Below are 144,179 nucleotides of genomic sequence, written 5' to 3'. Positions count from 1 at the left end.
CTGTTAAAACACGTTATGTTTTGTTACTGGCATAATTGTTTTAAAATGTGTGATATATGTTTTTAGGTATTTGAAATTAATTATTGAGTATTGTCTCAGAGTGTTTTTAAGTGTTTTCAATAGCTTCTATATGTTTTATTTTGGGGGAAAATATTCTTTTGTAGAGAGTAATGGGTATTGTCAAAGCTAAAATCTGTGAGATCTCCCTTTAGAAGAACTTGTACCAATAACTAATGTTGATTAAAGTTATTGTAATTATTTTGGAGGAAAAGAAATACCACATTCCTGAAGGCATTGCAGAGGTAAGTGCCAACATCAAGAACATGAAAGCTCAAGACTCAAGGGGTGTTGGAAGCTGCCCATTGTCTCACTAGCAGAGAGGTGTGGACAAGGAACCCGGAAGGCTGGTCAACCTTAAGCACCCACTGTTTAGTTGAGACAATGGTAGCTAAAGCAACTTCCACCTTTTAGTTTTTTGTAAATCCTTGCTGATTGGCTATTACTGGAATTGCCTGCCTAAAGGCTATGGGTGTATCCCATAGTCTTAATAAAAGGGATAGCAAGGCCAGAGCTGGGTGGAGTCCTTCCCCTTGAGTTGGGCTCCCGCCTGGCCCCCAATATTTCCAAATTAATATTTTCTAGTCTCTTTCATTTGTGTGTGGCCTCCTCCAGAGCCTGAACCCTGAACCACGCGGGCCATTGGGGGGACACTCGCAACTGGCAGCCCAACATAGGGTACTCGTAAAGGGGGTCAAATATATGGTGACAGAAAATGATTTGACTTGGTTGGTGGGCACACAATGCAATATGAAGATCATATATCACAGAAATGTACACTTGAAACCTATATAATCTTATTAACCAATGTCACCTCAATAAATTTAATAAAAAGGAAAAAAGGAACATGAAGAGTGAGGGGGTGATGATTCCCACCACATCCCTATTTAATTCTCCTATGTGGCCTGTGATGAAGTCAGGTGGGCCTTGACAAATAACAGTGGATTATTGTGGGCTTATCCAGGTGGTGGCTCTAACTGCAGCCTCTGTACCAAGTTTGTTTTCATTGCTTGAGGCAACTAACCCATCCCCTGGTACCTCATATGTAGCTACTGATAATGGCAAATGCCATTTACTCCATCCCTGTCAATAAGACCCACCAGAAGCAGTTTGCTTTCAGCTGGCAAGCCCAGGATACACCTTCACTGTTCTAGCTCTGGCTTAAAGCCCTATATCATCTTTTTTTTAAAATATATTTTATTGATTTTTTACAGAGAGGAAGGGAGAGGGATAGAGAGTTAGAAACATCGATGAGAGAGAAACATCGATCAGCTGCCTCCCGCACACCTCGCACCGGAGATGCGCCCGCAACCAAGGTACATGCCCTTGACCAGAATCGAACCCAGGACCCTTCAGTCCGCAGGCTGATGCTCTATCCACTGAGCCAAACCGGTTTCGGCCCTATATCATCATTTAATTTGGAGTGACCTTGATTACTTTTTCCTTCCACAAGATATCACACTGCTCCATCACATTGATGACATTATGCTATTCGGAGCTAGGGAGCAAGAACTAGCAACTACTCTAGACTTATTGGTGAGATATTTGTGTGTCACTGAATGGAAAATAAATCTGACAAAAATTCAGGGGGCTTCTACTTTCTAGAAGTTCAGTTATATGGGAAATATATATATTCCTAAAAAATGTATACACACACTTTGAATAGTTATAAAGGCAGTGTTTATTAAACTACATTTCCTTTTCAAAATTGAGCTATCAGCTGTTAAAGTATGTATACATTTTGGGGGGATACCCTGTATATATCCCTTCTATATTGAGAATAAATTGTTGCATCTGGCCTTTCCTACAACAACAACCACAACAACAACAAAAATGATGTACAATGTATAGTGGGCCTATGGCCCATTTATCAAGTGACCAGAAAAGTTGCTGGCTTTGAGTGAAGCCCAGAAAAAGAGAAGACTGTTCCACTACCTGGGCCAGTAGAGTAGATCCAAGAGTACTTGAAGTGCCAGTTGCAGATAGAGATGCTGATTTTAAAGGAAATAAATACTTGAAATGACTCATCACTGAATATATTTTCTGTAGGCTTTGGTAGATAACTTTATCAGATTAAAGAAGATCCCTAGATTGAATGGACATTCAATGTCATCAAATGTTTTTCTGCATCCATTTAGATAAACACGTCTCTTCCTTTAATCTGTTAATGCAGTGAATTAAATTACATTCATAAATCTAAGTCATTCATCTGCTAAAGTGCATTTCTGAGATAAACCAGGCTTGATCATAATGTTTTTATGTAATTCATTTTGCAAATGTTTTACTATAATTTTTGGATCTATGCTTCTTAGTTTGGCTATAAATTTTATTTCTTATTCTAGGTATGTATTTAGCCTCATAAAATGCATTACTAAATGTATTATTTTTTTCTATCCTGAAGTTTTTTGTGAAAAAAATATGTTCTGCTACAACACATACTTCTGCATTGTGGATTAATTTCATCTTATGTGGGAGATTTCATGGTTTTTATAAGATTTTCCCCACCACCTTAAAATTTTACACTCCATATAAAAGGGTCTTAAAGCAGATGAACCCAGACAGCTGAAAGCAGTACAACTGGAGAAAATAGGACGTTCCTGACACCCCTTCAACTCTTACACTCTCTCTCTCTTAGCTTAGTGTGGCCACCTGCTCTTACACAGGACACTTCTGTGTGGTCTTCATAACTCAGTGGCATCAATCCTTCATCACAGTCTCTTTTTCCAAGGTACTTTCACCTTTATTAATAGGTGACGTTATCTCTATCTCTTTCTTTCTCTTGGGTGTGTATTTATGTATCTAATGATTTACCACATCTTTTTAATTATGCCATTATTTTTTAATAGGAAGTGGTTTGTATTAGTGTTTTGGTACCAAACATGCTATGGTTTGAGTGGTCTGTTCAAATACTATTCTTCCCATAATGCCAGTTATTTTGTTGTTGTTGTTAATCCTCACCCAAGGATATTTTCCATTGATTATTAGAAAGAGTAAAAGGAGAGGGAGAGACACACAGAGAGAAACATCGATGTGAGAGAGACTCATTGACTGGTTGCTTTCTGCACCGATGAGGGCTGGGCACCAAGCCTGTAACCAAGGTTTGTGCCCTTGACCAGAATTGAACCTGGGATCCTTCAGTCCTCCAGCCGATGCTTTAACCACTGAGCCAAACCAACTAGGGCTACCCCAAGTAATTTTTGTTGGCGTTTTTACTCAACACAAAAATTTTCAGAGATAAATATACAGTGGTCCAGCAGAAACACCTGTATTCATTCATTGATTAATTTGTGCCACTTCTCTGTACATAAGGTCTTCAATTGCTGACCCCTCTGCCTGGTAAATATCAACATTACTTTATCACACTTTTCAGTCATGTCTGTGTCCAAATATCACCTACCACATAGGTCTTCTATATATCCAACTGGTATCCATGTGCAAAAGTATGAATTTGGACCCCACCACACATCATATACAAAAATTAACTTAACATGGATCAAAAACCTAAATGTGAAAGCTAAAACTATTAGAATTTGACAATAAAACCTAGATATAAATGTTCATGATCTCAGATTTGGTAATAGATTCTTAGAAATGACACCAAAAACACAAGAAATATCAGGAAATACATAATTTTCATTTTATCAAAATTGAAAAACCTTTGTGCACCAAAGGACATTTTCAAAAGAGTGAAATACAACATACTAAATGGGACAAAATATTTGCAAATTATATATATAATAAGAACATAGTATCTAGAATATGTAAAGAGCTCTTACAATTCAACCATAGACAAAAGCCCAATTTACAAAGTTTCAAAGTACTTGAATAGTCATTTCTTTAAAGATATACAAATGGGGAAAAGCACTTGAAAAAGATGCTCAACATCACTAGTTATTAGGGAAATTCAAATGAAAACCACACTAAGATACCACTTTACACACAATAGGAAGGAGATAATTTTTAAAAATGGGAAGTAAGTGTTGGTGAGGATGTGGAGAAATTGGAACTCTTGTGCATTGCTGGTAGGAGTGTAAAATGGTTCAAACATTATAGAAAAGTTTTACAGTTCCTTAAAAAGTTAAATATAGAATTATCATGTGATCTAACAAATCTATTCCTAGGTATAGACCCAAGAAAATGGAAAACATATTGTATTAGTCAGGGTTCTCAGAGAAACAGAACCGGAGAGAGAGAGAGAGAGAGAGAGAGAGAGAGAGAGAGAGAGAGAGAGAGAGAGAGAGAGAGAGAGAGAGAGAGAGAGAGAGAGAGAAGAAGAAGAAGAAGGAGGAGGAGGAGGAGGAGGAGGAGGAGGAGGAGGAGGAGGAGGAGGAGGAGGAGGAGGAAGAAGAGAAGAGGAGGAGGAGGAGGAGGAGGAGCAGAAAGGAGAAAGAGAGAGATTTTAATGAATTGGCTCATACAATTATGGAGACTGGCAAGTCCAAAATCTGCAAGGTGGGCCAGCAGGCTGGATATCCAGGGAGAATAGCTGTTGCAGTTTAAGTGTGAAGGTCGTTTGCTGACAGAATTCTCTCTTTCTCAGATAAGATGAGTCTTTTGTTCTGTTCAGTTGAGTGAATAAGGCTCACCCACATTATGGAGGAGAATTTGTTTTATTCAATTTGAATATTAATCTTATTCAAAAACACCTTCACAGTAACATCCAGAATAATGTTAAACAAATATCTGGCACCATGGTATAGACAAGTTGACATTATCCATATGTATCTTCTTAAATCATGCTTAATCTCCAAATAAAGACAATAACAAGGTCATACGTCACCTAACATGATACAACTATCCTGCAATGTCCTTCTGTGACATTGACCCTTCTTTTTTATTTCAACTTAAATACAATGATGTAAAGTAAAAATACTTAAATACTCTAAAGTCAATCCATCTTCTATTGCATGATCGGGGTATAAAAGATAAAAGAAAATAACAATATAAACAAGCATGCTCATAACAAAGAAATATAATCATGATCATTTCAGTCCTCATTTCTGTAACTGGTCACATGGGCATAGCATAGCTGATATTTATAAACACCTCCTCCCACCACCCATTCTGTATTCCCTCTGTCTTCAGCAAGCACCTCACCTGATTATGGTTCTTAATCTGGTGGTGGGACCCAAACCTTCATTCTTAAAGGGTCTGGGTTATGTGTAGTTCTTTCTGGATTATGTTGATGTAGTTTCTCTTTGAATAATAGGGCATTCACAGTGTTGGGAACCACCACCTCCATATAGTTCCAAAATATTTTATTCATCCCAAAAGGAAACACTTTACCCATAAAGCAGTTATTTCCCATTACATTTCTTCCCAGCCCCCAGTAACTACAAATCTATTGTCTGTCTCTATGGATTTACCTGTTTTGGAAATTTCATATAAATAGAATTATACATATGTCACCTTTTATGTCTAGTTTTTTACTCGGAATAATGTTTTTGAAGTTTATCCACATTTTAACATGTGTTAGTAGTTCATCCCTTTTACAACTAAATAATATTCCACTGCATGTATATACCAAAATTTTTAATTTACTTATTCATTAATGGATATATGTTTTTTTCTAACTTTTGTCTATTGTGAATAGTGCTACTATGAACATTTGTGTATAAGTATTTTGTTTGAGTGCCTGTTTTCTATATTCTTGAGTATATATCTGGTAGTGGAAGTACTGGATCATATGATAATTCTATACTTATTATAGTTTTCAGTGTACAAGACTCTAACCTCCTTGGCTAAATTTATTTCTAGGTATTTTATTCTTTTGGCTACCATTGTAAAAGGTGTTTTTTTTATTGATTAATTTTAGAGAGAGAGAAAGAGATAGGGAGAGAGAGAGTTGTTGTTCCACTTATTTATGCATGCATTGGTTGATTCTTGTATGTGCCCTGACTGGGGGGATTGAACCCACAATCTTGGCATATCTAGATAATGCTCTACCAACTGAGCTACCTGGCCAGGGCTACTCAGAATTATTTTTTAATTATTTTTTTAGATTGTTCATTGTTAGTGTATAGAAACACAACTTTTTTGTGTGTGTATTGATTTTTATCTTGAATATTTGATAAATTCACCTGTTAGCTCTACTAGGTTTTTTTGTACATTCTTTAAGATTTATTATATAAGATCATGTCTTCTGTGAATAGAGATGGTTTTACTTTTCTCTTTCCAATTTGCATGTCTAGTTCTTTTTGTTGCCTCATTGCTCTGTCTAGAACTTCCAGTACAATTTCCAATAGCAGATGTAAAAGCAAGGGTACATATATTACTTCTGATTTTATCAGTAAATTTTTCATTTTTCACCATTGAGTATGATGTTAGGTGAATATTTTAGTTTCTTTGAGTAAATACCCAGAAGTGGGATTGCTGGGTCATAAGGTAGTTCTATTTATAATTTTTTGAGGAATCTCCATACTGTTTTCCATAGTGGCTGCACCAGTTTGCAGTCCCACCAACAGTACACAGGGGTTTTCCTTTCTCCACATCCTCACCAGCATTGTTTGTTGATTTATTGATTGCCATTCTGAAAGGTGTCAGGTGATATTTCATTGTGGTTTTAATTTGCATTCCTCTAATGATTAGTGATATTGAGCATCTTTTCATATATCTATTGGCCACTTGCGTGTCCTCTTTAGAGAAACAACTAGTCAAGTTCTCTGCCCATTTCAATTGGATTGTTTATTTGTGTGAAGTTTTAAGAGTTTCTTATATATTTGAATATTTATCCCTTATCTGATGCATCCTTGATGAATATCTTCTCCCATTGAATAGGTTGTCTTTTCATTTTGTTGATAGTTTTCTTTACTGTGCAAAACCTTCTTAGTTTGTTTATTTTTTGTTTTCCTTGCCCAAGGAGACAAGTCCAAAAAAAATACTACTACAAACAATGTCAGAGAGTTTACTGTCTATGTTTTCCCCCAGAGCTTTATGGTTTCAGGTTTTACATAAAGCTGGATTGTGAAACGTAATGTATCACATTAGTTGATTTTCAGATATTGAACTAGACATGCAAATTGGAAAGAAAAAAGTAAAACTATCTCTATTCATAGAAGACATGATCCTATATAATAACTCTTAAAGAATGTACAAATTTAATCCATTTTGTGTTTATTCTTGTGTACAGTGTAAGAAACTAGTCTAACTTGAATTTTGTTTGTATCTGTTCAGTTTTCCCAACATTATTTACTAAATCATTGTCCTTACTCCATTGTATAGAGTTGCCTCCTTTGTCATCAATTAATTGACCATATAGGACTTATTTCTGTGTTTATTCTGTTCCCTTAATCTATTTTTATACCAGTGCCATGCTGTTTTGATTATTATAGCCTTATAGTGTAGTTTGTTACAGGTAGCCTGATACCTCCAAGTTTGTTCTTCTTTCTCAAGATTGCTGTGGCATTTGGGGGTCTTTTGTGGTTCCATATAAATTTTAGAATTATTTGTTCTAGCTCTGCTATTGGTATTTTGATAGGGATTGCATTGGATCTATAGATTGCTTTGGGACATTTGAATGATGTTAGTTTTTTCTATCCATAAGCACAGTATATGCTTCCATTTATTCTATCTTCTTCAATTGCTTTATTTAAAGTCCTAATCATTTTCCAGGTACAGGTCTTTTACCTCCTCAGTTAAATTTATTTCTAGGTAATTTTGTGATGTAATTATAAATGGGATTGTTTTTTTTAATTTCTCTTTCTGACAGTTCATTTAGTATATAAAAATGCTAACAATTTCTAGCCCTGGCCAGTGTGATGGTTGAACATTATTCTGTACACCAAAAAGTGGCCAGTTCAATTCCTGGTCAGAGCACATGCCGGTAGGGGGCCTCCCTCTCTTCCTCTCCCTTCCTCTCTCTCTAAAATCAATAAAACATATTTAAAATACTTCCAATTTCTGAACATTAATTTTGTATCCTGCTATGTTACTAAATTCATATACCAGTTTTAATAATATTTTGGTGGACTCTTAGGGTTATCTCTATATATTATCATGACATCTGCAAATAATGGCAGTTTTTCTTTTTCTATTTGGATTTTTTTTATTTCTTCTTCTTATCTGATTGCTGTGTCTAGGAATTCCAATATTATGTTGAATAGAAGTGGTAAAAGTGGACATCCCTGTCTTGTTACTGATCTTAAGAAAAAGCTTTTAGCTTTTCACTATTGACTATGATGTTGCTCTGAGTTTTTCATACATGGCTTTTATTATGTTCAGATATATGCTTTTTGTTCCCACTTTACTGAGAGTTTTTATCATAAATAGATACTGGATTTTTGTCATATGCTTTTTCTGCATCCATTTGAAATGCTCATGTGCCTTCCCAGGTGCTCTCTACATCCATTGATATGATTTTATCTGATTTTTATCCTTTAGTTTATTTACATGATGTATCACATTAATTGATTTACAGATATTGAACCAAACTTGTATCCCAGGAATAAATTGCACTTTATCATGATGAATCATCGTCTTGAGGATTTTTGTATCTATGTTCACCTGGAATATTGGCCTATAATTTTCTTTTAGTATTGTCTTTGTCTGGTTGTGCAATGAGGGTAAAGCTGACTTTATAAAATAAACTTGGGAGGCTTCCTTTATCTTCAATTTTTTGAAGTGCTTTGAGAAGGATAAAGTGTTAATTCTTCTTTGAATGTTTAGTAATATTCACCATGAAGCCAACCAGGGCTTTGTTTGTTGGGAGTTTTTTTTGTGTGTGTTTTTTTTTTTATTGCTGATTTGATTTCATTAGTTACAGTCTGTTCAGATTTTCTGTTTCTTCTTTATTTAGTCTTGGAAGATTTTATGTTTCTAGGAATTTATCCATTTTTTCCAGGTTGTCCAATTTGTTGGCAGTATTTTATTGTAATGCTTTGTATTTCTGTGGTGTCAGTTGTCACTTCTCTTTTATTTCTAATTTTATTTATCTGGGTTCTCTATCTTTCATTCTTGATGAATCTAGTTAAAAGTTTGTCCATTTTGTTTATCTTTTCAAAGAACCACTTCTTGGTTTCATTGATGTTGTGTGTTGCTTTTTTTAGATTCTATTTTTAAAATTTCTGCTCTGGTCTTTATTATTTCCTTTTGTCTTCTCACTTTGGCCTTTGTTTACTCCTCTTTTTTCAGTTCCTTTTGGCATATGGCTAGATTGAGATTTTTCTTGTTTCATGAGGTAGTCCTGTATTGCTTTGAACTTCCCTTTAAGATTTTGGATTATTATGTTCTTATTTATTTCAATGTATCTCTTGATTTCTGTTTTTCTTTTTAATTTCATTGTTAACCTATTTATTGTTTAGTAACATGTTATTTGGCTTTCTTGTGTTTGCGTGTTTTTCAGTTATTTTCTTGTGGTTGATTTCTCATTTCATACCATTATGATCAAAGAAGATGCTTCATATGATTTAAATAATCTTAAATTTATTGAGACCTGTTTTGTGGCCTAACATATGGTTTAGCTTGAAAAATATTTCATGTGCACTTGGAAATAATGTACATCCAGCTGATTTGGAATAAAATGTTCTTTTATTTTTTTAAATATATTTTATTGAGGGTGACTAGGCCAGCAGGGGAGGGCAGTTAGGGGTGACCAGGCCTGCAGGGGAGGGCAGTTAGGGGCAATCGGGCCAGCAGGGGAGCAGTTAGACATCAATCAGGCTGGCAGGGGAGAGGTTAGGGGGTGATCAGGCAGGCAGGCAGGCGAGCAGTTGGGAGCCAGCAGTCTTAGATTGTGAGAGGGATGTCCCAGATTGGAGAGGGTGCAGGCTGGGCTGAGAGACATTCCCCCCCCCCAGTGCACGAATTTTGTGCACTGGGCCTCTAGTTATTAATATTTTGATATCTTGATTTGTGAAATGATTATCAAATCATTTTGCCATTTCTCTAATGTGTATTTTGTCTTTTTATTATTGATTCATAGAAGTTCTGTCTACCTTCTAGGAACTAGTTCTTTGTTGTTTATATGAGTTATGCATATCTTCTCCCACTCTGTGGCTTGCCTTTTCACTCTCTTTTTGTTGTTATCTCCTCTTATTTTATTTTCTGGAGAAAATGCTATCCAATAAAGAGGGAATATGCAAATTGACTGTCACTCCTCCACAAAGATGGCGGCACCCAGTCCTCTCAGCCCCACCAGAGTCCCCCAGTCCCGGGGGGGGCAGTCACTGAGAGCTGGCGAGCAGGCCAGCAGGCAGAGTGGTTAGGGGCAATTGGGCAAGCAGGCAGGCAGGTGAGCAGTTAGGAGCCAGGGGTCCCGAATTGTGAGAGGGATGTCCAACTGCCGGTTTAGGCCTGATCCTACAGGGACATCCCCCAGCAATTAGACATCCCCTAAGGGGTCCCAGATTATAGAAGGTGCAGGCCAGGCTGAGAGACACCCCCCATGCATGAATTTTGTGCACCGGGCCATTAGTAATGTAATAAATCCCCCCCCCCAAAAAAAAACTATCATCTTGCTTCAATAATCATCAACACTTTATTCTTGCTATCTTTTTTTCCTTTCATAATTGAGATTTATTGCTTGTTTTGAGGCTAAGTACACAGAGATTTCAATTCCTAACATACATACCAAAAATGTAAAATCATGTAGTTGTGATTCTTTTCTAAACAGTTATTCCAGTGACTTCCCAGCTTAAAATTTGGAGACTAATTTTCCTTCATAGAGTAGCAAGTACTGATATCTTCAAATGTTGATATGCTGTTACATCAGCCCCACTAATTCACAATTTAATGTCATATATACTACCTAATCAAATTTTCAATCTTTCACAGCACATAAAGTTACTAGGAAAACTGGTCTACCACACCAAAGATGTCACAGATGCACAAAATTTTGACAGGGAGAGTCAAGATCAAGGAGTGGTTTTCTTTAGGAAACACTTCTACCAATAACATGGCAATAGAAGTAATTTAAAATGTTCAAGACATATTAAATGTACAACTGACTCCAAATTGCCATTTAGTATGCTTTTTATTAAAGGATATAAAAACTACCCCCATCTGTGGAATGAATATCAAGCTGATACCCAGGACAATCAACACCTCCCATATTCAATATCCCACTATATTCTGGTTGTGCCAAAAAATAAACAACCAGCACATGATTTCACCTCTTTAGAAAAAGCATTTACACTTTAGAAAATGGGATGAGGTGGAATTCCCTCATTCTTAAAAATGTTTCTAGAGCTACTAACATTTTTGCATGTACAAAATAGTTGATAAAAATATTCCTCTGGATTGTACAAAAAGGGAGACAGGGACCACTGATAAGACATGGTATATGACATTAATCAGACTTGGCTTCTCTTTCTCCTGCTTCACCCGAAGCTGGACTCACCTTGTTTTTAATTTCTCCATTTTCTGCAGGTAGATCTTCTTTAGATTCCTGGTTGGCCACTTTGGCCTGTTTGTCCTTTGTTCCCCTTTTCCCTTCTGTTTGCACTTCTTTGTCTGCAGATTTATCCTTTTCTTGGGCCTTCTTTTGGCTTCATTCCCATTTTTGCAGGAACAGGTTTAGCTGACAAACTCGCCAGTCTCCTCCTGGGCTCCTCCTTTACGACCCCCTCTCCGAAGCAGACCTTCTTGGCCATCTGGTGCCTGCGGGCCATGGGACACCAAGAGCCTTCGTGAACCTGGCCTGCCTAACGTGCTTCTTCCGCCCTCTTATCTTGTGATAGAGCTCTTAATTTTAAAGTTGTCAAATTACAGTTCTTTCTTTTATTGTTAGTGTTTTTGTGTTCATCTTTTCAAATTTTTTTATTGATTTCAGAGAGGAAGGGAGAGAAAGATAGAACTGCCTCTGCATGGCCCCTACTAGGGATCGACCCTGCAAACCTCCCCCTCCCCTGGCATGTGCCCCAACCAGAATGAACTGTGACCTCCTGGTTCATAGGTGGACGCTCCACCACTGAGCCATGCTGGCCGGGCATCATCTTAACACATCTTTCCCTAAGGTCATGAAATACTCTCATTTATAATCGTTTACCCATTTTATTGGTCTGAATTTCCCATTTAGGCCAATAATGCATCTGGAATTGGTTTTGGCATATGGAATCAGTAGAGTTCAGGTTCCATTCATTTTTGTATGACAACCAATTTTCCCACATCATTTATTGAAAAAATTGTCTCTTACCCACAGCCCTGCCTTGCCAGTTTCCTTCCCCCTCCCCCCTTAGTTTTGCAGAGATTTCTGCATGCCCTCCAGACCCCAATTTAGGTGTAGTAGTTGGGGTTGCTGACCTAAGTTAATACTAAGGATGAAAATCCCACTCATACAACCCACCTGTGGCTTGTTTCCATTCCTGTACAACCCTGAGTCTGGCTCTGGAGGTTGTCTGCTGCTGTGAACGTTTTCACGTCACAGCAGCAGAGTTAAATAGTTAAACTGACACTATAAGGTCTGCAAAGCCTAATATGTTACTCCCTGGCCTGTATTTGTCTTTTACTACTGATATAGCAAATTGCCACCAACTTAGTTTAGAACAACACAAATGTATTCTCTAACAAAGTTCTGATATCAGTTTCACTGGGGACAGTGCCCCCTTAGGAGACTCTAGAAGACAAGACATTTCCCTGTCTCTTCCAGGTTTTAGAGCGACATTCCTTGACTTGTGGCTCCTTTCTGCATCTTCAAAGCCAGAATTTAGCATATTCACACCACCTTCTCTCTTATAAGGACCCCTATGATTACCTGGGCCCACCAGGACATCCAGGGTCGTCTATCCATCCCAAAAGCCTTTTTTTTTTAAATTCTCACCAGATTGGAGATGTAATCAAATTTACTTTAAGGTTTTCCTTTTGAAAATACTCCCTCTCCACTTATATAATGTCAGAAACAGACAAACTGTACCCTGTGTGATTTAGGAAGAGTGACATTTTAAAAAAATACTCATACAAGGATATGTTTATTGATTTTTTTAGAGAGAGAGAGACTGGGAGACACACACACACACACACACACACACACACACACACACACACACACATCGATATGAGTGAGGAACTTCAGTTGGTTGTCTACACACCCCAGGCATCCTGACTGGGGATTAAACCTGCAACCTGGGTATGTGCCCTGAACTGGAATTGAACCTGCAACCTTTTTGGACAATGTTCCAACCAACTGAGCCACTCAGCCAGGGCAAGAAGAGAGACATACTTTAATACAAGTTCCAAAGATTTTTTTTTCTGATTAGAAGGAAGCAAGCTTTATTTTTTTAAATTTCTTTATTGATTAAGGTATTACATATGTGTCCTTATTCCCCCATTACCCCCCACCACCCATTCATGACCCCACCCCCCTGTTGTCTGTGTCCATTGATTAGGCTTATATGCATGCATATAAGTCCTTTGGTTGATCTCTCCCCCTTACCCCCACCCTCCCCTACCTTCCCTGAGGTTTGACGTTCTGATTGATGTTTCTCTGTCTCTGGATCTATTTTTGTTCATCAGTTTATGTTGTTCATTATATTCCACAAATGAGTGAGATCACGTGATATTTATCTTTCCCTGCCTGGCTTATTTCACTTAGCATAATGCTCTCCATCTCCATCCATGTTGTTGCAAATGGTAAGAACTCCTTTTTTACTGCAGCGTAGTATTCCATTGTGTAGATATACCACAGTTTTTTAATCCACTCATCTGCTGATGGGCACTTGGGCTGTTTCCAAATCTTAGCTATGGTGAATTGTGCTGCTACGAACCTAGGGGTGCATATATCCTTTCTGATTGGTGTTTCTGTTTTCTTGGGATATATTCCTAGAAGTGGGATCACTGGGTCAAATGGGAGTTCCATTTTTAGTTTTTTGAGGAAACTCCATACTGTTCTCCACAGTGGCTGCACCAGTCTGCATTTCCACCAGCAGTGCACGAGGGTTCCTTTTTCTCCACATCCTCGCCAGCACTTGTCATTTGTTGATTTGTTGATAATAGCCATTCTGACAGGTGTGAGATGGTACCGCATTATTGTTTTGATTTGCATCTCTCGGATGATTAGTGACTTTGAGAAGGTTTTCATATGTCTCTTGGCCTTCCTTCTGTCTTCTTTCGAAAAATGTCTACTTAGATCAGTTGCCCATTTTTTGATTGGGTTGCTTATCTTCTTTTTGTTAAGCTGCATGAGTTCCCTATAAAGGTTGGAGATTAAACCCTTATCATTGATATCATTGGCAAATATGTTCTCCCATGCAGTGGGCTTTCTTGTTATTTTACTGATGGTCTCCTTTGCTGTGCAAAAGCTTTTTATTTTCATGTAGGCCCATTTGTTTATTTTCTCTTTAGTTTCCATTGCCCTAGGGGCAATATCAATGAAGAAATTGCTTTGGCATATGTCAGAGATTTTTCTGCCTGTGGATTCCTCTAGTATTTTTATGGTTTCTCATCGTATGTTTAAGTCCTTGATCCATTTTGAGTTTATTTTTGTGTATGGTGTAAGTTGGTGGTCTAGTTTCATTTTTTTGCATGTATCTGTCCAATTTTCCCAACACCATTTGTTGAAGAGACTGTCTTGACTCCATTTTATTTTCATGCCTCCTTTGTCAAATATTAATTGAGCATAGTGATTTGGGTCGATTTCTGGGTTCGCTATTCTATACCATTGGTCTATATGTCTGTTCTTGAGCCAGTACCAGGCAGTTTTGAGAACAGTGGCTTTGTAATACAGCTTGAAATCTGGTATTGAGATCCCTCCTACTTTGTTCCTCTTTCTCAGGATTGCTGTGGCTATTCGGGGTCTTTTTTTTTTTAATATATTTTATTGATTTTTTTACAGGGAGGAAGGGAGAGGGACAGAGAGCTAAACATCGATCAGCTGCCTCCCGCACACCCCCAACTGGGGATGTGCCCGCAACCAAGGCACGTGCCCTTGACCGGAACCGAACCCCGGACCCTTCAGTCCGCAGGCCTACACTCCATCCACTGAGCCAAACCGGTTTCGGCCGGGATCTTTTTTTATTCCAGATGAATTTTTGGAGAGTTCTTTCTAGGTCTGTGAAATATGCCGTTGGAATTTTAATGGGGAGTGCATTGAATCTATAGATTGCTTTGGGTACTATGGACATTTTAATGATGTTGATTCTCAAAATCCATGAACATGGTATGTTCTTCCATCTGTTTACGTCTTCCTCTATCTCTTTTTTCAGTGTCCTGTACTTTTCCACATATAGGTCTTTTACCTCCTTGGTTAAGTTTATTCCTAGGTATCTTAATTTTTTTGGTGCAATGGTAAATGGGATTGCTTTTTTAGTACTCTTTCTGTAAGTTCACTATTGGTGTATAGAAATGCCATAGATTTCTTGGCATTAATTTTGTATCCTGCTACATTGCCAAATTCATTTATTAAGTCTATTAGTTTTTTGATGGAGTCTTTCGGGTTTTTTATGTACAATATCATGTCATCTGCAAATAAGGACAGCTTTACTTCTTCTTTTCCAATTTGGATGACTTTTATTTCTTCTTCTTGTCTAATTGCAATGGCTAATACTTCCAGTACTATGTCGAACAGGAGTGGTGAGAGTGGGCATCCCTGCCTTGTTCCTGTTCTTAGGGGAAATGGTTTTAGGTTTTGCCCATTGAGTATGATGTTAGCTGTTGTTTTATCATACATAGCTTTTATTATGTTGAGGTATGATCCTTCTATTCCCACCTTGTTGAGAGTTTTTATCAAGAAAGGGTGTTGGATTTTGTCAAATGCTTTTTCTGTATCAATTGATATGACTATGTGATTTTTATCTCTCAATTTGTTTATGTGATGTATCATGTTTATTGATTTGTGGATATTGTACCATCCTTGCGTTCCTGGGATAAATCTTACTTGGTCATGGTGTATGATCTTTCTGATGTAGTGCTGGATCCGATTTGCTAGAATTTTGTTGAGAATTTTGGCATCTATGTTCATGAGGGATATTGGCCTGTAATTCTCTTTCATTGTGTTGTCTTTATCTGGTTTTGGTATTAGGGTGATGCTGGCTTCATAGAAGGAGCTTGGAAGTGTTCCTTCCTCTTGAATTTTTTTTTGAATAGTCTGAGGAGGATAGGTTTTAGTGTTTCCTTGAATGTTTGGTAAAACTCCCCTGTGAAGCTGTCTGGTCCCAGGCTTTTGTTTACTGGAAGCTTTTTCATGATTGCTTCCATTTCTTCCATAGTTATTGGCCTATTGAGATGTTTAGATTCTTCCTGATTGAGCTTTGGAAGGTTATATTTTTCTAGGAATATGTCCATTTCCTCCAGGTTGTCCAGTTTGTTGGAATAGAGTTGTTCATAGTATTTTTAAACAATCCTTTGTATTTCGGTGGGGTCTGTTGTTATTTCACCTCTTTAATTTATGATTTTGTTTATTTGGGTTCTCTCTCTTTGCTTTTTGGTGAGCCTGGCTAGAGGTTCATCAATCTTGTTTATCCTTTCAAAGAACCAGCTCTTGGTTTTGTTGATCTTTTGGTTTTTTTGTTTTTTGTTTTTTGGGTTTTTTTGGTCTCAATGTCGTTTATTTCTGCTCTGATCTTTATTATTTCCTTCCTTCTGCTTACACTGGGATTTTCTTGTTGCTCTCTTTCTAACTTTGAGTTGTAGTGTTAGGTAATTTATTACCATTGTTTCTTGTTTTTTTTTGAAGTAGGCTTGTAGAGCTATGAACTTCCCTCTCAAGACTGCTTTCTCTGTGTCCATAGATTTTGGATTGTTGTGTTTTCATTGTTATTTGTTGCCATGATGTTTTTTATTTCTTCCTTGATCTCTCTGGTAACCCAGTCATTGTTTAATAGCATGCTGTTTAGTCTCCATGTGTTTGATTTTTTTTTATTGTTTTTATTGTAGTTGATTTCCAGTTTTATGCCACTGTGATCTGAGAAGATGCTTGATATGATTTCTATCTTCTTGAATTTGAAGAGACTTTGCCTATGACCCAACATATGATCTATCTTTGAAAATGACCCATGTGCACTTGAGAAGAATGTATATTCTGTGGCTTTGGGGTGAAATGTTCTGAAGATGTCAATTAATTCAATCTGGTCTAGTGAGTCATTTAGGATTGATGTTTCTTTGCTGATTTTTTGCTTAGAGGATTTGTCCAATGGTGATAGTGGAGTATTACAGTCTCCTACTATGATTGTATTGCTGTCAATCTCTCCTTTGATATCTTCCAGGAGTTTTTTTTTATGTATTTGGGTGCTCCTGTATTGGCTGCGTATATGTTTACCAAAGTTATTTCTTCTTGTTGTATTGCTCCCTTTAGTATTATGAAGTGGCCTTCCTTATCTCTTGTTATGTCCTTCACTTTGAGATCTAATTTGTCAGATATAAGTATTGCTACCCCAGCTTTTTTTTCATTTCCATTCGCCTGAAAAACCTTTTTCCATCCCTTCACCCTCCGTCTGTGTGCGTCTTTTTTTCTGAGGTGGGTTTCTTGTTGACAGCAGATATATGGGTCTTGTTTTCTTATCCAATACGTTACCCTATGTCTTTTGATTGGGGCATTTAATCAATTTACATTTAAAGTTATTATTGATAGGTACTTATTTGTCGCCATTTTTATTCTTTACTCCTGTGTTCCTTCTTCACTTCCTATTTCTTTTCTTTTTTTACAGCAGACCCTTAGCATTTCTTGCATTGCTGGTTTGGTGGTAATAAATTCCCTTAGTCCTTTTTTGTCTGTGAAGCTCCTGATTTCACCTTCATTTTTGATTGATAGCCTTGCTGGGTACAGTATTCTTGGATTCAGACCCTTCCTTTGCATGACTTTGTATATTTCATTCCATCCCTTCTGGCCTGATGAGTTTCTGTTGAGAAATCAGTTGCTAGTCTGATGGGGGTTCCTTTGGCCACTTTCTGTCTCTCTCTGGCCGCTTTTAAGATTCTTACTTTTTCGTTGGTGTTTGCCAATTTAATTATAATGTGCCTTGGCATCGGTCTTTTGGGGTTCATTTTGCTTGGGACTCTGTGAGCTTCTTGGATGTGTGTGGGTTTTTTCTTCCCTATATCAGGGAAGTTTTCTATCATTATTTCTTCAAACAGGTTTTCTATTCCTTGCTCAGTTTCCTCTCCTTCTGGAACCCCTATTATGCAGATGTTGTTTTGTTTCGTGTTGTCCCAAAGTTCCCTTAGGCTCGCCTTCTGCTTTTTAATTTTTTTTTCTACAAGCTGCTCTACTTGCGTATTTTTTCCTACCTTGTCTTCTAGCTCATTGATGCAGTCCTCTACTTCTTCTAGTCTACTCTTGATGCTTTCTATTGAGTTCTTTACAGCAGTGATGTCATTTTTCATTTCTTCTTGGTTCTTCTTCATTTCCTCTTGGTTCTTGCTCATATTGTCAAATTTGTCTTCGATTCTTTTCAGCCACCTTATGACCATTTCTCTGAATTCTTTCTCTGACAGGTTGGTTGCCTCCATTTCATTTACTTCCTTTTCTGGTGATGCCTGCTTTTCTTTCATATGCGGGCTGTTTCTTTGTCTCCCATGGTCTCTCTTCTTCGGGTGTCTGGTTATGTAGTTCTCTCTCTCCTGTGTTGATTTAAAGGCACAAAATACAACACAACCACGTACAACACACAAGGCACTGAACAGAAATGTATTCATGATATTAATAATCCCAAATAAAGGTGACCACCAGAGAAAGGCAAATTAGGGGACAGGAGAGAAGGAAGAAGAGAAAAAAAAAGAAAGGAGTGCCAAAATGAAATTGGGAAAAGAAAAAAAAAGTAAGAGAGAAAAGAAAGAGAATAAGAAAGAAAAGGGGAACAAACTATATATATGGGGAGAAAACTCCAATAAAACAGCCACTAATCCCAGCAAATGCCAGCAACAAGTACCTGGAGGTGAATACAAACTACAAACAACAACTAATATCAAGAGAGGCAAGGGAAAACAGAAGAAAAAAACAAACAAAAATAAAGCAAACAAAAAAAAACAAAAAAAAAAAGAATAAGCAAAACAATCTCACAAAGAAGCATAAAAAATCGATATAATCAACATTCAAGCAAACAACAACAAAAGGACAGAGAGAAAAACAATTTTTTGGATAGTGAAGACAGAGAAGATAGAGGTGTGTATGAATCCGGAGCAGGGGATTGGAAATTAGATATATAAGTAGGGTGAAATTTTAACAGGGGGAATCTAAAGCAGGGGAAAGGTAAGAGAAACAGGACAACAAAAGGGGAAAAGTTAGGAAGAGAGTGATGGCATAAAGGTTGAGTTGAGATAGAGTACAATGATGCTAAAGTAAAAATTAAAATAGAATGTAGAACACTAATCTCAAAGTCAAATAATGAGAAAATAAAATGACACTTTAAAAAAAAAGGTAAAATAGTAGTAGTAATAATACTGATTGAAAATAAAAATGTAATAATTAAAAAGGTAAAATCAAGTGAGGGAAAAAGAAAAAAGATAGTTTCTTAAGTAAAAGATGAAAAAATAAATAAATAAATAAATAAATAAATAAATAAGTAAATAAATATAAAATGTGCAGTAGTGAAGGTCATTCACTTCCTCTATTGTTCTGTTTGGCACGCCTTTTTCCCAGTCAGGACAGTATTGCAGTTCCCTGTGTTCCACTGCTCCTCAGTGTTGTAAGCCAGTCCTGATTTTTAAGCAGGCAGTGTGTCTCACTCTCTTGTATTCCTTTATTTGTGATTACACAAGAGTCAATTTGTGATTCAACCCCTGGGTGGCAGTGTTTCTGGATTGACTTCTGGGTCTATAAGTCCGCTCTAGCCTGTGCTTAGATCCTGCTTTCCCTGTGGCACTCAATACCTGTTTGTGGGAGTGGGCTGCCCCAGAGCTGGTTCTCCGATGGTCACTCCCCGCTCCGATCCCCAGGTTTCAGAAAAACAACTTTCCCCTGCAGTCTCCTAGGGTGTCCCCAACTGGGTGATCCCATACACTGGGCTCAGCAATCAGAAGCAAGGATTTAAAGAGGAGAAAGCGCAAGTGTGTGAACTCCGGGGCTGTGCGCAATTCTGCGCAGTCCTACCTTCCCCCTCCCCGCACCCCCCCCCCCACCAGGGTCCAAGCAGCCGGCACACTTTTAAAATTTTTAGGCTGTCCTTCTGCATCAGATCAAAATGGGTGGCTTTTTAGATATCCCCTCTGTTAGCAGCTCTGAGGACCCCCTTCCACATTCATGGATCACGCCAGCCCCAACAGCCATGGATTTTTCAAGGTGCAGACTTCCCCCGGTCCTCCTGCTCCCGCAGTGTGTGCATTTCTCTGTCCTGCCGGGACCAGAGACCTCACCTTATCCCAGGCAAAATCTGACCTTTCCGTGGTGGAGTATAGAGCTCCTCTGAATCCGCGTGTTTGCGCCAATTGGGGACCGGTGCTCTGGGGTTCGCAGCTGTTCGGTGGGTGCCACAGTTGTAGATTTTCAGGCTTCCGATAACTTCCACTTTCCCCTTCAAGATGGCACGGTCTCCGCATCAGAGCCGGTGGCTCCAGGAGGGAACCCAACAGCAGTGGGGGCTGCCTGGTCAGGGGAGCCCCATCCAGCAGTCCCCCACCTTCTCCTGGAGTATAGCTGTTCCTTAACTCACCAACAGACACTCCCCGTGTGACCCTCAGCTGTTCTTTCTATCTGCTCCGGGACAAGGCTCGGGACACATCTGTCTATTCTGCTGCCGTTTTTTCCCCCCAACAATTTCTATGTGTCACTTACTTAACCAAATGTGAATGTCAGGATTTTGCAATAGTTGCTTTCAATTATACTTCATATTTAAATAGCAACAATGCTTTGCATTTGGTGGTCAGTTGAGAGGAATAGGCCCTACCTATTCAGGTTGTTCTGGTGGTGCCAGAGTTTCCAGGGTCAAGCTGTTGGCTCAAGCTAGACTGGAGTGGACTGAGTGCACACTCAGTGTCTGCTCTGACCTCTGTCACCTCATAACCCATGTTATCAGTTACTATGGTAACATAGCAGCTTGGGCAAAAGCTCACTGGCAAAGTCCTGATGTGGTGTTGTAGGCTAGTTTGTGTGTTGAAGTGCTGACCTGTAAAACCTCAGAATGTGACCCTATTTGGAGATAGGGTCTTTACAGAGATAATCAGGGTAATATTATGTCTTTAGGGTAGACTGGAATCCAGTATCTGTATAAGGAGACTTGGACACAGACATGTACAGAGAGGGAGACCATATGGAGACACAGGGAGAAGACAATCATCTACAAGTTAAGGAGAGAGGCCTGGACTAAATTCTTTTTTTCTTCTTCTTTCTTTTTTTATTATTATTGTCTAAAGTTTTACATATGTCTTCTTTTTCCCCAATTGACCTTCCCCCCGCTCAGCCATTCCCACTCTGGGCAAGCCCCCACTGCCCCAGTGCCTGTGTCCATTGGCTATGCTAATATGCATGCATACAAGTCCTTTGGTTGCTCTCTAAACCCCCCTCTCCTACCATTTGTTTCTGTGTCTATTCTTGTTCATCAAATTATGTTGATCACTATATCCCACATATGAGTGAGATCATGTGATATTTATCTTTCTCTGACTGGCTTATTTCACTTAACATAATGCTCTACAGTTCCATCCATGCTGTTGCAAATGGTAAAAGTTCCTTCTTTTTATAACAGCATAGTATTCCATTATGTAGATATACCACAGTTTTTTAATCCACTCATCTGCTGATGGGCATTTAGGCTGTTTCCAAATCTTAGCTATTGTAAATTGTGTTGCTATGAACATAGGGGTGCATATATCCTTTCTGATTGGTGTTTCTGGTTTCTTGGGATATAGTCCTAGAAGTGGGATTACTGGGTCAAATGGGAGTTCCATTTTTAACTTTTTTTTAATTTAATAAATCTTTATTGTTCAGATTATTACAATTGTTTCTCCTTTTCCCCCCCATAGCTCCCCTCCACCCGGTTCCAACCCCACCCTTTGCCCTTACCTCCCCCCACACTGTCCTCATCCATAGGTGTACGATTTTTGTCCAGTCTCTTCCTGCACCCCCCATCCCCCTTTCCCCCTGAGAATTATCAGTCTACTCCCTTTCTATGCCCCTGATTCTATTATATTAACCAGTTTATTCTGTTCCTCAGATTTTTAATTCACTTGATTTTTAGGTTCACTTGTTGATAGATATGTATTTGTTGTTCATAATTTTTCTCTTTACTTTTTTCTTCTTCCTCTTCTTAAAGAATACCTTTCAGCATTTCATATAATATTGGTTTGGTGGTGATGAACTCCTTTAGCTTTTTCTTATCTGTGAAGCTCTTTATCTGACCTTCCATTCTGAATAATAGCTTTGCTGGGTAGAGTAGTCTTGGTTGTAGGTTCTTGCTATTCATCACTTTGAATATTTCTTGCCACTCCCGTCCGGCCTGCATAGTTTCTGTTGAGAAATCAGCTGACAGTCGTATGGGTGCTCCCTTGTAGGTAATTAACTGTTTTTCTCTTGCTGCTTTTAATATTCTCTCTTTGTCTTTTGCTCTTGGCATTTTAATTATGATGTGTCTTGGTGTGGTTCTCTTTGGATTCCTTTTGTTTGGGGTTCTGTGCGCTTCCTGGACTTGTAAGTCTATTTCTTTCACCAGGTGGGGGAAGTTTTCGGTCATTATTTCTTCCAATAGGTTTTCAGTATCTTGCTCTCTCTCTTGTTCTGGCACCCCCTAATTCTGATGTTGGTACGCTTGAAGTTGTCCCAGAGGCTTCTTACACTATCTTCAACTTTTTGGATTCTTTTTTCTTTTTTTTTGCTTTTCCGGTTGAGTGGTTTTTGCTTCTTTGTATTTCAAATCTTTGACTTGATTCTGGCGTTCCTCTAGTCTGCTGTTGGGTCTCTGTATAATATTTTTTATTTCAGTCAGTGTATGTTTAATTTCTAGTTGGTCCTTTTTCATATCTTCGAGGGTCTCATTATATTTATCGGCCTTTTCTAGGATATTCTTGAAAAGCCTTATAACCGTGGTTTTGAATTCTATATCCAGTCGTTCGTTTTTCTCCATTTCTTTCATTTGTGATCTGTTTCTTCATCTCCCCATTTTTCACTGCTTCCCTGAGTTAGTAGGGTGGCTTTGTGTGCTAGGTTTCCTATATGGCCCAGTGGGTTGGCCTCCCCAGTTAACCTGAGGTGGACACTCTTGGTGCACCCCTTTGTGGACTGTGTGTACAGCCTTGTTGTACTTAAGTCTTGATTGTTGTTGGTATCACTGGGAGGAATTGACCTGCAGGCCAGTTGGCTATAAGGATCAGCTGTGTCTACACTGGGAGATTTTCGGTGCTGGAGACAGCCTTATAGGATTAGCCTTGCCAGATTGCAAAAGCCTCTGTGCTCAGCTTAGAAGGGGTGGAGTCTCAGGGCGGAGCAGACAGTCTTGGCTTCCCGTCAGCCCTGCCGTTGCGTGCGAGTCTCCAGACCTCTGCCTTCCGCGGTTCCCAAGTTTCCGCCTGACAGTCCAGATTTCCCCGTAAGAGCGTGGGTCCCCAGGGGCTCGCCCGGAACTGCGGTTCAGTGCAGTCAGGAGCTTTCTTCCCCCTTCCGCCAAAGAAATCCAGCGAGGCACTCTGCTGCCCTTCCTCTCTGCACGCGTGTGTCTCCATACCTCAGCTCTTTGCCACTCCTTCTCCGTGAGCTTTCCTCTTTCCTTCTAGTTGTAGAATTTCCACTCAGCCAGCTTTCCTGTGGTTCTAGATGGTGTCCCTTCTGTCTTTTAGTTGTAGTTTTGAAATTGTTGTGCGGGGCAGCAGTTTAAGTGCTTACCTATGCCGCCATCTTGGTTTTTCCCATTTTTAACTTTTTGAGGAAACTCCATACTGTTCTCCACAGTGGCTGCACCAGTCTGCATTCCCACCAGCAGTGCATGAGGGTTCCTTCTTCTCCACATCCTCCCAAGCACTTCTTGTTTGTTGATTTGTTGATAGCCATTCTGACAGGTGTGAGATGGTATCTCATTGTTGTTTTGATTTGCATCTCTCAGATGATTAGTGGCTTTGAGCTTGATTTCACATGTCTCTGGGCTTTCTGTATTGAACTAAATTCTTTTTTCACAGGAGTTCTAACTCTGCCAACATGTTGATTCCCGACTTCTAGGCTCCAGAACTGTGAAACAATAAATGTCTGTGTTTAAGCCTCCAAGTCTGTGGCACTTGATTATGGCAGCAGAGCTGACTCATACATGTACTGAGAGACACCTGCTTCCAAAGGAATTCAGAGTTGGTATCCTTAGGAGCTCAAAAACTACATGTTCAAAATAAGCAAGTTGCGAGCTTCTAGTAGCTCCTTGGTGATACACACTGGCCCATGGAGGAGAGAAGCTCTTCCTTAGGGTCAGAGGCAAATAGGAAGCATGGAGGGAGGTGATGTTGGGGCTTCATGACAATCTGCTCCCTTCAGTGCATCCTGTTGCTGTGGAGACCAGCCTGGTGCCCTTGGTATCAGCAGAGGGTCTGTTCCTGGAGTGTGTGTGTGTGTGTGTGTGTGTGTGTGTGTGTGTGTAGCGGGTGGTTAGGCAAAAGTGCCAGTGAGACTCAGGTGTGGCAGGGCAGCAACAGGGTGGCAGGCTTCTTAAGGCACACTGTGCCAGAAACCATACCACATGCACCATTTCTCTCACAAAACTGTCCCAGACTCTAAACAAGAGGAGGTGGAATGTATATAACAACCCAATCCAGGGCCCAGGAATTTGGAAGCTCACCATTAAAAAAACCCAAGAACATGTGGTTTTCAGTTAATTGGTGCCAGGGCTAACCAGCAGCCCCTGAACAACAGATCAACAGATTACTCTGATACAGTTTCACTGTGAAAGAGAAGGCTAAGGGAGGGCCTGGCTGAAGAACCCAGGCAGCCTCAATTGCCTGCCTCGTTAGCCTTTTATTGGAATTTTTATCTTTAGATCCAATCAGCAGGGTGAGTAATCTTGGGAGGACACATGTGTTTACATTGTCCTCTAGGCAAGGGCATCCAGGGGTTAAGCATAAGGATTTCAGTAAACACCTGGGGATCTGCACATGCACAGATTTGTTTGGAAAGGTCAAGGAATAATTAGGGGCATGCCTTTGACACTCCCCTAAGTCTCCCCTAAGTCGGAATTCTGATAAACAGAGCAGGCGGCCTTCCACACACTTCCCTTTTCTTAGAATATCCTCCTTACAACTTTCCAACCACGTCTTTTGTGCTCCCCAACAAATTGTGTAATAAAAATCATGTGGCTGTTAAGTTGGGGGCTAGTCTAAAAATGTATATTTAACATCCTGCTCTGGGATTAGAAATGTGGAGAGCATACAGCAGGCACCAGCTCTGGGCTTTTAATTTAATTGAATCTTGGCCATTGAAATAGCTAGAGCTGAAATCATGGACTCAGCAGTAAAGGTTATTGAGGGATTTTTCACCTCAGGTTGTCTGAGCAGTCCCATGCCCCTGGTGCTGTGTGACCTTGGAGGAGTGGTCACAACTCTCTGCCTCAGTTGCCTCATCTGCGTGAGGTGAACAATGATCATTTGCTACTGCGTGGGGCTGAATTAATTGTGATAAATTTCCTCCCTTCCTCAATCCTGTATTTTGGCCACTGTGCCACCCACTCTCCATTGTCCCTCCACCTCCTTGGCCACCCCTTCCAGCTGCCTCTCTTTTTTCAAACTCCTGCTTGAGACATTGGGATGCCTGGGGCTCCATCCTCACCCTCTGTCCACACCCTCTGTACAGGTGAGCTTATTAATCTCAAGACTTTAAATCCCACACACTCACTGCTGCTATTTCCGCTTTCTCTCCCACCCTGGCCTCTTCCCTCAGTTCCAGGCTCATAACTCCAACCATAGGCTTAACATAGCCCTTCAAATCTCAAATAAGGTTCTAGGCTTTCTTGTGTCCAAAATAAAACTTGGTTTCTGCTCTCCATGGTTCTGCCCTGTCCAGGTCCTGGTCCCCACATTCTCAGGGATGCTGCCCCTTCTCCCAGATGCTGAACTATGGTGCCTTCTTCTCCCTCACCTCATAGCTACTTCTTCCCATGCTGGGAGCCCACCTACTTCTCTTCCTTTTATCTCCAGCACACTAGTCAGACCCTCTCAACCTCTTCTTGCACCATTGTGAAGGATTCTGCCCCTGCTTGCTCCATCTTCACTCAGGAGCCACAGGGATGCTCTGATCCTGTGAGTTGGGAATGTGCTTTGTGGCCCTGTCTGAAAAGTCCTGATCAGGGAAGAGCTATAAAGGACTGTGCGAGCCCAGCTGCCGACCCATACACCTCAAACACCAGGCTTGTACAGTTAACTGCCCCATCTTTCCCAACTTTTAAAATATGTAAAGCCACACTTGATCTGGGCCTCCAGGGAGAGGTGCCAGGACATCTCTGGAAACAGATACTATATGTGTTGGGGGAAGAGAGAAACGTGACATGGCTTTTGCTTGCTCCCACTGCCGCTTTGACCAAATCCCTGTGGCCGCCCTAATCCACACTGTCTAATGGAGCCTGAGCCAGCTCAGGCCCCGCAGGACCAGCCTGCTAATCTCTGGGGCTGAGAGCTCACCACCTGTCTCCAGGATGCTTTGTCCTCTTGGCCTCAGAGAGCCAAATCTGGGACCTCAGACAGGGATGATGGTACAAGTATCTTTTGACCAAGCCCCCTCACCTTTGGCCCTCAATGATGAGATGGGGAAACTCAAGTTCACATGGTGTGAGTCACTGCTCCCAGAGCCAGGAAGACTTTATAAGTGACAGAACAACTCCCTACAGCTCCCTTATCAGCTGCAAAAGGTGGAGTGTGAGCGGCAGAGCAAGCTGGCCTGTCCCCTTCTTCCATCAGAGGCTTGCAGGCTGGTGGCTTCACACTGATCTGGGTGCAAATCCTGCTGCTGACTCACCCCAACCGTGTGACTTTGCACAGGTCAGTTAATTTTTTCAGGTCTCTATTTTCTCATCTGCAAAATGGGGCTAATGGTAAAAGTCTCTTCTTTGCAAGATTGTTGAGGGTATGTTAAGCAGAGTCCCTGCTAATATTAAAAGTTGGCTTGGACCCAGCTGGTGTGGCTCAGTGGTTGAGCATCAACCCATGAACCAGATTCCAGGTCAGAGCACATGTCTGGGTTGTGGGCTCCACCCCTGGTAGGGGGTGTGCAGGTAGCAGCCACTCAATGATTCTCTCTCATCATTGATGTTTCTATCTCTCTCTCTCTCTCTCCCTTCCTCTCTGTGAAATCAATAAAAACATAATTTAAAAATATTAAAGGTTGGCTTGCTCATGGTTCCTTCCTGCCCAGCCCTGTTCTCCCTCTCTCTGTGCAGGCCCACTCAGCTCACAGCCTGTGCTCCTTTCTTCTATCCTGGACTTACTGCAAGGTTTTGCAAGGAGAAAGTTGGTGAGTACCTTAGGCAGCTGGAGTCAAAAGACTGGTGGCCAGGAAAGAAAAGGAGAAAGAGATAGAAAAAGGATAAGAGACAGAGAGAGAGAAAGAAAAAGAGAAAGAAAAATTGACACAGAGACAGAAAGGGAAAAGAGAAGGGGAGAGACAGCAAGGTGAAGACAGAAATAGAGACGCAAAGAGACCAAGAGACAGAGGACAGAGTGTGTGTGTCAGAGACAGCCCAAGAGAAAGACAGAGAGAGTCAGGTAGACAACACACATCCAAAGACAGGAAAGAAACAGGCCCAAGGAGTAGGAGAGGGAGGGAAAGATGTGGAGAGATCCAGTTCTTCCCCTGCTCAGGACCGGTCTCCGCCCTCAGAGCAGCCTCTCATCCCTTCCCCACAATCCTTAAATCCTCTCTCTCTCTCTCTCTCTCTCTCTCTCTCTCTCTCTCTCTCTCTCTCTCTCTCCCCCCCCCCCCCCACATCTGTCACAACTGCATCCTGAACCGGCAGATGTTGGCACAGGTGAGTATGAGTGGCTCAGGACTATCGGGTAAGGGAAGGGTTTGCACGCGGCAGATAATGGTCCAGCAGGCGGCCCGTGTGATAAGGTTCAGAGGGTGTTGAGAGCAGCGGGGGCGGGGGACAGTGCCGAGTTGATATCCCACCTCTTCTCTGATAGGCTCGGCCAACATTTATTGCGCGCCTCCCTCTCCCTAACTCCCGGGGCACCCGTTTCCCCAGTTCTCCCCGGCCAGGCAGGCACTCGGAGCATTCTTCAATTCTGTTCTCCCCGTCTGTCCGGGCTCCTCCCGCAGCCGGGGAGCCAATGGCCGGGACCCGGAGCATCTTGGAACCACCGCTGCTGGCCCTGCTGCCGCCGATCCTGGTGCTGATGCTGGCGCAGGCGGGCTCGGCTGCTGCGGCAGGCTCGGTGCGCCTGGCGGGCGGCCTCACGCTGGGCGGCCTGTTCCCTGTGCACGCGCGGGGTGCGGCGGGCAGGGCGTGTGGACCGCTGAAGAAGGAGCAGGGTATTCATCGGCTGGAGGCCATGCTGTACGCGCTGGACCGCATCAATGCAGACCCCGAGCTGCTGCCAGGCGTGCGTCTGGGGGCGCGGCTGCTGGACACTTGCTCCCGGGACACGTACGCTCTGGAGCAGGCACTGAGCTTCCTGCAGGCGCTGATCCGCCGCCGCGGCGATGGCGAGGAGGCAGCCGTGCGCTGCCCTGGCGGCGTACCCCCGCTGCGCGCCGCGCCCCCCGAGCGCGTGGTGGCTGTTGTGGGAGCCTCGGCCAGCTCAGTCTCCATCATGGTCGCCAACGTGCTGCGTCTGTTTGCGGTGAGGGCCGCTGGCCGCGTTCGGTGTCCTCTCCCTTGGGGTGGCTAAGGTGTAGTCTCCTTGCAGAAGTCACTCCAACTCACAAAGACAAACAACTGCTTCAAAGGAAGCCTATGGGTCCAGCCAGACACCGCCTGGGCCAGGTCCTCACCACTTCAGCCTCCCTTGTCTGCTCTGGCGCCCTCCAGCGGCTGCCGCCCGCACAAAGCCTGCTGTAGGAATAAGGAAACCAACCAACGCCCTTAGATGACCTTAGATGACCGCAGGGCGCCCTGGACTTTAGAACCCACTTTGCCGCTTGTGTCCTAGTTTGGGGCACATGCTGCACAACCGTGCAAGGAGGTCCTGACCCTGGACCCCGGTGGAGAGCTCTGGGTGACAAGGAGCAAGTTTTCCCCGGAATTAGGGCCCTCCTAACGGTGGGGCAAACCGCACAAGTTTCTGGCTGCTCTGGGGGTGGGTAGGTCTGTAAGGACCTTACCTCAATCCTCTTTTCTGATCATCATTTAAATTCAATTTCAAAATGCCTGTCTCTAAAGGTCTTTTAAGGGGCCTCTGAAAGTGGCGCCAGAGGAGTCTCCTTTCATCTGCAGTGCCCTGGCCTGTAGGAGAGGCTTGGGCAGGCCCTGCCCTGCCCTCATCTCTTGCTAACTGCCTTCTGTGGGAGGCAGCACCTTTCTTACAATCTGAGGGGCAGTGACTGGGGGAGCCATAGGAATCAGGGATTAGGGGGCCTTTGCATTAGAGTTGGTGATTTTCCGTACATTCACTTGGGGTGGGGCTTCTGGGACAGTTTTACTGGGGTTCCATGAGGGGGTTATCTCTGACCTTTTATCTTTCTGAGAAGAGAGGAAGGCTTTACTCCCATCTGGCTAGGCAGGGGACCTCTGTTTCTTGAGTTTCTCTGATTCTCCATGGCACTAGGAGGTTTTCTCGGGGCCCCTTCCATCATCTGCACCCACTTAATCCCTCCCACCCCAGTTTCTGCTGGATGGCAATGTTGGTGCAGAGCATACAGATGCACCTTCTACTTGGCACCACGAGAGGTTGTGTGGCTGCCGAGTGTGTGTGTGTGTGTGTGTGTGTGTGTGTGTGTGTGTGTGTGTCTCAGTTCATGTCTGTTCACATTTGTGGGCTCTGTCTCCTTCCCTGCCTGCAGCTCTGGTTTCTGTCTTTCTCCTTCTAGGTCAGGTGCAGCATCTCAAACTCAAGGGCCTTCAGGGCCCGAGTGAGAAATGTAGCTGAATGAGCAGGACCCTGTGAGCCCAGGGCCCAATGCTGCCAGCTCAGCCCAGGACTGAGGTGGCACTAAAACCCCAGATTTTAGACACTAGCCCTGAATCAAATGTCCCTCACCAGCTCTCTTGTCTGCTCTGACCTCTCCTGGGGCTGCCCCCACCCACACAGACCACCCCTTTGTGTGAAGTAGGAAAACTTGTCTGCTCTGGGACTGATAAGGATGCCCTTCTCCAGGGCAGACACAGCCTGTGCCTAGAGGCAAGTTTGGCTGCAGACTGGGCTTGAGTGCCCACTGCTCCTTTGCTCAGACACACCCTGCACAACTGGATGTGGTGGCCCTGCCCACTCCCCTAGACCCTCACACCTCCCCTATTTCATCTGACCTATTCACAAGATGCAGGTCTTTCCCCACACCTTCTGCCACTCCCAGTGGTTCTTAGCTCCCTACCCCAAACCTTCTGTGCCCCTGCCTGCATCCTGAGTCCCCATTGCCCTCCCTTCCTGGGGTCACTGAACCTCTCTCCACAGCCTGGGTGTGCTTTCCCCCTCCAGATTCCCCAGATCAGCTACGCCTCCACGGCCCCTGAGCTCAGCGACTCCACACGCTATGACTTCTTCTCCCGTGTGGTGCCCCCTGATTCCTACCAGGCCCAGGCCATGGTGGACATCGTGCGGGCATTTGGATGGAACTATGTATCCACTCTGGCCTCTGAGGGCAACTATGGCGAGAGCGGGGTTGAGGCCTTTGTGCAGATCTCCCGAGAGGCAGGTGAGTTGGGACAGGAGGGTCAGAAGCAACAAGGAACCTACAGAGGGGAGAACCAGGGGCTGTGAAATAGGGGCACTGGAGCCATGGTGGGGAGCCTGGATGTGTCTTCTATCAGTGCCCCTTTCCTTTGGAGGACTCAGTCCTGCCTCATGGCCTGGCAGGTGGGGCCCAGGCTAGGCTTCACCCCTGCAGACCCCTGGCCCAGACTCCTGAGTGATCACACTACACAGTCATGCACTCTGGCAGTCCCAGTGGGTGGTGGGATGGATGAAAGCTGACTTTGGCATCCTGGATACTCAGGGGGAGTCTGTATTGCCCAGTCCATCAAGATTCCTAGAGAACCAAAGCCAGGAGAATTCAACAAGGTTATCAGACGACTCATGGAGACGCCCAACGCTCGGGGCATCATCATCTTTGCCAACGAGGATGACATCAGGTGAGATGGGTGGAACCTCAGTCACTGTTCTTTGGATGCTCTCCTTGAAGGCCCTGCCTTGTCTTCTCACTCATCCCCACATGCACATCCTCCCTTCCTCCCTTTCCTTCTTTCTTGCGCCCCTCTCCCTTCCCACCCACACACACACATACTTTTCCTGCGGCATTCTCTGCCTGGTCTGCTCTAAGTAGAGATGCTCTAAGACCACCCAAGAAAACACACAAGAATACATGCCTATTTTTATAATTCATAGTGGGGAGACCTGTGGGCAGATCTAAGTGCAGAAAATGAGCAAAAGGGAAGGAGACCTGGGGCAGAGCCAGCAGGAGGCTCTGTAAGAGAAGGGAGGCCCTGCTTCCAGGCAGTGTGAAGTGGGTCATAGTGCATGGAGCAAGAGGGCAAGCCCAAACCAGGGCCTGGCTGGACCCCTGACCACCTCAGAAGTCCAGGGCAAGTGTTCTAAACACCCTATACTCCATTTTTCCTGATCAATGAGGGTCTGATGAGTGATGTGGAATGAGATAGATGGAGAGAGAAGAATGAGAATTGACTAGAGGTAAGTTGAAGGAAGATCTCAGGATTTTATTCACCCACAACCCTGTTTGTACCAGGAGGGTCCTTGAGGCAGCACGCCAGGCCAACCTGACTGGCCACTTCCTGTGGGTTGGCTCAGACAGCTGGGGAGCCAAGATCTCACCCGTCCTGAACCTGGAGGACGTGGCAGTGGGGGCTATCACCATCCTGCCCAAAAGAGCTTCCATTGATGGTGAGTGTAGGGATGACCTCCTCCACTTGGTCCCCTACCCCCACCCCTCCTTTCCCACCATCCCTCTTGGGGCACTTATTTACCCCATTGGTAAAATTATACTGTGATCCAGGTCCCTTCTAAGATTCCCAAGTTCTATGATTCTGAGATTCTGTCAGTACATCCCTCCGAGCAGTGTTTGAATGAGCTGGCAAATGAGGAAAAGCACACCCACCATACAGGGTAAAAAAATTGTTTTTTAGTTTGTGTTTTTTGTTTTGTTTTATTTTTTAATTCAACACCTGTATTCCTCATTCTGTCGAAGGCATTATGATTTTAGGGTGAGGGTGGGAGGGAGAGAAACCAAGGAGATGGGACTTACTGTCTTGTTGCTCAAAGTAATGAGGCCGCCCTTCCCTTTTCCCTTCCCACTATCCCATCTGTGAATATCTGGAAGAATCTATCAGTGATGTCCACTTTACAACAGTATTGCTCATTTTCCCAAAGGCTGAATGAACTGCAGATAACTTGATGAGGGACTTCAGGGCTATTTGTAAAGTGTGGACCCTCATAACACTGAGCCCTGCCACCCACACTAATTCCTTTTGGGGGTATACACCCACCCTCACATCCTTCCCTCAGGCCCCTTTTAGAATGCATTCACTTGCAAGTGGCAAACTAGACTGAGAATAGTCTCAGCAATGAGAGCATTTCATCACAAGACTTCAGGTTTGGGGCAGTGAGTCAATGATGTTCTCAAAGCCCTGAGCTCTGTCCTCCCTTCTGTTTCACCACCCTCTGTGGTTGCTGAGTCTTCATGCTGTGGCATCATATTTACAAAGTGGCTGCTGAAGCTCCACCCACTACATGTTCACAGCAGCATCCTAACCAGGAAAGAATGTGCAGCATAGAAGTATTTCATGTAGTGAGGCTCAGGTTTACATCAGGATGCAAATTTTACCCTGGAGTCCCCAGATGTCTTTGAATTCACGGGCCAGAAGTTGGTTCAATGGCCATTCCTAGCTGCAAAGTGAGCAATTGGTGAAGGGACACAGGAGGACTGTGGCTGGCTATGGTTACCACCCTCCTCCCCCTCCCTCTCAGGATTTGACCAGTACTTCATGACACGCTCCCTGGAGAACAACCGCCGGAACATCTGGTTTGCAGAGTTCTGGGAAGAGAATTTTAACTGCAAACTGACCAGCTCAGGTACCCAGTCAGACAAATCCACCCGCAAATGCACAGGTGAGAGCTGCAAAGGGTGGCGAGAAAGGTGATGGAAAAGGTGGGAGGCCAGTTTAGGTATCTGGGGGCCAGGTACATTTCCTCTCGGCATCCCTAGGACAGGTGAGGAACGCATCGGCCGGGACTCTACCTACGAACAGGAGGGGAAGGTGCAGTTTGTGATCGACGCAGTGTACGCCATTGCCCATGCCCTACACAGCATGCACCAGGCGCTCTGTCCTGGGCATACAGGCCTGTGCCCAGCAATGGAGCCCACCGATGGGCGGACACTGCTGCAGTATATCCGGGCAGTCCGCTTCAATGGTGAGTGGATGCCAGAACTCCTATGTGAGAGGGGAAGTCCCCTGAGATGGATTTCTCTCTGGGACCCAGCTGAGTGGGGAGCAAAGGGATGGGAGAGGCAGCATGGTACTGAGAGCACCTGCACCTGGGAGCTGGGGACTTGAGCCAAGTTCTGAGGACCACTTTTTGACACTCCTCCTTTCTCAGGCTTCAGCACCCCCTCTCCCCACTTGAAAAATGCAGGTGTTGGGGAATTTCTCTGTGACTCCTTCTGCCTGAAACCCTCAGCAGGTCACACACAACTCTCCCCTCCACTGCACAGAGCTTGAAGGCATCTGGTCTCTCAGGGCACAGTGCATACAGTGAAGAGGCACTGCCTATGACACGGACATGCTGCTCACTGTGAGTCTCGGGCTTCCAAACGCTGCCCCAATTAGCTCCTGCTCTGCCTGAGCACCGGGCACCAGTCTGATGTGTCCCCTTGTACCAGCAGAGGGCCTGGCACATGGTCAGGGCTCTGAAAAGGCCCAATGGACTTGGCTGTGCTTATGGTTTGTGGGGAGAGATACAATTCTTGTACAATAACTGTCCTTCAGAAAATTAAAACTATTCGTCCACAAATATTGAGCGCCTTCTCTTTGCCATGCTCTCTGCTAAATAGCACAGCTGAATTTCACTCCAGACCAACTTTACAAGCTGACAGAACAAGCTTCTAAAAGAAATAAAGCTCACCAAATTAGTACAAATTTCATGTCAACACTCAGACCTTTATTCAAGTCTGAACTCATCCTTTCACCTGAACAGTTAAGATTTCTATTTTCTTTTATAATTGTGGTAACATACATATAGCTTAATATAGTATATTTACCATCTTAACTACTTTTAAGTGTACAGTGTAGTCATGTACATTGTTATGCAACCAATCTCCAAAATTCTTTTCATTTTGCAAAACTGAAACTGTCATCCCATTAAGCAACTTCCCCCCCTCCTATGGTAACCACCATTCTACTTTCTTCTCTATTAATTTGTTCTAAATACCTCCGATGGGTGGAATCATGCAGGATTTGTCTTTTTGTGACTGGCTTATTTCACTTAGCACAATGTCCTCAAGGTTCATTCATGTTGTACATGTGTCTGAATGTCCTTCCTTTTTTAAGGCTGACTAATATTCCATTGTATGGATAAACACTTTTTGTTTATCCATTCAACCCCCAATGACACGTGGTCGCTTCCACCTTTGGGCTGTTGTGAATAATGCTGCTGTGAACATGTGTGTTCAAGTATCTCTTCGAGTTCCTGTGTTTAGCTCCTTTGTGTTTATACCTAGAAGTGGAATTGCTGGGTCATGTGGTAATTCTACCATACTGTTTGAGATCCACCATACTGTTTTCCACCTGACTGCACAAGGTTCCTACCAGCAACACATAAGGTTCCAGCTTCTCTGTGTCCTGGCTGCTCCTTGGAATTTTCTGATGTTTGGGCAGGAGGTGGTATCTCACTGTGGTTTTGATTGGCATTCCCCTGCTGTTGAGCTTCTTTGCGTGTGCTTGTTGAGCTCTTCCTTTATCCTGGCCGGGCCTTGGGCCTCTCAAGGAGGCTGGCTGGGATGGGCTGGAGAACCACTGAGGATGCCAGGCTCTCCCTCCAGGCAGCGCAGGAACCCCAGTGATGTTCAATGAGAATGGGGATGCGCCCGGGAGATACGACATCTTCCAGTACCAGGCGTCCAACGGCAGTGCGGGCAGTGGCGGCTACCAGAGCGTGGGCCAGTGGGCGGAGACGCTCAGGCTGGACGTGAGTGGCATGCGAGCTCGGGGTGTGGGAGGCGGGCCCGCCAGTCCTGGCAGCGGAGGGCAACGGCCCTGTGTCCCACGTGGCAGGTGGGCGCCCTGCAGTGGTCAGGAGACCCCTGGGAAGTGCCGGCATCCCAGTGCAGCCTCCCCTGTCGGCCTGGGGAGCGGAAGAAGATGGTGAAGGGCGTGCCCTGCTGTTGGCACTGCGAGGCCTGTGACGGGTACCATTTCCAGGCGGATGAGTTCACCTGCGAGGCCTGCCCAGGGCACATGCGGCCCCTGCGCAACCACACCGGCTGCCGCCCCACGCCGGTGGTGCGCCTCACCTGGGCCTCGCCCTGGGCCGCCCCGCCGCTCCTCCTGGCGGTGCTGGGCATCACGGCCACCACCGCGGTGGTGGCCACCTTCGTGAGGCACAACAACACGCCCATCGTCCGCGCCTCCGGCCGCGAGCTCAGCTACGTGCTGCTCACCGGCATCTTCCTCGTCTATGCCATCACCTTCCTCATGGTGGCAGAGCCGGGGGCGGCCGTCTGCGCAGCTCGGAGGCTCTTCCTCGGCCTGGGCACCACCCTCAGCTACTCGGCCCTGTTCACCAAGACCAACCGCATCTACCGTATCTTCGAACAGGGGAAGCGCTCCGTCACGCCCCCGCCCTTCATCAGCCCCACCTCGCAGCTGGTCATCACCTTCGGCCTCACCTCCGTGCAGGTGGGTCCCCGGGTTCCAGAGGGGGCGGCGCTGACCTCTACTCAGAGACTCACTCTTCTGTTTTGGAAAAACATGTAGCCTTGGGAGAGAGGGCCCTGCCGTTCTCCTATGAGGAGAACTCGGTTAAGAGCAGCCATTCCTCTACTTCGCCCTGGAAGAAAATGGGTTCCCATATAAACATAAAGCAAAGAAAAATCTGATACATTTTCCTCAAGCAACGAATCTGTTTCCATCAAGGGAGTTACTGCTGCCCAGACCCTGGTGAGAGGCTCGGGCCCCAGTAATGTAACTAGCTATGGAGTGGAGCACCTGTTCCATAAATGGCCAGATTTCATGATGTCTGGGCAGCAAAAGCAGAGTTCCTTTGGGTCTTTCCACAGCTTTGGAAATGATCCTGTGGTTGGGAAAGCGCTGGGTGGTTTCTGTGCAAAGAGTACTAAGAGGAAGGGTACTAAGAGGAAGGTGTGTATGACCTTGTGTGACACTGTCGAGCCAGCCCAGTTCTCAGGGCCAAGTGGACAGCATGCTCTTCATTCCAAGCGAGCCCTTCTCCTTACCCAGCCATGCATGTGCCATGTTCATTCCTACCCATAGGCCTCGGTCCATGCAGTTCACAGCTGGAAGATGCTTCCTGCACATGCAGGGCATGAGCCTCCTCTACCAGGGAGGGCCAAAATCTCAGTGCCCAGCTCATCCTGAAAAGGCATCTCACTGCCTCTCTGCCTGGAAACCCCATGACACACCTCACCCCAGACAGAGATGCTTAGAATACATTCAGTGCCCCCAGCTCACCCAGGGGCTCCCTACATTATGCCCTCATTTCCAGAAACCCTGGACCCTTTCAAAGAGGCACACTTTCAACTTTACTAGGTTGTATACCAAAATGATGGATGTCCAATGGTATCTCACTGTTGTTTCAATTTGCTTCACTTCGTTGCTAGTACAATGGCCTTTGCAGTGTCCTCTTCCACAGCATGCCTATTCCTTTGCTTTGATCGTTTTCTGTTACTTTGTAGGAGTTAGTTACACGTGCTGGATCCTAATTCTTTATCAACTATAGGGGATGCAAAGTCGGTGAGCTACATTTTGCTTGCTACTCCTGCATATCACAGGCCTTGAGTGTTAGGTACTCATGTGAAACGTTTGTCCCCCACCTGGAGTTTTGCTCTAAGAAAAGCCTCCGTGCCGCCTTTTGAACAGTGGGTGCCATGACTTTTTATTAGTCGCTTGTTCATGAAGCTGCTGCCTTTGGGAGAATCACAAAAAGATGTTCCTTCTGGTTGTACAAATTATTATAAAATATCCCCTCCTCCAGGATCACACAGTCCTGCTCCAGGTGCACAGACCTACCTCACGTCCCCATAACCTCCCCCTAAATCAGATGCACTTGTGCAGGGAATGAATGTATGGGCAGCCCTTTCAGGGTCCTGACTCTGTGCAGGTGTTTTATTTCCTGCACCCCAGCTGCCCTTAACTCAAAGTCATGTCTCCTGTCATTGAGGAAATTGAGGCTCCATCTCCTCATGGTTAGGACCTGTGTCTTACTTTGATAACCTCCCAGCTGCCAAGCATCAACTCCTGACATCCTTACAATTCTCCATTAAGGGCTTCTTCAATTTAGGCTGCATTGTGATTCACACGTTATTTCACTACATCCTATTCAACAGTTCTCTGGATCTGGAGAAGGAAGGGGGTCCTCAGGAACTAGGTTTGCCATGCTGCTCTACAGGAACAAGCTAGTGTTTCACATTTACAGAGTGAAGGGGATACTGCCTACTGGATGGTTGTGAGGAGAGAACATCTCTGCTGGGCCTGACCCTTAACCATACACCATTCCCCCTCCAAGCTGGCATCGTGTTCTTAAAACAGATTATAATGATTCCCATTCTATAGATAGATAAGACACTTAGGATCAAAATTCCACAGATCCTGTCTGCAGTTACTGCATCTTGCAGGGCTCAGAAAATGACATTGGTAATGGTTGGAATACAGGAAGAGAATGTCCGGGGGCCCCTTACCCAACCAGCCCTGACATTGTTAGCACATACCTCCACTGCAAGCCCCTTCTCTCTACTGGGCCATGTCACAGGCCTGAGAATTCTCCTCCTGGAAGGCCTTCTTCTCTTCATAGTGGTTCTCTCAGACCCAAGCATCCCTTCCCAGTAGGTAGGACCCTCCAGAGGACCCTAACCTGCCAGAGACCTCAGTCAGTGGCCAGTCTTAGTGTGTTCGGATATGATGTTGTCTCCTATAGGTGGTGGGAGTGATGGCATGGCTAGGGGCCCAGCCCCCACACAGCGTGATCGACTATGAGGAGCAGCGGACGGTGGACCCAGAGCAAGCCAGAGGGGTGCTCAAGTGCGACATGTCAGATCTGTCTCTCATCGGCTGCCTGGGCTACAGCCTCCTACTCATGGTCACATGCACAGTGTATGCCATCAAGGCCCGTGGTGTGCCTGAGACCTTCAATGAGGCCAAGCCCATTGGCTTCACCATGTACACCACCTGCATCATCTGGCTGGCTTTTGTGCCTATCTTCTTTGGCACTGCCCAGTCAGCTGAAAAGGTAATTTGGGGTCTCCTATTGGTTTCACTACCTCATGTGTTTCCTGCCTTCTGCCACCAAAGGAAGGGCTCAGTTGTCCCAAGGCTCTACAGCAGCGGTTCTCAACCTGTGGATTGCGACCCACAGGTTGAGAACCGCTAGCAGGGTCGCCTAAGACCATCGGAAAACACAGATATTTACATTACGATTCATTAACAGTAGCAAAATTACAGTTATGAAGTAGCAACGAAAATAATTTTATGGTTGGGGGTCACCACAACATGAGGAACTGTGTTAAAGGGTCGCGGTATTAGAAAGGTTGAGAACCACTGTTCTAGACCTTTTTAGGCATATGGACCATTTCCCCAGGTGTCACTCTCTGTGAATAAAACTGTCTTCCCTCAGACACTGGTCCACTTAGTGCCATGTCACTCACCCTCCATCCTGCCTACACTGGAGCCACACTGTGACTATCCCTTCTTCATGCCACGGGGCCTTTGCTTATGCAGTTGTCCTTTTCTAAGTGCTCATTCCACAGCTTTGTGGAGGTGGGGGTAAGAGAAAACAGGGCTGCGTCCCACCTGGTCCCTTTTTCCATGGCTCAGATCTACATTCAAACCACCACACTGACTGTGTCCCTGAGCCTGAGTGCATCGGTGTCCCTCGGCATGCTCTATGTACCCAAAACCTACGTCATCTTGTTCCACCCGGAGCAGAACGTACAGAAGCGGAAGCGGAGCCTCAAAGCAACCTCCACAGTGACAGCCCCACCCAAGGGTGAGGACTCAGAGGCCCCCAAGTAGTGAGAGGCCTTCTTTTCTTTCCCTTGCTTCACAGTGGGAACTGTGAGGAGTCCAGGCATGCAGTGAATCAGAGAAGAGGTCCACGGAGGCCATGCCTAGCAGGACCTATCTTGAGGCTGGCCTCCAGAAAGACCTGCCCACATGCCCATTTTATCCCTTTTTTTCTGTACATGTTGGCATATTTCCTCACTGCAGACTAGACTTTCTACCCATGGTGGGAAATGGCCACGGTAAGGCTTCTATTTCTAGAGAGGGACTCAACTTACACTCTCTGGTTTGAAGTTGAGAGATCACAATGACTTCCTGGGCTTGGCCATTGTGAGTGATATTTCCACTCCTTCTTCAACCACTAGAACATAGGGACTGGGCCCTGTGTGAGAATGTGCAGGCCCCAGAGTGAAATACTGGGCTGGAGTTGGGGAGGAACAGTTTCCACAAAAGCAGATCTGTGGATCTCTATACTAGACTGAGAAACCTGGGTGTGGCACAGAGGGATGGAGCCTTAGGTGAGATCCCTGTGAGAGAGGATAGGCCTGCAGGGACAGGGGGATGAGCAGAGGGACCAGGTGCACTCCACAAAGTTACTTGTGTGAAGGCATTTTCCTTGGAATCTTGTCCCCTGGGATCTGAGGGGTGTCACGCTCAGAGTACAGTTTTTTTCCTTTCCCATCTGTACTCCCTTAAATGACCTCTAATAGATGCACTTGTGAGGTGTGAGTAGCGTGAGAATAAAGTAACAAGGGTGGCATTTGCCCTCCTCTGATGCCTGTGAGGGATTGTTTACAGGAGTTCCAGGGTGTGACCAGTGACAAAAAGAGTTGTGTACATGGTGAAGATTAATTCCAAGTGGATAATGTAGGATGAATATAAAATGCTTCTTTTCCAACACTCATGGGAAGTCCCCTTTGAAAGGCAAGCATAGGCATGGGGAGGAAGATGCTTGCACTACAGATACATGGGTGTTTATTTCTCAGTAATTTTTTCTAGGAAAAACTTGGTTTAAGTGATGGAATTTTGTTTCCTTGGGATAGAATTTAAATTTAAAACTGACTCTTTTTGTTAGTGTGAATTCTCTAGTATCTAATGTCTGGAAATTATTTGAAGACCAACCACACTTCATACAACAGAGACTATTTCCTATACAGACTCTCTGGTGCATATACGTTTTGACTAGGTGTTTCTGCATTCCTTAAATTAATAGGGTGTCTCCTCCGAGTAACATACAGAACATACAGAGTCTCCTTCCTCACACATGTTGCATTCCCAGGGTTTGTTTCTCTGCATTGTTAATTATGAAGTTTTATATATTACTGAATGCTTTCCCAAATTCATTATTTCATAGGACTTCTTCCCTGTGTGGGTTTTCTTTTGTATGATGAATTGTGTTTTCTTGCTAAAGGTTTTTCCATAGTAGTGCTTTTATAGGTTTTTTTCTCCTACATGACCTTGTAGAGAGTCAATGAGCTCTGATCTCCAAATGAAGGTCTTCCTGCATGTACCGTTTTTCTGGGTGTTTCTCCCAGTCTGAATTCTCTAGTGTGCTATAAGTCTTGGCTTCTAGTTGAACATTTTTCCACATTTGTTACATTTTTGTGGTTGTCCCCATTCTGAACTCTATGACTCAAAAGTTCAGATGATTTCTTAGTAAAAGCTTTTCTACATTTGAAGGAATTCTCCCTATATGACCTATGATGTGAGATTTCTGACGTAGAGTCCTGGCTTCCTGCTGAAAACTTCCACACACTCCCTACATTCATTACTACCTGTCTCTGACATGAATTCCCTGATGCACCGTGAGTTCTGTCTTCTTTATGCAGCCTTCTCACATTAATCCTCTGTCCATGATTCCACAGCATTAGCCGTTCTGTGTGCAGTGGCCATCCTCTATTACTAAAGGCATTATCATATTTAGTACACGTATGTGGTCCCTTTCTGAATTCTCCAATGTATTCAACAGCTTGACTTCTGGAAAAGGGCTTTCCCACATTGCATGTCTACATAAGTTCTCTCCCTTTGATCATTTCTTTATTGCTCAGTGGAGTTCACAATTCCCTGAAGGTTTTCCCCTATTTACATTGTCTGGTGTCCAATCAATCAATTTGAACTCCTAAGTAAAGTTTTTTCAAATTTGTAGAATTTATAAGCATTCTACCTGCATAGTTTCTTTTATGTTGAAGAAAAGCTAAGCTCTACTTGTAGGCTCTCTCACATTCATTGCCTTCTAATGATTTCTCCCCAGTATGAATTATATGTTCCAGTGGAAATAGGATCTGGATTGAAGACTTTTCCACACTATAATCACAGTATTTCTCTCCAATTATGAGTTCTTTAAGAGAGAATAAGATTCCATTTTGACATCAGCTTTTATCACCCATTTGTAAGGCAATGTTTTTGTGACTTCTATCGGAGGGACTTTTTAATACTAATTATATTCTTATGCCTTTTCATTAGTGTGAATCTTTGACACGTTTATTACATTTATTACATTCTGTGTTCTTTAGAAATTTCCCCCAAATTTGTTACACTCATTGCCTCTCACTTTATTCAATGATTCTTCTTAAATAAATGTAAATTTCCCCAAAAGATTGACTTGGGATTTCTGTTGCTTTTTTAAAATAGTTTTCAATTTGCAAAACTCCTTCTAAAATGGAATAAATGCACAATTGTAAGCAAATCTTTCCACCATCATTTTATAGAATGAAATCTCATCAGGAATATTCTGTTATAGTGACACCTTTGTTTCCAAATATGAAAAATTTCCAAGTGTAACTATTTCCCATCTCTTGGGCTTTGAGAGGGAAACTCTGCTTCAGTATAGACAGACAGACCAGAATACTGACAGCGATGACAAATAGGTTGGGCGTTTCAGAGATGACCTTTCAACCTGTGGCATAAAGGGAAGGAACCAAAATGGGATAAAGCTCTGAAAGGGAAGAGAGTGAGTGGGACGACTGGATGGAAAAGGAAGACAAGGGTATAGAGAGACAGATTTGTCAAGGGACTGGACCTGGACATTTTAAGCTTCATTGCTTCATTTATGGACCACTATGGCAGAATACTAACTGGTTATTCTGTTTCCTGTATCTTTCCCCTCTCATCCTACACACCAATATCAAAATCATCATTGCAGGGCGCCAGCTCCCCACAGTTAGAGGAACATTGCTATGGGCCCTGCCCTGTCCCAGCACCTGCATCTGGCTGTGATTTATTCTCATATTTACCTGCAAATTCAGAAACAAATAGCAGGAAGGGTACATCCGTCTAGAGCAGTGGTTCTCAACCTTTCTAATGCTGCGACCCTTTAATACAGTTCCTCATGTTGTGGTGATCCCCAACCATAAAATTATTTTCATTGCTACTTCATAACTGTAATTTTGCTACTGTTATGAATCATAATATAAATATCTGTGTTTTCTGATGGTCTTAGGCGACCCTGCTAGTGGTTCTCAATTACAGTTATGAAGTAGCAATGAAAATAATTTTATGGTTGGGGGTCACCACAACATGAGGAACTGTATTAAAGGGTCACGGCATTAGAAAGGTTGAGAACCACTGGTCTAGAGTATTATGGCCCCACGTGCTGTTCCCTGGTATAATCTGGCAAATTAAGTATCATTAGGTTATTTTACCAGAGCTATTGAATATCGAACTGACTCACAATATCAATTTCTGAATTCTTTTTCCCATTCTGATTTGCAGACAGGAAAATTTTCCAGGATCCAGAGATTTTGTCTTGCCCCTGCCACTGTATACTTGTGTCATTCAGTTTCACATTATGAAATTGTGCAATGCTGAGGTTAAGACTTCTTAAGATCAATTCCAGCTCTGCCACTTGCTATATGGGTGACCTTGGGCAAGATAATTAGCCTCTCTTACAGTTACTGACAGCCAGAGTCTCCTTAATGATCCCCACAGAGATACCTAAATCATTGATGCCACTTACCTACAACTGATCCTCCCAGTCCTACCAATCACTGCCATGCAGACCCCATTCATTCAGGTAAACTCCCAGCTTATCAATCCCAAGACACCATCTCAGACCTATGGGCTCCTTATTTACTGACTCTCCTCCCCCTGGACTCCTCATTCATTGTTCCAACAAGTATCATTGGAAGTTTCCTCTGTGCTGAGTACCTGGGATACATCAATCTACACAACAGACAAGAATTGTTTCCTTCACGGGACTTACATCCTAGTGGTGGGTACAAACAATCTATACTAATAAAAACCTAGGTGGTCCTCATGCCCTCGCGTGCAACATCGTCACAAGATGGCCACCACAAAGATGGCCACCACAAAGATGGCCACCACAAGATGGCCATGCGCACAGCGGAGGCAGGGCCTGGCGGCTGCTCCATGCAGTGAGGCCTGGGGATCCAGTGGCTCCGCGCAGTGCAGAGGAGGCTGGTCCTGGCATCTCCACCACCTCGTGCAGAGGAGGTGGGTCCCATGGAGGAGGCAGGTCACAGCAGGGAAGGGCAGTTGTGGGCGATCAGGCTGGCAGGAGAGGGCAGTTGGGGGTGATCAGGCCAGCAGGGAAGGGCAGTTGGGGGCGATCGGGCTGGCAGGGAGGGCAGTTGGGGGCGACCAGGCCTACAGGGGAGGGGAGTTGGGTGCAACCAGGCCTTCAGGGGAGGGAAGTTGGGGCGACCAGACCTTCAGGGGAGGACAGCTAGGGGCGACCAGGCCTGCAGGGGAGGGCAGTTGGGGGCGACCAGGCCTGCAGGAGAGGGCAGTTGGGTGTGACCAGGCTGGCAGGGGAGGGCAGTTAAGGGCAACCAGGCTGCCAGGGGAGGGCAGTTGGGGGAGATCAGGCTGGCAGGGGAGGGCAGTTGGGAGTGATCAGACTGATAGGGGAGAAGTTAGGCATCAATCAGGCTGGCAGGGGAGCGGTTAGGGGGAGATCAGGCTGGCAGGCAGAAGCAGTTAGGGGCAATCAGGCAGGCAGGCATGTGAGCGGTTAGGAGCCAGCAGTCCTGGATTGTGAGAGGAATATCCAACTGTCTGTGGGATTGGGCCTAAACCAGCAGTCAGACATCCCCCAAGGGGTTCCAGATTGGAGAGGGTGCAGGCCTGGCTGAGGGATACCTCCCCCCATGCACAAGTTTCATGCACCAGGCCTCTAGTCCTATATATAAAAGCCTAATATGCTAAGTGTCTTGTCATCCAGTTGGCCATTCAACCAATCAAAGTGTAATATGCTAATGATATGTTAAGGCTGCTCAACTGCTCGCTATGACGTGCACTGACCACCATGGGGCAGACACTCAATGCAGGAGCTGTCCCCTGGTGGTTAGTGCGCTTTCACAGGGGGAGCGTTGCTCAGCCAGAAGCCAGGCTAACAGCTGGCGAGTGCAGTGGTGGTGGTGGGAGCCTCTCCCTCCTCCTCAGCAGCGCTAAGGATGTCCAACTTCCAGCTTAGTGCAGAGGACATAGAACCATCCTAAGCCATCAGTCAGACATCCCCCGAGGACTCCCAGATTGCGAGAGGGCGCAAGCCAGGCTGAGGGACCTCCCCTTCCCACCCCCTCAGTGCACAAATTTTGTGCACCGGGCCTCTAGTAAATAATATAAAACACAAAAATACATTACATAATATGTTAGAAGAGGACAAGTGCTGTGGAAAAAGAAAATATTAGAGTTGAATAAGGAGAAAGGGGAAAGTCAGAGGGTATGGGCTGCAATATTAAATAGAGGGGTTCAGTGTAGGTGTATCACTGACAAGGTGGCATTTGGAGGAGATGGGGAGTGAGCCATGGGGTTATCTGAGGGAAGAGGGCCCAGCAGATGGAGCAGCCAGTGCAGAGGCCCTAGAACAGGGGTATTCCTGGTATATTTGAGGACCCACTAATGAGGCTTGTGTGGTTGGAGTAGGGTGAGGGAAAGAAACAATGTGAAAAAGGGAGACAAGGTGTATCAGTCAAGGTTCTCCACAGAAACAGCACCTGCAGGACATTTTGGTTTCTCTGGAGACTCCCAATCATAGATAGATAGATGATAGATAGATAGATAGATAGATAGATAGATAGATAGATAGATAGTTCTTCTATTGGATATTATCCTATATAATAATCCTATATAATAAAAGGGTAATATGCAAATTGACCCTAATGGTGTAACAACCAGAACGACCGCTGGACCAGTCACTATGAGGTGCACTGACCACCTCTCAGTCCCTTCCCCCAGCTGGCAGGCTACCATCACCCAATGGAGAACGAGAAACCAGGAGTGGATGGCGGGGGACATGGGTGGCGCCAGGGCAAGGCCCCCACCCCACCAGTCACCCCACACACAGAGAGCAACCCGCAGCATGGGCAGGGGTGGGGCCGCCGAGTGGGCAGGAACAGCCAAATTCTCAGTCCCTCCCCCTCGCCGGCAGGCTCCGATTGCCCAATGGCAAACAGGGAACCGGGGATGGGTAGCGGGGGGGGGTGGGGGGGGGGTGCAGGACCGGCTGCCGGCAGCCAGGGAAGATGGCCCTGACCACAGGCCAGGCCTGGGGACCGTACCCACTGCATACTTGTGTCATGAATTCACACATGAATTCGTGCGCCAGGCCTCTAGTACATATATAATATATATACAGGGTGTCCCAAAAAATGTATACACCCTTTATAGCTGATAGCTCAATTAATGTTTCTTTCTTTTCAGATTTAACCCATTGGAATTAATAATTATTCAAACTATGTATACATTTTTGGGACATCCTGTATATAATATATTAAACAAAGGCAGATAGATGATAGATAATCTACATAATATCTACCTGTCCTATACCCAACAGGGGAGATCATATAGATAGATATAGATATGACAGAGATATAGATATATTTAAGAGATATATTTTAAGAAATTGGCTCCCATGATAGTGTGAGCTGACAAGTCTAGAATCTGTAAGGCAGGTGGCAGGCTTGAAGCTCAGGTAAGAGTTGATGCTATAGTCTTGAGGCAGAATTACTTCTCTTTTAGGAGACCTGAATTTTTGCTCCTGAGGCCTTGGATGAGGCCCACCCACATCATTGAGGATAATTACTTCTCTTTACCTGAAGTCAACTGATTGTACTGTTAACCATATCTAAAAATACCTTCACAGCAACACATTGGTTAGTGGTTGATTGAATAACTAGAGACTACAATTTGGCTAAGAAAATACAAGAAACTATGACATGAAATAACAGGGGTATATCATATGGAGCCCCACAGACCATTATTCTAGATGAGATAAGGAGACATTGGAATGTTACACTGGAGGACTTTAAGAGAACAGTGAGATGGTCTGATAAGTTTAAAAATACCACTCTGGTAATTGTATTGAGAATAATGTGAAAATAAATAAAGGAAACCTCATTTAAAATGAAGGAGGGGGGCGGATGGTATTACTCAGTGGTTGAGTGCCAACCTATGAACCAGGAGGTCATGGTTCGATTCCCAGTCAGGGCACATGCCCAGGTTGTGGGCTTGATCTCCAGTGGGGGTTGGGGACATGCAGGAGACAGCCAATCAATGATTCTTTCTCATCATTGATGTTTCTATCTCTCCCTCTCCCTTCCTCTCTGAAATCAATAAAAATATTTTTTAAAAAAAGAAAAAAAAATGAAGGAGGGAATGTACACACTATCACTCAGTCATCAAACAGGAGTATGCTTACTTTACATACCCCAGAAGAAAGAACTTCCCTTTGCCCAGTAACAGCCCAGCCAATAAGAGGCCGTTACCACACTGAACTCTTCAAAATGACCCCTTCCAGCTTCCTCCTTGCCTCTCTTCTGTTCTTGCCTATGGTCCATCATAGTTTGCTTGTTCCAAATTGCAATTCCTCTGCTATTCCTGAATAAATGCATATTGTGCGTAAAATAAGTAATTCTTTTATTGATTACAGTCAACAATATCTTAGAAATATCTTTTGTGCATGTGTTTGTTTGTTTTCAGTGTTTTACGTGCAGGATGGTGTGGTGAACACATTCATTCATTGAAATAATATTGCTCTTAATCATAGGTGCACCAGCATTCTCAGAAACACCTTTTGATGTTGCCTTATATTTTGGGAAGGAAATAAAAAGGAAGAGAGAGAAGAGGCAAGTAAAAACTCTGATATCCAGGGTGACCGGTTCTCTAAGACCCAAGGCAGTAGGCTTAGTTCTTAAGGACTTGGTTTCTAAAAACAGAAATCCCTTTTCTTACTCCAAGTCACAGATTCATCACCTATAAAGTGAGTACATCTAGCTGATAGGTAATCATCCACCCCTACAAACCTGGGGTTTTTGTATAAATTTCAAGGCATAAAGTAGATAAAGTGCACAGTACCTGGCTGATAGTAAGTGCTCACGATATTACCTATGATGTGAACATATTTAGTATGCTATGATGATTGGAATAAAAACCACTAGAAGAGTAAGAAAAGTTGATGATTAACATGACTTCCCAAGGAATAACTGTTACCATCAAAACTAGCTAGTTATTAATGTTAGTTAACAGGAAGAAAGCAAAGGGAAGGCCAGACATTATAAGCATGTTCATCTAGGCAGCTTCACCAGGAAGCTGCAACTTTATACTCCCCAGGGAACCACTGGAGAGTATCCCTCAGCCAGGCCTGCACCCTCTGCAAATCTCTGGGGAAAAGGGTCCAACAAAGAGGGAGATGGATGCACGTGCCGTGAAGTTGGGGTGATGTAAGGAAGGTGCTTGCTGGTCAGTTGAACCTGGGGAAAAGATAATTAGCGCTAGAGGGAGTGGTGCTGTTGCAAGTTCACAAATCCCTGAAGGATTCATTGGATAAGCTCCTAATTAAAATCCGTATTGAATTCTCTCTCTCTTGTTCCTCTTGGCTCTTTTGCTCCTGTTTCTCGCTTGCTCTGTGACCCCTGTGCTAGCCTGACATGTGGCTTTAAACAGCCGCACGGCCCATGGTCATGCAGACCCCACACACAATGGACTGCGGCTGGGAACACATGCTAAGCTAGCTGGACTGGACTGTGCTTTGGTGAGGAGGGGCAACTCTGCAGTGGCTTTAATCCTACCTCTGCTGAAGAAAACACTGGAGTTTTTCATGGCGGGATGGAGGGAGATGGGGCCTTGGAAAGGAAGTCCCTTAATGTTACCTCATCAATAAAGCTTTCAATGATAATCCATCCTCCGATGAGGGCCTCAGGAAATGATTGTTCCAGAGGCACCCCAAGAAGCCCACTTCCACCAGTAACAGGTGGGGACACAGAGGACACCCCACCGATAACAGATTGCAACTGAGCTGGGATTTCAATTGGAGAAGAAATGGCTCTGAAAAGCTGGAAAACATCCCTTCTCATAATCTCTGGAGCTGCAGCACTCGGATGGAGAAACAGCAGAAGGCAATCCTGGCCTGGATAATGATGAGAAATGGAACCTTACCTTCCTATGCTGGGAGTTTTATAATTCGTTTCTCTCTCTCTCTCTCTCTCTCTCTCTCTCTCTCTCTCTCTCTCTCTCTACCTCTCTCCTCTCTACTCTCTCCTCTCTCCCCTCTCCCCCTCTCTCCCCTCTCCCCCTCTCCCCCTTTCCCCTTCTCCCCCTCTCCCCCTCTCCCCCTCTCCCCCTCTCCCCCTCTCTCCCTCTCTCCCTCTTTCCTCTCTAGTTCCTGTGTGGGCTTTTCACTTCCTTTTTTCTGCCCTCCCTCACCTCAATCACTGCCCCTTCAGACTCAGGCCCAGGACTAACGTCGTGGGTGTAGGGTGTCCCCCTGTGCCCCAGACCAGGGCTGTGGCTGCAGATGTCTGCAGCCTGGAAAGCAGTGGAGTCAGAGCCTGTGCTCCCTCAGTGCCACTGCCTCAGCAGATGGGGCTGTGGCTCCCCGCTGGGCGGGAGGGAAGTGCACGTGCTCCCAGTACTAATTTCGTGGGTTCTGTACCTGGTGCGTGAAACCTGGGGGGCTCCTCGGACTCCTTTCTCTATTCATAGTGACTGCACTCAGAAGCAGAAATCTGTCTCAGCTGCGGAGCCCAGCCGCTTCCCTTTCGCAACTCCTCACCTCCATCCTGGCAGCTTTCTCACAGCTTCCCGGGTGCAGCGGGCCACATACACACACTGCTAAAGCCCAGAAAGGGGGCGGGGGGGCGGGGGAACGACTTAGGGCATGGCTCGAGCCCAGCACCAAGACACCAAACCCAGACTCACTTCCCTCTGCCTTACCCTGTTGGTACTCCTGCCTCTGCAGCATGAAACGGGCAGGGCACCAGCGGAGAGCAGGTGCACATTCAATGCTGCTTGGATTTCACCACAGTGCCTTTCCCTGCTCTCCACCTCCCTGTGACTAAGACCTCACTCAGAAGGCTTGGAAATTTGCCCCCTTCGGGCATTCCTGCATGTGGCGTGCCCCCAGCCCTGTGGGCTTAGGGCATGAGGCTGGGACCTTGTTGTTGTGTGCTGGGGAGGGAGACAGGCACCAGTTAGCTGTCAACTCCCAGAGACAATTCTCTTGACAACCACTCATGTGGCTAGGGGGTGGGAACCACAACTGCCACTCCTGGTAACCTCATTGCTAGGGAGCGGAGCCACAGAAACCACAGCCAAAGCCCCATCTGATGCTCACAGCTGCTGCTGTGATGTTGACTCATGCAGACATGGCTACTTGCCTATTAATGCTTCCACAGGTATAATAGAGAAAAGCCTCAAATGCACAGGTGCTCAGAAAAATGAAACGTTTTTGGTAACTAATCTTGGAGACTAACTAAATATTTATTAACTAGAGGCCCAGTGCATGCACTGGAGTGGGGGGTCCCTCAGCCCAGCCTGCCCCCTCTCATAGTCCAGGAGCCCTCAGGGGTGGGAGGCAACCCGGTTACCAGGGGAAGGCAATGCCTCATCACACCTCTGCTGCTGCCACTGCCGGCAGCGCAAGTCTCGGCCGGCCCCAGTTACCTGAGCCTCAGGCGACCCTGGGAGTCTGGGCAACTGCCATCCAAGGCTTGCCTGCACTTCGGGCCGGCCCTGGGCAGCTGTGGGGCTGAGGGGACTGGGGGACTCCCTGAGGCAGGCGCGCGAAGCGACCAGGCCTGGCCTTGCTGCACGCCTGCCACGTCAGCGGGGCTGAGGGGATTGGGTGCCACCATCTTGTCGCTGTGGGCACTGCCATCTTTAAGGGTGTGGCAGTCAATTAGCATATCCCTCCTTATTGGCTGTGGGTGCCGCCATCTTTGAGGGTGAGGCATTCAATTAGCATATTCCCTCCTTATTGGCTGTGGGCGCCGCCATCTTTGTGACAGCATGAGTGTCAATTAGCATATTCCTTCTTTATTAGATAGGATATCCCTACAAAAAGGCTAACAATTTAACCACAGGGCCCAGGTGTGAAATCACTGTTTTGCCAGGTTAACAGGAAATGCTCTCTCCTCTTCTCACTTGGTTAGGCCTCTTGAAAGCCTGAGACTGCGTGAAATACAAGAGGAAAGAAACAGGTTATGAGCCCAGCTATTAAAGGCCAAAGTTTTTCTACCCAAGACAGTGGAGGGTGGAAGCCTCCAGTAAGGTCAGAGGCCATCAAAATATCTCACATAGAGTTAGGTAAACCCAAGTAGCAGGGTCGATAACACTACATGCCTGGATAATTGTGTCACCACTTCCACCTAAGGAAGACCCGACGTGGGAAGAGACTTTGAGCTGTGGACGAATTCCACAGCCAGCTTAGGCCTGATTGCCATAGGATGCCTCAGGGCCTAAGGGGTCACAGGCAATCCCAAATTATACTCTGTGATAGGAGCTAGGGAACATTAGAGATGCTCATTCTCCCTCAGCTACCAATATCTCCCTCTGATTAAGGGGATGAAAGGTTTTTAGGTGTTTCTCCCTGAAGATAATAGGTAATACAATCCTCATTCACTGCACCTCAAAAGAAACTCCTTTGGGTGCATACTCAACTGGCAAAAAGCTAACTCTAGGTTTTATCTTTGCAAGAGCATGTGTGATTAATTTGATCAGTTACTATCCTTATTGTCAACTCTGCTCCAGTCTGGTGAGATGTCTTCAGCAAAGAGAAATGCAGTCTTCAGTTTTCTGTGAAAAGGGAAAGTACTCACACAAACCAGAGGGGAGCTGACATATAGAGAAAAGTCCCCTCCCCTACTCCATGATTGAACTGTTCTCCAGTAAATAAGAACTCCAAATCCTCACAATTTGATTGGTCCAAAAAGCACTGTCCTGATTGGCCAAAACAGAGCAGCTCTAATTGGTTGGGGAAGATGCTAATGAGGATATAGCTGCAAAGCTCCAACTGGATAGGTAAAGTCTCAATCCTATTGGTTGAAATAGGATTCCAGGAACTCCTTTATAAGAGTTGGCTCTGCTGACAGGAACACAATGCAGATAAATAGCTTAGTACCAGAGGCAAGTAGTGTAGTGCAGGCTTCTCCCTTAAGTGTGGCTTGCATGAGAGGCCCCTTTTAGCAACAGCTGTCAGTCTGTTTATAAATTTGAGCCCAGTTAGCTATTAGGAGCCCTTTTCAACAGGTACATTTATTTTCTGGGTCAACAAAACCTTTCTTAAACCTTCAAGAGGGGATGGTAGAAACAGCCTCATATAAATTGTGAGGATTAAGTGATTCACTATACACAGGGTGCTTACAACAGTACCTGGCACAAGGTATGCCCTCAAATGTTAACTCAGCAATGAGGATGTAGCTGGAACACTATGGTTTCTGTGGTCATGTAGGTTTGGCTGGCCATGTGTGGACCCAGGTACAGATTGGTCATAAGAATATAAACACTTGGAAGCACAAATCTGGCATGTTTTAGTTATATCTGATTAGATAAGCAGGCAGCACAAATGCAACTTGTACATCTTAGACCACTGTGTACTTTTCTCATTATTTTCAGAAAGACACACTGAAAAATACTTTTTATGACAACAATTTTTAAGAATAGTGATGTGTGGTGTACAAGGTAACACACAAAACAGGGAGGATATGTCTGCATGACCAAATCCTGGAACTTGCAGAGAATGGCCATTTGCACAACTGAGAAGTCCTTGATTGATGGGGAAAACCAAGCTTTGTATTTCTTTTCCCTTCACAAACTGGTATAAAAGTATTAAAAGCAAAAATATTACTGAAAATATATTTAGCAGAAGCTGGGAACCCTCCCGCTGTAGGTGAGAGAATTTTGTTTCCATGCTGTCCTGCTGGCTAATCCAGTGCTGTAAGGGAGGGAAGCACAAAGTGCAAAGGAAAATGGAAAGGAGAATTGGGTAGCTGGAGGATACCTATTCTTAAATTCATGTTTAAGGGAATTGTCTTCTTAACCTAAGGCATGCATGCAGTTTGGGGCTATTTTAGCGAAGACTCTGGGGCTCAAGCACAGTAACCTGTGAAACCAAGCCTGATGCAAGGTCAGGGTGCTATTTTAAAAGCAGTTGCTGAATATGGAAGAAAGCAACATCTTAGGGCAGTGGTCGGCAAACCGCGGCTCGCGAGCCACATGCAGCTCGTGAGCCACGGTTTGCCGCTCTGTTGACTAATGAGTTTGCCGACCACTATCTTAAGGAGATGCCACTGTCAAAGTTAGGCAAACTCAGGTGGACAGGGAGAACCTAGGTGCAAAATCAATCAGCTGGAGATGAGTTAAGACCTAATAAGAGAGGATTAAAGGAATTTTAAAAGGGGAAACTTGAAGTAATTTTTTTTTCTCCTTGAGAGCAGGCAGTTTCAGTGGCTGTTCATAGGAGTCCATAGACACTGAAGAATGTAACAAAGTCTAGATCCTATTCCTCTACTGAAATGGTTCCCCAGGCCGGATGCAATTTGCACTTCCAATGGGCTTGACAACTCCAAAGTACATGAGGAGGGTGCTGTAAGAGGTGGACCGAGGTCCATTTCTCTGGCTCATAGCTTAACTACAGTCTAGGTGAGGGGGTGGGGAGATGGGCTCACATACAAGTCCAGCACTTCCTCTGCCACATGCACATATTCGTCATCTGGAAATGGCATAGTCGTGGGTGTGCTGGGAAGTCTTCTGAACTATGTGGGGACCGGGAGTAGTGGGGAATGGGCTGTATGTAGGACTGCACCTCACCAGCCCAAACTCAGTAACACTGAAGGGTGGGTCCCAGTGGTCCCCACCTTTGTCCATCGTGTCTATGTGACCAGTCAGCAAGGCTAGGAAAGTGAGGTACAGAATGAACTGTTCCTAGGAATCTCTAATGTGTAGGGAGTAACCTGGCTGAGAGTAGGGTAATGTCCCTCTCAATAATTGCTGAAATCTTGTCTAACACTTTGCAAATCAGTTGGTAGAGAAGGTAACTGAGGAACTCTACCTCAAAGTTCTTGAAAATGCATTTCTAGGGGTGAGCCAAAAAGTGATGCTTGGGTAGGTCAGACTGCCCAGGCAGAGAGCCATACTATTTAGGATTCAAAAAGTACAGAAGAGGCAGCAGGGCAAATGCTGACCCTCTTAGTTGAGGTCACACAATAAGGTGTCAATCATATGGCAGAATATAATAAAGCCACAGCTAAAGGCCTGTTCAAACAGCATTTCCATAAATACATTCAGTTGGCCAGGCATCTCTAATAGACCATTTATTAAAAATGTTTGCCACCCCAAACAGGAAAGAGTGAATAGGCATTTTTCAGAGGTCTAATTTCATCCAGACCCAAGCATGACAGGAGCTGGGTTCAGGGAAAGCAGACTGTAATATCAAGTGGAGAGCCTTCTGACGGCACTAGTTCTGGTGGAAGAAGAGCTGCTGGATCTGTCACTGGGATGAATGAGGCTCTTAAGTGGCAGCTGGTCTTGGCCCCAGCTGAACTGCAGGCACATACTGAGTGGCAGTAGCTCTCATTAAAAACAAACAAAAAACAAATTATAGCTTAGGAAAATGTTTCTCCATGATTCAAGGTAAGGGGGTGAGAGTTAGGACCAGGAAAGCCATGTGGGTAATGAAGGCAAATATCTGTAGTGGTGAGCACAGTTTCTCTAGTTTATTGTGGAACTGGGGGTCACCAGCCATGTCAGGCTGTAGAAAAATATGCCCTGGGCATGGATAGTCCCAAATAGCCTTTTGAAATGCTGCTTTACCAGCAGCTTAATAGGAAGATGAATCACTGTTTACCTAACAGAGATGCCTACAATTGGCCTTTATGAAATGAAAGCTGTATTTTGAGAACTTGAGCTTTAAGACTGCAGGAAGTTTCAATTCTGTTTAACCTAGAGTCCAGATTCCACCATGACACACAATACTAACTTGGAGCTGAGTAGAAGCATTCATAGGGGTCAGCAGGCTGCCCAACTTCATGGGGAACACTTCTACAGAACAGGAACCTGCCACCTTCTTCCCAGAACAATAGTTTCCTTGCCCTTCCACCTTTATGATGTAGAGTGCTCCAACTTGCAGTGGTGTGGGCTCCTCATTCTTTTTTTTTTTTTTTTAATATATTTTATTGATTTTTTTACAGAGAGGAAGGAAGAGGGATAGAGAGTTAGAAACATCGATGAGAGAGAAACATCGATCAGCTGCCTCCTGCACACCTCCTACTGGGGATGTGCCCGCAACCAAGTTACGTGCCCTTGACCGGAATCGAACCTGGGACCTTTCAGTCCGCAGGCTGACGCTCTATCCACCGAGCCAAACCGGTTTTGGCTGGGCTCCTCTTTCTTTGTGGTGGGAAAGGGACAGTGCCACCAGAAGCTGTGTGTGTGAAGACACACAGATGTTATTTTATCTCTGTGATTTCTACTGACAGCATTGAAGGATTAAAGACAATGAATGATCTGTACCTGCAGGACTAGAGTATCACTCAAGCATTTGGGTATAGACACTGCTCCTGCCAGAGAATGTCATGGTGCCATTGACCACTTCTGAGCAATGTATTACTCAACACGTTGCTCACCGCTCTAAGAATTGGACAGCCTTTAGGTAGTGGAATACCCAGAAGAGGAGAGGAAGTGGCCACTTTCAAATGCAAAAGCAAAAAAATAAAGCTCTCTCTGCTTTTCCTGTGAACACAGACCCAATCCCTTCAGAAAAATGTACAAAGGCAGGGCAAGGACCAGGATGCAGTTCAATATTCTGGTTGTAACAAACTCTAATGCAGGGGCCACTGAGGACTGTTCAGCTGAAGGAGAGTGGGTCAGAGCCTTTTGAGAATTGGCTGTGGGGCTCCAACTTCTCATGTAGGTTGCACAGCAGGAAATGACAAGTCACAGAAGTGGAGGTAAACTAAAATACCACCAGGTGGTTGGGATTGTCACACCTGAGGTTAAGCATGCCCCTACCTGCTGTGTGTAGAGTAACTGCAGTACAAACAATTGGAGAATGTTTACAAAGACTAAGCCCATACTTTAGGTCAGAGTCAAACTGAGGAACTGGGTAACTCAAGAATCTTTATTAATCTCTGAAACCCCAGGCAGAAGTTCTAAGTTCTAAAAGCTGAATTGGGGTGCAATATCCAGAATCCTGGACTGTGTGTGAGGTTAGATCACTATACTCCCCAAGAACAAATGGGTTGGTAATAAGTGGCATGATGTTACCATTTAGGGGTTGCTAAATCAAAAGAGGGACACACCATTCAAATGAACTGTCCAGGAAAGAGAAGACAGGTAGACAGTTAGTGGACACACAGACCGGGGAGATCAGACAAAAGATTGTTTGAAGCAGAAGGTGGGAAGCACAGTTTAAGTAAATCCTGGGCTGATGCATGAGTAGTAAATACACTTTCTTTACTCTAGGGGTCTCTTATATAAGAGAATCAAATAGAGGGAAATGCTAGCAGATCATTTTCTTACCTTTTTGTTCCTTGCTTTTTAAACTTAATTTTTACAATTTTATAATTTCTTTTAATAATGAAAATGTAAATTTGATCAACAAATTTCTATGTTGTTAATGAAGCTCCATTTTGCTTCTAATACTTGGTAACTCAGACTAATCACACAGTACTGCTATTCCGTTGAGGCAGTTCTTAAACCATGAGGAGTGTTTGACATTCTAAAACTATCAAAACCCACAATACTGTAAAGCTTGACTCTCAGTAAATAAAATGACTATCTTAATATAAGCTTTCATGATTATTCTCTAGAATGGATTCTCTTAAATTCAATTATTCATATACTCAGTCTCAAAGCCCTTCCTTATAAACTGCAATCATATCACTTTTCTCCAAAATGATGTTTCTGATGCTGAATGAGGTTTGCAGTCTGGTTGAAGGCTTTCCCACATTTATTACATTTATAGGGTTTCTCTCCTGTGTGAATCCTCTGATGTTGAGTAAGGTGTGTGCTTCGGATAAAGGCTTTCCCACAGATTTTACATTTGTAAGGTTTTTCCCTAGTATGAATTCTCTTATGTTGAGTAAGGGCTGAATGGTCACTGAAGGCTTTCTCACATATATTACATGTATATGGTTTTTCCCCGGTATGAATTCTCTGATGTTGAGCAAGGGCTGATTGGTCCCTAAAGGCTTTCTCACACAAACCACATCTGTAAGGTTTTTCTCCAGTATGAATTTTCCGATGTCGAGCAAAGGATGAATTATCTCTGAAAGCTTTCCCACATTCATTACACTTATAAGGTTTCTCTCCAGTATGAATTCTCTGATGTTCAGTAAGGGAAGAATTCACCCTGAAGGCCTTTCCACATTCATTACATTCAAAGGGCTTCTCTCCAGTGTGAATTCTCTGATGCTGAAGAAAACTTGTACTCTGGTTAAAGGCTTTCCCACATTCATTGCATTTATAGGGTTTCTCTCCACTATGAATATTCTGATGTTTGGTAAGATGTGCCCTGCACACAAAGGCTTTGTCACATATATTACATTTAAACGGTTTCTCTCCAGTATGTATTCTATGATGGTGGGCTAGGTGTATATTTCGGATAAAAGCTTTTCCACATAAGTTGCATTCAAAAGGTTTCTCTCCAGTGTGAATTTTCTGATGATAAGTAAGTGAGGAGCTCACTGAGAAGGCCTTGCCACATTCCTTACATTCATATGGTTTCTCACCAGTGTGAATTCTTTGGTGATGGATAAGGTGTGTACTCTGGTGAAAGGCTTTCCCACATTCTCTACATTTATACCGTTTCTCTTTAATAAGAGTTTTTGGATTTGAATTAAGTTTTTTTTCAGTATGAATTTTCTGATGTTTATTAAGAGTTGAACTCTTAGTGAAAACTTTCCCACACTCACTACACTCGAAGGCTTTTTTGCTAGATTGAAATCCCTGACTTTGAACAAAAGATGAGCTCATAATGCAGCGTTTCCCAGATCCATCACATTCCTGGTCACTACCCATAGATGAGATTTTCTGGTGAGTGAGTACCATTTTCTGCAACTTCATCTCCTGGGCTCCATGCTGCCATTCCAATAGGCTATCATATTTCCAGTGACTACTGCTAGTGAATCTTTCCTTTATCATCCACTGATCCAATTCTTCTTCAGGAATACCTGCCTTGAGAGTAGATTTCTTATTCACAGGGATAGTCATCCAGTCTGAAAGACATCAAAAATAAAAATGTTTGTTTTATCCTAGTGAAACATCTAGTTGGGGTAAGATGATGAGTCTGTTTATAATGCTAATAAAAAAGATTGCAGTTTTGAAGATTTCCTGAAGAAAGGAAAGAGGAGGAGAGGTGAACAGAGGACAAAGCAGAAAGGGGTTGATCTAATGTATAATGCATTAAGCAGGAGACCTTGGGAGCTTGAGTTCAGAAGTCAGACCTGGGTTGGGACCTTGAGTATAACAGTTATTTTATTTGTGATTACAGAGAAGTTACCAGACTTTCTGAGCCACAGAAAAACCTGTACAGACCACACTATGCCAACAGATAAGAATAAACGTACCTTGTTTATTTTAGTGATATGGTCTTTAAATTAATCCAGATGTAACTTTAAGAAACCATAGAAACTAGAGGCAACACTAAGCAGAAAAAAATCAACTCCAGAGTAACTACAAAAATCAATATTTTACTGTTTTATACACTCATTTTAGCATTCAGATGGATAATAAAAAGGCTATGATTAAGGCTGTGTGGAGGACCTCCTACTACTGGTGAGGAAGCAATGTCTTCAAACTTATATGAATAATGTAACATCTATATGAAAACCAGGAACAAACCTGCAAATCTGCCAGAATATACCCACTACATCTCTAAAGGCAAGGCCCTGAATCTAGGGAAGGGGGAATACTAGTCACTAGAATGGAAATCTGCTACTGGGAAAGGAGCCATGGTCCCATGAATTATCTGACAAAGTAATTCCTCTCTCCAAATACAAACTTCACAATTAACAACTGTCTCGCTTGCTTTCATTTATGGGTTCCTTGGTATTTACAAGTAGAGTTCTGAATGACATATTAATTTTGCATATGTATTTGTGAATATCTGCCTTTCATGTTAAGTTTATTTAAAACTCTCTACTAAGATATGCAATAATGTGCCCTTGACTGGGAATCAAACCTGGGACCCTTCAGTCCGCAGGCCAATGCTCTATCCACTGAGCCAAACCAGCTAGGGCCAAATTTCAAAATCTTAAGGACTGACTTTCACCTCTGGATCTGATAGAGTAACCTGGGACAGACCAATATTCCTTAGAAAACTACTGGAAAATCTGAATTGAAAATAAAAAATTATGTCTAAAGGCATAATATGTCACTTGAGGCCAACTTGATAGTCTAATTTTGGGGAGAGAAGGGAAATACAGAGATGTGATCCCAAAACTTAGTGGTTTTTATCTCACTGAATGTATTGAATTCTTATGCTTCTCAGGGCAAGAGACTAAAGTTAAACAGAGATTCAGAATTTTCTATAGTCTTATAGTACTGTGAAGCCAAAAATTGGAGTTCAGGAACTTCAAAGGAAGGGAGGAAAGGCATAGTTAACATGTGAGGCTCTCATTTGGGATTCAAACATTTGCATTGTAGGGATACCAGAAGGAAAAAAAGGAATGAAAAATTTATTTAAAGAAACAATAGCTGAAGACTTTCCCAACGTGGGAAAGGAAATGTATATCCAGGAAGCACAAAGTTCCAAAAAAGATGAACTCAAAAAGACCCACACCAAGGCATACTATAATTACAACTGCAAAAGTTAAAGATAAGGAGACAATCTTGAAGGAAGCAAAAGGAAAGCATCAAGTTACACACAAAGGAAACATCATAAGGCTGTCAGCTGATTTATCAGCAGCAACTTTACAGGCCAGAAGAAGTGGCAGGACATCTTTAAAGTGCTGAAAGAAAGGAATCTACAAACTAGAATACTATATCCAGCAATATTATCATTCAGAATTGAAGGACAGATAAAGAGTTTCCCGGACAAGCAAAAACTAAAGAAGTTCATCACCATGAAACCAGCTTTATAGGAAATGTTAAAGGGTCTTCTTTAAGCAGAAAAGGAAAGGCCATAACCAGAAATAAGAAAATAAGAGAAAGGACAAAAATCTCACAGTAAAGCCAAATATTTAATAAATACAGTGAATCAGATATTTATGAGACCATTGTTCTAACTCCTAAGCTACAGAGCCTTAGCTGTGAGTCAGATATTTAAAAAGCTACTATGACAGTCAAAAGAAAAAAGTATCAAACTCAACTCAAACCACAATAAGTAGTTAGGAGATATACCATACAAAAAAAAAATCTAATACATGGCATCAATAACATAAAGCAAGGAGAAGGCAGTTAAACTATAATCTTCATAGAATATATTTGAACTTAAATGCCTATCAGTTTAGAACAGACTGCTATAGATATAGAATGATATACATAAACCTCATGGTAGCCACAAACCAAAAAACTACAAAAGATATACAAAGAATAAAGAGAAAAAAAGCCCACTAAACAAAACCAGCAAACTACAAAGGAAGAGATCAAGAGAAAAGGAAAGGAACAGGAAAATAATAAAAACAACCAAAAACAATTAACAAAATTACAATAAGTACATATTTATCAATAATTTATTTAAATGTAAGTGAATTAACTGCTCCAATAAAAAGACATAGTGTGAGCCCTGGTCCGTTTGGCTTAGTGGGTAGAGCTTCAGCCCGTGAACTGAAGGGTCACAAGTTCGATTCCCAGTCAAGGGTGCATATCTCAGTTGCAGGCTCGATCCCCATCCTTGGTGGGGCACCTGTGGGAGGCAACCAATTGATGTGTCTCTCTCATGTCAATGTTTCTCTCTCTTTCTCTTTCTCCCTCCAAACTCCCTTCCACTCTCTCTAAAAATACCAATGGAAAAAAATACCCTTGGGTAAGGATTTTTTTAAAAAGACAAAGAAAGGCATTAAAAAAAAAACTCATCTATATGCTGTGTACAAGAGATTCACTTAAGATCAAAAGACACCCAGCCAGTGTTGCTCTGTAGTTGAGCATCGACCTATGAACCAGGAAGTCACTGTTTGCTTCCCAGTCAGGGCACATGCTCCAGTTGTGGACTCAATCCCTGGTGGGGGACATGCAGGAAGCAGCCAATCAATGATTCTCTCTCATCATTGATGGCTCTATCTCTTTTTCCCTCTCCCTTCCTCTCTGAAATCAATAAAAATATTTTTTAAAAAGATCAAAAGACACACACAGAATGAAAGTGAAAGGATGGAAAAAGACATTCCATGCAAATGGAAGTAAAATAAAAGCTAGTTTAGCAAGACTCATCAAACAAAATACACTTTAAAACACAAATTTTTTAAAAAGACAAAGAAGGATATGACATAAATATAAAGGGGTCAATCCAAGAAGAGGCTATAACAATCATAAGCACCTATGTACCCAACATAGGAGCACTGAAGTATAAAAAGCAATTATTAATGAATACAAAAGGAGAAAACCACAGTAATATAATAAAAATAGGGGATTTTTTTCTTTTTAAAAAATAATACTTTTTTTAATTTTTTACCTAAGTCTCCTTTTTCTCCCATTGACCTCTCCCCAGCCGCCCCTACACCCCAGCACATGCCCTCATCCCCACCCCCGTCCCCCAGTCTGTGTCCATTGGTTAGGCTTATATGCATGAATACAAGTCCTTTGGTTGATCTCTTACCCCCTCACCCTGCCTTCCCTCATAGGTTGAACAGTCTGTTCGATGCTTTTATGACTCTGGTTCTGTTTTTGTTCATCAGTTTATACTGTTCATTATATTACACAAATGAGTGAGATCATGTGGTATTTATCTTTCTCTGCTGGCTTATTTTGCTTAGCATAATGCTCTCCAGTTCCATCCATGCTGTCGCAAATGGTAAGAATTCCTTCTTTTTTATAGCTGCATAGTATTCCATTGTGTAGATGTACCACAGTTTTCTAATCCACTCATCTGTTGATGGGCACTTGGGCTGTTTCCAAATCTTAGCTATGGTGAATTGTGCTGCTATGAACCTAGGGGTACATATATCCTTTCTGGTTGATATTTCTCTTTTCTTGGGAGATAGTCCTAGAAGTGGGATGACTGGGTCAAATGGGAGTACCATTTTTAATTTTTTGAGGAAATGCCATACTATTTTCCACAGTGGCTGCACTAGTCTGCATTCCCACCAGCAGTGTAAAAGGGTTCCTTTTTTTCCGCATCCTCTCCAGCACTACTTACTTTATTTTTTTATTAATCCTCACCCAAGGATATTTTTCCATTGATTTTTTAGAGAGAGTGGAAGGGAAAGGGCTAGACAGAGAGAGAGAAACATCGATGTGAGAGACACATCAGTTGGTTGCCTCCCTCACACACCCCAACCAGGGTCAGGGATGGAGCCTGCAACCGAGGTACATGCCCTTGACTGGAATCGAACCCAGGACCCTTCAGTCCACAGGCGCTCTATCCACTGAGTCAAACTGACTAGGGCAAAAGTAGGATATTTTAACATGCTACTTACATCAATGGGTAGATCAATCATCTAGACAGAAAATTAATAAGGAAATAATGGCCTTAAATGTCACATTAGATCAGATTCACCTAACATAGTATATTCCAGAGTATTTCATCCAAAAACTGCAAAATACATATTGTTTTCAAGTACATATAGAACATTCTCCAGAATAGATCACATATCACAAAACAAGCTTCAATAAATTCAAGAAGATTGAAATCATATCAAGCATCTTTTCTGACCACAGTAGCATGAAAACTAGAAATCAACAACTACAGGGGAGGGGGGGGGGGAAAAAACACAGAAAAAACACACAAATATGTGGAGATTAAACAATATGCCACTCAACAACCAATGGATCAAAAAGGAAATCAAACTGTAAATCAAAACCTATCTTGAAACAAATGAAAATACAACTATTTGAAATATATGGGAGGCAGCAAAAGCACTTTAAAGAGGGAAGTTCATAGCTATACAGGCCTACCTTAAGAAACAGCAAAAATCCCAAGTAAACAATCTACCTGTACACCTAAAGGAACTAAAAAAAGAACAAACAAAACCCAAAGAAAACAAAAGGGAAGAAGTAGTTAAGATCAGAATGGAAATAAAAATAGAAATAAAACAATAGAAAAGATCAATAAAACTAAGAACTGGTTCTTTGAAAAGACAAAGTAGAAAAACCTTTAGCCAAAAAAGATCCCAAATAAATAAAATCATAAATGAAAAAGAAGTTACAACTGACACCATAGAAATACAAAGAATTATTGAAGAATATTATGAAGGGGTCAATCCAAGAAGAGGATATAACAATCATAAGTATCTATGCACCCAACATAGGAGTACTGAACTATTCAAAGCAATTACATGTCAATAAATTCAGCAACATGGAAGAAATGTTATGGTAAATTCCTCTAAGTATTTAACCTTCCAAGACTGAGCCAGACAGAAATACATATCTAAACAGACTTATTACTATCAATGAAACTGAAATGGTAATCAAAAAATTCCCAACAAATAAAAGCCCAGAGCCAGACAGCTTCACAGTTGAATTCCACATAACATTCAAAGATGAAATAATACCTACTCAAAACTATTTCAAAAAATTAAATAGGAAGAAATGCTTCTAAACTCATTCTATGAATCCAGCATTTCCAAGATACCAAAATCAGACAATGACAATACAAAAAAATAGGAAATTAAAGGCCAATATCCGTAAGGAACATAAATGCAAAAATTCTCAATAGAATATTAGCAAACTGGATTCAACAACATATTAAAAGGATTATGTACCACAACCAAATGGGTTTCATCCCAGAGATGCAAGAATGGTTCAACATCCATAAATCAATCAATGTGATACATCACATTAACAAAATAAAGGATAAAAACCATATGAACATCTGAGTAAATGCAGAAAAGCATTTGACAAAATTCAACATCCATTTATGATTAAAAACTCTTTAAAAAGTGGATATAAAAGGAACTTAAACCAAAATGATAAAGGCTACATATGACAAACCCAGAGCTAACATCACACTCAATTGTGAAAAGCCAAAAGTATTTCCTCTAAGATCATGAGCAAGACAAGGATCCCCACTTTCATCACTATTATTCAGTATAGTAATGGAACTCCTAACCGCAGCAATAAGATGAGAAAAAGAAATAAAAGGCATCCAAGTTGGGAAACAAGAAGTAAAACTGTCATTTATTTGCAGATGACATGATACTATATATAGAAATCCCTAATGATTCTGTCAAAAGACTTTTAGAACTAATAAATGAATTCAGTAAAGTTACAGGATTTGTTGCATTTCTATATATCAATAACAAATTATCAGAAGGAGAACTTAAGAAAACAATTCCATTTATAATTGCATCAAAAATGTATAAAATACCTAGGAATAAACTTAACCAAGAAAGTAAAAGACATATACTCTGAAAACTATAAGAAATTGAAGAGGATACAAATCACTGGAAGGATATACCTTGCTCATAAATTGGAAAGATTAATATTGTTAAAATATCCTTATTACCTAAAGCAATATATAGATTCAATGCAATCCCTATTAAAATACCAATGGCATTCTTGGAATTAGTACAACTAATTCTAAAATTTATATGGAACCACAATAAACACTGACCATTAAAAGAAATCCTGAAGAAGAACAAAGTGGGAGGTATCATACTACCTGATATCAAACTATACTACAAGGCTACAATAATCAAAACAGTATAATATTGACATAAAAACAGATAGTATATAGTTCAATGGAATAAAGAGCCCAAAAATAGATCCTCTCTTGTATGGTCCAATCTATGACAAAGGAGTCAAGGATATACAGTGGGGTAAAGACAGTCTCTTCAATAAATGGTATTGGGAAAACTGAACAGATAGAGAAAAAAAAATTGGATAATTTTCTACACAACATACAAAAAAAATAAACTCAAAATGGATTAAAGACTTACAGGTAAGACCTAAAATCATAAAAATCCTTGAAGAAAACCTAGGCAGTAAACTCTTTAACATAACTTAGCAATGTCTTTTTGAATATGTCTTTTTTTCATATGCAAGGGTAATAAAAGGAAAAATAAATAAATGGGACTGCCGAAACCGGTTTGGCTCAGTGGATAGATCGTCGGCCTGCGGCATGAAAGGTCCCGGGTTCGATTCTGGTCAAGGGCATGTACCTTGGTTGCGAGCACATCCTCAGTGGGAGGTGTGCAGGAGGCAGCTGATCGATGTTTCTCTCTCATCGATGTTTCTAGCTCTCTATCCCTCTCCTCCCTTCCACTCTGTGAAATATCAATAAAAATATTAAAAAATAATAATAATAATAAAATAAATGGGACTACATCAAACTGAAAAGGCTTTGCACAGCAAGAGAAACCATCAACAAAACAAAAAGACAACCTGCTGAATGGGAGAAGATATTTGCCAATGATACATTTAATAAAGGATTATTATCCAAAATATATAAGGAACTCATACAATTTAACACCAAAAAAAACCCCACAAACAATCCGATTGAAAAAGGGGCAGAGGACCTGAATAGATTATTTCTCCAAGAAGAACATACAGATGGCCAACATACATATGAAAAGATGCTCAATATCACTACTCATCAGGGAAATGCAAATTAAAACCACAATGAGATATCACTGCACACCTGCTAAAATGGCTATTATAAAAATGACAAGAAATAAGTGTCTGAGAGGATGTGGAGAAAAAGGAACCCTCATACACTGCTGATAGAAACGTAAATTAGTGCAGCCACTATGGAAAAGAGTATGGAGGCTCCTTTAAAAATTAAGAATAGTACTATCATATGATCCAGCAATTCCTCTTCTGGGTATTTACCCAAAAAATATGAAAACACTTATTTGTAAGGATACATGTGCCCCTATGTTCACTGCAGCATTATTCATGATAGCCAAGACATGGGCACAACCTAAGTGTTCACTGGCGGATGAGTGGATAAAGAGGTAGTACATATACACAATGGACTATTACTCAGCCATGAAAACGATGAAATATTGCTATTGCAACAACAGATATGAAATAAGTGGAAAAGTACAAAGAATGTATGATTTTACTCATATGTGGACTATAAAACAAAAGTAACGAAACTAACAAAACAAACGCATAGATACAGACAATAGGATGGGGGTTATCAGAAGGGTCGGGGGACCGGGGGAGGGCAAGAGGGTAAAGGGGGTCAAATATATGGTGACAGGTGGTGAGCATGGAACTGAGTACACAGAGGTCAAATTATAATATTGTACACCTGAAAATTATGTAATATTATTAAACAATGTTACTTCAATATATTTAATAGAAAACATATTTAAAATGGACAAAACCAAAGCTATGGTTAGGGTAATAGTTATCTTTAGGATAAAAGAAACAGAAGGGCTGGGATTGGGGGTTCTGATGTGCTAGTAACATTCTATTTCCTGATATAGATGCTGATTACACAGATGTATTTATACTGTAAAAATTCGTTGTTTTATACTTATGATTTGTGTACTTTTTTGTGCTAGTATTACTGCATAAAAACATTACTTTAAAAAATCTGGGGAATGGATTTCAAAAACAATAATTTGGCTCAACAAAACTAACTGCTAGCTTCCTTTTCTAGCAGCTTTGGATAGCTATATCTATTAAAACCTTTTCTTGATCGTGGGAATAAAAACGCATCCTCTGTATATATAATAATATTTATCTTTTTAATGTTTTAGGTTACAGGACAACACTCATTTAATTGTTAATGTGAAAGGGAGTCATATGCACCCTGGTTTTTCCACTTGAAGATGAACTGAGGTGAGGAGGTCTGGAATCACCGAAACTGGGAGCACTCAGAGTCAGCTCTCACTGGGCCCAGGTCACTTCAGTGTGGATTGAACTAAGGATCTACAGCCCTAGCTGCATTGGCCCACATGAAAAAAAAAAAAAAAAAAAAAAGGTATGGTTTTAAACTATATAACTCTAGGGTTTCAAGTAAGGCATGAAAGTGCCTTATACAATGTAGTTAAGAGGCCACCCCCAGGGAGGGACAATAACCCAATTTATTTCCAAATCAAAAGTTTCAATAATTGATACATCCAGGAGTGGGGAGTGGGAGTAGCTAAAGGAAGGAGGTTCACGGTCAAATTGCAAAGCCTTTAGGCCCCAGATCCTTTCCCCAACACAGAGCTAGGGATGTCCCTATTCCGACTCTGCAAATGATCAGAGGCACTGTCTTGCCAGAGAAAAGCGCATCAAAGCTGCTCTGGATGAGAATACCCAGGAGCTGGTGGCAGCAGAGCCCTGCTGAAGACTCAAGCTCCACATACTGACCACGCAGAGCTTACCAAAAGGACTTCAGTCCTCCCAGTTTAACTGGGCAGACAATCAGGGATCATTACATGCTGAGGAAAGCCTCTAACAGGAAAGAGGTACCAAAATAATCAAAGAGAAAACTCGAGAACACAGAGACTCTGGAAGGAGAAGAAAATGTTTTTGAAAATCATTATCTTTAGAGGTAAAACGTTTTAACTGCAAAACATGAATAAGAGCCTATAGTCAAGCAATATTCAAAGAAACAAGAGTTCTTGGAAAATAAAAATCATGGCAGAATTTGAAAACTCAATAGAGAAGTCCCATAGTAAACAGAAAACCAGAAAAAAAAGAAAGAAAGAAACAATAGTTTTTAGGCAATGGACAAATGACAGGGAAAGATGGTGATCCTGAGAGGAGGGAAACCGATAAGGGAAAACCCAGGAATGCCCCAATTTGGCCCATGGAGGCAATTTCCAGGTCATAGCACAGGACCAAAATAGCCCAGGAGTCTCAGTGAATTGAAGTGACAGAGATCAGGGTTTGGGGAGGATGAGGCAGCTAAAATCTGTGGCCCACTGAAGACAAGAAAGCTGAGGAAACTGAATTTGCAGTTTAAAACCTTGCCATGAAAAAAAAAGAAAAGAAAAAAAAGCCCAGAAGACTTTGCTAGTTCTACCAAACATTTAATAAAGAAATCACACATTTTTCGCAGAAAATAGAAGAAATGGGGAAAATTCAAAATTCATTTTATAATGCTAACATTATTCTGATACCAAAGGAAATTCAAAATTCATTTTATAATGCTAACATTATTCTGATACCAATACAAACTAGTATTACTCATGAATCTTGATGCAAAAATTCTTAAAATGTTAGCACATTCAATCTAGCAATATCTAAAAAAGGATAATATATCAAGACTAACTTCGATTTATTCCAGGAATGCAAATTTGATTTGACATTTTAAAACCAATCAGTGTAATTCACTATATCAATCACAACATCATCTTAAGGATTCAGAAAAGGATTGGACTTTAAGAAACTCAATATCTGTTTATAGTAAAACTCCCATTAAACCAAGAATAGTTGTAAACTCCCTTAACCTGATAAAGAGCACCTATAAAAACCTCAGGGGTGAAAGACTAAAATGTTCCCCCTGAGACAGGGAACAAGCTGCTCTCAACAGCTGTTGCTCGGCACTGCACTGGAGTAGCAGGTCCAGAAACCCCGGGACCTTGCATACATTGCTGTGGGAATGCAAAACGGACCGGTCACTTTGATAACAGTTCCACAATTTATAATAAAGCTAAATACACATTTAGTATAAAACCCAGCAACCTGACTTCTAGACATTTATCTCAGTCAAAAGATATGGCCAGAAAAAACATAGGAACTAAAAATATGCCCACCCAAAAATTCATACCAGAATGTTCAGAGAAACTTTAGGCAAATACTGAAAACAACCCAAATGTTCGTCAATGAATAGATAGACAAATTAGTTGTCCAGCCACACAACAGGATGCTACTCAGCAAAGCAAGGGACTATGACATGTGAAACCGTAAGGATAAGTCTCAAAGATATTATGTTAAGTAAAAGAAGTCAGACGCAAAAGAGCACATGCCACGCAATTCAATTTGCAGGAGGTCCTGGAAACATAAATTTGCCATGGAAACAGATCAGTGGCAGCCAGGAGAGTAACTGCAAAGAGGTAAAGGAATTTTTAGGGGTGACTAGAAGGTTACTCTTCTTGATTTGTGATGGTTACACAACTGTATGATTGTCTGATCAAACACTACACTTTAAAACTGGTTAATTTTATTGCATGTGTATTATACTTTAATGAAGTTGATTTAAAACATTTTTAAAACCTCAATAGAAGAACTGGAGGATAAAATTTAAAAATCTGTCAAAAAGTAGAACAAAAAAGCATAAAGATGAAAATTTTAATAAAAATAAAATTAGAAGACCAGTCTAGGAAGTATTGAGCATTCCATAAAGATAAGAAAAAACTGGCCCTAACTGGTTTGGCCCAGTGAATAGAGTGTTGGCCTGCGGACTGAAAGGTCTCAGGTTCGATTCTGGTCAAGGGCATGTACCTTGGTTGCGGGCACATCCCCAATAGGAGGTGTGCAGGAGGCAGCTGATCAATGTTTCTCTCTCATCAATGTTTCTAACTCTCTATCCCTCTCCCTTCCTCTCTGTAAAAAATCAATAAAATATATTTTTTTAAAAAAGAAACAAAAAACTGAAGGAAATCAAACAATAATAGAAGAAAATGTCTCCTACCATAATTAAAGAACCAAAGGGTAGGCATTTTATTTTTTCAAGGGACAATAACATATTGTTTATTGATTTAAACTGGGAACAATTCAATAAATTCTGAGTGCATATTAGGTATAATGCTAATAAAAGTCCATAAAAATGGATTCGTTTAACAAAAGAATAGTGTCCAACAACACAGTGTGAATTAAAACATTCCTTTGAACATATGCCAAAGCAATTTCTTCACTGATACTGCTCCTAGGGCAATGGAAACTAAAGAGAAAATAAACAAATGGGACTACATCAAAATAAAAAGCTTTTGTACAGCAAAGGAAACCATCAACAAAACAACAAGAAAGCCCACTGCATGGGAGAACATATTTGCCAATATCATCACCGATAAGGGTTTAATCTCCAGCATTTATAGGGAACTCATACAACTTAACAAAAGGAAGATAAACAACCCAATCAAAAGATGGGCAATGGACCTAAATAGATACTTTTCGAAAGAAGACAGAAGGAAGGCCAAGAGACATATGAAAACCTGCTCAAAGTCACTAATCATCCGAGAGATGCAAATCAAAACAACAATGCGGTACCATCTCACGCCTGTCAGAATGGCTATTATCAACAAATCAACAAATGACAAGTGCTGGCGCGGATGCGGAGAAAAAGGAACCCTCATGCACTGGTGCAGCCACTGTGGAAGACAATATGGAGTTTCCTCAAAAAGTTAAAAATGGAACTCCTATTTGACCCAGTGATCCCACTTCTAGGAATATATCCCAAGAAACTAGAAACACGAATCAGAAAGGATATATGCACCCCTATGTTCATAGCAGCACAATTCACCATAGCTAAGATTTGGAAACAGCCTAAGTGCCCATCAGCAGAAGAGTGGATTAAAAAGCTGTGGTACATCTACACAATGGAATACTATGCTGCTATAAAAAAGAAGGAATTCTTACCATTTGCAGCAGCATGGATGGATCTGGATAGCATTATGTTAAGTGAAATAAGCCAGGCAATGAAAGAAAAATATCACATGATCTCACTCATTAATGGAAAATAATGAACAACATAAACTGATGAACAAAACAGATCCAGAGACAGAAACATCAATCAGAACATCATACCTAAGGGAAGGTAGGGGAGGGTGAGGGTAAGGGGGAGAGACCAACCAAAGGACTTGTATGCATGCATATAAGCCTAACCAATGGACACAGACAACAGGGGGCGGGTAAGGGCATGAATGGGGGGGTTGGGGGGGGGGGGTAATGGGGGAATAAGGACACATGTAATACCTTAATTAATAAAGAAATTTAAAAAAATAAATAAATAAAAATCAATGGGGAAAATTAATTAATTAAAAAAACATTTATTTGAGAATAAAAATATTTGCACTGTCTTTGAATTCTAAGTTCTCCTGTAACATCAAGTCTAATGCCAAACTATTTCCAACCAAATACCTAGAAATCTGACAGTGGTAAAGAATGAATAGAGACTTTAACCATACCATTACACACACACACACACACACACACACACACACACACAATTTACAGAAAAACCCATCAGCTAAAACATAAATGTGCTGTTCTTTTTTTTAAAAAAAGTATAAACTGTCAACATGAATCTGGAAGAATTGATGTATAAAATAATATCTAATAAGTTCACTTAAATTTTATTGAATATTTAGAGGCATTTTTAAAAATGTACTATTAAAACCTATAGGGATAAGTAAGTTCAACTTCTGGTCGTGGTAGATAACAAGTCACACAAAATGCAAAGGGTGGGCATTTTAGATGGAAAGGCCTCACCAAACACTCAACCAAAGGCTCATGGATGCCCAGTGAATAAAAACAGAACCACATCAGGGTATATCACTTGGAAACTTCAGAACACTGGTGTAAAGCAGGAACTCCGGCAAGGTTCTGAAGAAGAAGAAAAGTCACAACTGATGAAGATTTAGAATGATTTTGTATTTCGAAAGAGCAGACTGTGATCCAGAAAACAATGGAGCAATGTCTTCAAAATTCTGAAGGGAAAAGATTTCCAGTGCTGGATTCTATGTATTCAAACTACCCAAAGAGTGTCAGGGCAGAAAATAGACATTTAGAGACATGATAGGTTATAAAAAAAAAAAAAAAAAAAAAAAAAAACTTTCTTAGGAAGCTATTGATAGGTGTATGCCACCAAAGAAGGGAGCAAACTAAGCAGGAGGATGAGAGGGGACATGCAGCCAGGAGTGAGGGCCTTCACAGGAAGATGAGAGCTAGGCACCAGCCACTCTAGAATGGAGCAGGTCACACGTTCCAGGAGAAGCTTTTCCAGGAAAAGGAAGCTGTCACATTGTCTGATGAATCTGAAAATCTTGCTTGAGACAAGATTCAGACAACTGGAGAAGGTCTGAGATTAAATTAAATTAAATGGAGCTATGAACCAATGAATGCTGGGAATAAGATTGTCAAGCAAAAGTTGTCATAATTCACTACATGGGTCAGTTTTGTGAATAGTTCTTAAGGATGTAAACACTGATTACTATTCAGATCAAAAGGATTCTACAGCTCTACTGGGAACACAGGAATGAAAAGGCAGCAAGGTGACTAGTTGGGGCAGTGAGTTTCATCCTCACTTTTTATAGAAAGAATTCAATAAATAATGTCTAGCCCTAGTCGGTTTGGCTCAGTGGATAGAGCATTGGCCTATGGACTGAAGGGTCCCAGGTTCGATTCCAGTCAAGGGCACATGCCCAGGGTTGTGGACTAGATCCCCAATAGGGGGCATGGAGGAGGCAGCCAATCAATGATTCTCTCATCATTGATGTTTCTAGGTCTCTCTCCCTCTCCCTTCCTCTCTGAAATCAATAAAAATATATTTTTAAATAAATAAGTCTAAAACTGAAAAGTTAAGAGGCAGCAATACAAACATGTTACTTGGAGACATGAGAACAAATAGATCAAATAATCAACTAAAAGAAGAGAAAGTGGAAGAGAGGGGACAAGGGGCCACTGTTTTTCATAATAAACATTATAGTTTCATTAAACTAAATGTATGTACTCAATCCTGGCCAGGAAGCTCAGGTGGTTAGAGCATTGTCCTGATGCACCAAGATTGTGGATTCGATCCCCGGTCAGGGCACATACAAGAATCAACCAATGCATGCATAAATAAGTGGAACAACAAATCAATGTTTCTCTCTCTCTCTCTCTCTCTCTCTCTCTAAAAGCAAATAAATTTTAAATGAATGTATTACTTCAAGAAAATTTAAGTCTACAAATAAAAAATAACAGAATAAACTCCAAAATGTCAAAGGAAAGAAATAATGAAAAGCAAAAATTAATGAACTGGGAACCAAGATGGCAGGGTAGGTAAACACCAGTATCTCTGCCTCCCACAACCACATCAAAATTACAACTAAAATACAGAACAACCATCATTCAAACCGCCCGGAATCTGGCTGAATGGAAGTCCTACAACCAGAGAAGTAAAGAAGAAAGCATATTGAAACTAGTAGAAGGAGCGGAGACACGGATAGGGCTAGTATGACACCCACGTGTGGTGTGTTTTTTCAGTCGGGAGGGATATCTAGGCAGCAGAGGCCTCCCTTGAAAAACAAGAGGTCTTACTCTTGTTTTTCAAGGGAGGCCTCTTGATATCACCCCAGGGTTCCAGAACTGGGAAGAGAAGTCCCCATAACTTTGGGGATTGTGGTTAAGTGACACAGAGACTGATGGAGACCCAGCAGTTCCTCTTAAAGGGCTGATGTGGGAACTTACATGGTCCTGCTTCCTCTGAGCTCTGGTGCCAGGCAGCAGCTTTGGGGTATCCAGGGACATACTAGGACAGCCTTGGGCAAACTACGGCCCACGGGCCAGATCCGGCTGTTCTATCCGGTTCTCTTGCTCTCCCCTCCGCTCCTTTACTTTGAATTTATATTAGTTCACACAAACACTCCATCCATGCTTTTGTTCCGGCCCTCCGGTCCAGTTTAAGAACCCATTGTGGCCCTCGAGTCAAAAAGTTTGCCCACCCCTGTACTAGGAGGAACCAGATTGTCTGGCATCAGGGCAGAAACTCGAGGGCAGCTTTCTGCCAGACGGGGTGCTCACAAGGGTCATTGTTCCTGTGCTGGAACCTCCCCCATCCCAGAGCTGACTGGCAGCCATATCTGAGTTTTCATCAGCATGAACCACACTGTCTTGGTGATTCCCTGAGACTCTGCCCCATTCAATTTGCAGCCCAAACCAAGCTATTTGCCGCGGCTTTTCCATATGAATGCCCTGTCCCCACTCAGGCATCAGAATTTTCTAAAATCTCTCAAACAAGCAGCAGCTGGTGTCAGTGTGCCCAATACATATCAATAAGAGGCCCAAGACCTGGCACTAGCACCAGCCCATCTTGTTTCACAGCTGGGCGTCACCTGGGGACTTCCAAGCCCAATACAAATACCAGCCATCTGCAGATCTCTTTGTAGCTCCTGCTTGGTGGCCCCAGGCAGTGGCTGACTTTGCACCTCCCAGAAGGCTCCAAGCCAATGCACCTTGTGGACAGCTTCAGACCATACCAGATTACAACTCTACACATCCACAAGCAACACACTCAAGGACCAGACTCAGTGACCACCAAAGCCCCACTGAAGCAAGTCCTGCTCCATAGGGGTGTGTCCTGCATAGCAGCTCTTCCACTTTAGTTGCAGCTGGTCCTCTCAGCCAATTGGTCTGGAGATCAATTCCTCCTAGTGACACCAATAGCAATGAAGGCTCAATTACAACAAGACTGTGCACACAGCCCACACAGGGGCACAGCTAGAGTGCCTAGCTCAAGTGACTGGGGAGGCTGAGCCACTGGGTCCTACAGGACACCTACTACACAAGGCCACTCTACCAATTCCGGGAGACATAGCAGTTCTACCTAATATATAGAAACAAACACAGGGAAGCAGCCAAAATGGGGAGACAAAGAAACATGTCACAAATGAAAGAAATGTAAGTAAGCAAACTACTGGATATAGAGTTCAAAACAATGGTTATAAAGTTGCTCAAGGACCTTAATGAGCTTCAAGGGAGTTAATGAGAGCTTCAAGGGACTTAGTGAGATGAGAACCTTAGTGAGAATTTCAAAGACATGAAAAAAGGACCAATCAGAAATTAAGCCTACAATAACTGAAATACAGAATAATTTACTGGGATTCAATAGTAGAGTATAGGATTCTGAGAATCAAATCAACACCTTGGAATACGGAGAAGCAAAAAACACCCAATCAGAATAGCAAAAAGAAAAATGAATTAAAAAAATATGAAGATAGTGTAAGGAGCCTCTGGGACAACTTCAAGTGTACCAATATTCGCATTATGAGACTACCAGAAAGAGAAGAGAGAGAGCAAGATATTGAAAACCTATTTGAAGAAATCATGACAGAAAACTCCCCCCACCTGGTGAAAGAAATAGACTTACAAGTCCAGGAAGTACATAGAGTCCCAAACAAGAGGAACCCAAAAAGACTCACACCAAGACACATCATAATTCAAATGCCAAGAGTTAAAGATAAAGAGAGAATCTTAAAAGCGGCAAGAGAAAAGCAGTTAGTTACCTACAAGGGAGCGCCCATACAACTGTCAGCTCAACAGAAACTTTGCAGGCCAGAAGGGAGTGGCAAGAAATATTCAAGGTGATGAATAGCAAGGACCTACAACCAAGATTCCTCTACCCAGAAAAGTTATCATTTAGAATTCAAGGTCAGATAAAGAGCTTCACGGACAAGAAAAAGCTAAAGTATTCATCACCATCAAACCAGTATTACATGAAATGTTGAAGGGTATTCTTTAAGAAGAGGAAGAAAAAGAAAGAAAAAAAAAAGATTAAAAATATAAACAATAAAATGGCAATGAATACATATCTATCAACAATTAAATCTAAAAAAATAGAATCAGAGGCATAGAAACATGGAACAGACTGAAGAATCTCAGAGGAAAGGTGGGTGGAAGGAGTGGGAAGAGATTAACCAAAGATCTTATATGCATATATGTATTACCTATGGACACAGACAATAGGGTGGTGAAGGCCTGGAGCAGGGCTGGAACCAAGTGAAGGGGGTATTGGTATTGGGACATCTGTAATGCTCTCTACAATAAAGATTTAAATTTAAAAAACAAAAATTAATGAACTAGATCAATATAAAATAGAAAGGATTAGCTAAGGCAAACATTTATTCATTAAAAAGTCTACTGAAAAAGCAAACCTCAGACAAGACTTATACAGAAAAAAGACAAAAATAAATATTAGAAATTTATGCTTTCACTCGACAACTACATACTGGGACCTGGTGTCCTGGGGACACAAGATCAAACAAGACCAAATCCCTCCCTCACGGATCTGAGCACAGAAAGGATTATTTAAACAGGACACAAAAAAAGAAAAAGATCATAAAGATTGATCTGTTCTAGTTCATTAATTAAGAATTTCTGTTAGTAGCCCTGACCAGTTTGGCTCAGTGGATAGAGCGTCGGCCTGTGGACTGAAGGGTCCCGGGTTCGATTCCGGTCAAGGGCATGTACCTTGGTTGCGGGCACATCCCCAGTGGGGGGTGTGCAGGAGGCAGCTGATCGATGTTTCTCTCTCATTGATGTTTCTAGCTCTCTATTCCTCTTCCTTCCTATCTGTAAAAAATCAATAAAATATATTTTTTAAAAAAGAATTTCTGTTAGTAAATAAAAAGTTAAGTTATAGACTGAAATACATATTAACTAATAAAGTATTAGATTCCTGAATATATACAAAACTCCCAGAAATTAGTAAGAAAAAAATAATAGAAAATTTGGCAAATAACATAAATATGTAAGTTATAGGAAACAAATAGTCAACATATAAAAAGATATTCAACTTCACCAGCAAACAAGGAAATGCCATTTATTACCACAATGAGGTATGGAATGGAACTAGGAGAATTTTTTAAAAGTCTGAAAGTTCCAAATTTTGGCAAGAATGTAAAGTAACAGGAACTTACATCAACTATTAGTATAATATGGAACTCTGGGAAAATCTAGTACAGTTGAAGCAGCATATGCTCTTATACCCAGTATTTGTACTTGAACACAAGAAAACCCCAGGGAGTATGTGCAAGTATATTCAGGTCAGCCCTATTAAAAACAACAAAAAGTCTTGAAACAACCTCCAGGTCTATCAACAAGAGAAAGGATAAATTAAGGGATAGCCACTGAAGGAATATCAAAGTGCAATTTAAAAAGACCTAGAGCTACACATCACAATAAGGATTTAAAAATGGAAGTTGTGGAAAGGTATCTATAGTATAACATATATATATCAAGCTTACAGCAACAACATTGGTCAAAACTACGGATAAATGTGGTAAAACCATGAAGAGCAGCACAGAGTTGCTCGGGAAGAATTCAAGCTAGTGGCTCTCTAGTATGAAAGGAGGAAGGTATGAAGAGGGGGTGCACACTGGGCTTCACATATGCCTCTATGTTCTGTTTTCTTAAGCTGGACAGTGAGGTATGGGTGTTATTACTTAGTTCTTCGAAATGTTCAAAAAAATATTACATATCCTCTTTTGCACCTATTATATACAATATTCAAAATATATTTATTTTAAGGTAAACAAAGCAAATGATAATGTTAAGTGTAGAAATAAAATTACTTGCCAGAGCCTTGGCTGGTGTGGCTCAGTTGGTTGAGCATTGTCCTATGCACTGAAAGGTTGCCGGTTCAATTCCCAATCAGGGCACAAGCCCAGTTTTCAGGCTCAATCCTCAGTAGAAGGCATGCAGGAAGCAGCCCAATCAATATTTCACTCTCACATCAATGTTTCTCTCTCTCTCTCTCTCTCGCTCTCCCTCTCCCTTCCTTTCTCTCTAAAAATAAATATAAGTATATAAATTTTAAAATTACTTGTCAGAGAAATAAGAGCTGGCTCTCTAAAAAAATTCCCAACAAATTTAAGAGAAAAAATATGCAAGTAAAATTGGAAATTAGGAAGATAACATAGTATAAAAATGTTAAAATTACAGATACATACCATACATAGTTATAAATGAATACATTTTATAGCTCAAAAAAAGATTAATTTAAAGATAAAGGGTAAGATGTACAGTTGATATAACAAAAAGAAACTTAAACCAATTAATAAATAAGAAATGTAAAAAGTTATTAGTGAACTACTCAAATTAAGGGATCAATAAGTTTTCTTTAGGTTTACTGAGTAAACAATTTCTGTGTAACTAAAGCTATTTTGGAGAAGGGGGGAAATGACACAGTTTGTGGGTCAGATGAGTTTCATGCTGGCTTTACCCTAATCCTGACTTGCCATGTCATACTAACATTAAATCCATCCAAATTAATTAACCATGCTGAGATTCCGTTTTCTGTAAAATGGGGTTAATCATACTTGCCCCACAGGTTGTTATTATCTAACATAAATCCCCAGAAGTTACTCAGCAATGGTGCCCTGCCACAGGGACTCATTCAGCTTTCTCCTCCTTCTAACTCCAATAGCTCATGGCTCAGAGAAGAGAAAAATTAAGAAGGAAAGCTATCTATCAGAAGGACTTTTTCTTGTTCTGATTACAAATAAGTATCTATTCTAAACCAAGAATGGAAAAGGTCTAGACCCAGTCACTTAAAAATTAGAGATAAACCTATTACCATTGTTCTATATGATTTTTGAAGTCCTAGCTAGTTATTAAAAAATGAAAGCAAAATAAGAAAAAAAAAAACTAAAAATGAATCCAATGAATATTTTAAGAATAAGAGAGAGTGACCAGAAGGGAATAAATACATTTGGAAATGACTACCATTTCTTTATAGTAGCAATTTCCAGTTAAAACAGCAAAAGAGAAGGTGGTACTCTTCAAAAATAAAAATACAACCCTATGGGAAATGGGGGGGAAACAACTATAAATCTTTATTGGGAAATATAAAATAAGACTTCTTTCCAGGTCTGACTGGCTAACCACTAATTATCCTTCATGAGTAGGCTGAAAGTTTAGGGTGTCCAGGCAATGCACAAATAAGAGGTGCTGGATCCGAGGGCTGTGAAAAGCATCTGGGAAGAAATGAATCACAACCACCAGGTTTCGCACGTCATTCCCACACCTGACTATAGAGTCCCTTATCGGCATCCAAGTCCTTCTTCATGTTCATGTTCCCTACACACCAGTGCAATAAAGAGCTAGTGTTAGTGACCAGTAAATGGAACAGTGGTCAGCAAACTCATTAGTCAACAGAGCCAAATATCAACAGTACAATGATTGAAATTTCTTTTGAGAGCCAAATTTTTTAAACTTAAACTTCTTCTAACGCCACTTCTTCAAAATAGACTCGCCCAGGCCATGGTATTTTGCGGAAGAGCCACACTCAAGGGGCCAAAGAGCCGCATGTGGCTTGCGAGCCGCAGTTTGCCAGCCACAGAAATGGAAGAATGCATTCATGATACCGGAGTGGTAGGACAGTGAATGAATTTGTTTAATCCCCCCTTGTTTGTAAGAACACTGCCTGTTTAATACAGAATGAAATATTAAGATGCCTTAGGCCAAAACCGGTTTGGCTCAGTGGATAGAGCGTCAGCCTGCAGACTGAAAGGTCCCAGGTTCGATTCCAGTCAAGGGCATGTACCTTGGTTGCGGGCACATCCCCAGTAGGGGGTGTGCAGGAGGCAGCTGATCGATGTTTCTCTCTCATCGATGTTTCTAACTCTCTATCCCTCTCCCTTCCTCTCTGTAAAATATCAATAAAATATATTTAAAAAATAAATAAATAAATAAATAAATAAATAAATAAATAAATAATTTAAAAATGCCTTAGTTTGTTTGTAATAAAACACACAAATTCACAATGCTATTGGGGTAAAAAATGTTTTTGATAACTGTTTTGGAGTTCAAACATTTAAATTCCATAACAGATTGTGTCCTAGACATTCCAGGTATATAGTTATTTAATATAAGATATAAATTCCTGCCTACTTCACTGGACTACTGTGAAACATCAGTAAGGTTTTTAAATATATATATATATAAATACTTTATAGTCTGCAAGTGTGACAGTAAAAATGAAATGTTGTAATGTAGTATTGGATAAGGCAATTAGCTCTCTAGAACAGCGGTCGCCAACCTTTTGGACCTCACGGACCACCAGTTGGCGACCGCTGCTCTAGAACATTCAGGGGTAGGAGAGGCACCAAGCTACCAGATCCAATGGGCTCCTCAAGACAAGTAACAACCACTAAACTATCATGTTCTCTGTATCCCTAAGCAACAAGTCTATGCCACCCACCCAGATGCCAAGCATTTGGATGCTGGATGTGAGTGATACAGCAGAGCATAATTTAATAAGTGTGCTGCCGCAGAGGGTGGAAAGAAACTGAATGCTGGCTGAATACATGTACATGGACAAACAGGAAAGTGGTTGAAGAAATGTGCAATGTTTAGCTAGAAGAGTGGCCTCAGGATGAGCATGGTACTGTCCCATAACTATGAAGAAGCCGCCCTACTGTGTGTGACCCAGTGTGGCTCCTCCTCACTGGAGAAGTAGGAACAGAAAGTGAACTGTCAAGTGTTGAACAGGACAATGGAACCTAGTGGGGGAGCTGCTCAGATTACATGTGAGGTCTTTTCCAAACCAGAGATGATTAATCTGTGCCAGATAGGAAGAGAAGAAAAATCCCAGAGAGGAGGATTTAGGGAGGCACAAATTGCCGAAAGAAAAGAGTGACATATGCATGCAGAGACAAAGGTGACAATAAAGTATTGAAGTGAACAGAAGGGAGAAGATGCTCATTTCTAGGTCCACAAGCCTGTCACATTTGCTGAGTTTCTCTCCATGCCTCCCACACGCAGGGTCTTACCCAGACAGAAGCCTCGGGAGGCGTCTTCTGGTGTCCATTCTTCCCCTTTTCCAAGCTGGGCAAACAGATCTGGTTTGGGTCCTAAGAGCCCTGTTTTTAAGGGGGGAAAAAAATGGACCACATCTGTTCATGCTACAGAAAAAATCATTGCAAGGAAGAGATCTGGTCCTCAGATCTTCCTGGAAAAGATGATTGATGGGAAGGTCCAAGATAGAGATGAGTTCCCAGAGGACAAAAAGATGGCTCAGGTCTGATACACAACCTATGCCCATGTCCTTCTCTCTGCCAAAGGGAGGGAGGATTCAACCCCCACTCACTCTATGCTCCAAAAGAGTCCTGTGTCTGGGACACCAAGGTAGGCAGGTCACAGACTTAAAAATAACATCTTCAATCAGCCCATGCCAGCTATGTGCTACCAGTTTAAGGTCCCAAGAGATGTCCACATGTGAAGGTAAGCCTTCAGAGGCTCCCCACTTACCCAGTGAGACCAGGTGGCTGTAGTTCTCCAGCATCACATCCCTGTACAAGGCCCTCTGAGCAGGGCTCAGCTGTGCCCACTCATCCTGGGTGAAGAGCACGGCCACATCCCTGAAGGTCACTGATTCCTGTAACAACAAGCCCATCCCTGTTGACTGGCAGCTACCCCTTCACATGGCAAACAAACTAAGGCAGGGTGTAAACACAAGACAATTGCATAACATCAACAATGAATTTGAGAAAATGGTCATGGAAGAGAAATACCACAGTAAACAGGCACCATGGACCAGTTGCACAGAAAAGGTGGTGCGTCAGATGGGTCCTAAAGGACAAGTCAGAAACTGGGAGCTGTTCATCCCTTTCAAATATTTCTACCACAGATTCCTGCCCTAGACAGGCTTAAATGTGAAGGAGTTAGAACAATTTTACCAAACTCATTGGAACTTATACACTCAAATGAATGCTATCTCCCTCATAGTGCAGTCCATATCCTTATTCTCTAGAGGTTGGCTCTGCTCAAAGCCTTTTAGTAAATTATTGAAATTGAAAGCATAATCTTTTTTAAAATTAAAAAAAATTATGATTATAGTTGACATACAATATTACATAGTAATTAGACATTTATATAACTTATGAAGTGATTCCCCCCATAAGTCTAGTACTTACCTGGCACCATACGTAGTTATTACAATATTACTGACTATATTCCTTGTGCTGTATACTTTACATCCCTGTGACTATTCTGTAACTATCGATTTGTACTTCTTAATCTCTTCACCTTTTTCACCCAGCTCCCCAAACCCCTTCCATGGGACAACCATCAGTTTGTTCTTTGTTTCTATACGTCTGTTTCTGTTTTGTTTATTTTGTTCTTTAGATTCCACATGTAAGTAGAACCATATGGTATTTGTCTTTCTCTGACTGACTTATTTCACAGAGCATAATACCCTCTAGATCCATCCATGTTGTCACAAATGGTAAGATTTCACTATTTTTCATGGCTGAGTAATAGCCCATTCATATATGTACCACTTTTTAAAATTATTTCATTGGTATGCAATATTTCTCTGAGGTAAAAAGCCTGTACGTCATATTTTTTTAAAAACAGGGTCCAGTAAATCTCACCTCCTCAAGAAAGTGTTCCAATCTCTCAACTCCTGTCATAGGCACTGCCTTTATCACTTTAGATCCCTAATCTTACTTGCTAGTAGAAAGAGTGCAGGTTTCTATTTTGGACCAACCTGGATTCCAGTTCCAGTTGTCACTTTTGTGACCTTTAACAAGTTCTTTTTTTTTTTAATTCTCTAATTTTAGTACATAAAGTTGGATGTATGTGTGTGTGGTAAAACTTAATAATTATACCATTTGGATTCATAGCCTTATTTATTTTTTCACTACTTGAGCTTTATGGGATAAAAAAAGAAAATTAAATATTCTAACTACTATATTTTCTACATTAAGCCCTTTGTATATTTTCTGCCATTTTGCACTTTTTTTTAAAATATATTTTTATTGATTTCAGAGAGAAAGGGAGAGGGAGAAAGAGATAGAAACATCAATGATGAGAGAGAAGCACAGGTCGGCTGCCTCCTGCACACCCCCCAATGGGGATCGAGCTCACAACCTGGGCATGTGCCCTTGACCAGAATCGAACCCAGGACCCGTCAGTCCACAGGCTAACACTCTATCCACTGGGCCAAACCAGCTAGGGCCCTTTAACAAGTTCTTTAGCTTGGATGACACCCACTAAGATAAGCCTGACATGGTGGGAGAGGGAGAATGTAGTGACTGCATCAGTCCTCAGAATGAGACTGGATTGGGAGAAAAAGCTCTGGTCAGGGAAAAGAAACATGCCCACACTCTCCAAACCTCTACATTCAAATCTAAAGCAATTCCGAGTGTGGAAGAGTGCTCCACAACAACCCCCACTCACCTGGACCATGTTTGGCAGGTGCCTGACAGCCATTTCTTCTTCTCTAATGAGCTCTTTTAGGAAAAAGCAGAGTAGGACTCCTCAGGCAGAAACTTCTACACACCTGTTATGAGGAGAGGATTGCATCAGAAGAAAGCACACAGCAGTCCAGAGTGACGTTGTGAACATTCACATCATGGGAGTCCTCCAATACCGCCAGCCCTGAATTCTTAGTCATTTGCTCCCAATTCTCTCTCCTCCTGAAAGCATTTCTGCTGGTGCCCACAGTAATCACTCACCATTCTGCTACCCCCCCACACACACTTCCCCTAGCATCCCCCTTCCATATCGTAAATACATTGACTTCTCTTTGCAGAAAGCACCCTCCAGCCCCAGCTCTCACGCTTTCTACCCGCTCCCAGGCCTTTGCCCTTACGTTACTCTGAGAAGTCTCTCTATAGAAGCCTTTCCTCGCTGGACAGCTGCCTAATTCTGGGAGTGGAGTGAGGAAGTGCAGAAGGAGAGTCGACTTCTTTCTCCTCCAAAAGGAAGCAAAGAAGGGTAGATTCCCCACCCCCGCGCTTCACTACGGGGCTCTCAAGTCAAGCCCTTCTCTGACCACAGGCCTGTCCTCTTCCGGGGCCCAGTTTTGTCACCTGGCGTGAAAGGTAGATAAGCAGGTATTTGGGGGAAGAGGGGAAGGCAGGAAGAGGGAGAGGATTAGGAATCTTCACACAACCCTCCCGCCCTCGGCTCTGCTGCCCCCTCGGAGGGCTCCACATAAAGTGTCACAACCCCATCGGGAGCATCATCTACCTCCTGGGCATAAACGGGCTTCCCGGTGTCGGCTCTAAGATGCACCCCAGAAGCCCTGCCCGCGTCTTCCTGAGGGCACTCGCAGATTCGAGCCCGAAATCCAAGAACCCAAACCTGGTCGTCCCTTTTCTCTTTGGAATCAAACCTTAGCCATACATCCTGGGAAGTTTGCGGCATCACATCAGCGTCCTCCAGAACGGAGCATGACCCGGACCTACTGAGCTTTCATCTCCGTTCTTCTCCCCGGGCGCAACCACCCACGGCCACTCCCGCTCTCCCGACGAGGCTCTGACTACGGTGCCTGGTTACCCATGGGTGGCCGAGGAGACCCTGCCAGCGGCGAAAGATCTCCATCACCACATCGCCGCCGCAGAACAAAGAGCTGGAATCTGCAGCCGGGTCTGAACTGCGCTTGCGCATTTTCTGAGAACCGCAGGGACGAATCTCCACAAATTCCAAGGCTGCGCCGTTCTGCTCTCCAGGCCACTTCCCATCTGGCAAATCCACCGCCGCGCGCGGAAGGAAATTTTGCTCTTGTGAGCAGACAACCCCCTACTTCCTACCCACCCCTCACCCCCGCCAGGTCCAGAGACTTTCTACACTGAAACTACATTTCCCAGAGGCCTCAGCGGAGCGACGCCGGTCCAGTTTGCAGATAAATCACCGCGTGCTGGCAGTTGCGGCTTTGATTCCGCTCTGGTCAGACACGGATTTGGTCTCTGCCTTGAAACACGCCCAAGCTAGAGAGTAGCGAGAAGTTGGGATAAGGCAGGTCAGTCTGGTGGAGCGGCGCCGCGTCCGCTGAGAAGTGCGGCTCAGGAAAGGTACCGGAGGAGGGAGCAGGACACAACAAGCCGAAAGGCGTGTGCCAGACCAAAGACAGCGCCAAGGACGTGAAGGCAATGAGACTGTGCATCCGCCCGGGGACGCAACCGACACTGGCCGTGTGGCCGGCTGTCGGGCCTGGAGTGGTTCCGCGAGAAACGGGATGCGGAGGCGGGAGGACCAGGGCAGAAGGATGGCAGATGAGTGAGGAGGCTGCCGCGAAGGTTCGGGACCTGGGCGGTGGCTTCGGGCACGGTGCCTGGGAAGCGTAAAGCAGGTGGAATAAATCGCTCTTGGCGATTTATCAGGATTTTCAGGAAGATGAGAGGGTTTCAATTTTGTAGGTGGTGAAAAATTCAAGTATGTGACCTGAGGTTTGTCAGGGAACTAACCCGTTGGCTACCTCTTAGGAAGCAGTGTCAGTGACTTTTATGTGACACTACAGCATTGTTTGGGGTTTTATTGAAGGTTTCTGTAGATACCTACTTGGAGCACTAATGTGTGAGGCATTGTTCTAGGGCTGAAAACCCTGCACTTATTCAGGTGTAATTCTCTTGGGGGAGGAAGTCAATAAAACAAAACCTCAGATACTGATGACAGTGAAGCTGGGTTAAGTTTCAGAGTGTGACAAAGGTTCAGGATTATTTTGGGAAGTTCTCTGAGAAAGTATCAAGCAGACACTGGACTACAGTGAGGGAGGAAATCATGTGACTATCTGGGGGGAAACCCTCTAAGTAGGAGGAAACAGGAATGCTGTCCAGAGAAGGGTACCTGGTGAGTTTGAGGCTTAGAAGTCCAATATGACTGGAGAGAGCCTGGTGAACAAGGGAGAGAGGGAGATGAATTCACAGGGTCACTAGAACCCTTGAAGACCATTGCAGGACTTAATCTGTGTGTGATAGGAAACCATTACAGATGTTTGAGCAAAATAGTGACATGGCTGACCATACTTGGACAGAATCACTGGTCAGTTGTGTGGAGAACACGCTATGGTGGGGCTAGAAGGAATACAGGGAAACCAGTTAGTAGGCTATTACAGCAGGCTGGAGGCAGGACTGACTCCCAGTTTTATAATTTTTTTTTACAAGGTATGTTTTGAGAGCATAGTCATCCTATATAATAAAAGCCCAATATGCTAATTGTCTGGTAATCTGGTTAGCCATTCAACCAATCAAAGCGTAATATGCTAATGATATGCTAAGGCTGCTCAATGACATGCACTGACCACCAGGGGGCAGATGTTCCGACCAGTAGGTTAGCTTGCTGATGGGATCTGAGCAAGACGGGCCCGACACACCTTGGAGCCCTCCCGTAGTCCCTCCCTGGCTGGCTAACTCCCGCATGCCTCCCTGACCCGAACGTGCACTGGTAGGGCCCCTCGGCCTGGCCTGCACCCTCTCACAATCCAGGACCCCTTGGGGGGATGTTGGCAAGCTGGTTTCAGCCTGATCACACAGGCCAGGCCAAAGGACCCCACTGGTGCATGAATTCAGGCACTGGGCCTCTAGTTCTAAGATAATTAAGGTTTCTGGACGCCATGCTATGGAGTTTGGATATTATTGTTATTGGATATTTGGATATTACATGAGGGTGATAACATTTGTTGGGTACTAACTACACATTGGACACTTTTATAAGCACTTTACATTAGTTACCTAATGCAATCTAAAGCTGTGAGGTTTGCACTATTAACAAATGAAAAAAGGGAGGCACCAAGGTTAAGTACCTTGCACAAGGTCTCATGTCTAATGCATGGAACCAGGAGTCCTGCACCTGTTGATAGAGAAAAGGTACAAAGTCCTCATTACTTGTTGCCCAAGATGGCTGAGAACGGACATACAGTCTAAGACTTCCAAAACTCCTGAAAAAGTAGTGAAACCTCCATTTATCTGGGTCATGTGTCCTGGCCCTCCCTCCATGCGTTAATATTTTATTGATTTTGAGTTACTGCATCCATCTTAGGCTTCAATAACTTCATTCTTCCTCTTCCCCTTATCCTGTGCCTTCCTTTTGAGTCTTTATCGTGCTGCTGTCTTTATCACTTTCTTCTATTTTCTACCCATTTCTTCACTGTCTTTCCTCCCATCTACTTATATTCTTTTTTTAAATATATTTTTATTAATTTTTTACAGAGAGGAAGGGAGAGGGATACAGAGTTAGAAACATCAATGAGAAACATCAATTCAGCTGCCTCCTGCACACTCCCTACTGGGGATGTGCCCGCAACCAAGGTACAAGCCCTTGACCGGAATTGAACCTGGGACCCTTCAGTCTGCAGGCTGACACTCTATCCACTGAGCCAAACCAGTTAGGGCTCTCCTTGTATTCTTGAGATGAAATGAGGTGTAAGAAAAACATGTGAAGGGAAAGGAGGAAACTGGGTGAAATGGAGAGAAATTTAAAATCTGTTTCTGAGGATACAGTTTAATTCAGTGTTCCATTCCTCCTTTGTCTTTGATGTTCGGACTCCATGAATTAAAACTGCCCAAAGTCCAAACACTGAGAATCCTCAGGGAACCTCTTCCATTGTCACCCACAAACATCTGCACCCATCACTGATTACCACCTCTTCCAGAGGAAAGTGTCCTTCTTCCCAGTGAAGATGATTCCTATATACTTTACCTGTGCTCCAAATCTTATTTTCCCACTTTGAGCTGCACATCCCCTCCTTTCTGCACCTTTAGAGTCTCCACATCTCTTTTATTATTTTTAAAAATATGAGATTGATTTCAGAGAGGACAGGAGAGGAAGAGAAAGATAGAAACATCAATGATGACAGAGAATCATTGATCGGCTGCCACCTGCACACCCCCTACTGGGGATTGAGCCTGCAACCCAGGAAATGCCCCAATCGGGAAATAAATCCTGACCTTCTAGTTCATAGGTCGATGCTCAACCACTGAGCCACACCAGCTGGACTCTACACCTCTTTTAGATGATAAACATGCTTAATTCTTCTACCTTAAGTCATGCAAACACATTCTCAGCAGATAGTTGGCTAAGTCAACACCTTATCAAACCATCTTTTCTTTGCCTACCCACTATAGAGGATCCAAGAGCAAATGCTTTTTTTCTCAGTCTTCTTTGCTACTAGTCTCCATGTAACACAGCTGTGGTCAAGAAGATGTAAGCAGTAGTCTACTGAGGGGCGTCTGGAGAAACCTTTTCTGATAAAAGGCAGCAATGTTGCTAGTGCTACCCACTCCAATTCTTCTTGCATTGAATGCAGATATTTTACCTGACGTTGTGGCAGCCATGTGCCCATGATGGAAAAGCCATGAAACTCAAGGCATTGAATTATTTTGTCTCTGAACAATCCCACTGACCTCCAGATTTATTATATGAGGAAATAAATCCCTACTTGCTCATAAGCCATTATTAACTGGGCTTTCTATTGATGTAGCCAAAAGCTCTTCTGATAGAGGTTCTTTCAACCCCAATCTCCCTCTAGTTATCTTTCTAAACTCTCCTTTCCCAGTCAAGCTACTAAGTCTTTTTCAACCTTTAACTCACTCTTTAACCTACTAAAATTTACATAGTTTATCATTAACCAAACTAAGGGCAATATTTATATTTTTATCTTACTTTAACCCTTTGTAGCATTTGAAAATATTAACTATTCCTATCCCTACACTAAAATTCTTTTACTTCTGTTCCACAATGTTCTCCTGATTTTTCTGTTTTTTTGTGTTTCTCTTAACTCTTTCCAAGGTATGTTCCAAGACCTCCACTGGATGCCTAAAACAATAAGTTGTACTGAACCCTACACACACACACACACACACACACACACACACACACACACACAATGTTTTCCCACATAAATACATACTTAAGATAAAGTTTAATTTACAAATTAGGCACAGTAAAAGATAAACAGTAACTAATGAGAAAAATTTTAACAAGATACTGTAATAAGTTATGTGAATGTGGTCTCTCAAAATATCTCATTGTACTGTACTCACCCTTCTTGTGATGATGTGACATGATACAGTGGCTATGTGATGAGATGACAATAAAGTGAGGTTGCATGGGAATTCAGCAAGCAACTCAGAATGGTGTGCAATTTAAAACATGAATTGTGGGGGTTCTTTTGGAATTTTCCATTTAATATTTTTGGATTCAATGTTGACTGTGGGTAACAAACTGTGAAAAGCAAAACCATGAATTGGGATTTGGGGAACTATTATACTGCCAGAGAACCCTCTAATCAATTCCCTACTACTTAGTGTATAGTCTATTATGAATCTTCACTTGGATATCCACATACTCATCAAAATGCCCCCAGACTGAACTCATCATTGCCCCACAAAATTGGTCAACTTTATATTTTTAGTTATGGCATCCCTATACATCCAAATAAGAAATTCAAGCACTCACATTTAATCAGTTACCACATTATCTATATTCTGTCTCATTTTTGCTTGAATTCTTCCTCTCCCATCTCACTGTCACTTTCTCAGTTTAAACCTTGGAAAACAAGACTATATCATATTTATTTTTATTTTCTAATCACGCCTAACACGTTTATAGTACTTATTAAATGTGTGTGAAATAAATAAAATTGTCTTTACTATAGGTCTATAAAATCTCCATGATTGTTTTGCAAATGTTTGAATTACCAAGGTTTTATTAATGTCAGATTTTTATTTCTACTAGTGTTCAGCCTATCTTCCTTTCCACTCGATTGTCAATATGATACAAAGATATGTATTTGAGTCCTAGGAAAAGACTATAAGTTATATTATCTTCTAAGTAATTAGCTTACTTAACAACAATTTAATGACTGTTAATTGAGGACTTAAAACATTATACTACTGCATTAAGATTTGTACAATTATTCCATCACCTGTTTGCAACCAGCCTATGTTTAAGGGAGAAAATAATGCAAGGAGAAGGGGTTAGGCATGGGAAAATAATAGGATTTGGTAGAGATTTTAACTTACAACATCCAGGGAAACCAGACTGTAAAATAGTAGCACCTAATAACATACATAACATGGTAAAAGATTAAGGATGTCCCAATATTCATTATATCTACAGGTTTGTTGCTTTATAGAGCTTAAAGGGATGCTGGAGATCTTCTAAATCCAAAATCCCTCATTTACCAAATATATGGGCACTGTGACCTGGTGAAAATAGGTGACTTGTCCAAGTTAGTGACAGATCAGAGTACATACCAGGTCTTTGGGCTGTCCAGTTAAGCGCTCTCACATATTCTCTCCAATGTGAAATCTCTTACATCCAAAGGAGAATCTGCAGTATGATACAACAGAACTTATCTTCAGCATGAATCCTCATTGTTTAGAATATCAGCTACTTAAGCCTTCAGATACAAATTTTTTCTTTTCTAATTCAATCAAGATTTTCCACTTTCATATGGTTCCTCTGCAGTGGTCTGTATCATCTGATATGGTATAATATACCTCACCTAAAAGATTCCTAAAATCATTACATTTATTGGTTCCTACATGACATATCTGATTATCACTGAAGAGTTCATCATAATGGGCCCAGTGAAAACTTTCCTCATGTATGAGTTCTCTGATGCCGTGTAAGGTTTGTACTCCGACTGAAGGCTTTCCCACATTCACTACACCGATAGGGTTTCTCTCCTGTATGAGTTCTTTGATGCACTACAAGGGATGAATTCTTAATGAAGGCTTTACCACACTGATCACATTCATAGGGTTTCTCACCAGTATGAATTCTTTGATGCTCAATAAGGTATGCACTCTGGCTGAAGGCCTTTCCACATTCATTGCACTCATAAGGTTTCTCTCCAGTGTGAATAACCCGATGTACAGTAAGGGATGATCGTCCAGTAAAATGCTTCCCACATATGACACACTCATAAGGCTTCTCTCCAGTATGAATCCTCCGATGTTGAGTAAGAGATGAATTCTTACTGAAAGCTTTTCCACACTGATTACATTCAAAAGGTTTTACTCCAGAATGAAGTCTCTGATGTTCTATAAGGTATGTACTTTGGCTAAAGGATTTCCCACATTTGTTACATTTGTAGGGTTTTTCTCCAGTGTGATTTCGTTGATGCAGGGTAAGAGTTGAGCTCTTACTGAAGGCTTTTCCACATTCACTACACTCATAGGGTTTCTCTCCAGTATGACTTCTCTGGTGTACAATAAGGTGCATACTTTGACTGAAAGATTTCCCACATTCATTACATTCATAGGGCTTTTCTCCTGTATGAGTTCTTTGATGTACTGTGAGATTCATACTTTGGGTAAATGCTTTCCCACATTCATTACATTTGTAGGGTTTCTCACCAGTATGAATCCTTTCATGTTGAATAAGGGATGAATTCTTTCGGAAAGCTTTTCCACACTCTTTACACTGATAGGGTTTTTCTCCAGTATGAGTTCTTTGATGAACAGTAAGGTTCATGCTTTGACTGAAGGTTTTGCCACATTCATTACATTTGTAGGGTTTCTCTCCAGTATGAATTCTTTGATGTATAGTAAGAGAGGAACGTTCAGTGAAGTGCTTCCCACATACATTGCATTTATAGGGCTTCTCCCCAGTATGAATCCTCTGGTGCTTAAGAAGGGATGAGCTCTGGCTGAAGGCTTTCCTGCATTCATTACATTCATAGATTTTCTTCCCTACAAACATTCTTTGAATCTTAATTAATTCAGAATTTTGTTTATCTTTTCCATGTGAATTCTGATAACAGGGCCTTTTTCCCATAGGACTACTTTGTTGTATATCAATGACTGAACCCTGATTGGAACATCTTTCAAATTCATTACCTCTGCATACTCTCCTCTCAGTGAGGGTTTCCTTATGGGTAACTGCCACTTGACCCAGATGTCTATCCTGGTTTTTCTGTTGCCCCTCTAACCAATTATCAGATTCCCATGTTTCCCTTAAAGAAGAATGCCAGAGACCTTCCTTTTCCATTATTACCCAATAGGAAAAATCTTCAGTAATGATGGGCTCTGGAGTTGACTCTTTGGTTTCAAGTCTTGCCTCCCAGTCTGTAAAAAATAAAAAATTCAAATGCACATTGGTTTCTGTGTTGGGAGACTGAAAACTGTATAAAGTGGGAATGAGAATAAAATTGAGAATACATGGCACATTTGGAGAGCTTTTAATGATGTCCCTACAATTAGGAAGAGAATTGGAAAGAAAGAAAAAAAACAGTGAACCAGTCCACAAATAAGAGAACTAGAAACAGGGTAAGCAGAGAAAAGAGTGAGCCTATGCAGAAGGGATAGACATTGAAGTCACTGACCATTAGACAAGGCTAAATAATGAAGATGGAACTAAAGGAAAATGTACAGAAGACCTAGGATTGCAAGAGAAAGATCAGAAAGCCCTGCCATGTTGTACCACTGTTCTTACCAGCCATTTCTTCCTACCTATAATTCTAATACTAAATCTTCAAAAAGATCACAGAGTGGCACAATGAAGACTGTCAACCCTGGAATCAGACAACCAGGTTCAACACTTACCATCTTAACTAGTTACTTGTTTCTCCAGGTCTGAGTTTTCACAGCTATGAAGTGAGGATAAAAATAATCTGATAAGGATAATGTATATAACTTAACCTTTGAAAACATACTTGTCTGGAACATATTTGAAATCCAAACTCTTAAGGGAGGATAACACAATCTAAAAGCTTCCCCTCCCCACACACAAATTTCAAGCAGGCTGTAATTTTCTCACAAAGGTTAACAGAGTCCTAAAGGGCCCTACACTTTCCTAAATACCCATTCCTTAAAGATGAGAACTGGGGGTGGGGGGCAGGGGGCAGGGGACAGGCAAGGAAGAATCTGTTGAACTACTTCAGAAGGGGCTGAAAGAAGGACCACTCAGGCTTTATTTTCTGATCCCATGTCTTATTCCAGACAAAATGGCCTAGTGGCAATGAGAGGCAGAGGACAGGAAACTATAATCTGAGAATCTGTCAGCTTGATCAGAGTCAACAGAGCAGAGATAAACATTGAAGCAACAGACAAAGTTTGGCATGTGAGCAGGAGGCTTTACCATGAAGCAAGGGTTATGCATTAACTTGACTTCCTCCTTACAACCTGACCTGCTTACATAAAAGATAAAAAGTGGAAATCCTAGTGGAATCCACCTCCAAAACACACCACCAAGTAACCACAGAGAGGACCTATCCAATCAAGTATGAAAATAACAGGCAACACATGAATTAGAGATGGCTACTTGCCCCACCTCACTATCATATCCAGCTACCCAACTAAAATTCTTTGAGAACATTTAAAGTGCCACCCAGGCACAACATAAAGAACAAAGGGGGGTTTCATCCTGTTAGACAAAGTCCAGATAGAACTACCTCCATTCAAAGATAAATGATACACAGAAAATACCAAGTTTGGAAACTATGTAGAGGGTTAAGAAATAAATTTTTAAAATAATGTAAACAATGAGAAGAAAAAAAGCATAAAAATCAAAAGGGAGAACAAATATTGGAAGAACAATTACATGCTTCCAGCCATCCCAAAGACATCATAAAGAAAGTTTTTTTAAAAGTTGCATACTGGGGAAAGATATCTATAACAATAACCCACAAAGAAATAGAACCTATACTTGGAAAACAATATCTATGGAACACTAAACCCACTAGAAAAACTGGCAAGACTTGAATAGGCACATAAGAAATGGACACCTGAATGAATGGTTTAGCAATTCCACTATCAGGTACACACACCTAGGTAAATTTAACTTAAAAGGTATATCATTCATAATTTTAAAAGTAGCAGTGCACAACAGCAAAAAAAAAAAAATGGAAGCAACACAAGTATCAATAATAGAATAACTAAATTGTCAAATATGTATACAATGAAATAATTGACAACAGTGAATGTTTGTCTCCCCAAAATCCCTATGTTGAAGCTAAATTCCCAATGGTATTACATTAGGTGGGATTATTGGGAGGTCATAGGTCATGAGGGCAGAGGGGTGATGGGAGTAGTGCCCTCATAAGAAGAGATGAAAGAGCTTGTTTCCTGTCTCCACTCTCTAGCATGTGAGGACACAGCAGGAAGGAGTTGTCTCTGAACCAGGATGAGGGCCCTCACCAACAACCCAACCCCACACTGGCATTCTGATCTCAGACTTACAGCCTCTGGAACAGTGAGAAATAGTTATTTGACTTTTAAGCTACCTGTATAGTACTCTGTTATAGCAGCCTGAATTAAGACTAGTTAAAATTAATAAACTATAGCTATACATATCAATATGAATGAATACATAATTTAAACAGTCACAGAAAAAATATATAGCAAGAGTCTACTTAAAGTTTAAAAACAGATTAAAACTAAATATGCTGTTTATAGGTTAATTTATGGATGGCAATACTTAAAGAAAAGGGAAGAGAATTATCACAAAAGTGATAATAGTGATTATGTCCCAGAGAGAGGTTAAGAGTGTGTGAATGAGGAGCACACAAATCATGGTGAGCATACCAGTAATTTCCTGTTTCTGACTCTAGGTTTTAGTGCCTAGGTGTTTGCTTTATTACTCATTAATCTTTATCATTATTACCTATAAAAAGATGCAGTATGGCATAATGGCTAAGACAACAACTCTGGAGCCATACTACTTGGCTCAAATTTGAGCTCCACCACAGTTAGCTGTGTGATCTTGGGCAGGTTACTTAACATTCTTTTTCTCACCTGTTAAATGGTCCCTATCTCTCACAATGTTGATGTAAGAACAAAAGTTAGTTAATATTTATAGTATTTATATTAGCAGAGTATGTCAGTTTTGTTAATATATATTTTACATATTCTTCTGTATATATAACATTTCAAAAAATAAGAACAAAATACTATTTTAGAAAATACTAAATGAAAGTTTTAAAATCATTATGTATTGCAGAAAACTTAACAGTCAGATTCATTTTATCTCTATGGAATTTGGATACTTAATTTAAAAGTATTCCTGGCCCTGGCCATTGGGGCTCAGTTGGTTGGGCGTTGCCACTTGACCAAAGAGTTGCCAGTTCGATTCCTGGTCAGGGCACATGCCCGGGTTGCAGGAAGCAGCTGATCGATGTTTCTCTCACATCGATGTTTCTCTCTCTAAAAACCAATTAAATAAATAAGTAAATCCTTATAATTATTTATTTATTCTGAAGACTTGCTCCCTAAAAAAAAAAAAAAAATCGATTACCTACAAATTTTTAAAATACTGGCTGATGTGACTCAAGAATTCAACTTGGCCAGTACTCTATACATTTATAAAGAAATACATTCTTAAATATGACAGTTTCAGTAATTACAGTACTTCTAAAGCATTCCTGAAATATTACATGAAATATGCAATTTACATAAAGGATTTTTCCAGGAATTCCAGAAAGTTCACTCTTAGGAATCTATTAATATCATACAAGGTCATGGAAAAAGGACACATGATCAACAGATCGATGCTTCAAAAAAGTATTTGATAATATCCAACATCCAATCCTGATTCAACACCAAAAATCTTAGCACTGTCAAGCATAAAAATAAAACACTATAAGAATTCACATTAATAACAGAATCAAGAAAAGGGTATTTATTATTACCACTACTATTTAATATTGTTCCAAAAGTATGACTAATAAAATTAGACAACTGAGCCCTAACCGGTTTGGCTCAGTGGATAGAGCGTCAGCCTGCAGACTGAAAGGTCCCAGGTTCGATTCCGGTCAAGGGCATGTACCTTGGTTGCGGGCACATCCCCAGTAGGGGGTGTGCAGGAGGTAGCTGATCAATGTTTCTCTCTCATTGATGTTTCTAACTCTCTATCCCTCTTCCTTCCTCTCTGTAAAAAAATCAATAAAATATATTTTTTAAAAATTAGACAACTGAGAAGGGAGGAAACTTTATTTTTCTGATTACATGACTATCTGGAAAACAAAACTGTTAGGGTGGCTTTACTAAGAATCAGTGAAATATTGTGGGCTTGGGACTTGAGTACTAAGGGTAAAAAACTAACTTCCAAGACTGGGCAGCATTTCTTGCTATTTTGCTATTTTATTAAATAAAAACTCTGTAACGCACATAAACACTGTGCTTGGCCATGATAAGGGTTCAATGGCTGTTAACTATTAATATTACCATTATTTCATGTTACACAATATATACCTCTTTCTTCCTTTCCTTTTTCCTAATCAGGACTTTCAAGTAGCCCATACTCCCTTACTGTATTAAAATGCCGAGTTAACGAATAGGATTTTTATATTCTTTTGGTACTTGTCAGGTCATGACAGGGGTCCCCAGGACTGTAGGGTCTGGGAAAGCACAGGTCTTTCAGTATTTATGGCTGGGATGGCCATAGTAGAGGCTGAGCGCCTGCAAAGTATTGAAGTGGGTATGGGGCTTGAGCAGCAGTGCCCACTCTTCCTAGGGCAAGCTTATTTCTTTTCCCTTTTTATATTTCTTTGATCCTGTGTAGTATTTCAGCTACTCTTCCCACTCAACCAGACAATTTCAATACTCACGTGATTGAACTTCTGGCTTACAGTCTTGCTACCCTACAATGCAGTCTCCATGAAGCAGCCAAACTGCTCTTCTGAATATGGCCCATCATTCACTCAATAAATGTACATTGAGCCAGGCACTGTTCCAAGTGCTAAGGCTATAACAATGAATAAAATACATTTCTGCCCTTAAGGAACTTATATTTTAGTGAGAGGAAGGGCAGTCAACATAATAAACAAGTACAATATTTAGTATTTAAGTAGTATGCCTTATGGATAAAATAAAAGCCATAAAATGGAAATCCTATATAATAAAAGCATAGTATGCAAATTGTCCCCTTGACCAGAGTTCTTAGTTCTTCCGGGAGTTCGACCAGGAGGTGGGAGCGGGGCCAGCCAGGGGAAGGGGGGAAGGCCCTGACTGGTGGCTGCAGCAGGCAGCCAAGGGAAGGGAGGGAGGCCCCAGCCGGCAGCCAGCAGCCGCTAGGGACCCTACCAGTGCACGAATTTCGTGCACCGGGCTTCCAGTCCTATGTAATAAAAGCCTAGTATGCTAAGTGTCCATTTGTTCAACCATTTGACCAATCGCTATGACCCGCACTGATCACCAGGGAGCAGATGCTCTGACTGGTAGGTTAGCTTGCTGCTGGGGTCCGGCCAATCAGGACTGGACCAGACACGCCCTGGAGCCCTCCTACGGTCCCTCCCTGGCTTCAATCATGCACTGGTGGGGTCCTTCGGACTGGACTGTGGGTATTGGGCCGAAACCAGCTCTCTGACATCCCCTGAGGGGTCCCAGATTGCATGAGGACACAGGCCAGGCCGAGGGACCCCACCAGTGCACAAATCAATGCACCAGGCCTCTAGTAGGGAATATAATGAGGGAAAAGGTTTGTAATTTTAAATAGCATCTTCAAGAAAGGTTTCACTGCCGAAACCAGTTTGGCTCAGTGGGTAGAGCGTCGGCCTGCGGACTGAAGGGTCCAGGGTTCGATTCCGGTCAAGGGCATGTACCTTGGTTGCGGGCACATTCCCAGTGGGAGGTGTGCAGGAGGCAGCTGATCGATGTTTCTCTCTCATCGATGTTTCTAGCTCTCCCTCTGCCTTCCTCTCTGTAAAATATCAATAAAAAATATTAAAAAAAAAAAGAAAAGAAAAGAAAGGTTTCACTGAAAAAGTGACTGAAGTGAAGGCTTTGGGGTGTGCCCTTGCTGGTCTGGCTCAGTGGATAGAGCATCAGCCTGCAGACTGAAGAGTCCTGAGTTCGATTCTGGTCAAGGGCACGTACCCAGGTTGTGGGCCCCATCCCCAGTAGGGGACATGCAGAAGGCAGCCAATCAATGATTCTCTCTCATCATTGATGTTTTTATCTCTCTCCCTCTCCCTTCCGCTCTGAAATAAAAAATAAATAAATAAATAAATAAATAAATAAATAAATAAATAAAAACTTATTAAAAGAAAAAAAGACTTTGGCAACTAAGGGGGAGGATTAACAGGCCTACTGAAGGGATAGCACCCCAGACTGAAGGAATTGCCCACGCTGATGCCCTGAGGCAAGGCTGGGCTGCCTGTGTAAGGATGACCAAACTTTTGGATACTCCTATATTTATTATAGTCTTTTACATCAGTTTTCCTACTAATGGAAGCAAAGACATGTGTCTGTACCAAACATTACTGAAGCTCATATTAGCATGAAGTTAGTAGATATAAATAGGGACTCTGAAACAGTATATAAATTCTGTGTGTGTGGGTATACACATATATTTACACACAAAAACACATATATACACAGGTAGTCACCCGGTACATCTCTGAGAATGATATAAAATCATGTATGAAACACAAACAATAGATTTTTCAGGTTTAACGGTATCTCCTGAGAGCTTTAAATGTTATATAATCTCTAACTGTACCTTATTTTTAAGCATAATCTTTGGTAATATATTTCTAATATTTTACACATGTTCTTAATTTGTTTCCTTCAAAACTGACAACTGATTAAAGGCTAAAAATTCGCTGCTTTCCATTTTACTAATCTTTGTTTCAACAAGTTTATTAGTGATAATACTGTCTCCAGACACAGCACTTCTAAATTTACATTTTCTACTCAGCTTCGATAAAATAGTAAAACCTAACAAAGCATTCAACAATTGTACACATAAAACCTTTAGCATAGAAACAGAAAACAATCATCTAAGAAGATATTAAACTAGGCCCAGCCAGTGTGACTCAGTGGTTGAGCGTCAACCTATGAACCAGGAAGTCACGGTTCAATTCCCAGTCAGGGCACATGCCCAGGTTGCAGACTGAATCCCTGGGGGGCGGAGGGAAGAGGGAGAAATGGCGGGGGGGGGGGGGGGGCAGGGGGGATGCAGAAGGCAGCCAATCAATTATTAACTCTCATCATTGATGTTCCTATCTCTCTCTCCCTTGCCCTTCCGTTCTCTGAAATAAATAAAAATATATTTTTTTAAAAAGAATATTAGGCCAGGATACAGAAGTTCTATTTTTACTAAATATACTAGGAAATAAGAAGTCACAGCAAGGCAAGGCAAGAAAATAATGATTATTTTTTTAGAATTAGCGTTAAACTCTAAGACAAAAACAAACAAAACAAAAAACCTGTGTTTAAATTCTGGCATGTCATTTCACCTCTCTGAGTTTATTCTCCCACAATGAAAGGGGCTAACGATACCCACCCCATGGGATTGTTACGATGAGCACATCAGATGATAGCCAGGGAAGAGCCAAGCACAGCACTCAAGCGATGCTTTCTTGTCTTAATTTTAGTCAGGACAATAAGACTAAATGGTAGCTTACTGGCAGCAACATTGAAGAAAACCTGCAAAGGAGATCTGGAGTTTGCACATCATCATGTTTCCTAGGCTCCATGCTCTCCCTCCATCCTTTTAGTTTCTCCTTTCTAACAGATATCTCTGCTCTTGTAAATTCATTCAATTCTCTTCCGTGGTAAAAACCAAATCGAGGCACTCTATCTCTGAGTTCTTTCAGTTCTTGCCCTTCTTTTTCCTCAAAGTTAACCTTGTTGAAATGACAGTCTATACTTAAGTCTTTAATTGTTTACATTCCAATCCACAGTACGTTTCCCTCACACCAGAAATGCTCTCCCCTGGGTCACAGACCACTTTTACCTTCTTGGCACTATTGCACTCACCCTTTACTTTTCTCTCTTCCTTTAGCTCTCCCTAAATTTTCTCCTCCTTCTGTGACCACTTTTTGTCCCCTTTGCTAGAGTATCTTTGGCTGCCAGTCAAACATTATTGTTCTTTAGGGTTTTATCCTTGCTGCTTTACCCTTATTGTTCATTCTTCCTGATAATTAATAAGACAAATTGATATGAATGTCACACATATAACTCTCCAAATCTGTCCTTTCACCTGATTTCTAAAAATTCTTCTTGATAACATTCAATATTCAACTCAACAAACATATATTAAATACCTCCTCTGGCAGGCATTGTGCTAGGCAGAGAATATAAAGAAAACTAAGCTCAATCATGACAATTCAGTGAGCCTACATACTAGTGGCTAGACCAGGGGTGGGCAAACTTTTTGACTCGAGGGCCACAATGGGTTCTTAAACTGGACCGGAGGGCCGGAACAAAAGCATGGATGGAGTGTTTGTGTGAACTAATATAAATTCAAAGTAAAGGAGCGGAGGGGAGAGCAAGAGAACCAGATAGAACAGCCGGATTCGGCCCGCGGGCCGTAGTTTGCCCAAGGCTGGGCTAGACAGACATTCAAAGAGACAAGGAAAACGTGTGAAATGCAGTCATAAACAAGTGAAGAATCTTTTTTTTTTTAACCTACAGCACCTGGTAAAAAGTGAAGAATTTTTAGAATCCAGCCCAATGGAGAAGTCTGAAGATAGGTAAAGAAATGAGAGAGGACAACAAAGTATCAAGAATACATGTGTTTGCCTCTGCTGCCTCCAGAAAGCCCACCAGAAGGACAGTGGGATAATGACAAAGACCTATATAAACCCACTAGAATAATCTAGGGCACAGGGGGGGGGAAATGCTACACATGCATACCAAAAATAAAATAAAAATAACTTAAATATCCTCATACAGACAAGAGAAGTTAAGGCATGCATTAAAATAGCTTAAAAATGAAGGAACATGCAGAGAATGAGAAGGCTCACAGAAATTTTAAAAACAAAAATGACAGTAGTAACAAATTTTTTCACAGAACTGAAAGATAAAGTTTAAGAAAATCTCCATATCTCCTTGCACTCTTTCCTTCAAACAACACCATGCCAGCATCTCCTGTCCCATGCCGAGTGTCCCCCATGTGGCCCATCATGGTTAGTAGCTACTCAACAGTCACCTCAGAAAAAAGGCCTTCCCTGACTGCCCCTGTAAAAGTCCACTGTTAACTCTTCTAGTTCCTGATGCCACTATTTATCCACACAGCACTATGACACTGTGACACTCATTCCCTCCCTCCTTTCTTCCTCTTCTGTCCCTTCTCCCTCCCTGTCTCCTTTCTTTAGTAATTTATTGTCCCCCTCACTAGACTGAAGCTCCATGGGGAAACTGCCTGTTTTGGTTATTGCTGTATCTGCAGTGCTAGGAACAGAGCCTAGTGCTCCAAAAACATCTGTTGAACAGAGAGGTTATTTACATAAGAATAAATACAAATAGCAAGAGTAATCAAATCCACACAAATTTGCAATTAAAGCCATTAAGAGATCATTTTATACCTAATAAATTAGTATTAAAAACATAAAATAATATCCAAGTTGTGCAGTATGTAGCAAGAGCCATAAAATGTGTGTATCCTTTGACCCAATGATTCTTCTAGAACCCAATACTTTCAAAAGCTTACTGAAAACCAGCAACAATGTTCATCAAATCATTCTTTCATATCAAAATGTTCTTTCACTAATTTATTTTATTTCATTATATATCCACTAGAAGCCTGGTGCACGAAAATCGTGCACTGCAGGGGAGGGGGTCCCTCAGCCCGGCCTGTGCCCTCTTGCAGTCTGGGACCTCTTGGGGGATGTCTGCTTGCTGGCTTAGGCCCAATCCCCCCGAGGATTGGGCCTAAGCCAGCAGTCGGACATCCCCCTCACAGTCCGGGACCCCTCGGGGGATGTCGCCTGCTGGTTTTCTTCTGACTACTTTTAAGATGTTCTCTGCTTTTTTTTTTTTTTTTTTTTTTGTAGTTTCCCTATAATGCACCCAGGTATTAATTTTCTTTCTCCTCGCAGTCCTCGCAGTCCAGGATCCCTCAGGGGATGTCTGACTGCTGGCTCAGGCACAATCCCTGGGATTGAGCCTAAGCCAGCAGTCGGACATCCCTCTCACAGTCCGGGACCCCTCATTCCTTACCACCTGCCTGCTTGCTCCTAAACACTCGGCTCGCTGCTCCTTAGCACCAGCCGTGAGCCTGGCTTCTGGCTGAGTGGCACTCCCCCTGTGAGAGTGCACTGACCACCAGGGGGCAGCTCCTGTGTTAAGCGTCTGCCCCCTGGTGGTCAGTGCACATCGTAGCAACCGATTGTTCCAATCATTCCACCATAATGGTCGCTTAGGCTATTATATATGTAGATAGCTATAAACTAGAGATCAAAAATTACTTGCCTATTTCACAATTTTTTAAAAGTATGAAAAGAAGTGTATGAGCCCTAACCGGTTTGGCTCAGTGGATAGAGCATCAGCCTGTGGACTGAAGGGTCCCAGGTTCGATTCCGGTCAAGGGCATGTACCTTGGTTACGGGCACATCCCCAGTGGGGAGTGTGCAGGAGGCAGCTGATCGATGTTTCTCTCTCATTGATGTTTCTAACTCTCTATCCCTTTCCCTTCCTCTCTGTAAAAAATCAATAAAATACATTTTAGAAAAAAAAAAAAAAAGGATATGAGCAACACTTTCACACTGAGCAGAGAAATATCCTATATAATAAAAGCCTAATATGCAAATTGTCCCCTCGGGAGATTGTTCGACTGGAAGTTCAACCGGGAGACCAGGAGTTCGACCACTCACTATGACGTGTGCTGACCACCAGGGGGCAGTGTGGAACATGGCAGGCATCGGCAGCGGGACTGCAGCGGGATGTGGATCAGGTGAGAGGGCGGCGCCAGGCCAAGGTGGGTGCAAGTGGGGGCCCAGGTGTTTCCCAGGGCCCAGTGGTCAGCTGGGACCTGCCCTTCCATGCCAGACGCTCATGCTTCAATCGCCAGCCAGGCCTAGGGACCGCACCCGTGCACAATTTTCATGCACTGGGCCTCCAGTAAAGGTATAAAACATTTTTTCAGAGAAAAGTCGCTAATAATATCTAAAAAGGAAATTTCAATTGTGACGTGGATTAGAAACCAGATAATAAAGATTAAAAAGCATTGTTTTCAGAGGAAAATGGGACTGAATAGACAGTCGATGCAGATTACAAACTTAGAAATGAGAAAGGACCTATAGAAAATGTAAGGTTACTAGTAACACAGCTAAGTCATTTCCATTTGTTTTTAAATGAAGACTATAAAACAACGCAAAGGAAGAGAAATGTTACCTTTTAAAAAGCTGACAAATGTTTAAGGGAATAAAGGAAAGGAAGCTGTAGATATAGGTTATGGCTAAAAAGAAAGACCAATGTCAGAGAGTAAAGAGAATAAGGAGAGAGAAAAGCATGGGTTCTAAGTATAGACAAAGAAGAGGAAACAATCGCTAACATTCACTGCATTTTCTGCACATCCCAGACAACGCAGCAACTCATTTACTCTACGGAGTGTGTCACCAAGGCAAAGACATGCGACTCTGGAGAGGAGGAGAGGCATCGATCAGGGGAGACATCTGAGAGAACATACATCAAAGGTGCATGTTCCCAAGAGACCCAGCGATTTCTGAAGTGACTTCTTCCCCAGGTGGCACACTCATTTAACAAGTCCTGACACTTTACCTGCAGAGATATACCCTGGAAGTTCTTTTGGCATCAGGCTCAGTCCTTCTCGTTTCAGCTAAGAAGTCACATTTGGTTTGGAAAGCTGATTCCCTGCTCAGAGGAAAGACATTAAACTTGGGTACTGAACTAAGTATAAAAGCTACTTCCAACACAAGTCCTTTTCCCTTCCCCTTCAGGGCTTCTTAAACAAAGGGACACGGGGCTTCTGTAGTTTCCCATCTTCCAATTCTCTGCAGAAAAGACCTTTCATGTGGAAAGACAGGACACCAAGCAATTACCCTAAAACAATGCCATAAAATATCCAGGATTTCAAGTTCAAATTCATGAATTCCAGAGGTTGTAACAAGAGGTGGGGAAAGGTGAGTTACAAGGGGAAGTCCTTACCCAGTGAGACCAAGTTCCTGTAGTTCTCTAGCATCATGTTCCCAAACAATTTCCTTGGAGCAAAATCTAGATGAATCCATTCCTCCCACGTGAAATCCAGACACATCCTTGAGCAGGGGTCCTCAAACTTTTTAAACAGGGGGCCAGTTCACTGTCCCTCAGACAGTTGGAGGGCCGGACTATAGTTAAAAAAAAAAAAAAAAACACTGAACAAATTCCTATGCGCACTGCGGGCCCGGGACGAGTCGGCTGCTAAGCAGGACAGGCAGTGGCACCCGGCGGGCCAGATAAATGTCCTCAGCGGGCTGCATGTGGCCCGTGGGCCGTAGTTTGAGGACGCCTGTCCTAGAGTGTCACTGATTCCTAAAACTATAAATTCCTGCTCCACAAAGATTACACCAATAAAACCCCCTGAAGCAAGTGGAAAAACAAGCAACCTTAGAAGGGACAGGATAGAAAGACCTTTGTGAGAAAAAATGTGTCATCCCCCAAAAGAAACTAAGCATCTACAACATTATTATGACATAATCAGAAATAAATATAATACAGAAAGTGCTCTGGCATATAAGGACAAGGAGCAGAGCACAAGGGAGCAATAGGGACAGTAATGAAGTTTATTCTGGATTACCACTGTTCTGATCACCTCCTATCCACCCCACTGGTGAAGGAGGGATTCCCACCCCAAATAGCACAAGATGACCCAACACACCGTACCTGGCCCCGGGCAGAAGACACTCGTCACAGCCTGGGGGAGGAGGACACTACAAGCCATGCAGTTGCACTCGGGAACTGGGAACTAGCAGGAGCTGAGGGAGGCAGACTGTGCAATGACAAGAGGGTGATGTGATCTTTGGTTTATTTGAACAATTCCGTGGATTGGTAGGGAGGTAAAACCCATTAGGTTGAGACCTGGGAAGGGTGTAACCAGTTGGGCTGACAAGGGAATTAGCTGGGCAGGGAGCCTTTCCAGCTGGATGGGGGCACATTCGGCAAGAGCAGGGAACTCATGGTAGGTCTCTGCAGCCCTGTGAGGCTCCAAGTTGCCAAGGCAGCACACGGAATTACAGGCCTTGCAATTCAGGTGGAAATCCATTACTGGGAGACAAGCAAGTGCAAACGGGACAAATCTAAACTGTGAGAACAAATAAAACATCCAGCTTGACCTGATTGCCATTTCAGATGCATAAGCCTATTTCAGCCTTTTCTGTAGCTCTTAGTCTAGGAAATAAAACACTGTAAGCATTCAGTATCTGTTTACCAAGTGTGGTGGTTAATTTATGTCAACTTGATGAGGCTAAGGCGTGCCCAGATAATTGGGAAAGTAGTACCTGTGGTGTTTCGATGAGGGAGCTCTAATTTTAATGGGTAGACTGAGTAAACAAGATCAGCCCTCACCAGTGAGGGTGGGCATCATCCAGTCTGCTGAGAGGCGGAATAGAAAAAGGCAGGGAAGGGTGAATTTGCTCTTTGCTTGAGTGGAGACAGCCATCTTCTCCTGCCTCAGACAGCAGTGTTCCTAGTTTGTGAGACTTCCGGCTCAGACCAGGACTTACCATTGGTCCCCAGGCCTCCGGCCTCCAGGTTTGGAGTGGAACTGCAGTACTGGCTTTCCTGAACCTGAAGATGGCAGCTCATAGGAACGTTTCAGCCTCCATCACTGCATGAGCCAGCTCCCCATATCTCTTTCTACATATTCACATATATCTTTTTGGTTCTGTTTCTCTGGAGAATCCTGACTAATACAAGGAGGAAACACTAACTGAATCATCATTTTGTAGATGAGGAATCTGACCAAAAGGTTAAATAACCTCTCCAAGATCACACAGCTGGGACTTAAAACAAAGCTACCCAACTCCCAGTGTTGGGAGATGAGAAGGCCAAGAAAAGAATGCTAGCACCCCCAGGAGACCAGAGAGAGCAAGACAGAAAGGAAGGTGGATGGAGATTCAGTATTGACAGTTGGAAAAGAGAATTTCAAGAAGGGAGTGCTCAACACTCTCAGAAGCCGGAGTGGGTCAAACAGAATGATGATTGAAAGCGGAGCTGCTGATTCGAAAATTAGGTAATTCCAGCAGAATGGTGAATGCAGGAGTCACCTTGCAGTAGACAAAAGAATAAATGTAAGATAAGAAATCAGAAGCAACCAGGTGAAGTTACTTTAAACTTTTTGTGGAAAAGTAGATTAATAGGACTATATAGAAAGTAAGGAATAGGTAATGTAAATAAAGTAATAGAAAAGGTTTTCATTTAAGGACAGAGAATGTAATATGTAAATAGACAAAAGGGATAAATTTAGCGGGGAGAAAGGACTAAAGAGACCAGAGATAGGATGAAACCAATTCCAAGAAATTTGTGCATTTCCCATTCTACTTGCTATGAACTTCAGAAAAGGCGCCAGTACTGAGGCACAAAGTTCATTATCTTTTATCTCATTACTTTCCTAATATTTATTTAAACAATATATCAAAATAACAAAAAAACGTTAAAAATCACTCACAAATATTATCAGGTAAAGGTAGCTACTAGGATATAAATACATTATATTTCCACTTTATGGAAGGTAAGAAGGAGCCAAGAAAAGTCATCAGTTCAACAAATGTAAAGAAAGGAGAAGAAGGTGACATGAAGAAAATAAAATGGAATAAGCATTGCTAAGATTGTCACCTAAAATGGTTTTGGAGGCCTATACACGGCTCATGGATAAATCTTGGAACTACTGCTAAGTTGCTGACCTGTTGCTGCACTCAGCTGAAGGGTGAACAACAAACATCCTGGATGCATGCTTCACTTTGAAAGGAACCCAGCCATTGACATGAGGGGCCTGACAATGCCCCTGACCTCGCCAACACTCTTTATCTACTCAAAGACTTTAATGAGAGCAGCTCTGCTGGTTCTGCCCTTTACAAACCCTGCCTTCCCTTGTTCCCTTTGAAGCACAGTTTATGTTGCTGCCTGAATCTGTGCCCTGGATTGCAATCCCTCCTTTGCTCAAATAAACACTGTATCCTTTATTATAGCCTAAACCTATCGCTAACAAAAGAAAATAAGAAAGCATAATAACCACAAACATTAAATAACCAGAAAAAAACCCTGATACATAAATGGGTTGATTTTCTCTATTAAAAGTCAAAATCTCTATAAGCACAACCAATGGACACAAGACACTGGGGGGGTGGGCTGAGGGCATGCGACAGTGGGTATGGGAGGCTGGGGGAAGGTCAATGGGGGGGAAAAAGGAGATATATGTACTACTATTTGTAATACTTTAAACAATAAAATTTAAAAATAAAAGTCAAAAACTCTAAAATTGGTTCAAAATCTAATTATATGGCACATATAAGAGATAGATCTAAAACACAAACAAAAAGTTAAAATAAAAGCGGGGAGGGGGAAGACAAGAGCTAGCAGGCAATTGCAAATAAAAAGTAAGCAGGGAGAACACAGAAATATCACATAAGGTAGAATATATGTGGAAATAAAATAGAAACCCCCTAGTTTGTGAGAGAAGATATGTCATTCTCTTTCCAAAAATTAATCCATTTTCAATAAATTGACTTGTTAGCTGAATATACTGGGCAAAATTAAAAACCCAAATTCAGACTCAAATGACCTGTATGGTCTTCCCCACCTCCCTAGTCTCTCAGGCCCTTATTGCAGAGCCCTCAGTGTGCCCCAAAGCTTGTCTCTTATCATGAAATGTCCTGTGGATTCCTGTGCTGGCCATTGGCTCAGGAAGCACTGATTTAGTTAGGCACAGAAAGGCATTTTAAAAGGTTAAAGTAAAACAGTATCGTTCACAAAATATATATATTGTTAATCCTTTATTATTCATAAAATGTATTTCTTGTTAATCCATGAAGATGTTTTTGTTTCCTTTTTCTCCTTTTCCACTTAGTCTGGGTCCTTTCTCCCAGCATGAAGCACAGGATGCTCATAGTGTTGGGAAAAAGCAGCTTCATGGACTTATGCCATTCATGTAACCTAAAAACACAGGCCTTCTGATATTTTTATTCTTTGAAAAGGTGGAGTGCAAGTGAAATAAATAGGGATACGTTAAATGATGCAAGTGTGATTTATAGAGAAGATACGATCGTGATGAAGTTTGAGGCACCACAACAGCAAAATGTCTTCAGATAGAATTCTTAGCAATCTTTTTCCTTTCTACAAAATCCCAATCATGGTTAAATCACAATCACAACAGCAACAAAAAAAATGAAACATGGCAAAATACACTTAATAGGAATATGCAAGATCCTCATGATCAAAGTCAACAGAAGCCATAATGAAAGATCTGAACAACATGAAGGGTAATTTTTTTACTCAATAGGAAAAATAAACATTGTAAATATGGTAGTCTTCCTCAAATTAATATAGATTTAATCAAATGCAAATCAAAATTGCATATTTTTCTTTTTAACTGTTACCTTTAGAACTTGATAAAGTTAATAAACCTTGATAGTTATTAAAATTCAACTATAAGTGTATAAGAACAGTACAGTAACCAAAGTTTTGAAAAGAAAAATTAGGGGGATTTGCTTTGTGAAATAACAAAATAAATTCTAAATAAATAGAATGTCTGTGGCACTACAGCAGAAACTGTGGTGCCACTCCGGCTCTGTCTGGCTAACCAGTCTCCATCCTTCCATGTCACAGCTGACCATACCAACCTGCTGTGTGGCCAGCACACCTTAGCAATGGCTTCAGTAATGTCTCTTCTTCATTGCTGCCTCCCCTTTCCAGAAGATAAGATCTAAAAGAGAGGGACTTTGCCTGGCTCATTCACTGTTATCTTCCCAGCATTGGAAACACAGCTTAGCATATGATAGGCAGGTGCTAAATATCTGTTTAATGAATGGATGGATGATAATGAAATTATATCTGAATAGGTTATCTATATATATAAAAGCCTAAGCGACCGTTCCAACCAGTTGACCGAATGACCAGTTGACCGGTCACTATGACACGCACTGACTGCCAGGGGGCAGACACTTAAAACAGGAGCTGCCCCCTGGTGGTCAATGCACTCCCACAGCCAACCTCCCATGGTCCCTCCCCACAGACTGGGCGAGATGGCCCCAATGGCCCCAATTGCCGGCCAGGTCGAGGGACCCCACCCCTGCACAAATTCGTGCAACGGGCCTCTAATTTTATATAAATTATAGCTGCCTCACCTCACCATGTTAAATGAAGTTAGATTGCAACCCCACATAATGTAGAGTAAGTAAATTCCAGATAGCTAGGATTTAAAATTAAAATGATAAAACAAATAGAAAAAGTAGAAATATGTTTATATGTAATCTTAGGGTGCAGAAAGCTTTTCACAGCATGATTCCAAAGCCAAACAAAGAAAAAGGAAAGTTAACTGAATAAAACTTCAAAGCTTACTTGTAACAGAAGATGTTATAAACAAATTTAAAAGAAAAATGACAGGGAACAGTATTGGCAACTTATGGCAAAGGATTAATATTCACATTACAGGAAAGGCTTTTTTTACATATAAACAACCCAATATTAAAATTGGCAAAAGATGTGAGAGGTATTTAAAAGGGTTAGAAAAATTTATATCCATAGTTATTTTTGAGGGTTTGAGACTTGGGAGTATACATTATAGCTTCAGAATTTTTTTATTTATTTTTTTTTATTTATTTATTTTTTTGCTTCAGAAAATTTTTTACAATTATATGCCCAATATTTATATTCAGAAAAAGAAGATATAACTTATAGGCAAATATAAGTCATACTTGGCAAATCAGAGTCACATCACTGGCTGATAAATAGGAGGAAAGATGAAGAAAGGAAAATAGTTCTAATGCTGCACCAATGCATCCCAAATCAATCACTGTATTCTTCAAAAGTGTCAAGGTCACCAAAGACAAAGACTTGAGTAACTGTTCTAGATCAAGGGAGATTAAGGAGACAGGACGGGTAAGTTTCAGTTGTGATCTGGATTAGATCCTGGCCAGATAAAGGACATCTGTGGCAAAATATGAGTAAGATTTGTAGATTAGATAACAGTACTATATCATTCTAAGTTTCATTTTTTGATCTTTGTATTTTGGTTATGTAAAACCAGTGGATGCCTGGGATGGGGAACGTGGTCTGAAAGGGGGTAAGAACACCTGGAGTGATGAAAATATTCTACAGCTTCACTGGAGTGGTGCATATATTTGGCAAAACTCAATTAATTATAATTCGAAATAGGTTATTTTATATAAATTATACCTGAAAATAATGTTGACTTAAAAACTATTTTAAATAAAACCAACCAAGGCTAGTGACAACCAAACCACAACCTTCATCAACCAAAATCTTCTGAATGCTCCCTCTTTAAACCTTCCCTCTTCTAGAAACTCCCTTTCTCTAATAACTATGAGTTATGCTGACTTTTAGAACTAAGCTTGATAATATCAAGGTGAGAAAGTAGTACAAACAGAAATCATAAGTTATACTTGTCTTCATGAAGTCTTCTTAAAACTGGTTCCTTTGGGTCCTGGCGGGTGTGGCTGAGTTGGTTGGAGCATCATCCTGTACACCAGAAGGTGGTGGGCTCCAGGCAACCAACAGATATTTCTCCTTCCCTACCTCTCTCTAAAATCAATTAAAAAAAAAAAAAAAACTAGCTCCTTTGCTAAATAAATAAGTGACACATTTAAGAGAAGCCTAACGCATGATCTAATGAATGAGGAAAACACCGCAAGTCCCTCAGGACTACAGACAAAGTAAGTCTAACCTTAAAAAAGAAAAATATAAAATAAAACTTAGCTGCTTCCTGAGCCAAGTCCCCCAGATGTCTTTTTTTAAATATATTTTATTGATTTTTTTACAGAGAGGAAGGGAGAGGGATAGAGAGAAACATCAATGAGAGAAAAACATTGATCAGCTGCCTCCTGCACACCCCCTACTGGGGATGTGCCCGCAACCAAGGTACATGCCCTTGACTGGAATTGAACCGGGGACCTTTCAGTCTGCAGGCCAACGCTCTATCCACTGAGCCAAACCGGTTAGGGCCCCCTGCCCCCCGATGTCTTATATCCTTTTCCAGAGAAGCAATAACTCCACGTTCTAGTAAAAACTAGCAGCTTCCATTTTATTTTATTTATTTTATTTTATTTTATTTTATTTTAATTTTTAAACCTCACTAGAGGAGTGATGATATTTTTCCCATTAATTTTTTTCAGAGAGAGTGGAAGGGAGGGGGGAGAATGGAGAGAGAGAAACAGGGATGTGAGACACACTGATTGGTCACCTCCCACATGCTCCCCAACTAGGGACAGGGATCAAAACTACAACCCAGGTACATGCTCTTGACTGGGAATTGAACCCACAACCCTCCAGTGAGCAGGCCGATGCTCTAACCCAGGGGTGGGCAAAGTTTTTGACTCGAGGGCCACAATGGGTTCTTAAACTGGACCAGAGGGCTGGAACAAAAGCATGGATGGAGTGTTTGTGTGAACTAATATAAATTCAAAGTAAAGGAGCGGAGGGGAGAGCAAGAGAACCCTCCGCTCTTTCTGCTCCGCGGGCCGGATAGAACAGCCGAACGGGCCGGATCCGGCCCGCGTGCCGTAGTTTGCCCACGGCTGCGAGTCTAACAACTGAGCATGCTTGCCAGGGCACAGGTTCTATTTTAAAGCAATCAGTGCAGAAAAAGCCAAGGCTCCTCATTCACTGTTTTTGTCCCATGATTTCCTCTAGCTGATGGACACTGCTTCTTCCTAGAAAAATTCTTATGCCAACTCCCTTATCAAAACTTCTGTGACTCCTTCTCCACCCCCATGCCCACCACCTCACCAACATACAAACTCCTCGTTCCTGGCACTTGACCCCAAACTTTGTAACTGACTCCTCACTACCAGTCAATGCTACATTCTGCTCTACCTCTAAACTCTACTAGTAAATACCTAGCACTTGGCTGGAATGGTGCAGAGGGTGCCTACACTTACCTAGTGCCTTCAACATCTCAGGAACCATGTTGGGCACTTTTTTTTACATTACTTCATTTGAACTTTCAACAAACCTATGAAACAGGTATTATTCAATGGAATAAGCCGTGTGAAATTGTTACCAAAGTCAAGTATGTGGCAAACATTTGGTTAATGCTGTTATTTCTATCATGACCATGAGGAACTGGTGCTTCAGGGAAATCAAGTCACCCACCCAAGACAACACAGCTATTAAATGGTCAAGTCAGGACTTAAACTTGGGACATTCTGACTCCATTACAGCAAATCCTCTCCCATTATCCCTATCCAAACCTACTTCTCCTGGCTGTCAAACTGATCTCCTTCGCCAGGTCTTGGAAACTGACAATCTGGGTACCTTACCATACTCACTTATTATCAGATTCATGTACAATCACCGTGACTGTATCTTGTAGAGATGTGACTTTTTATGTTCCCTGAGAGTCCATAGCCCTGTAAGCACTAGGACCAACTCTCATATAATGTTTGTTCCTTTTCTGACCCTTGAACAGCACCAAGAGCTCAATAGGCCAGCTGAATGAGGAAGTGACAGCTGAGAACAGAGCTGAGGGAAACTGAAGGTAGCTTTCTGCAAAATATCCAACATTCAGAGATCTCAATAGCCCTGTCCTCTGCAGTGAAACCTATATACCAGTACAGAATAGGTACAAGGGGTAAAGGAGAGGTTTGAGATTGAAAAGCCTCACCTGAACTCCCAATGGTAGAGGTCCAGCATCCACTGCCTTCTCCTTCCTTCCTGTGGGGTCCTTCCTAGGAGATGGGTGGGGAGAGGAGGCAGAGCTGATAGCAGGAAAATAAGTCATGAGATAGGAGAATTCCACAACAACAAAAAATAAAATAACTATAGATAAAGCAAATACAACGTGTACACACGATTTACATAAAACTATGATTTTTATTGTTTATTTTGCTAAGTTTATTTGACTTATATATGAAGAAATATGAACAGTGAGAGACATACCATATTCCTGGATAGGATGTCACAATAATTTGTCTCTTCTTTTAAATTAATTTATAAAGTTAACACATTACCAATCAAATTACACCAAACTAACAATATTTTAAAATTAATTATGAAAAAAAAATTTTTAAGTTAACTGTCTTATATAGCAACAGCCAGGAAATTTCCGAAAGAGAATGGAGATGAGCAAAACCTTGCCCACCAGATACTATGAAGCTATGATAATCTATATATATAAAAAGCCAGCAACAACAATGGCCATAACAACCCTAACGACTGGTTGCTATGATGCCCACAGTGGCCAGTGAACTGGCCAGATCAGGGGGTGGGGCTGGCTGGCCAACCTCACGGCCCCTCCTCCCTGACAGCCCGCCCCTGATTGGACTCTTCCACCCCCATCAAGAGCAGGCGGCCAGCCAAATGCCCTCTCCCTTCCCCCCAGCCAGCCCCGCCCCCAATCAGCCGGCCCCACCAAGATAGGCCCATAGCCCCTTCCCCCGGCCAGCCCACCCTTGATCGCACCCCCTCACCCCAATAGGGGGCGGGACTGGCCAGCCAACCTCCTGCAGCCCCTCCCCCTGGCCGCCCGACACCTGATTGCACCCCCCACCCCAATAGGGGGTGGGGCTAGCAGGCCACCTCCCCAGCCCCTCCCCCCGGCCAGCCCTGACCTCTATGGACCCCCACCATCCTGATCAGCCCACAGCCCCTCCCCTTGGCCGACCTCGGCCCTGATTACCCCCCCTCCCCAATAAGGGGCAGGGCTGGCCAGCCAACCACCCACGGCCCCTCCCCCAGGCTGCTGGCCCCCTCTTCATCACCCCCACCCCAATCAGGGGCAGGGCCCACCAGCCAATCACCCACAGCCCCTTCCCCCAGTTGCCCGGCCCTGATCGGCCTGATCAGGGCAGGCCAACTGGCCAACCTCCCACCATCTCCTCCTCCCAACAGGCCCAGCCCGATCCGGCTGGCCCCCATCCTTGCACGAATTTGTGCACTGGGCCTCTAGTCTATATGTATACCCTAATATGCAAATAGACCAAATGGCAGAACAACCAAACAACCGGTCGCTATGATGTATGCTGACCACCAGGGGGTGTGCACGGAACATGGCCGGTGTTAGCAGCAGGCGGCAGAGCACAGAACACGGTGTGCATGGGCTGCTGTGGGATGGTGGAGCAGGTGAGCAGAGGCGCCAGACCAAGGCAGGGCACCAGTCACTGTCACTGGGGCAAGCCTCTGGTGGTTACGGAAAATTCTTTGCTCCCATGTGCCGCAGTCCCGCCGGGCACTCACACCTGCTGCCGGCGCTGGCCCCGCTTGCACCTGCTGCCAGTGCCGGAGCGGGAGCCCGGCGCCGGCCTTGATCACTCAGCACTGTGAGCGGGTGCGAGCGGTGGCTGCCTGCCCCAATCACCCCTCAGGGCTTCTTTACCTCCCCCTGCTCCTGAGGGGCGATCGAGGCCAGCAGCTGCCTCTCGAACCCACTGCCGACGCCAGCTCCATTCCCATCCGCAGCCACTGCCAGCACCCGGCGCCAGTCCCGATCGCCCCTCAGAGCTTTACCTCCCCCTGCTCCTGAGGGGCGATTGGGGCCAGCAGCTGCCTCTCGACCCCACTGCTGGCACCGGCTCCACTCCCATCTGCAGCCACTGCCAGCACCCAGCACCAGTCCTAATCACTCAGCACTGTCAACAGGTGCGAGCAGAGGCTGCTGGCCCTGATCACCCCTGAGAGCTTCTCCACCTCCCCCTGCCTCTGAGGGGTGATTGGGGCAGTAGCCACTACTCACACCCACTGCTGGCGCCGGCCCCAATTGCTCTGTGCTGTCAGCAGGTGCAGGCGGGGCTGGTGCCATCAGCGCATGGGAGTGGCAGCAGTGGGAGCAGGGCTGCCAGCAGACAGGGGATCGGGGGCCATGGTGGGGACCAGGCAGGGACACGGAGGATGGGCCAAGACCAGCCCCTATGTCCACCGCAGCCTCGTGGCCCACAGTTCCTTTCAAGGTGCATGAATTCATGCACTGGGCCCCAGTAGAACATAATGTTACTGAATGTCAGAATCACTCATTCACCAGATATATTGTTGACAAGGCACCATTCCTGTGTCTATGTATGTGTGGAGGGGGTGAGGGGTGAATACAGTTGCAAACAAAACAGAAAATTTCTCTGCTCTCCTGGATGTTATAATCCAGGGGTGGGCAAACTTTTTTACTCGAGGGCCACAATGGGTTCTTAAACTGGACCGGAGGGCCAGAACAAAAGCATGGATGGAGTGTTTGTGTGAACTAATATAAATTCAAAGTAAAGGAGCAGAGGGGAGAGCAAGAGAACCCTCCGCTCTTTCGGCTCCGCGGGCCGGATAGAACAGCCGAACGGGCCGGATCCGGCCCGTGGGCCGTAGTTTGCCCACAGCTGTTATAATCTAACTGGAGGCCTGGTGCACAAAATTCATGCATGGGGATAGGGGGGAGGGTCCCCTCTGCCTAGCCTGCACCCTCTCCAATCCGGGACCCCTTGGGGGATGTCCGACTGCTGGTTTAGGCCCGATCCCAGGGATTGAGCCTAAACCGGCAGTTGGACATCTCTCTCACAATCGGGGACCACTGGCTCCTAACTGCTCACCTGCCTGCCTGCCTGATCGCTCCTAACTGCGCCCCCTGCCAGTCTGATCACCCCTAACCACCTCTGCCTACTGGCCTGGTCGCACCCAACTGCCCCCCTCTGCCAGCCTGGTTGCCCCTAACTGCCCCCCGCTGCCAGCCTGGTCATCCCCAACTGCACCCCCTGCCAGCCTGGTTGCCCCTCACTGCCCCTCCTGCCAGCCTGGTTGCCCCCAACTGTCCCCCTGCCGACCTGGTTGCCCCCAACTATCCCCCTGCCGACCTGGTTGCCCCCAACTGTCCCCCTGCCGGCCGGGTCACCCCCAACTGCCCCCCCTCGCTGACCTGGTTGCCCCACAGAGCCTGCTGTTCAGTTGTTTGGTCATCCCTCACTAATCCCCCTGCTGACCTGGTCGCCCCACGCAGACTGCTGTTCAGTCGTTACTGTGATGGTGTCCAGGACAATTTGCATATTCCTCTACTATTAGTATAGATAGGGGAAAAGAGTCAATGGAACAAAAAATCCTGCCAACACAAAAAAAAAATTATATATAAGAATTCAGGATAAGAAAAAAGTGAAATTCAGGTCAGTGAAGAAAGGATGGATTATTCAATAACTTGGAATACAGGCTTAATGTTTGGAAAAGAATAAAAATTTCATAAAATGCAGCTAAAGAATTAGAAGAAAATGCAGGTGAGCATTTTTGTGATGATAAAGGACTAGGAGGCCTAATGATGCCAAAGGCCCAAATATGAAGGGAAGGTTTTCTTGTCTGACCACATGAAAATATGACATTTGTGCATAGTAAGGAAACACCTGTGCATCAGATAGAAAATTTTAAGACAAAAAGCAAATTGCATAAAATAGTCATTAATATTCAAAATGCAAATTTAAACAACCCTATCATTTGCACCTCTCAGAAAGTTAGAGAATAGTTAAGTAATACCCAGGTTTGGGGTGGATCATTCTGGCTCAATTACATTGCAAATTTTTAAAACTGTTACTTTTCTGGAGACAATAAGACAGGAGGTAACAAAAACCCCAGCCAGTGTGCCTCAGTGGTTGAACGTAGACCCATGAACCAGGAGGTCACGGTTTGATTCCGGGTCAGGGCACATGACTGGGCTGCAGGCTCGATCCCCAGTGTGTGGCATGCAGGAGGCAGCTGATCAATGATTCTCGCTCATCATTGATGTTTCCATCTCTCTCTCCCTCTCCCTTCATCTCTAAAATCAATTAAAATATATATCAATACATATCCTATCTGATAAAGAAGGAATATGCTAATTGACCATCACTCCGACACAAAGATGGCTGCACCCACAGCTAAGGCCAAATTCCCATAAGGAGCCTTAACGAGCAATCAGCAGGGACCTGAGGCTATGCCCTCCCCCACCCCTGTGGGGCTTGACAGGGGACCTCAGGCTGTGCCCCCCACCTGGCAGGACTTGACAGGGGACCTCAGGCTGCGCCCCCCGCCCTGGTGTCAGGCTGGGGGACCTCAGGCTGCACCCTCTGCCCCAGTGCCAGGCCAGGGGACCTGAGGCCACGCCCCCCACCTGGTGGGGCTTGACAGGGGATCTCAGGCTGTGTCCCCAACCTGGCGGGGCTTGATGGAGGACCTCAAGGCACGCCCCCTACCCTGGTCTGGGCTGGGGGACCTCAGGCCATGCCCCCCATCTTGGCACCGGGCCAGAGGACCTGAGGCTATGCCCCTGCCCAGCAGGGCTTGACAAGGGTGGGACTGGCCAGGTCTGGATCTAGCCCAATGAGGGGGGGGGGAGGGCCAGCAGGGTCTGGGTCTCACTCGATTTTGAGGTGCATGTGGGTGAGCGGGGACTTGACTCTGGGTCCCGTGGTGAGCCCCAGACTGAGAGGAGGAAGGTTTTCATATACATTTTACTAATTTTCTTTCATCTCTGACACTTCTATTATAGAGAAAGGGAAAATAGCAATATTAAATTATTTCCTCTAATTAATCCCCTTTTAATGTGCACAAATTTCGTGCACCAGGTCACTAGTATATATATTATGAAGCCCCAGAAATTTCACTTTAAGGGATTTATAGAATGAGACAAGAATGCAAAGATATATGTAGCCAGGTGGCCCGTGTTGTTTATAATCCTGAAACAAAACAAAACCTAATAACAGAAAGGCCTAAAGAAAGGATTAAGTATGGCACAGACATACTTTTCCTCACACTCATTAAAATGACAGCTTAGCTATTTTTAAAAAATTGCTATAAGTAATGCTTTCAATATTAACATATTTTAAAATTTATTCTCCATGTTGATTGAGTGGTGCTTACATGGACAAAAATATAAAAACCATGGAGCTTAAGATTTGTACATTTTAAATCCCATACCAAATGTATTTCACAACTCATGGAGAAAAGGATATTAATAGCCAAAGCTTTAAGAACAAAGAGTTTCCATGTTCAAACACATATATATGTCGACATGCAGATTTTGACAGTTTGCAAATAATTTTTCCCTTTTGCTCCTCTGAGTTTTCTGGATGTGAACATTTTTTTTTTTCCTTTGTAAGATTTAAAAAAAAAAAAATGCTTAAATGAAAAAGAAAGAGAAAAGGATTCTCTGAGGTAAAGAAACTGCACAGGGTTGACCGCCCATTCTTAGGAAGAAATGGGTCCAAGAGAGACCACGCCGCACTCCTCAAATCGGAAATCAGTGGGCGCGCACTGAGGTGCGGTTTACACAAAGGGCAAATGCTGGAGCCTCGAGCCCCCGCAAGAGGGCCAGCATCCCCCCAACTGCCGAGCGGGTCCCGGGGAAAGCCCGCGGCGGGAGGAACGCAGCCAGGGACCCGCATTGGCCCTCGGACCGTGGCCGCCGTGCCACGCCCGCCCTCGCCGCTCCTGAGACAGGTGGGGAAGGACCGCGTCCGGGGACCCTCGGCTGGGTGCTCCCCACCCCCAGCCCGGCCCGGCTCCCGGGGCGAGATGGGGCGCACCTGGAACAAGCAGCCCCGCGCTGCGCAAGGGCCCGCAAGAAGCGGCCCCAGCCCATCCGCGCCGACCTCACTTCACGCGACGTCCAGGGCTCGTCCCATCCGGGCCTCCGCCCAGCGCCCGCCACCCGGCTAGACTCAGCGCGTCCAGCTGCTGCCCCGCACTCACCCTCACCCAGCTTGAGTGGCAGCTGCCTAAGCCGAACACCGTCCCGCCTGCCGCCTCCCCGGGACGCCGGACTACATTTCCCACAAGGCATCTGGGCAGCGGCGCGGCATCGGAGTGCGCCAAGCTCAGGTCCGAGGGTGGGGGTGGAAGAGAAGGGGCGGTGCCAGCCGACGGAGGGACTGACGGACAGCGTTCGTTCCCACGAAGGGATTGCGGCTCGCCTAGCATAGAGACCTTAGCCTGACTACGGTAAAGAAGCCCTTCGTTAAAGCCCGAGGGTTTCTAATTCCTGGGAGGGGAGAAGGAGACAGCCTTGGCTAAGCCTCACTTTCCTCCTCTGCAATAAAGGGAGCCCAGAAGAGTCTCTTGCAGAGTTATCAGAAGAATGAGAAAAGGTAGTAACGTCTGGAGTAATAGTGGGCACTCCATGAATGGTGGTTACTGTACCCACTCCCCTAGCCTGCTCTAAGGGCTTCAAAATTATCACTGTATAGAATGCAGACAAAATCTTCAATTAAATATGTGGCCAGAGTTAGTTTCAGCTAATTCTGCTGCTGGAACTTGGAGAAGTACATGACTTTGGGGGCAGATCAATATGATAGAGCAGTGGTCGGCAAACTGCAGCTCCCAAACCACATGTGGCTCTTTGGCCCCTTGAGTGTGGCTCTTCCACAAAATACCACGTGCGGGCGCGCACGTACAGTGCGATTGAAACTTCGTGGCCCATGCCAGGAAGTCGGTTTTCAACTCTCAAAAGAAATTTCAATCGTGTACTGTTGATATTTGGCTCTGTTGACAAATGACTTTGCGGACCACTGTGATAAGAGTGTAATACTTGGTTTTCTAAAAATAACCTCTGCCCGTTTCTATTGCTGTGACAAAGACTCTACCTTTGACCAAACTTTAGAGAGGTTCCTCTGAGCCCTCTTTTCTACTAGCCCTGGTTCCTGGGCCCTGTCCTCAGCCTGTGGAGCTCAGTTTTAACAAATGAGCCTAGGTAGAATCCCCATTCTTAATATCTGATCCAATTCCTAATCCCCTACTTTTGATGTCTAAGAGTAAAAATCCCCCTAAACTTGGTACTTTTGATAGTTTTCCATCCACTGACCCTCTTAATCTGCTCGTTTGCTATAAATCCCCATCTGTCTTTGTAGTTTTGGGAGTTGAGTTTGATTTTACTGAAGCTTCTCTCCCCTGTTGGCAATAGTACTGAATAAAATATGTTTTCTCGTCTCTATTTCTCGAGAACTGTCTGAACTATTTCAAAATATTGAAAAATATGAAACTCTTCACAATTCATTTAATCAAGCTTAGGTAACCCAGATTATACCAAATAAACTACATTAAAAAATCTATCACTGCACTACAGCAAATACATTGAACCAAACAATTTTTCCAGGATTACAAGGGCATTCTTACAATAGAAGTTATATAACTATATAATTATATAATAACTATAATGAGTTGTTTTGGTAGAGAAATGGTCCTTGATAAGACTCACAACAAGTAGGCAGAAAGTAGGGAAAAGGGAGAAGGAAACAAATTAACAAACAAAAGAAACCAACAACCCAGAAACAAAACAATTCAGACAAATAAAAAGTACATAATAAAATGTTAGCAATAGAGAAACCAAGATGGCGGCATAGGTATACACCTAAACTGCTGCCTCACAGAACAATATCAAAACTACAACCAAAAGACAAAACGGACACCATCCAGAACCACAGGAAAACTGGCTGAGTGGAAATTATACAACTAGAAGGAAAGAGGAAAGCACATTGAGAATCAGAGTAGCTGCAAAAGGCTGAGGTATGGAGACGTGCGAGCATGTGGAGAGGATGGGCGGCTAAGTGCACAGGCAGCTGAGTGCGCAGCTGGCTTTCTAAAGTGGGAGGGAGACGGAAGCTCCCAACTGTGCTGAACTCCAATCCTGGGTGAGACTCTGGGAACCCAGACTCATTCGAGGAGAATCTGGACTGTCAGGAAAAGCGAAAGCACAATGAGACTCAGGGGAGCTACGGAAGGCAGAGGTCTGGAAGCTCGCACGCAGAGAGGACTGACTGATGAGTGCACGGGTGGCTAAGTGCGCGGCTGGCTTACTAAAGTGGGAGGGAGACAGAAGCTCCCAACTATGCTGAACTCCAGTTCCGGGCAAGATTCTGGGAATCCAGACTCATTCAGGGAGAAACTGGACTGTCTGGCAGCGGGAGAAACTCGAGAGCGGCTTTCTTTCAGAGGTGCTAGCAGCAATTACCGAGGGACACTGAGACCCAGGGGCCTCATAGAGCAGAGCTGATGGGAAGCCAAGACTGCCTGCTCCACCCTGAGACTCCACCCCAGCCAAGCTGAGCACAGAGGCTTTTGCAATTTTGCAAGTCTTGTCTCATAAGGCTGTCTCCAGCACAGAAGTTCTCTCAGCATAGACACAGCTGATCCTCACAGCCAATTGACCTGGAAGTCAATTCCTCCCAGTGATACCAACAACAATCAAGACTTAACTACAGCAAGGCTGTACACACAGTCCACAAAAGGGTGCACCAAAAGTGTCCACCTCAGGTAACTGGGGGAGGCTGAGCCACTAGGCCCTATAGGACACCTACCACACAAAGCTACTCTTCCAACTCAGGGAAGCAGTGAAAATGCGGAGACAAAGAAACAAATCACAAATGACAGAAATGGAGGAAAGCAAATGACTGGATATAGAGTTCAAAACCACGGTTATAAAGTTTTTCAAGAATTTCCTAGAAAAGGCCGATAAATTTAGCAAGACCCTCAAGGATATAAAAAAGGACCAACTAGAAATTAAACATACACTGACTGAAATAAAAAATATTATACAGAGACCTAACAGCAGATTAGAGGACCACAAGAATCAAGTCAAAGATTTGAAATACAAAGAAGCAAAAATCACTTAACCGGAAAAGCAAAAAGAAAAAAGAATCCAAAAATTTGAAGATAGTGTAAGGAGCCTCTGGGACAACCTCAAGCGTACCAATGTCCAAATTACGGGGGTGCCAGAAGAAGAGAGAGAGCAAGATACTGAAAACCTATTTGAAGAAATAATGACAGAAACCTTCCCCCACCTGGTGAAAGAAATAGACTTACAAGTCCAGGAAGCACACAGAACCCCAAACAAAAGGAATCCAAAGAGGACCACACCAAGACACATCATAATTAAAATGCCAAGAGCAAAAGACAAAGAGAGAATATTAAAAGCAGCAAGAGAAAAACAGTTAATTACCTACAAGGGAGCACCCATACGACTGTCAGCGGATTTCTCAACAGAAACTATGCAGGCCAGATGGGAGTGGCAAGAAATAATCAAAGTGATGAATAGCAAGAACCTACAACCAAGATTACTCTACCCAGCAAAGCTATCATTCAGAATTGAAGGTCAGATAAAGAGCTTCACAGACAAGAAAAAGTTAAAGGAGTTCATCACCAAAAAACCAGTATTATATGAAATGCTGAAAGGTATTCTTTAAGAAGAGGAAGAAGAAGAAAAAGGTAAAGATAAAAATTATGAACAACTAATACATATCTATCAACAAGTGAATCTAAAAATCAAGAGAATAAAAAAATCTGATGAACAGAATAAACTGGTGAATATAATAGAATCAGGGGCATAGAAAGGGAGTGAACTGACAATTCTCAGGGGGAAAGAGGTGTGGGGGGTGCGGGAAGAGACTGGACAAAAATCATACACCTATGGATGAGGACAGTGCGGGGGAGGTAAGGGCAGAGGGTGGAGTGGGAACCAGGTGGAGGGGAGTTATGGGGGGAAAAAGAGGAACAATTGTAATAATCTGAACAATAAAGATTTATTAAATTTAAAAAATTGATTTAAAAAATATTTTTTAAAAAGAAAAATAGATAGTGGAAAATATAAACAAGTGAAAGAATATACCAAGTGTAATGGATTTGTAGCATTAACATCATTAAAATGTCCATTCTACCAGAGGCAATCTACAGATTCAACACAATCCATATTAAAATCCCAATGGCATATTTCACAGAGCTAGAACAAATACTCCAAAAATTTTTATGGAACCAAAAAAGACCCGGAATAGCTGCAGCAATCTTGAGAAAGAAGAACAAAGTTGGAGAAATCACAATACCAGATATTAAGTTATACTACAAAGCCACTGTAATCAAAACAGCCTGATACTGGCACAAGAACAGGCATATAGATCAATGGAACAGAACAGAGACCCCAGAAATCAACCCAAGCCAATATGCTCAGTTAATATTTGACAAAGGAGGCGAGAGCATACAATGGAGTCAAGAGAATCTCTTCAATAAATGGTGTTGGGAAAATTGGACCAAAAAGAATGAAACTAGATTACCAACTTACACCATACACAAAATAAACTCAAAATGGGTAAAAGACTTAAATATATATTTTTAATACTAGTATATTGCTGGATTCAAGCAGCAAAATCTCAGACATCTCTTGTAGCAATATGTTTACAGATACATCTCTTAGGGCAAAGGAAACTAAGGAGAAAATAAACAAATGGACTACATCAAAATAAAATGCTTCTGCATAGCAAAAAAAAAAAAAATAGCCATCAACAAAAAAGAAAAGAGAGCCCACTTTATGGGAGAACATATTTGGCAATGATACATTTGATAAAGGGTTAATATCCAACATATATAAGAAACTCATACAACTTAACAAAAGGAAGACAATCCAATTAAGAAAAGGGTAAAGGACCTAAATAGACACTTCTCCAAAGAGGACATACAGGTGGCCAAGAGACGTATGAAAAAATGCTCGAAGTCACTGATCATCAGAGAGATGCAAATTAAAACTACAATGAGGTATCTCCTCACACCAGTCAGAATGGCTACCATCAACAAATCAACGAATGACAAGTGCTGGCAAGGATGTGGGGAAAAGGGAACCCTAGTACACTGCTGGTGGAAATGAAGACTGGTGCAGCCACTGTTGAAATAATTTTTGGAGTTTCCTCAAAAAATGAAATATGGAACTGCCATTTGACCCAGTGATCCCACTTCTAGGAATATATTCTAAGAAACCCAAAACACCAATCAAAAAGAATGTATGCATCCCTATGTTCATAGCAGCACAATTTACAATCGCTAAGATCTGGAAACAGCTCAAGTGCCCATCCGTAGATGAGTGGATAAAAAAGCTGTGGTATATTTATACCATGGAATACTATGCAGCAATAAAAAAAGAATCTCTTGCCCTTTAAGACAGCATGGAGGGACCTGGAAAGTATCATGATAAATGAAATAGGTCAGTCAGAGAAAGACAAGTATCACATGATCACACTCATATGTGAAATCTAAGTAACAAAATAAACTGATGAACGGAGTGGGTCCAGAGACATGGAAGCATGGAACAGAGTGCGGAATCTTGGAGGGAAGGCAGGGGAGGATGGGTTGATGGGAGGTAATCAACCAAAGACCTTGTATGCATATATGCATAGCCCATGGACACAGACAATAGGGTGCTGAAGGCCTGGTGGGGGAGTGCGGGGGCAGGCTGGAGAGGGTCAATGGGGGGAGGGGACATGTGTAAAGAAAAAAACAAAACAAAAATTTTTTAAATAGGTGTTGGATTTTGTCTAATGCTTTTTCTGTGTTTATTGATATGATCATGTGATTTTTGTCTTTTAATTTGTTTATGTGATGTATCACATTTATTGATTTATGAATATTGTACCAGCCTTGTATCCCCGGAATAAATCCCACTTGGTCATGGTGTATGATCTTTTTAATATATTGCTGGATTCAATTTGCTAATATTTTTGTTGAGGATTTTAGCATTTGTGTTCATCAGGGATATTTGGCCTGTAATTCTCTTTCTTTGTAGTGTCTTTATCTGGTTTTGGAATTAGGATCATGCTAGCCTCATAAAAAGAACTTGGAAGTGTTCCTTCCTCTTGGGTTTTTGGGGGAAGTTAAAGGGGAGGACAAGGCAGTTGTTGTATTTTGTTTTGTTTTTTACTCCCTTAACAAAGAAGCCAGCATCTCAAGGCACTTCTCATTAAAGTAAAAAGGGAACTTGAGAATTAATCTATACCAAGATATTCAACAGGGGAATTTTGATACCTATATTCAGGAGGGTATATAACACCTTGAACCCCCATCCGACTTGCTCCTCAGATTAGCTGATTGATACCTATCTACACTCCAAGCCGGATGAAATGAAATAGATTCACTTGCCTTCCTTCTTTAATAAATTGCTTGCTTTAATAAGTTGGCATTATCACAGCACAATCAGAGTCTAACATTTAAATTCATTTGTTCAAGAAGACAAGAACCAGGAGGGGATAGCCCTGTCCCTCTGACTCAGTTGGCTGTCCAATGACACCTTTTCTAGGGTCTCTGGGCTGCCTGTAACAAAGCCATCCTATTGGTTACTTTAGGTCTTTGAGTTTGTAAGGCTGCCATGCAGGCCTCCCCTGAGCTTGTCAAGTTTAGTATGTGGCTACACTATCTTGCACCCAAGTTACTGCTATTGTTCCAGAACTTCAGGAGGAGGTCGGGGAGAAGAGAGTACAAGGAAACTATTAGTCACTCTTAAATGTCCCAATCTGGGCCCCGGTCACTGAGCCACTGCTGAGAACTCAGCAACCTTCCCCTTGAGCCCCCCTCGCTTTCTGCCTGCTCCTTCACACACACACACACACACACACACACACACACACACACACACACACACACATCCTCTGCTGCAGCCTTCTGCCAGCCGTTTCTACCAAGGAAAAGGAATCATATCATATGTCCGCTATCCAGAAGCTCCACTCTTTCAACCCCTTTGCTGATGCAAGTAAGGGCGATACACCCAATTTACTGCTTTTGTTCCAGAACTTCCAGCTAGCCCTGAGGATTATATTCATACGAGAATTCAACAGAGAAATCGCAAGAAGACCCTTACTATTGTTCAAGGGCTCACTGATGATTACAATCAAAAGGCATTTAAGAAGAAAATTGCCTTCAATGGTACTGTAATTGAGCATATAGAATATGAAGAAGTAATTCAGCTACAGGGTGACCAGCGTAAGAATATATGCTAATTCCTCGTAGAGACTGGACTGGCTAAGGACACCAGGTGAAGGTTCCTGGGTTTTAAGTAATTTTGGCTCACAGAAGCTTAAGTGAGGATTTCCTTGCAATGAGTAGAATTTCCCTTCTGTCCCTTGTCTAAAGCTTAAAAACTCACACCTTGTGTAATGTAATCATTTGGGGTCTGCTTTTAACTTGGACTAGTGTAACTCCTTCATGCAATAAGCTAAAAAGAGCCATAAAAATAGATAGATAGATAGATAGATAGATAGATAGATAGATAGATAGATAGATAGATGATAGATAGATGTTCCAGTCTGAAAATGACATGGTTCATCCAATCTCTGCCCATCCATTCATCAGGCATGGTTCTAGTAACCCACCATTCATAATGAATCACATAAACACAACCTGAATTTACTTCAGTTCCCCTGGATACTGAAGACAGGATTTCAATGCAAGCAGTATCATCCTCAGACAACACCAGGAGGGAAGTGGGAAAGTGACACAGGGAAGACAAGGACACCATTAGGCATTATTGAGCAGGTGACTGCTAAAGGCATCTGGGGCAATCATGTGGACCAGGCCTCAGAGTTTTCTAGGTCAAGAGCAGAGAGTGTTGGGTTCTTGTCCCCTAACTCACATCTGCCATTGAGATGTATCCCATTCAGCACAACAATAATAACACAATATGGTGAGCAGAATAATGTCCCTTTAAAGTTGCCCATGTCCTAATCCCCAGAACCTGTGGATGTGTTAGCTACATGGAAAAATGAGAGTGAAGGTTGCAGACAGAAATAGGGTTCCTAATCCACTGACCTTAAAATAGTAAGGTCATACGAAATTATCCAGTGGCCCCAATGTAATAGCAAGGGTCCCTTAAATGTGGAAGAGGAGGCAAAGGGTCAGTATTTGAGCAGTGCAAAGTAAGAAAGATCCATGTCGTTGTTGGCTTTGAAGGTGGAGGAAGGGGCCACCAGCCAAGTAGTGCAGGCCGCCTCTAGGAGCTGGAAAAAGCAAGAAAACAAATTGTCCCCCAGAACCTCCAGAAAGAAACACAGCCTTGTCAACACCTTGATTTCAGCATTATGAGACTCGTTTTGGGTCTGACTTCCAGAACTATAAGATAATAAATTTGAATTGTCTTATGTCAGTAAGTTTGTGGTGATTTGTTACAGTATCAATTGAAAACTAATGTACATACCTGAAATAATGTTTTTTCAAAATGCATATGAAGAAAATCATAAAATTTTGCTGAAGGATATTTTAAAGGTACCTGAATAAATAACTGGTTCATGAATGAATAAGTAAATAGACAGACAGACAATATACATACATATGTATATTCCCAACCAAAATTACAAACTGACTCAGAATTGTATAGGCAATAAAATGCACAGTAGTAGAAAGAAACATCGAGAGAAGACAATGTTGTGGTGTAAATCAACCATATTATAGAACTGTAGTAACTAAAACATTGGCAAAGGACACAGTAAGTTCAATGGCAGGCATAATGCAGTGTGTGACTTTATTAAGAGGATATCATGGGGTCTGAGTGGGGACACTAAGCCTTTGGAGGGAGAAAGGATTCTCAGAATCTCAAAATCTCAAAGACTTCAGTTCAGGAGGAATAAAAACAGAAGTTGGTGGGACCAGAGATGATCTAGCAGAGGGCATGGCCAAACTGCCTGATCCTGGAGACTGAACAGGGGGCAGGGGTGAGAGTGGGGGACAGTGGCCTTCAGAGGCCTGGGCACAGAGCTGAGGGCTTCTCGCAGATCCAGAAGTTTTCTTTACTACATTTGCTATCATTCCAGCCATCACCGGACAGTTCCACACAGTCCTCATCTCCATGATTGTTAGGTTCCCCTTCTTTCCAGAAGCTGTAAACACCATCAAAGCTATGAGTTCCCTCCCCACCCAGAGCCAACTCCCCAACCCACCCTTGGACCAGCTGATCCATGGCCTTTGGTAGCAAATTTCTAAGCACCAGCTAGAGAGGATGGTGAATTCAGAGACAGGGTTTTCAAATACCACCTCCCTCAATCAGTGCTAGCAAAATAAAAATACGGATTCCTGGGCCCATACATAGATTTAAAGAATCAAATCCCCTATGCCAGTGGTTGGCAAACTGTGGCTGGAGAGCCGCAGTTTGCCGCTCTGTTGACTAATGAGTTTGCCGACCACTGCCTTAGGGAAAAACACTTAAAAAACATTTTAATAATGTACTAATGTCTTTAACCAGAAGTCAAACTTCTGGGTAAGGGTAATGCCTTACGCAGTGGTTGGCAAACGCATTAGTCAACAGAGCGGCAAACCGCGGCTCGCGAGCCATCACAGTTTGCCTACCACTGCCCTATGCCACCACGGTGGACTCAGGACTCTGCATCTCAACCTACTTTCTCGGGTGATACTTTCCAACCCCAGAGTCTGAGCAACCCTGGCTTTAGGTGCAGGTCTCTTCCCTACCCTCCCCCTCCCAGGCCATTGTCGCTGGCAAATCACCTGATATGTAAGGAGGTGTTGTCCACCCATTTCCAGGACCCTTCATTGTGTTCGTCACTGAGGCCGATCCAGGTGCTTTTATCATTTCTGATATCCCAAGATTTCAGGAATTTCTGGGGTTGGGGAGGGATGGGGTCAGGAGGAAGATTGGTGAAAGTCACCCATCCCATGTCTGCCCACATTCTCATGGTCCCCTGCCTCCCACAGAAGTCTTTCTGTGTCCTAGACTGCATCCCCTACTTAAGTTGTATGTGTTCACATGTGCATTAATGCTGTGAATGTGTGGAAATGTATTAACTTATGTCTCAATTCACTTATGTGTCAAGATAGAAGTTACTCTGAGTTTCCTTTCTTTACATACATGGGTTCTTCTTACATGACCTTCCCAAGTCCATCATGGTTTCTCCTCCAGGAAGCTTTCCCTGACTGCATTGTCCCCAAACCTCCATCTCTCAGAGGTCAGAGGAGGATGGCAGAAGGCTTTTTGTTGACCAGTCGCCTGGCCCAGCCCCAGACAGGAACCGTGCCTGGCATACCTGCTCCTCAGCATTGTTAACGACCACCAGCTGGGCCCTCATGTCCTCACATGCAGAGACAGAAGCTTTCCAAGTGCTCTGAATCTTGGAGAAGATATAGCAGCTTCCCTGGAAGAAGTCCCAATTCCAGGGGCAGTGACGGCACAGGCCATCTGGGGAGCAGGGACAAGGTTGGAACAGCTGGGGAGACAGGCTGCTAGCTTCCCAGGCCCCCAACACAGGCATCAGATATGGGAACTCCAGGGCCAGGCCCCTTTGTTCAGCTATCAGCGCAGTCTTCAAGAAACCCACGAGAAAGATCCCATTCTGCCCTGCCATTTTCAGAATGGCAGCCATGGGAGGTGAGCCTCAGCCCCGCCTATGACCCCACAACTCCCTCCTGACCTTGATGTCTGAACCTTACTCATGGTGGCATTCATCCTGGTCAGCTGATGGAGGATCTCCTCCAGGTCTGATTGCAAAACAGCCACTGGAAGAAGAAGTCTTCAGTTATTAAGCACCTATTGTGTGCTTGGTGCAGAAAGGGCCCCATGATTTCTGCATCTCATGGTAACCGCAACAGCCCATTATACAAACAAGAAATGTGAGCCTTTGGCAGTGACTTGCCCAACATCCTGGCCCCAAGGACCTCACACAGGGGTCTGGTCTCCTCCCCCACTCCTGCCTGCCCTCCACCCCACAGCAGTGACTCGTCCAAGGTCATGCAGCTCAGAGCCCTTCCCATTCCAGAACCCAGCCTCCAGCCCCTCACCCGGGCTGTGGCTCTTCTGATCGTCCATCTCTCTTGGCAGGGATTGTTGGATCCTGGAGACTACAACAGAGCAGAGAATTCCCCTTAATTGAGTGCCTACAGTATGTCTGATCCTGTGCCACCTTTGGTTTCAAGATCTGAGAACCTAACCCTCGCCCCACAAACCCGCCTGGAGGAAAATGAGCTGCATTTCACAGGTAAGGAAAAAGGCTCAGAGGGAGGTAGTAACCAGCCCACAGTCACACAGGCGATGACAGAGAGTCCAAATATCCCAGCCCTAGTGGTTTTGAGGACTGTGGAAAAGGGCAAAGACCAACCCAGAGGGAAAACCCCAAGAGGCTCAGGACTCCTAGCCCCTAGCACTGAACTCACCTTGAATCAGGGTGATCAGCATGAGCATGAAGAGACCCAAAGAGATGAGGAGCAGTATCAGATGCAGAGGGGCCCGGGTTAGACACTCTGTTACAGAATGGGCAGAGCTGGGAGCTAGGGACAGAACCTGCCTCAACCCACCCATGCTGGAGGTGGCCTCCCAGCTGCCCCCTTCCCTGGGTGCTTGCTCCTGAACCACCCATCCCAGTACCTGGCAAACTTCTTGAGCTCCTCGACAGCCCAGGGTCTTTCTCAGATGATCTCTGGCCTTGAAATATCTCCCTCTCCTCTGAACAGGACAGAATGTATTTATCTGAGCTTCAAAGCCCTAATGGAGACCAGACCCTCTTCCCTCCTTGCAGGCTGGAGGCCAGACCTGGACTCCCCCAGGACCCTAGAGCCCTGCCCTCCCCACCATTACCCCATAATGGGGGCTCAGCCTCATCAAGGCCACCTGGTTCCTTGGGGACACACATCTCTGCCATCTTCTTCTCCTCTCTGTTCTGTCCAGCTCCTCCCTGGACTACGATTTTTATAACCTCATGTATTGTCCTTGGCAGCCCCTCCAGGGGCTATTCCTCCCAAATGCAGGAAGAAGAATGAGGAACTATGTGGGGACACCCACTTCCTCTCAGAAAATTGGGGTAGAGATGAAATGCCTGACACAGCTATGAAAGAAGTCATTTAGGGTGGGGCAGAAGCTTGAGGTCAATGCTAGTGTCAGGAGGCACTGCTCCAACCCCCACCTAATCCTGGGAACTTTGGCCCCACCTTATCAGAGCCTCAGTTTCCTTGGCTGTAAAATGGGACAATTACCCTGCTTCGTACTGTAATGTGAAGTCTAATACAGTGCACTAGTAATGGTTATAAATTTCCTATCTCAATGATAAATACTCAATAATAATGGCACTTAGCACACACACACCCCAGAACCCTGTGCTGTGCATTCTACCTTGCTGCAACAAATAAGAAACCACAGGTGTGCTCCTGGTGGTCTTTGGCTGCGGAGCACTGACAGAAAAGCGTAGTTATAATCCTGCTTTAGAGCTGAGGACAGAAACAGAGAGAGCAGAAACTGCCTGAGGTCACATATCCTTTAAGTGATGGGCTGGGAGTTAGACCCAGGCAGGTGGACCTCTGAGTCCCTGCTTAACGACTGCAAGAAGCAGGTACCCTTTCCCCTTTGTAATTACTATTTTGTAGAGAGTTACTTTGAAACAATGTATATCAAGTTTTGAATTTATTTATGTATGGACTCCTGATTTCCTATCTGATTCAATCAGTTTTATGTTACTATCTTTAATTTTTAAAATATATTTTTATTATTGATTTCAGAGAGGAAGGGAGAGGGAGATAGAAACATCAATGATGAGAGAGAATCATTGATAGGTTGCCTCCTGCACGCCCCTCACTGGGGATCGAGCCCACAACCCGGGCATGTGCCCTGACCGGGAATTGAACCATGACCTCCAGTTTCATAGGGTGATGCTCAACCATTGAGTCACATCAGCAGGGCACTCTTTAATTTTAATCTAAAGTGAATTTCTTTGTCCAATAGTGGGGTAAAGGTGTAATGGCTACTATAAGGAGAAGTTCTTTTCAGACCAAAGAACAAAGCAGGCAACTCCATAGAAATAACAATTTATTATAGGGTTATTTACTTACGGGAAGATTGGGCTAGAGCAGAAGTCTGTGCAAATTATTCTTTACTACCAGACCCCTGTCACAGTGCTTTTTTGTGGTATAACTCAGGTACTGATGATTGACAAGACAAAGGGACAAAGAATGCAGTAGTGCCATACCTCCTGATGGTCTTGTGATAGGTGATTTCTTAAATCAGTACTATCACCAGTTTGATATTTATCTCAGTTGTCATGCCATTGTGGCCATTATTAACAAAATTTTATGGCTACATTTTAAAGAACACATATAATCAACAACTAGAAGGCTTTGATATGCTTGCTAAGGATAGTGAGGTTGGTCACAGCATGAAACTTAATAATGAAATGAAATCTGGACACAGAGATGGAGTTGATTTTGTTCACATCTAAATCTATATACTCTATAGACAGCATATGATTAGGTCATTTTTATCCATTCTGTCAATCTCTACCTTTGAATTGGAGAGTTTAATCCATTTATATTTAATGTTATTACTGATAAGGAAAGGTTTATATCTGCCATTTTGCTATTTGGCTTTTATATCCCCTACTAGAGGCCCGGTGCATGAAATTCATGCATGGGTAGGGTCCATTGTGTAAATGTACCACAGGTTTTTTATCCATTCATCTACTGATGAGCAATAGGGCTGTTTCCAGATCTTAGCTACTGTAAATAATGCTTCTAGGAACATAGGGGTGCATATATTCTAATTGGTGTTTTGGGATTTTTAGGATATATTCCTAGAAGTGGGATTACTAGATCAAACAGCAGTTCTATATTTAATTTTTTGAGGAATCTCCATACTGTTTTCCATAGTGACTGCACCAGTCTGCGTTCTCACCAGCAGTGTACTAGGGTTCCCTTTTTCCCATGTCCCCAACAGCATTTGTTTTTTGTTGATTTATTGATAGTAGCCATTCTGGCAGGTGTGAGGTGATATCTTATTGTGGGTTTTGATTTGCATCTTTCTGATGATTAGTGATGCTGAGCATTTTTTCATATGTCTATTGGCCATCTCTATGTCCTCTTTGGAGAAGCATCTATTCATGCCCTTTGCCCATTTTTTAAATTGAGTTGTTTGTCTCTCTGGTGTTGAGTTGTATGAGTTCTTTGTATATTTTGGAAATTAACCCCTTATCAGATGTATCATTGGCAAATATGTTCCCCCATACAGTGGGTTCCCTTTTCATTTTGAGGATGGTTTATTTTGCTGTGCAGAAGCTTTTTATTTTGATATATTCCCATTTGTTTACTTTTTCCTTTGTTTCTCTTGCTTTAGGAGATGTATCGGTGAAATTTTTGCTACATGAGATGTCTAAGATTTTTTTAAAATATATTTTATTGATTTTTTACAGAGAGGAAGGGAGAAGGATAGAGAGTTAGAAACATCAATGGGAGAGAAACATCTATCAGCTGCCTCCTGCACACCTCCCACTGGGGATGTGCCTACAACCAAGGTACATGCCCTTGTCCGGAATCGAACCTGGGACCGTTCAGTCCGCAGGCCGATGCTCTATCCACTGAGCCAAACCGGTTACGGCGAGATGTCTGATTTTACTGCCTGTGTTTTCTTCTAGGTTTTTTATAGTTTTGCAACTTACATTTGTCTTTAACCCATTTTGCATTTATTCTTGTGTATGGTGTAAGTTGGTGGTCTAATTTCATTTTTTTTTTTTTTGCATGTACCTGTCCAATTTTCCCAACACCACATATTAAAGAAACTGTCTTTATTCCATTGTTTGCTCTTGCCTCCTTTGTCAAATATTGACCATAGTGGCAGGGGTCAATTTCTGGGGTCTTTTTCCTGTGCCAGTAGCAGGCTGTTTTCATTACAATGTCTTTGTAGTAGAGTTTGAGATCTGTATTGTGATCCCTCCAAACTTATTCTTCGTTATCAAAGTTTTTGCTGCTATTTGGGGTCTTTTTTGGTTTCATATAAATTTTTGGAGTATTTGTCTAGATCTGTGAAATATGCTGATGCTATTTTAGATTATAGATTGCATTCAATCTATAGGTTGCTTTGGGTAGTATGGACATTTTAATGATATTAATTCTTCCAACCCATGAACATGGTATATGCTTCCACTTGTTTATATCTTCCTCTATTTATTTTTTTCAATTTCCTATAGTTTTCTGAATACAGGTCTTTTATCTCCTTGGCTAAGTTTATTTCTAGGTATCTTTTTGTTGTTACAATGGTAAGTGACATTTGTTTTGTTTTTTAGTTTCTATTTCTAAGAGTTATTGGTGTGTAAAAATAACCTATTTCTGAATACTAATTATGTATCCTGTTACTTTGTCAAATTCAATTATTAGATCTAGTAGGGGTTTTTTTGGTGTAGTCTTTAGGGTTCCCTACATACAATATCATGTCATCTGCAAATAATGACAGTTTTACTTCCTTCTTTCCAATTTGGATGCCTTTTATGTTTTTTTCTTATCTTATCACTGTGGCTAGAACATCCAGTACTATGTTAAATAAGAGTGATGAAAGTGGACATCCCTCTTGTGTTCCTGTCCTTAGAGGAAATTATTTTCATTTTTGCCCATTGAGTATGATGTTGGCTGTAGGTTTGTCATTAAGCTGAGGTATGATCCCTCTATTTCCACTTTGCTGAGTTTTTTTTTTTTATCAAAAATGGATATTGGATTTTGTGAAATGCTTTTTCTACATCTATTGATATTTATCGTGTGACTTTTATCCTTCATTTTGTTTATGTGATATATCACATTTATTGATTTGTGAATATTGTACCAGCCTTGCATTCTCGGAATAAGTCCCACTTGGTGATGGTGTATGATCTTTTTTATGTATTGCTGGATCCAATTTGCTAATATTTTGTTGAGGATTTTAGCACCTATGTTCATCAGGGATATTAGCCTGTAATTCTCTTTCTTTGTAGTATCTTCATCTGGTTTTGGAATTAGAATAATGCAGGCCTCCTAAAAAGAGCTTAGAAGTCTTCCCTCTTCTTCAATTTTTTAATAGTTTGAGGAAGATAGGTGTTAGTTCTTCTTTGAATGTTTGGTAAAACTTGCCTGTAAATCCATCTGATACAGGACTTTTGTTTGCTGGGAGTTTTTTTATTACTGCTTCAATTTCATTAGTTATCTCTCTGTATATTTTTAAGAGCACAAGTTTACACCAACACCTTCAATTACATACAGTAGAGTTCATTGTAATTTTCTCTCTATTCATCTTTGTAACATCCTTCTCTGATGGTGAAAATCCTGAATCAATCCCCCTGTATATAACCAATCTCCTTTTTCATCACCATCCCCTACCTTGTGTGGATATCACCTCACTGTGTATGGACATTGAGCTCTCCCATCAGGCAGACAGACCCCCATAATGTTATCCTTCTTACCTCATTTGTGATCTCACATCCCATAGTAGTAGGCCATCCCCTCATGTGGATGCTCTCTTATGTGTCCTTATTCCCCCATTTCCCCCCACCTCCCATTCATGCCCCCACCCCCCTGTTGTCTGTGTCCATTGATTAGGCTTACATGCATGCATATAAGTCCTTTGGTTGATCTCTCCCCCTTACCCCCACCCTCCCCTACCTTCCCTGAGGTTTGACGTTCTGCTTGATGTTTCTCTGTCTCTGGATCTATTTTTGTTCATCAGTTTATGTTGTTCATTATATTCCACAAATGAGTGAGATCACGTGATATTTATCTTTCTCTGCCTGGCTTATTTCACTTAGCATAATGCTCTCCATCTCCACCCATGTTGTTGCAAATGGTAAGAACTCCTTTTTTACTGCAGCGTAGTATTCCATTATGTAGATGTACCACAGTTTTTTAATCCACTCATCTGCTGATGGGCACTTAGGCTGTTTCCAAATCTTAGCTATGGTGAATTGTGCTGCTATGAACATAGGGGTGCATATATCCTTTCTGATTGGTGTTTTTAGTTTCTTGGGATATATTCCTAGAAGTGGGATCACTGGGTCAAATGGGAGTTCCATTTTTAGTTTTTTGAGGAAACTCCATACTGTTCTCCACAGTGGCTGCACCAGTCTGCATTCCCACCAGCAGTGCACAAGGGTTCCTTTTTCTCTGCATCCTTGCCAGCACTTGTCATTTGTCAATTTGTTGATAATAGCCATTCTGACAGGTGTGAGATGGTACCACATTGTTGTTTTGATTTGCATCTCTCTGATGATTAGTGACTTTGAGCAGGTTTTCATATGTCTCTTGGCCTTCCCTCTGCCTTCTTTCAAAAAGTATCTATTTAGATCAGTTGCCCATTTTTTGATTGGGTTGTTTATCTTCTTTTTGTTAAGCTGCCTGATTTCCCTGTAAATGTTGGAGATGAAACCCTTATCCTTGATATCATTGGCAAATATGTTCTCCCATGCAGTGGGCTTTCTTGTTGTTTTATTGATGGTCTCCTTTGCTGTGCAAAAGCTTTTTATTTTGATGTAGTTCATTTGTTTATTTTCTCTTTAGTTTCCATTGCCCTAGGAGCAGTATCAGTGAAGAAATTGTTTCGGCATATGTCAGAGATTTTTCTGCCTGTGGATTCCTCTAGTATTTTTATGGTTTCTCATCATATGTTTAAGTCCTTGATCCATTTTGAGTTTATTTTTTTGTATGGTGTAAGTTGGTGGTCTAGTTTCATTTTTTTTTGCATGTATCTGTTTAATTTTCCCAACACCATTTATTGAAGAGACTGTCTTGACTCCATTGTATGTTCATGCCTCCTTTGTCAAATATTAATTGAGCGTAGTGATTTGGTTTGATTTCTGGGTTCTCTATTCTATTCCATTGATCTATATGTCTGTTCTTATGCCAGTACCAGGCAGTTTTGAGAACAGTGGCTTTGTAATACAGCTTGAAATCTGGTATTGAGATCCCTCCTACTTTATTCTTCTTTCTCAGGATTGCTGTGGCTATTCGGGGTCTTTTTTTATTTCAGATGAAATTTTTGGAGAGTTCTTTCTAGGTCTGTGAAATATGCCATTGGTATTATAATGGGGAGTGCATTGAATCTATAGATTGCTTTGGGTAGTATGGACATTTTAATGATGTTGATTCTCCCAGTCCATGAACATGGTGTGTTCTTCCATCTGTTTATGTCTTCCTCTATCCCTTTTTTCAGTGTCCTGTAGTTTTCCACGTATAGATCTTTTACCTCCTTAGTTAAGTTTATTCCTAGGTATCTTAATTTTTTTGGTGCGATGGTAAATGGGATTGCTTTTTTAGTACTCTTTCTGTAAGTTCACTATTGGTGTATAGAAATGCCATAGATTTCTTGGCATTAATTTTGTATCCTGCTACATTGCAGAATTCATTTATTAAGTCTATTAGTTTTTTGATGGAGTCTTTCAGGTTTTTTATGTACAATATCATGTCATCTGCAAATAAGGACAGCTTTACTTCTTCTTTTCCAATTTGGATGCCTTTTATTTCTTCTTCTTGTCTAATTGCAATGGCTAATACTTCCAGTACTATGTCGAACAGGAGTGGTGAGAGTGGGCATCCCTGCCTTGTTCCTGTTCTTAGGGGAAATGGTTTTAGTTTTTGCCCATTGAGTATGATGTTAGCTGTGGGTTTATCATATATAGCTTTTATTATGTTGAGGTATGATCCTTCTATTCCCACCTTGTTGAGAGTTTTTAATCAAGAAAGGGTGTTGGATTTTGTCAAATGCTTTTTCTGCATCAATTGATATGACTATGTGATTTTTATCTCTCAATTTGTTTATGTGATGTATCACGTTTATTGATTTGTGAATATTGTACCATCCTTGCATTTCTGGGATAAATCCGATTTGGTCATGGTGTATGATCTTTCTGATGTAGTGCTGGATCCGATTTGCTAGAATTTTGTTGAGAATTTTGGCATCTATGTTTATGAGGGATACTGGCCTGTAATTCTCTTTCATTGTGTTGTCTTTATCTGGTTTTGGTATTAGGATGATGCTGGCTTCATAGAAGGAGCTTGGAAGTGTTCCTTCCTCTTGAATTTTTTGGAATAGTCTGAGGAGGATAGGTTTTAGTGTTTCCTTGAATGTTTGGTAAAACTCCCCTGTGAAGCCATCTGGCCCTGGGCTTTTGTTTGCTGGAAGCTTTTTGATGACTGCTTCAATTTCTTCCATATTTATTGGCCTATTGAGATGTTTAGATTCTTCCTGATTGAGTTTTGGAAGGTTATATTTTTCTAGGAATATGTCCATTTCCTCCAGGTTGTCCAGTTTGTTGGAATAGAGTTGTTCATAGTACTTTTTAACAATCCTTCGTATTTTGGTGGGGTCTCTGTTATTTCACCTCTTTCATTTCTGATTTTGTTTATTTGGGTCCTCTCTCTTTGCTTCTTGGTGAGCCTGGCTAGAAGTTCATCAATCTTGTTTATTCTTTCAAAGAACCAGCTCTTGGTTTTGTTGATCTTTTGTATTTTTTTTTTGTCTCAATATCATTTTTCTCCACTCTGATCTTTATTATTTCCTTCCTTCTGCTTACACTGGGCTTTTCTTGTTGCTCTCTTTCTAACTCTTTGAGTTGTAGGGTTAGGTAATTTATTACCATTTTTTCTTGTTTTTTGCAGTAGGCCTGTAGAGCTATGAACTTCCCTCTCAAGACTGCTTTCGCTGTGTCCCATAGATTTTGGATTGTTGTGTTTTCATTGTCATTTGTTGCCATGATGTTTTTTATTTCTTCCTTGATCTCTCTGGTAACCCAGTCATTGTTTAATAGCATGCTGTTTAGTCTCCATGTGTTTGATTTTTTTTTATTGTTTTTATTGTAGTTGATTTCCAGTTTTATGCCACTGTGATCTGAGAAGATGCTTGATATGATTTCTATCTTCTTGAATTTGAAGAGACTTTGCCTATGACCCAACATATGGTCTATATTTGAAAACGACCCATGTGCACTTGAGAAGAATGTATATTCTGTGGCTTTGGAGTGAAATGTTCTGAAGATGTCAATTAATTCAATCTGGTCTAGTGAGTCATTTAGGATTGATGTTTCTTTGCTGATTTTTTGTTTAGAGGATTTGTCCAATGGTGATAGTTGGGTATTAAAGTCTCCTACTATGATTGTATTGCTGTCAATCTCTCCTTTGATATCCTCCAGGAGTTTTTTTTATGTATTGGGGTGCTCCTATATTGGGTGCATATATGTTTACCAGAGTTATTTCTTTTTGTTGTATTGCTCCCTTTAGTATTATGAAGTGGCCTTCCTTATCTCTTGTTATGTCCTTCACTTTGAGATCTAATTTGTCAGATATAAGTATTGCTACCCCAGCTTTTTTTTTTTTTTTCATTTCCATTCGCCTGAAAAACTTTTTTCCATCCCTTCACCCTCAGTCTGTGTGAGTCTTTTTTTCTGAGGTGGGTTTCTTGTAGACAGCAGATATATGGGTCGTGTTTTCTTATCCAATCCGTTACTCTATGTCTTTTTATTGGGGCATTTAATCCGTTTACATTTAAAGTTATTATTGGAAAAAAATAATAAAGTTATTATTGATAGGTACTTATTTGTCACCATTTTTATTCTTTACCCCTGTGTTCCTTCTTCGCTTCCTATTTCTTTTTTTTACAGCAGACCTTTAGCACTTCTTGCATTGCTGGTTTGGTGGTAATAAATTCCCTTAGTCCTTTTTTGTCTGTGAAGCTCCTGATTTCACCTTCAATTTTGATTGACAGCCTTGCTGGGTACAGTATTCTTGGATTCAGACCCTTCCTTTGCATGACTTTGTGTATTTCATTCCATTCCCTTCTGGCCTGATGAGTTTCTGTTGAGAAATCAGTTGCTAGTCTGATGGGGCTTCCTTTGTAGGTAACTTTCTGTCTCTCTCTGGCTGCTTTTAAGATTCTTACTTTGTCGTTGGTGTTTGCCAATTTAATTATAATGTGCCTTGGCATCGGTCTTTTGGGGTTCATTTTGCTTGGGACTCTGTGAGCTTCTTGGATTTGTGTGGAATTTTTCTTCCCTATATCAGGGAAGTTTTCTGTCATTATTTCTTCAGACAGGTTTTCTATTCCTTGCTCAGTGTCCTCTCCTTCTGGAACCCCTATTATGCAGATGTTGTTTTGTTTCGTGTTGTCCCAAAGTTCCCTTAGGCTCTCCTCCTGCTTTTTAATTTTTTTTTCTAGAAACTGCTCTACTTGGGTATTTTTTCCTACCTTGTCTTCTAGCTCACTGATGTGGTCCTCTGCTTCTTCTAGTCTACTCTTGATGCTTTCTATTGAGTTCTTTACAGCAGCGATGTCATTTTTCATTTCTTCTTGGTTCTTCTTCATTTCCTCTTGGTTCTTACTCATATTGTCAAATTTGTCTTCCATTCTTTTCAGCCACCTTATGACCATTTCTCTGAATTCTTTCTCTGGCAGGTTGCTTGCCTCCATTTTGTTTACTTCCTTTTCTGGTGATGCCTGCTTTTCTTTCATATGCGGGCTGTTTCTTTGTCTCCCCATGGTCTCTCTTCTCTGGGTATCTGGTTATGTAGTTCTCTCTCTCCTGTGATGTTACAGGAGCAGAAGCAGAATTGAACTGTGTGCCAGCCTGGTGGGGAGCTCTGGAGGGATCACTGCCCCACATGGGCTATCCCAGGAAGGGTCTGGCCCTGGCTGAGGCAGCTCTGTGCAGCTGAGAGTCGCAAGTCCTTCCTTCAGTTAATCCTCATAACACAGCTATTAGAGTCCTCATTGTACCTATGAGCAAACCGGCTCAAAGATTACTTCACCTGCCCATGGTCCATCAGCTTATAAACGCTACAGCTGGGTTCAAACCATGAAAGCACTTTTTTTTTTTTTCATTCAACTCTATGCCCCCAACTCAAACCAGCTCAAAATAAAGCAGGGGAGAGGTGATTGTATTGCCTCTCATATTTGGGAAGTCCAAGAAAGAGAGGGAAGGGCCCAAATTCAGGCTTAAAATTTATCTGTTTACTATTTGTCTACCCATAATGCAACCTTCTAGACCAAGAGTTGACAAACAGCCCTGACAGGTTTGGCTCAGTGGATAGAGCGTCGGCCTGCGGACTCAAGGGTCCCAGGTTCGATTCCAGTCAAGGGCATGTACCTTGGTTGCGGGCACATCCCCAGCAGGGGGTGTGCAGGAGGCAGCTGATCAATGTTTCTCTCTCATCGATGTTTCTAACTCTCTACCCTCTCCCTTCCTCTCTGTAAAAAATCAATAAAATATATTTAAAAAAAAAAAAAGAGTTGACAAACATTTCCTGAAAAGAACCAGATAACAAATATTTTTTGGCCTTGTGGGCCATACAGTTTCTGCCATATCTACTCAATTTTGCCACTATAACATGAAAACATCACAGATATATCAGTGAATGAACAGGGGTATGTTTTACTAAATTCCAGTTGGCCCTTGGATAATACGGGTATGTGTTAAATGAATGACTAAAAGAATTATTTTTGTTTGTATGTTCTTGGTGGAGAAGAGGTGACATGACCGGAGTGACTGGTGCTGGTGGAATTGTTGGACAGTGTAAGATCCAACTTGAAAATATGTTACAGGTCTTCTGGAGGAGTTTTATTCCTTAAAGAAGAGGGAAAGAAACAATTTTTATTTGGCATCTGTTTGGTGCTAAGGACCTGTTCTATCTCATGACAGCCCTGTGAGGTGGTTTTATGCCATATACTAAATGTTTGTGTCCTCCCAGAATTCCTGTGATGAAACCTAATCCCCAATGTAATAGTATTTGGGGGGTGGGGCATACTGGAAAAGACTAGGTTGTGAATGAGATGGCTGTCTATGAACCAGGAAGAGGATTCTCAGCACAAATGGAATCTGCCAGTGCCTTGATCTTGGACTTGCAGGCTCCAGAACCGTAAAAACTAAATATTGGTTATTTAAGCCACCAAGTTTATGGTATTTTGTTATAGCAGCCTGAACGGATTAAGACAATCTGTGTCCCATTTCACATAGGGGAAACTGAGGCTCAGAGAGTTGAGAAGACCTGCTCCTGGCTGCATGGCTTGAGGCAGAGCTAGGGTCCCCAGCCTGATTTGGCATACTCTTTGTGCTCAGCTGAACTTCCTGAGGAGATAGTGGCTTTTCCATCTCCAGAGGCACATCAGCAAAACTGGAACATCAATCCCTCAGGAAGGCCAAAGATGATACTCTCTCTTGGGTGTGCTATTCCTACCAAATTCATTATTAACCCTTCTGCCTGGTATTCCATACCTTGTAATTAGATCCCAAACTAGCCATCTAGTTTTCCTTCCTAAGGCCCTAGAGTCTTGCTGAAAACTTTCAGTTCCTCTAGGGAAGTCACATTCTCTTTCATTTCCTAATCTTTGCAGGTGCTGACAATCTAACAGAAACACTCCTTCCTATACCCCATTTCATCTCTGCTCCAACACTTCATTCTTCAGAATGTAACCCTAACCCTAGAATATAACCTTCTGGAAGCTCTGGCATGTTTTCTTATATCACCAAGCAATTCTAAAATTCTAGGCCATCACTGACTGGATGTCCTACAAATTTAAGTCAAGTCTGACATTATCAACCTGGATATAGCATCAGAGCTATTTAAAAAATTCAACTGAGCCCTAGCCAGCTTGGCTCAGTGGATAGAGCGTCGGCCTGGGGAATGAAGGGTCTCGGGTTTGATTCTGGTCAAGGGCATATGCCTGGGTTGTGGGCTCGATCCCCAGTAGGGGGCGTGCAGGAGGCAGCTGATCAATGATTCTCTCTCATCATTGATGTTTCTATCTCTCTCTCCCTCTCCCTTCCTCTCTGAAATCAATAAAAAATAAAATAATAAATAAAAAATTCAACTGAGCCCTAGCCGGTTTGGCTCAGTGGATAGAGCATCAACCTGTGGACTGAAGGATGCCAGGTTTGATTCTGGTCCAGGGCATGTACCTTGATTGCAGGTTCCTCCCTGGCCTGGACCCTGGTCAGGGCGCACGCAGGAGGCAACCAATCAATGTGTTTCTTTCACATCGATATTTCTCGCTGTCTTTCCCTCTCCCACGCTCTCTAAAAATCAATGGAAAAATATCCTTGGGAGAGGATTTTTTCAAAAAGTTCCACTGAGTGAATTTTAGTGATCTTACTGGCTTTATTCAACGATTTGTGAATAAAATGGCATCCAATCTAGCAGTTAGAGCTCTGAAGAACTATGCAAGGCAAGAGATTTTAGAGAGAGGGGAACAGAAACAAGGAAGTTGTACAATGCAGAAAAAGCGGGTTGGTTATTGCAAGGTTACTTTCCCTACAGGGGATGGCTAGTGCTGATCAGGCGATTCTTGGTTAAGATTCCATTTCTGAGAGAGACGAAACTGTCATTAACTTAACTCTCAGTTTGGTGACATAGGGCTTAGCATAAGCAACTCCATTTGGGGTCTGTTGTCTTGTTTTTAACAGATCCCACAGGTTAAGGGCTCAGTCCCATAAGACTGTCCCCAATTTCAGACACCAGTTGAAAGTCCAGGCCACCCATATTTCTGATGGACTGGCTATAAATCAGGGGTTGTCATGTCACCCTCATCAGTCCAATAATTTGTTAGAACAACTCATAAAACTCCAGGAAACATTAACTAAACTTATGTTTACTGGTTGTTGTTTTTTAATGTTTTTTTAAAATATATTTTATTGATTTTCTACAGAGAGGAAGGGAGAGGGATAGAGAGCCAGAAACATCAATGAGAGAGAAACATTGATCAGCTGCCTCCTGCACACCCCCTACTGGGGATGTGCCCGCAACCAAGGTACATGCCCTTGACCGGAATCGAACCTGGGACCTTTCAGTACGCAGGCTGACGCTCTATCCACTGAGCCAAACCAGTTAGGGATTTTTTAATGTTTTTAATTGATTTTTAGATAGAGAGGAAGGGAGAGGGAGAGATAGAAACATCAATGAGAGAGAAACATCCATCCTGCATGCCCCTTACTGGGGCTCGAGCACTAAAGTCAGGCATGTGCCCTGACTCAGAATCAAACCAGTGATCTCTTGGTGCGTGGGACGACCAAGTGCAATCCACTGAGCCACAGCGGCCGGGCAAATAATTGGTCTTACTTCTTTTGTTTTTTAATGTATTTTTATTGATTTCAGAGAGGAAGGAAGAGAGAGATAGAAACATCAATGATGAGAGAGACTCATTGCTTGACTGCCTCCTCACGCTCCCTACTGGGGATCGAGTCTGAAACCCCAGCATGTGTCCTGACTGGGAATTGAACCATGACTTCCTGGTTCATAGGTCAACACTCAACCACTGGACCACACCAGCCGGTTTATTACAAAGGACATGCTAAAGAATACAGATAAACAGCCAGAAGAAGAGGTATATAGGATGAGGTCCAGAAGGATCCCAAACACAAGAGCTCTGTGTCTGTGGAACAGGAATGCCTCACCAACCAGCTCATCAACTCATATTTCAAGAGTTTTTGTAGAGTTTAATCTCCAACCCTGTAATCACTTGACCAACCTAAGACTATAAAATGGCCCTACTCTGAGTCATCTCATTAGCATAAACTCTGGTGTGATCAAAAGAGACTTCTTTTTTTTTTTTTTAATATATTTTATTGATTTTTTACAGAGAGGAAGGGAGAGGGATAGAGAGCTAGAAACATCGATAAGAGAGAAACATCGATCGGCTGCCTCCTGCACACTCCCACTGGGGATGTGCCTGCAACCAAGGTACATGCCCTTGACCGGAATCGAACCCAGGACCCTTCAGTCCGCAGGCCGACGCTCTATCCACTGAGCCAAACCGGTTTCGGCAAAAGAGACTTCTTATGCCCAGCCAATGTGGCTCAGTGGTTGAATGTCAACCTATGAACCAGGTCACAGTTCGATTCCCAATCAGGGCACATGCCCAGATTGCAGGCTCAATTCCCAGTGTGGGTCGTGCAGGAGGGAGTCAATCAATGATTCTCTCTCATCACTGATGTTTCTATCTTTCTCTCCCTCTCCCTTCCTCTCTGAAATCAATAAAAAAAAATTTTTTTTAAAGAAAGAAACCCCATGCTTTACATCTGTCTCCCCCTCTAGACTGTGAGTTCCATGGAGAGACTGAGTTCAATAAATGTCTAGTGAACAAATGAAGTGAGTGAGCAAATGTTGGCTCATTCCACTGCCCAGTTTAATTTTATATACATTATATACAGACACATCTTTTTTTTTTTTAATATATTTTATTGATTTTTTACAGAGAGGAAGGGAGAGGGAGAGATAGTTAGAAACATCGATGAGAGAGAAACATCAATCAGCTGCCTCCTGCATACCCCCTACTGGAAATGTGCCTGCAACCAAGGTACATGCCCTTGACCGGAATCGAACCTGGGACGCTTCAGTCCGCAGGCCGACACTCTATCCACTGAGCCAAACCAGTCAGGGCACAGACACATCTTTTTAAATTTTTTTCTTTATTGATTTGAGATCGAGAGAGAAAGGAAAAGGGGGGAAAATCAAATATTTTGTTGTTCCACTTATTTATGCATGCATTGATTGATTCTTGCATGTGCACTGACCAAGGATCAAACCAATTGAGCTACCTGGCCATGGCCCAGACACATCTTTTAATACCACCTCCTCCAGAAAGGCTTCCTCCCCTATCTACTTGGAGCTCTTTTCCAAACTACTTCAGCTGCACAGACTCTGTCACACCCCATAAACTTTGATTGGCAGCAGGAGTTTTTCCCAAGTCAAACTATTAAGGTCAGAAATAGAATATTGGGGACTAACTATAATTATAAGAAATGTTAATCATGCTCTATTAACCATGATGGTTCTGTTCTGATTAGGGAAAGCACATTCTCACCTGGTTGAGAGTTGTACGCCATCGGACATGAGAGCTAACATCAGAATACACTCCATCCTCCTGTCCCAAGAATTGCCTGTCATTATGGAGAGACTTACAACCTCGTGGCTGAAACAATCTAGTCCCAGAGGTGCC

General features: G+C 42.6%; 3 protein-coding genes and 1 pseudogene across 42 annotated transcripts; 2 read left to right on the top strand and 2 right to left on the bottom strand.

Moving 5' to 3' along the window:
- The first annotated feature begins 28,121 nt into the window (after positions 1 to 28,121).
- Positions 28,122 to 39,382, top strand: GRM6 (glutamate metabotropic receptor 6). Its single transcript, XM_080676254.1, has 10 exons — positions 28,122 to 28,656; positions 30,448 to 30,664; positions 30,965 to 31,100; positions 31,712 to 31,866; positions 32,950 to 33,090; positions 33,193 to 33,397; positions 35,025 to 35,166; positions 35,253 to 35,876; positions 38,131 to 38,442; positions 39,027 to 39,382. The coding sequence occupies exons 1-10, from the start codon at positions 28,144 to 28,146 to the stop codon at positions 39,222 to 39,224; spliced, it is 2,643 nt and encodes an 880-aa protein (XP_080532380.1). The 5' UTR covers positions 28,122 to 28,143; the 3' UTR covers positions 39,225 to 39,382.
- Positions 35,865 to 117,515, bottom strand: ZNF454 (zinc finger protein 454). 36 transcript variants are annotated; one of them, XM_080676283.1, is made up of 9 exons: positions 117,268 to 117,498; positions 111,417 to 111,480; positions 89,168 to 90,985; positions 85,714 to 85,760; positions 82,368 to 82,470; positions 80,436 to 80,562; positions 79,958 to 80,047; positions 57,495 to 57,664; positions 35,865 to 36,027 (listed from the first exon to the last, which is right to left on the bottom strand). In XM_080676283.1, the coding sequence occupies exons 5-9, from the start codon at positions 82,398 to 82,400 to the stop codon at positions 35,983 to 35,985; spliced, it is 465 nt and encodes a 154-aa protein (XP_080532409.1). In that variant the 5' UTR covers positions 82,401 to 82,470; positions 85,714 to 85,760; positions 89,168 to 90,985; positions 111,417 to 111,480; positions 117,268 to 117,498; the 3' UTR covers positions 35,865 to 35,982. The 36 variants fall into 36 exon arrangements, 35 of the variants coding, with proteins under 35 accessions (XP_080532409.1, XP_080532415.1, XP_080532392.1 ...); XM_080676289.1 differs by lacking the exon at positions 35,865 to 36,027 and adding an exon at positions 110,692 to 110,765 and having other exon boundaries at positions 53,749 to 57,664; positions 117,434 to 117,515; XM_080676266.1 differs by lacking the exon at positions 35,865 to 36,027 and adding an exon at positions 84,759 to 84,802 and having other exon boundaries at positions 53,749 to 57,664.
- Positions 117,516 to 124,189: 6,674 nt separating this feature from the next.
- Positions 124,190 to 124,541, top strand: LOC308251186 (eukaryotic translation initiation factor 1-like; annotated as a pseudogene). The gene has a single exon. The product of its transcript is annotated as a eukaryotic translation initiation factor 1-like (transcript).
- A 1,432-nt stretch (positions 124,542 to 125,973) lies between these two features.
- Positions 125,974 to 129,227, bottom strand: LOC308250531 (CD209 antigen-like protein C). 4 transcript variants are annotated; one of them, XM_080673246.1, is made up of 8 exons: positions 129,060 to 129,227; positions 128,850 to 128,927; positions 128,639 to 128,725; positions 128,267 to 128,326; positions 127,919 to 127,984; positions 127,516 to 127,667; positions 126,980 to 127,092; positions 125,974 to 126,357 (listed from the first exon to the last, which is right to left on the bottom strand). In XM_080673246.1, the coding sequence occupies exons 1-8, from the start codon at positions 129,121 to 129,123 to the stop codon at positions 126,216 to 126,218; spliced, it is 762 nt and encodes a 253-aa protein (XP_080529372.1). In that variant the 5' UTR covers positions 129,124 to 129,227; the 3' UTR covers positions 125,974 to 126,215. The 4 variants fall into 4 exon arrangements, with proteins under 4 accessions (XP_080529372.1, XP_080529373.1, XP_080529375.1 ...); XM_080673247.1 differs by having other exon boundaries at positions 129,093 to 129,137; XM_080673249.1 differs by lacking the exon at positions 128,639 to 128,725 and having other exon boundaries at positions 129,093 to 129,227.
- Positions 129,228 to 144,179: the final 14,952 nt, after the last annotated feature.

The sequence above is a fragment of the Plecotus auritus genome (genome assembly GCF_963455305.1).
Source record: "Plecotus auritus genome assembly, chromosome: 6".
In the NCBI taxonomy this organism is placed as follows: domain Eukaryota; kingdom Metazoa; phylum Chordata; class Mammalia; order Chiroptera; family Vespertilionidae; genus Plecotus; species Plecotus auritus.
Note: the sequence above shows the minus strand (reverse complement) of the source record. Positions and strands in the feature narration are given on the sequence as shown.

What these genes read in the sequence shown, in the direction of transcription:
- LOC308250531 (XM_080673246.1), bottom strand. Translation starts at nt 129,123, where the DNA reads ATGGCAGAGATGTGTGTCCCCAAGGAACCAGGTGGCCTTGATGAGGCT. An exon ending in GAGCTCAAGAAGTTTGCCAG is followed by an intron (nt 128,726 to 128,849) that starts GTACTGGGATGG and finishes ATTCTGTAACAG; the next exon opens with AGTGTCTAACCCGGGCCCCT. An exon ending in TTAACAATGCTGAGGAGCAG is followed by an intron (nt 127,093 to 127,515) that starts GTATGCCAGGCA and finishes CCCCAACCCCAG; the next exon opens with AAATTCCTGAAATCTTGGGA.
- ZNF454 (XM_080676284.1), bottom strand. Translation starts at nt 82,400, where the DNA reads ATGGCTGTCAGGCACCTGCCAAACATGGTCCAG. An exon ending in CAGCCACCTGGTCTCACTGG is followed by an intron (nt 80,048 to 80,435) that starts GTAAGTGGGGAG and finishes CCTTAAAAACAG; the next exon opens with GGCTCTTAGGACCCAAACCA. An exon ending in CTCCCGAGGCTTCTGTCTGG is followed by an intron (nt 57,665 to 79,957) that starts GTAAGACCCTGC and finishes GATGTCTTTCAG; the next exon opens with ACTGGATGACTATCCCTGTG.
- GRM6 (XM_080676254.1), top strand. Translation starts at nt 28,144, where the DNA reads ATGGCCGGGACCCGGAGCATCTTGGAACCACCGCTGCTGGCCCTGCTG. An exon ending in CAAAAGAGCTTCCATTGATG is followed by an intron (nt 31,867 to 32,949) that starts GTGAGTGTAGGG and finishes CCTCCCTCTCAG; the next exon opens with GATTTGACCAGTACTTCATG. An exon ending in TCGGCCTCACCTCCGTGCAG is followed by an intron (nt 35,877 to 38,130) that starts GTGGGTCCCCGG and finishes TGTCTCCTATAG; the next exon opens with GTGGTGGGAGTGATGGCATG.